The sequence below is a fragment of the Leuresthes tenuis genome, unplaced genomic scaffold (assembly GCF_036924035.1).
Source record: "Leuresthes tenuis unplaced genomic scaffold, fLeuTen1.0.hap1 SCAF_24, whole genome shotgun sequence".
NCBI lineage: Eukaryota > Metazoa > Chordata > Actinopteri > Atheriniformes > Atherinopsidae > Leuresthes > Leuresthes tenuis.
This window is the reverse complement of record NW_027325378.1, coordinates 22598363-22718607: the sequence shown is the minus strand read 5'-3', so window position 1 is coordinate 22718607 and position 120245 is coordinate 22598363. Positions and strand designations below refer to the sequence as shown.

Genomic DNA, 120245 nt, shown 5'->3' with positions numbered 1-120245 from the left:
GCAAATCTTCTCTTATCGATCTTTTAATAACTAACATGCCACATAAATATTCTGCCACAGCAGTTTTTGCTAATGATCTGAGTGATCCTTGTGTGATCGGTGCAGTTAGAGACATTAAAATCCCTCGCACTAAGCCTCATATTGTTCATAAAAGAAGTCTTAAGCACTTTGTTGAACAAGCTTTCCTTCATGATCTTTCCCATTTTAACTGGGACAGTATTTTATTAGTTGATGATTTAAATCTTGCTTGGGAATATTTTCATGACAGTTTTAGCTATTTTATGGACAAACATGCTCCTCTTCGTCGGTTTAGGGTGAAGGGACGAGAGAGCCCCTGGTTCACTGCCGAACTGACTAATCTCCTACATAAGAGAAATCAGTTCTGGGCCAATGCAAGGAAGTCGGGCCTTACGGCTGATTGGCTACTTTTTCGCCAAGCTCGGAATCGCTGCACTACCGCTATTAGGGAAGCTAAACGGGAGTATTACTTATCGCAGACCACCGACAACTTAAACGATCCTAGGAAATTCTGGTATTCCATAAAATCCCTCTCAGCCAATACTTGCTCTTCAGAGCTGCCGCCTAACATTGTTGTCGATTCCACCCCTATATCAGATAAATCTGATATGCTAAACTGTTTTAACAAACATTTTACAGCCTCCAGCTCCTTGTTTGACTCTTCATGTGATGGTAACTCACCCACTCTCCCCCTTGTCAGCCCAGCCACAGGTAACCAAAATTTCTCTTTCACCCCCTTCTCTGTTAAAGAGGTTCTTAAAACCTTAAAAGACCTAGACCCTCGAAAATCAGCATTCCCTGATAATCTCTCCCCCTTTACTTTTTACGTTTGGCTGCACGTATTATAGCTCAGCCTGTATCTCACATTTTTAATCTTTCTGTCCAGAGCAACATCATTCCAGATGTGTGGAAAACTGCTTATGTCCTCCCTCTCCTGAAAGGGGGTGACCCCACTTTATTGAATAATTATAGACCCATCTCCAAGCTCTCGATTTTAGCAAAAGTTCTTGAAAGGGTGGTGAATGACCAGGTGAAGTACTACCTGAGCCTGAACAATATTTTATCTCCCTTTCACTCAGGTTTTAGGAAGCGGCATAGTACAGCAACTGTTGCCATTAAGGGGATAAATGATATTATGGAAGCCATGGATGCCAAGAAATACTGCACTGCCCTTTTTATTGATCTTTCAAAGGCATTTGATACAGTCGATCAGAGTATTTTATGTCAGCGACTGTCTACCATTGGAATGTCAGACCATGCTGTTGGCTGGTTCTCCAACTACCTTTCCGGCCGCAAGCAGTGTGTGCAGTCCAATGGTCTTAGCTCCGGGTTCCTAAACACTTTAAATGGTGTGCCGCAAGGTTCCGTCTTAGGACCCACCCTTTTTATTATTTATGTGAATGGGGTAGGCCAAAACATAAATGCATCTGTACATCTTTATGCTGATGATACCGTCGTCTATTGTTGCGCATCTTCTGTCGCCCAAGAACTGCAGTCTGCTTTTGACACCATTCAGGCACAATTGTCTCATCTCAGGCTAGTTCTAAATGCAGGTAAAACATTTAGGTAAAGTCTATGTTCTTTTCAAATAAAAAGAAGGTGTCTGCTGTTTTACCCTGTATTATGTCTGCTCAGGGTACCCATATTGAGTCTGTGGCCACTTATAAATACCTTGGCATAACATTAGACGATAGCCTTTCTTTTAAATGCCATATTGACCAATTACTGAAGAAACTTAAATTAAAACTTTTTCTTTAGAAATAGAGCCTGTTTTTCTTTTAATGCAAGAAAACGTATTGTTGCAGCCACTTTCTTGCCGCTCCTGGATTATGGTGATATTGTTTATATGAATGCCTCTGCTCACTCCCTACATCTACTGGATGCTGCATATCACAGATCTTTGAGATTCATAACTGGTTGTAAACCCCTTACACATCACTGCACTTTGTACTCTCTCACTGACTGGTCTTCACTTTCCATGCGCAGAACCACCCACTGGTATCTATTTATCTACAAATCCATCATTGGACTACTCCCCTCCTATTTGTCCACATACTTGACACGGAAACAGTCTGATCATAGTCCCTGGATTACATCGCATTTGCCATCACCTCAGTCCGTACTGAACTTGGCAAAAAGGCGTTCTCCTATGCTGCGCCTGTAACATGGAACAGGCTCCAACAGAAGCTGAAGCTGTCCAATTTTATTTCATTAGAGGACTTCAAATTACTTGCAGGAAGGCTGGTGAGACAATCAGTGGGGGTCTGCACATGTACTGTACTTAACTAGTTCCTTTTTTCTTTAATTTTATTATTATTAATTATCATATGTTCCTGTTTTGTTTTTGTCTCTTGTACGTTCAATTAATCTGTAACTTTGTGTTTTGCTGCTGCTTACCTAAAACAGGTCTCTCTTGCAAATGAGACCCTGGGTCTCAATGAGATTTTACCTGTATAAATAAAGGTTAATAAAAAAAATAAATTTCTTCTTTCCATGGATGATGCAAATTTAGAAACTAAAATGGCTACCTCTAAGTAGGTTATTGTATACTCTTAATCACATGAAATATTAAAAAAGGGTCTTTAAATAAAGCAGTCCCTTGACACTTAGGACATTCGCAAGCTTTTGTTTTCAGAGAGCATCCGAGGAAGAAGAAGGAAATGCAAAAAGCAGAACTGTACATGTATCCAGCAGGTCTCCATATTAATGCTAAGTTTTCTCTTCTGTTTATTGTACCTGTCAAATGTCAGTGTTTTGGGATCAAATATTTATGGGGGGTTTCCTGCCACTGCAGCATCTTTAGCTTTCTTTGTTTTTTTTTTATCTGCCTACCTCCTACCTACATTAGGTTCCTTTTCATCCACACAACACTGCATGAATCAGTCTGACTGATTGAAATGGAGTCTCACAAATCCAAACTGTGATAACCAAAACCAAACATTAAATCACTCCTGCATCATGCAACCATATGGTTTCAAACCTGAGAGTGGATGGAGAGCATGGAGATCATTAGACAGGTACACCAATATGTTGATAGTAAGATAATGTCTATAATGTCATTATGGCCATGCTAGTAGAGCAACATGAGCAGAAAAACATGCTGTGGATCATGATATAAAGGGACTGTATGGAATTTATGTAGAATTACACTAAAATATCTGGTGTTCATAGCAAGAATCATTAAGATACAGTGAAATGGTGTGATGACTGTACTGTTACACTCTTATAATCAAATTGATGGTTAATTGGCAGTGTTGAATTCAAGAGCCGAAATCCAATTGCAGCATACACATTTTACAAGAAACTATTGAACAATAACATCTATCTTGTACAGTTTGTTTTTATTAATTATCCTTTTAACATGTAATCATAGAATTAATTTGTGGTTAAGTTAAATATGCCAAAACTCCATATTTTTGTAAAATATAGTAAAGTGTATTTGTATTTTGATACTGCTGAATTCTCCATAAAGCTGCTTTCATTCACAGATTTTTAGCCTCATAAAGTCTCAGAAATGTGCAGAAAGTTGTTTTGAATGTTTTTTTATTGGAGGCACATCCAGCAGTGAGAGTTTGATCTGGCTGGCTGGCTGACTTGCTTAAACCAGTATGTTTGCATATTATTTCCGTGAATGCATTGGGTCTCTCTGGTATTTGTCCTGACTGGAAAATTGTGAACAGAGATGGATGCACACAACCACAACCTGATAATGAATCAGAGCAGTAAGATGATAATAAGAATAAAGAAATGAATGACAAATAAGTAGTCACAAAAAGTTTTAAATGGAAGTTGCTATTCATTCTAAACAGATATATGATCCAATCTAATATCCTAACAACATTTTTATACATACAGTATGGTGGAGCAGACTGCTGCCTTCAGTCAGTCCCCCTCTCTTGTTCTCTATCACACATAAAATCTGCCCCTCCTTTTTGTGCAAGCACTTTGAACACCACTGAACCATGATCATATGCATGAGGAAGGTTTTCTGAGCTGCAATATGTTTTAATGTCACGTTTTTTTCTGCTACATTCGGTGACATTTCATACTCTTCAAACAAGTTGTTTTCAAAACCAAGCAAAAACTCTTCCGACCTCTTGAACAACTCTTTACAACTTTCTTTTTTTTTTCTAATCTCTTGTGCTGCCCCTGCCTTCTCCAGGTACAGAGACGGAAGACCTTGAATCAAGGCATCGTGATTCTATCATGATTCAAATACAGGCATGCTCAAAGTTTAGGGGCAGCTCATTAGAGCCAGCAGATGTTGCAGCTGACTTGACTGCGAGTAGTGGAGGAAAAGGAGCAACATGGCAACTGGATATGTGAGTGAGAGAGGGAATAAAATGAAAGTCCATTGCTTTTAGATGAAATTAAAAGTAGCATTATCAGAGGGGAAACAAACAGCCCAATACAAACAGGTAAAGTGTGTAGAGTATCTACACATCTATTGTGAAAAGTCCTTGCAGCACTTTGTCACTGAACAATGTATTTTTTCCTACTAAAATGCCAATTGTCCAACAGCACAGCTGGGCTTCTCTGCTCTCTCTCTTTCTCTCTCTCTCTCTCCTTTTTTTTTACTGTCTTTTGAAAGCACATATGGACTAACAAGCATCCCTCAAGTAGAGGGATGATTCATAATTTACCAAGTGAGACCAATTATGACTAGTGCCACTGTTGGCTAGCAGACAATGAATGTTCTATTAGGACTATTGGAGCAGCTGTAACTCAGGAGGAAGAGCAGCAATCTGCCAGGTGGAAGATCAGTAGTTTGATCCCTGGCTTCCCCGGACCACCTGTCAAAGTGTCTTTGGACAAGACACTGCCTGTAACTTTGTATAGACTATGAAGTGCTGTATAAGTGTATATGTGATTGGGTGAAGATGATCTGTGGCATAAAAGCACTTTAAGTGGTCAACCAGACTTGAAAAATGCTAAATGCATTGCAGTTATTAGTACACATGAACAAATGCTGTTTTGCTGACATGTTCAGTGTGATGGAGTCAGTCCAAGAAGGGCAGCAGTCTTCTGGGGCCCCTGCAGGCACTTTTTTCTGTGTTTATATGTGCTAGAAGACATGCTTCTATGTGTCAATGATATTCCCATTCCCATTAATAATTTGACTTACCATGCATGCTCTTTTTCTGCTTTCAATATATTTTGAAGCAGATCTCTTAGAATTGCAATGTATACTCTCTATCTTCCAGGTTGAAATATGATGAATTATCATGCAGTTGTAGCAGTATAGAGGTGCTATGCTACAGGGTGACTCTGTGTGAATTTAGCGCCAGATGACTGTCATGAGGTGAGCCAGTATAAAAGGGGCGCTCCTCCACTGGCTCTTCCTCTTGCTCCTCTATCTGCATTGGTGCGTCATTTCCGGGCCAAAGGGTGCTTGTTCCGACAGGTATGGCTGCCTGTCTCCCTCTGAAACCTCCTCTGGTGTGATTAGTATTGATTGCCACGGTGTATTGCCTGGTGTCCCCCGTTTACACCGTGTAATAGATCAGCTCTATCCAACTTTTCTCCAGGGCTTTAACCAAGGTGTGTGTGTCGCGCATGTCGGGTGGTTTAAGTTTGTTTCTTAATTTGGTGGGTCCCCCCCTTGTACCTAGCCTTGTCCATTCATCAGCTCCAGTCCCCTTATTTGATTACCCTTTTGTGTGAATGAGGTTAAAACTTTTTTAAAGAAAACAACTATTTAAAATAAAATTGGATATTTTTCTTAATCTTGTGATCACGTCTCCTGCCTTCTTAAAGAGTAGACTTACCTGTGTGCCTTGTTTCTCCAAATTATATCCTGGGGAAAAATTCCCCAGGTGGCGTTGTCAGTTTCTTTCTTAATTTTGGTGTTGGTTAAATTATTTTGGATAAATTCCCCGCCATGCCAGTATATCTCTTAAGCATTCTGTAGTTTTTAAAAAATGATAATTCATCTTTTTAATTTTCTATCATCCCTGCTGAGTCAATATAGGATTTATTCATTTTTCTTTTTTGTCATTTGTTTGGGAAAGTAACCTCTGTCCTACATGTATAATTATGTCACATTAACTGCCATGTTTCCATGAAGCAGCTTGCGTGCCAAAAGAAATGACAAATGCTGGCACAGGATTGGAAATCGGTAAAAACTCAAACTATCTGTGCTTCTTGCAACTGTCCTTGCAAAAACAAAATTTAGAACAATTTAATTTCACTTTTACAACCTAATTGTTGAAAATAGAACCTTGTGAAATGACACATCAAACTGTATATTAAAAACAAATTATTATATATATATTTTTTAAACCCTCATTTCCCAGGGAAATGGTTTGTCTTTCATTTCGACCACGATTCTATGGATAAGAACTCTGCATTGTACATATTTTGATCTAATAGAAATTAAGCACACAGATGTGAGATATATTTGAACTGCTAGATAGCTAAGCAACATTCTCAACCAATGTGCTATGCCTGGCAACCCACACTATATGATGCCAATATTAGTTTAGGCCAGCTAACAGGCCAACAAAGAGGGAAAGGGTAAATAACTGGTATTTCCTCCCATTACTAATCAACATAAGCTATCCAGCAGCCCAGTTATTAGACATCTCTGTTGTCTCATCTGTCTCCTCTGTTCACATAATAGAAGATCTCTGGATCCGCTGTTATTAAACAGCTCCATGGCAGTGGTCAGACTTGCTGCACGTATACTCCCGGTCCTGTCAATACCTGGTTTTAAAAACCATCAGCAGACATACTGTGAATGGATAAGCAGGCACACAGTAATCATTGCCATTTAGATTTTTACCGATATATTTGCAAAACACTTCAGAATAATCAAATATTTGCAGCTTTACTGGGTTCAAAAGACATTGTGTTTTAAAGATTTTAGCCATCAGCTCGAGATAACTATAATGCAAGGATGAATCGATTTGTTAAGACTTCTCAGGCTTAACCAACTCCTCCTCAGGAAGTTTGTGAATACCGAGAGCTATCCTAATTAAAAATTAATCAAATCTACAGAGAGCAGCAGGCCTAAAGCCTTTGATAGAATGTACTTGGGGTGCATAGTTTATCTAAAAAAAATAATACAGTGGAACAGGGACCGGCTCATCTGGAGAAAGGTTTTCTTCTTCCTAGAAAAAAAGAATTATCCATGTCAACATGTAAGTTCATATCATAACAATCATCAAGATGCAAAACAAATGGCTTTAAAGTAAAAATAAATTAATATGAATCCCCCCTCCTATGCCTTACAATGGTTTGTGATCTTAAGTCAGAATGTGTAATTCTAACTAGTAATAACTGAACAGTGACTGTTTTCACACATACATTTCCCTGCACGAACACAACTTATATCTCACCAGATGAGGATTTGGACTTACATCCAAATTTATTTTATTATTTATTTAGTTTATTAATGTTGTGTGAATGGAAATTAATTGAAGGACTCTATTAAACTCTGAAGAAACTGACAGAATTCTATTCTATTTTGCATTCAAATGGAACACTTACATGGATGAAAGAGTTACGTGTGAAGCCGGTGTGCCATCAACTTCCATGCTAAAGTTCCCAGTTTGAGACCTATCCCTCACGGAAACAACGGAAGTTACGCTACAAAGGAAGTGAGCAGCGGATTAGAGGTAAACCAGTTATGGTCTTCTGGGAGCCCAAATATGGCCACATGGGGGGAGACTTTTATGAACCCTGAAAGTATTTCTGACATGGCATCAAATATATAAAGGAGATGTATCCATGAAATTAATACATTTCTCAGCCAAAATTTCCTTAGTACAGTAGTTTTCTAGCTTTCTCAGTATCGACCGAGGATTAGAATGAGTGAAAAACAGAATTAATGGTGGTGGGACCCCTATACAGTGTACCCACTGAATCCACTTGAGACTTAGAATGAACAATCGTATTGCATTTTTTCACTTCATCGCCTCGTTCTTGATACAGAGCAGCAGCATTCCTATATATGCATGTCACCAGAGTAAGGAAGTATCTTAAGTTTACTATGCCATGAACAAATGATATGCATTACTGACAGCTCATACTCATTTGTGCTCTCATCCGAGCTTCAAGTTCACCCATTTGATCTGCCTGTATCCTGACATTTTTCATGACATGAAATGGTTTTAATTGGTTACTAAGAATCCCGACCAGAAAAAAAAGATAGAGATGATGTTATAAATGATGACTCACAAACACCTGCGGCCTACTTGTGATCCTCCAGGGGGTCCCAGCTCTCAGAGGTTTGCTGTGGATCCTCTCACAGTAGTAGATAATTTAGTTTTACATTCAAAGGTCACCAGAGATCACTTACATAACTAAGGCTTCGACTATGCCATGTCTTACAGGTGCTGATCTGAATTTGCAATGTTTCACCTGCGGCTTAAGTTACCTTGTCCTATGTTAGTATTATGTTGTGTGCGACTGAAGCATTTTTCTTTGTTGAATTTGCTGCTGATGACAAAATAAATGCTGTTTTAATAGTTAAGATTCATAAATTTATACCATATCAGATCATTTAGAACTGTTCCAAAGCAGCAGGGAATTTGTAAGTCTTTCAGTGTGTGCCACAATACTTTCATCATACTCATTTGCATTTGACAGTGAAATGTCCCACAATAACGTACCAGCTGTAATCATATTTACATTCCTTGGATTGGAATCTTTTTACACCCTCCTTCCATCCAGCATACATCAGAAGCCTTGTGCTCTTATCCCTCAGCAGCTTTTTCACATTCCTTCCACAGCTTGCATGAATGAGAGGCTGCCAGGCTGAATGGGAGGTTGATTACCTACTGCATGTTGGTAATCTACCTCCTGAGACTGTCAGGCTCCCGCCAGGTTTGCTGCTTTCATCATTTTTTCTTGCAAGCGAATAACAAGGAGAAAATATACGCAGTGATGTGGTGCGTGGGCTGGCTTGTGGGTAAGGGAATAGGGAATTAGGGTTTAGAAATATCAATTCCCATTGCAGGACGCTATTTCCCTTCCACTGTCAATAACACTGAAAGCAACATCTGCAGGGAGGTTGAATGCAACAGGTGGTGATGGCTGACAATCAGCCCTAAGGGAACTCCTTTAATGAGGCAAATTTTATGTTCTTGTTAGATAAAGATGGCAAGAATCATGGAGCAATACATAGAGGATCAAGCATTTTCATTAAAAGTGACCTCTTCTTAGAGGGTGCAAATATATTGACAATAGAGTGTGGCATTTAATGACACTTGAAATGGTTGATAAAATACTTTGAATCTTTCATTTTTAACTTCTATTGGTGCCTTGATTGAATGCTAGTTTAGTAGACATGAATAGTTAGCTTTTATCCCACTTAATAAGAAAGTAAGTAATTATATTCAGTAAAACCAGTTAACAGAGTGATTAGAGTGTGGCTGGAGAGAGGATCCGAACCGCTGCAGGACTGTTTCGAGCCAACTGATGGAATATATTTAAGAACAATGATATTAATACATACACCTCCTCTGTGCTTTTGTACATTAAAAGCTGCATGCACACTGTCACCACCTCCAAACCAATAAAGATTTTTTGAACAACAAGCAGTGGATGTCTAAACATGCCAAACTCTTGCTAAAGGCATTCAATGCAGCCTACAGATCTGCACAACAGTACAGCTTGCCATATCATAGCTGAAGAGGGACATCAAAAAGTTCAAGGCAGCCTCCAGGAGGAGGATAGAATGTAATTTCAACAACTCAGACCCTTGACAGGCTTGGCAAGGGATATGACACATCACAAACCAAGACAAAAACTTCGACCCATCCACCAATAACTGATGCTCTGGTTGAGGAGCTCAACCAGTTCTTTGGATGCTTCGAAGAGATCACCACATCAGCAACCACAACAGCAGCAGCACTGGCCACAACCAAACAGGCACTCACTCTACAGACTGCTGAGGTATGACGCACATTCAGGCCAGTAAAGGAAAGACAAGGAAAGCTGCAGGCCCAGATGGTGTCCCGGGACACGTGTGCAGGGACTTCTGCAAACAAACTGGCAGATCTCTTCACCAACATTTTAATACATCTCTGTGCCTGTGCTGTCTCCACCTGTCTAAAAACATCTGAAATAGTGCAACTATAAAAACAGACCACAATTACGACTACAGACCCGTGGCCCTAACACAGTATTTCTCAATTCCGGTCCTCATGACCCACTGCCCTGCACGTTTTCGATGTTTCCCTTCCTCCACCACACCTGATTCAAATGAATGGCTCCTTATCAGGCCACTGCAGAGCTTGATGATGAGCTGATCATGCCTGTAGAGACACACTGGATACCCATCAATTTGCATACAGACCAAATAGATCAAAAGATGATGCCATCACCACCAAACTACACTACATAGTAAAACAGCTTTTACACAACAGTCATAAGAGTACTGCACTCTAAATCAAAATACATACAGTGAGACTGCCATTGTCACTCAGTATAACTGTTATACATCTATGTGCCTCAGACACATATCACAGTTCATGAGCAATATTTGTAATTTGCATGTGCAATACGGTCAGTGCAATTCATTCATTTTATGTTGACATTTTTCATGTGCAATGTTAGCCTCATGTCATCATTTACCAATCATAACTAAGTTTATTTTAACTTTTATGTTTACATATTTTGTGTATAAGTGTTTGCGCATGCGTGTGAGTGTATGGAACATTTATTATAGTAGCCTTGTTTATTCTTTTTCAGACTCATTATTCCTTCCTTTTTTTATATTTTGCATTTTTAAATTCTATTTAATATTTACTGACAATGACAAATAAAGAAATCTGAATCTGATATTAGCTCTTAATGTTGGACTACTTCTTTAGATAAACATTTTTCTAAAATTCAAACGTGATTTCCTCTTGTGGATTTTCTTGTTTAAATATACCATTAACATTTCTGAGATTTCAGTATAAATATTTAGATAGCATGCAATAATCATGTGTCCTTTTTTAACTTTTTCCTTTGTTCTTTATATTATTATGTTCTTATATGAGTACATTTATTTATGGTTTAATTAACAAGGCCTGACAGGACCACAAGTCATCCACTTCTATTCATAGGAAAACTTACAAAGTCACCTTTTTTCTGTGTACTTATCACTGATAAGTTGCTGCCTGTTTGTTAGACTTAATGTGCCACATTTCTTGTCATCCACAATCAATCTACACTTCATTCATTAACATCTTTGCAGAGCAGAGCGATACGAACATAGTTGAACATTTGCAGCCAGTAACTAAGGGTGTATTTCAGCTAGATGGACAGACTCCACATAAATAACACTGCCATATGAACAGTAGTCATGATAAACAGGGCCAGAGAAGGCAGATTAAATGAAAACAAGAGGCTAACATGGTGAAGAGGTACTGCATGTGTAGCATCAGAGTGGGCTGCAGTCATTAAGTCCTATTATGTCACACTTGATTTTAGTCTAGCTCTCTGCTGGCCTGGGGGCTCACCGTGTGAGATGAAGTCCTCACATGATGTCAGAAATAGAAAGAGTAGACCAGGTCATCTGTATTTGCAGGATGAGTTATTACAGAAAATTGGGATCCATTTTCTAAATCATGTTTACTGATTTGGGAACAGATAATATGGTATAACTGTAGTAAATGACTGGTGTAAAGGATATTCCTTCCATTTCTTTCAGAAGGCTAGATGGCAGCTGTATCAGTTTTAAGTTTTACTGCTGATACATAGCAATATTGTTAGTATGCTCATTAATTTTTATTAATCACGGGAGGTTCCACTGGCAAAGAGTTAAAAGAAAACAAAGCATGACATTTCAAAGGTATTTACTCTCTATTACATCTTGTGCTTGAACTCCATAATGATGTGTCTCAGGTTCCTGATTTATTTTATCCCAGCTGAACATTTACAGCTTTTCATTCACATGCATTTGAAAAAACACATTCAAGAGATTATTCAATAATTGTGGTTCACAGGCCTTGAAAGGGGGCAAGTGTATTCTAGACAATCACAAGCAGAGACTTTACTGTAACTGAGGAGAAGTGCTTTTCTATGGTAATGAGCGCCATAATGTGGTCCCTGAATCATTAACCTCATACTGGCAGCAATTTCAGCGGGAAAATGATCCACTGTACCTTGTTCAGTGCTTGATAAGCTATAAAACAATTTAATCTGTAGCAAGCCTACTATCACAGTCTGGTAAGTCACAACACCAAGTAACCAAGGCAACCAGCAAAATGTCATCCTTGTAGGTGATGGTTGTATTATAAAATCAGTCACAGTCGTGGTTGTTTTGGGACGCTACCCATGTAATCTTACTAAACTGTAGCGATCATGAAAAATTAATGAATGAATTCATATCAATCAGTTATTTAGGGGGAATTTTTTAAGCATGTATTTTGATTGATCAAGTCTCAGAGAATTGCTGATACTCTCTTAATTATTGCAATGTGACAGCATGAAACCTAAATCAATAGCATGTTGTTACTTTGTGAGTTAAGATCAATTATTTCTAAAGTGTGGTATACGATAACCGTGAAAATATTGCCATGCATGGATGAATTAATTCATATGAGGAAGGATGGATAGTAAGCGGTTACTGGAGGATATTACCTTTAATGTAATTTATTGTTAAGAATGTTTCCATTAACAAATTGTTGGGTATGCTCTATTTGCATCGGGATTGTATTCGAGTACACACTGCCTGTGTCACTACAGTGGTTCGTAACTGTTATGCTGCGCCGCACTAGTTTGCCATGACACAAGTACACAGGACAGACGCATAATTGATGTGTACACACAAAAACCATGTGTACATCTTCTCCACCACACAAACTGGGATTTACAAAGGAAAAAATATGTTTCATGCATATTTGAGACCAAGCATACACATGCTCTTATAGCAATGTAACCGTGATACGAAAGAGTCCACATATACCACTGAATAAAGTAAATTTCACAGAGCTTGGTCAGTATGATAGTAGAGTTACAGCTTAACTTGGTGTTCTAAGTGGACCAGAGTCCATATCCTAGTATAAATGCACTGACTAAAGTATGGTGACTTTACAAAGCAGTGGACTGTATGAGAAGTAAAGCAGTCTGCAGTTATATTTGTGGGAGATCATCTCACATTTCAGATAATATGTCAACTCACAACTATCTCGAAATGCCACTTAAAACATTTACAGACTGCCGCTGTGCTTTAATAAAATCCTGATGTTATAACTGCGGTGTCATGTGACAAACACCACCATTCAAGTCTGTGGGGTGAATTTGGCTGTACTTAAAAGGCTGCTTTTCAGTAACAGTTTCTGAACAAACAGAAAAATATATGAATGACAGCAGCTTATTGAGGATTCAGTTATATCAATACACAACTGAAATTTACTGTTTTTACAAAAAGTTTCCAAAAGTTGGAAGTTCAGAGGTTATACAGAGTGCCTAGGCTCATTTTAGTTTTGTTGATCTTATATATGAAGTGACTTAATCTTCAACAGTTTTATATGTGTGTGTTAGCTCTGTTTTAAGAAGCTTGATTTTGTATGATTACAGTCGGCGGTGGTGAAGGTAGGACCCAGATGCAGTTCTTAGAATTAAAAAAAAAAGGTTTATTAAAAAAAACAGGGAGCAAGAACAAAAAGCGCGGCTGAACCGGATAATCAGAAATACTTAAACATGAAAAAACAAAACTGTCAAGACAAAACAAGATGTGGAATGAGTGGGTAGTGAATGACGTGCAGCTGTGAACAGAAACAGGTGACATGAGTGGACCTAACGTGACAGAGGAGAAACATGACAAGAACCTGAAAACATGAGAAAGAAAACATAAGAAAACTGAAAACAAGACTATGAAAACATAAACATGTTTACAGGCGTGTTTACAGGCGTGTTTACAGGCGTGTTTACAGGCGTGTTTATAGGCGTGTTTACAGGCGTTAGCCTTGGCCAGACTAATTTTGTTTTTTTCTGAGCCATGTCAACATGTTTACTGATCAGTATCTCAGTTTTATATTTTGCCTCTTTTTTCACTGTTGATTTACTTGAGTGTAAATCAAGTTCATGCATGTGCATGAATTTTAACAATGACTGATATATAAAAAAAAAGATAAGACCAAATATACACGCAGGTTTCACCTTTGTGTGTACACAACATTTTAGTAGTTAATATACAGAAAGAAAAGCAAAAGAAAATAAAAACTTTAGCAGAGACACCCATCCTAGTAAGAGTGGAGTGCTCAGAGGTCATTGGTGAGGAAAAAAAAAGCTAATAGTGAGTGCCCACTGGAACAGTTTTGTTTAACTTCTGTAACCATCTCATACCAGGCTGTTGGGGACCTCCTTTTTGTACTTTTTTCCCTTTTATCTTCTTGTTTAAGTTAGTATTCATTTATGTAACATTAAAAGCATGAGGAGATGAATCCACTTTGTTGAATAGGACTTGCTTGTGACCATCATTTAGTAACATCCAGAACTTATGAGTTAAGTCAAACCTGACTGGTTAGAATAGACTTTTGCTGATTTGATATAATTAAATGTTTCAAATTAATTACTAAAATTAGGTATATATCTTTAGCAGTTTATCAGTATAGTTGTAAAATGCTATTTGACATAGAAAAATTAAATATAACAAATGTTATTATTATAAACCCATATTACACATTATAAGCCTATATTACACTTGAATATGGGTTTGCTTTAGACATGAAGAGTTTAAAAATGGCAGTCTTTTTTTTTCCTTTCCTTTTGTTCCAGAGTGGTTAGGTGAAATATAAGCTTCCATACTTGTTCCTACATATCTGTTTTTGCTGGATCAGAGTTCAGAGTTTCTCTTTTGAAGTCAACCTTGCTTGTAATCTGGTGTTGTGGTTCTCAGCTCTGATCTCAAAGATTTTAAAGTTGGTAATTTAGCGAAGCCTTATGAATTAAAACAGAAGTATGGTGATACATATCAAATTTATCTTCCAACCAAAAACCAATAAAATTCAATCTAACTACTTAGAATACATAAAAATAAACCTCAGATTTTTGGATTAACCCCCCATCGTGAATAAGCAAATAACAGGCTAATGGTAAGTACCTCATTCCAGTGACTCATGTTGAGCAGAGTTAGCCAAGCTTGAATATATTAGCCCAAAGTATCAGTTTCCAACATGTGGAGTGATCTTAGTACAAAATTACGTTTTCTTGTCGCTAATTACCGTTTCTGCCTCAGGTTCATTCTTTGTCACTGCATAATGAAAAATGGCAATATGCAGCTGTTCAACAGTTTATGATTAAGGTGTACATGAAAACTGGCATGACGGGTTCTTGATCAAGTGTGTGTAATGAGCTGGGAATGAGGATATGTTGAATAGCCTAGTCTGGTGGAAAGATATAGAAAGAGCACAAATACTTTAGATGTTACAATCAGTGGAGGATAATCTTGTCAACTTTTCTATTCCCGGTGACTAGTTTTAACACTACAAATTGCAGTTTTAGAAAGCCAAGCTCATTTCACATTTCTTTGGCATCACATATTTGCATTTTGTGTTGTTCTCTAAAGAGAAAAGAGTGATCTTTTTATTACTATTTCTATGGACCAGAATAGTAGGATGTGATACATTTGTCTTTGAGGCTCTAGAAGGGACTTGACAATGTCATTGCTCTGACGTTGCACTGTTTGCCATCTCTGATCAAAAAAAAAATCACAAGCGATGTGTTGAGGCAATTTTGTATTAGCTTTATAAGCAGCACAAAATAGGGATTTCAAGGCATTTCTCCTAACAACATATTTGAGATTGCTTTCACACTCAGAGCTTGCTTTATGCCTTTCATGTATCTTTGACATCAAAGAGTATTGAAGCCTTTTTAGTCACTGAACTTGTTTTTTCCCATTCTGTATTTGACTGTCTCCAAGGGGCAGGACACAGTCTGACTTCAGTATTCTTTTCAAAATGTCAAAGGAAACAGAGCCACCATCATTAAAAATAGAACATAAAACGTATGGGAATAGAAATGTAAGCAGTCTATGTGAACACACTGGGTGCCTTTCCACACATCCAGATCAACACTGACATGGTCACAAACATCGGAGCTTAAACAAGTGTCGAAAAAGTCAATCAAAGCTTCTGCTGAAATGGGGCAAACGTACAACTAAGCAGGGGTTAGGATACATACCACCTGGGTGTCAATTAGAATGTTTCTGGTTAATTTCCCAGCCCTTCATATGCATGACTAAAACCCCAATTCCAATTTGTCAAAATCTGTTGGGTCACTGAACATTTTGCAGTCATTTGCAAATCTCATAACCATTATTTTCATTGCAATAGAAAAAGAAAAAAATATATATTGACAAAATATTGACAGTAGGATATTTTTCTATTTTATCAAAAAAATAGCTCATCTTGCATTTGATGGGACAACATGTATTATGCACTATATTACAAAAAGTATTCACTCACCCATCCAACTAATTAAATTCAGGTGTTTCAGTCACTTCCATGGCCACAGGTCTATACATTCACAAACCTGGGCATGCAGACTGCTTCTACAAACATTTGTGAAAGAATGGGTCCGTGATATCAACCGTGGTACTGTGATAGGATGCCACCTGTGCAACAAGTCCTGTCGTGAAATTTCCTCACTACTAAGTATTCCACAGTCAGTGGCGGTTCTATATTGAATTACTCCCCGGGCCAAAAAATAATCCAATCTGTACATATCTTTTTTACAAACGAGCCCGCATTAGCTCCAGCTGTTACATCACTCCCAGCCATCTATCGTCCTCCTCTCAAAGGGCTATAGATCGCTATAGACCTCCAAACTTCATGTGGCCTTCAGATTAGCTCAAGAACAGTGCATAGAGAGCTTCATGGAATTGGTTGGCAGCTGCATCCAGGCCAACCAAGTGCAATGCAAAGCGTTGTATGCAGTGGTGTAAAGCACACCACCACTGGACTCTAGAGCAGTTGAGACGCCTTATCTGGAGTGACGAATCACGCTTCTCCATTTGGTAATCTAATGGACGTGTCTGGGTTTGGCGGTTACCAGGAGAGCGGTACTTGTCTGACTGCATTGTGCCAAGTGTAAAGTTTGGTGGAATGGATTATTTTGTGGGGTTGTTTTTCAGGAGCTGGGTTCGGCCCCTTAGTTCCAGTGAAAATAACTGAATGCTTCAACATACCAAGAGATTTTGGACAATTTCATGCTCCCAATTTTGTGGAAACACTTTGGGGATTGTTCCTTCCTGTACCAACATGACTGTGTACTAGTGCACAAAGCAAGGTCCATAAAGACATGGATGAGCAAGTTTGGTGTGGAAAAACTTGACTGGCCTGCACAGAGTCCTGACCTCAGCCCCATAAACACACTCCTAAACCTTGTGGAAAGCTTACCCAGAAGAGTTGAAGCTGTTATACCTGCAAAGGGTGGGTGGACATCATATTAAACCCTGTGGATTAAGAATGGGATGTCACTTAAATTCATATGCATGTAAAGGCAGATGAGGAAATATTTTTGGAAATATAGTGTATATAGAAGGACATTATTTGAACACAAAATACATTGTTTGCTCGACAGTCAGCAGTTTAAAACTATCTGCCAGACCTCTCCTACCCCTAATATTGCCCTTTTTGCCCAGGGTCATTTATCAATAGGTTGCAGCTGGACTGGAAATGCCATCACCAGCGCAGAATAAGCTCCTTTTAGTAGAGAACAAAGAAAGGGAAATGTAACAATTGTAAAAAATTTTAAGCATTATTGAGCTTGCTTTGTATTGTGCCGTGGCCAATGTAGGTATTACACAGCATGTCACAAGATCTTCTAAAGTTCTTCTACAATAAATGAATTACCACATTTGAACAGCATATTGACTGAAAACAACACAAAGGTGGCGGAAATAAAAACTAAAACTTTAAAACTACAGACTAGCAGCAAACACTATTCATAAATGTTATCACATACATACCCATCCAACTGACGTGTCCATGTCGTTACTGTGGTTACTGCTCATCAACGATCTCCTTTTTTCGTCGTTCTTAAGCCGAGCCATAGAAACATCAGTGAACAACAGTGCCATATACTGGATGGGGCTTTGTGAATCACGAGCTATTTGTTTGTGGATCTGTGCGAATTTGCGGAATTTTTTTTTTTTTCACAAACAGAATTTTCAGTTTTACAAATGGCTTTTTGTTTTACAAATAGAAAATGATATATTTACAAATACACATATATTTGTTAAAAACAACACACAAGTTACAAATAGGAAATTTGTATTTGTGGATAGCAAAACACGTGTGAAACTCAAGGCATATTTGTAGATCACCCTTTTTGCATTTGCAGTTATTTTTTAAACAAATTTAAGCCCATAGCATCGGAACTTCTGTTTGATTTAGTTCCTCGTTCTGAGCATTTGTGAGGTGAAAAAAAAGCCTCCCTTTTAACAGGAAGAAACTTCCAGCAGACCAAGGCAGTTCTAGAAACCCGTTTTGTAAATTAATCAAAGGATGTATACTGGTTAAAAATAACTCCAAGGTTCCTCACTGTTGTATTGGTAACCAAGGTAATACCTGAAGCGCTTTGCTTATGTCCAAAGTCAACAACTTGAGATTTGTCCAAATTTAGAAGCAGAAAATTCACCGTCATCCAGGTCTTTATGTGTTTCAGACAGGCTTGTAGTCTGACCAACTGATTTGTTTAATTTGGTTTCATGAATAAGTATAGCTAAAAATAATCTGCATAAAAATAGAATTTAAGCCATGCTTTCTAATAATATTACCTGATGGCAGCATGTATGAAGTGAGTAAGGAAGATCTCTTTACATCAACAAACTGGAATTTATGAGAGAATTATGACTTAAACCAGCCTAGTACAGTTCCATAACACACCAACACTCACTCACCTATGGTCAATTTAGAATCACCAATCAACTTAACATGCATGTTTGACAGTGGGAGGAAGCCATAGTACCCAATGACACAGAACCCACACAAGCATGGAGGGAACATGCAAACTCCACACAGTCAGGATTCCAACAAGGAACTTTCTTCCTGTGAGGCGTTAGTGCTAACCACCGTGCAGCCCCATATTCCACACAGATTACTGGTAATTCAATTAGTGCTTACTCAGAAGATAGTCTTAGTTGCTTTACAAGACAGTATTTTTTCCAGAGTACATTGTCTTCAGGACAGCCACTCTCCCTACCCCCTCCCCTCTACAAAGTTACTGTATTGTGTATATATTTTAAACCACCTTGCCAATTGGTAAAAAAAAATAATTTACACATTTCATTAAACAGGTTACTTGGAATTTATTTTACTGACTCACTTTGAAAAATCTTTTTTGTCAGTTTTTCATTAATTTTGTGACTTATTTTAAAGGACTGAAGCCATGAAACAATTTAAAATAAAATTTTAAATGTCTTGAAACTTTACAACAGAAACCTCAACTGCTTTTTCAGTTCTGTTCTCAAAAGTACAATTTGCATGTCAGAACTGCTTATTTTCCTTTGTGAGAAATGAATGATGTGAAGTGTTTGAGTACTTTAAAAAGTTAGGTTTTTTTATCAAAAGCTTTATTTTTTTTCAACAGTGTAAAAGGTCACGTTTTGAACTCAAATAGAAATGAGGAGAGTTAAAAAGAATATGAACATTATAAAATAAAAATAGAACTGGGTTTGGAGAGGTGCACCCCAAAATAAATATATATAGGCAGTATGGAAAATGGCAAAAACCACAAGTGAAGGAAAGTTTTAACTTCAATTTCAGATCAGGCTCAACTTAGTAAAATATTATGGAATACAAAGTAGAGGAAAGTACATAACAAACATGAATGATACTATTCACAAAACAAACTATAAAATGTACTTCTATATCTGAACTATAACATGAAACATACCTAATTTTACCTAGAGGACATAATGAAGCGATACCAGTTATCACAGGAATAAAAGATCAATTATGAACACTCACACAGTGCACAGTCATAAGAAAATAGACAGCAGTAATGTATATATATTTTAACATATACATTTTTACAGTTCTTTTCTTCTAATTATACAAGGATAATAACTCTTAGGATACACATTTGAGCAGGTTTAATTATTTAGTGTCAAGCTACTCTGGACTTTTTTGTCTTTTTTATGCAGCTATGAGATGACTTATCATTTCATTAGCAATGAAGCAATGAATGAACGCTGCCATTAACATGTTGCTGCCTGGAGTCTGTCAATAAGTGCTTCTGTCATTGTTATAAAAATAGAAATTTGAAAGGGCAAATGTTTATACCTTCATTGTTTTCTTATCATCTCCTCTCATATGAAACATGTTTAACATTTTATTGCTACAGAATGGAAAAAAAGGGGATGATTCTCGATTCCCTTACAAAATGTATCTACAATACAGCAGACACAGAGCAGCATTATCTTTGTTTTTGTGTGTGTGTGTGTGTGTGGTCATAGTCTAAAATTCATTCCCTTTTGACCTCTTGTATTGTCGACACCAACTCCTGAGAAAATAATTTCCTTTTTTTGTTTCAGGATAAAATAGATAAATAAATGCTTTGACATGTTCTCCAGCCATTCCATTCCAAGAGCTAAACATCTGTTTATGACTAATAAGCACCAAGTTTTATTACATATAAAGAAGGTGATTCAATGTGTCTTTTTTTTTTTAGGCTGGATTTTCTTTATTGATTATTTTATAGGTATAAGATAATTTGTTAAAATCCCCATCAGTGCCCATGTCCTGGCTGACAAGCAACTAATCCAGTTAGCTTTGCTAAGCTAGTAGACAAAGTTGTACAAAACAGAAGATGATGTAGTGGATTGTTCACACTGGCATAATGGTTGCCAGTCTGGAAATGAGAATGACCAGCCAATGGAGTATCACATCCATGGGGTCACTAGCATAGAGATGCTAATCATTAGCTTCTACACACTACAGCCCAGCCAAGACAATGATGTTCTAATGAGCAGCATCTGAGTAGTCCATTTCTCATTTGCCACCACTGGCTTCAAAGTAACCAGCGCTAAGTTATCATTGACCAGATTAGTAGTTGGCTTCAGTAGGGATAAAGCCTTTTGCTAAAAGTATATAGCTTCTGCTGAGTGCTCAGTTGTCTTATATTTGACAAGGTTACTGTGCAATAGGATTCCTTCCTGATAACACATTCATCTGTAATAAAACATTTTATGAGTTGGCATTTTATAAATACTACTATACTAAACTGGATTGTCTTAATTAAATTGAAATGAACAGAAATGGATGGAACTTGAGTGCTTTTATTTAGCCTATTTTAGTTTATTTCTCTATAAAGTATCCTGAGATGACTTTTATTGTGAAGTGGCATTAAATCTAAAAAGCTGAACTGAATTAGGAGGCAGGAGGGGATAGTGGTGAAGAGGCATAATTGCAGTACTCAGCCAGAATTTACTTGTTTGTGGACCATTCTGCTGTTGCTTTCACTGTTTCTATAGCCATTGTTTCTTTTTATTTCAGTTCCAGTTCTCTTCAGGTTTATAATGATTATATAATGTGGATGTATAATCCTTTCAACAGAATCTGTGGTGTTGTAACCACTATTTGGGGCTGAAGTAGTTTCCTTGGTAACCATGACCATGGAGGAGAAGCTCCACGTTGTCTGACATGTAATTTTAATATGACTCTCCATCGTAATGCAGTATTAGAGGTCATGGTTATTACGCATTTATGTTGGACCAAGCAAAGGGAAATCCAGCAATTCCCCACCAAAGAAAGTATTTTTCATGCTTGTGCACATAACTTCAAACTGGGTGATAGATCACCTTTAAGCTCTGTATACCAAAGAACCCAAACAGTGCCGGATGAGCTTTATGACTTAAGCTTAAGTTGATGCCCTTGATGCGACAAGTCAAAGTACAGAAATAATAAATCTGTGAATAGAAAATCTGGAGAAACTTGAGGATTGGAGATCAGAGACACTTTCTTTCAAAGAATATGCTTAAGTGTGTGAAGACATACTCTAAAGACTCTAAGCAGTAACTGATACCAAAGAGACTTTTAAAATGTATTGAATTTAGCATCAGAATATTTACAATGAAATATCCAAAACAGTACAATGGTGAGATTGGGTTTGAATCCACTGTGTGTGTGTGTGTGTGTGTGTGTGTGTGTGTGTGTGTGTGTGTGTGTGTGTGTGTGTGTGTGTGTGTGTGTGTGTGTGTGTGTGTGTGTGTGTGTATGTGTGTGAACAAAACAGATATTTAGCTGTCCAACTGAAATGTACTGGTTGTAGTCACATAGTGCTCTCCAACTTGAACCTCTCAAACTGTGAATTCACACAGTGCTGTAGTTATGGATAAAAACTGTGTGACAAATGTTATTCTCCTCTCATTTCACACAGAGCAGCTTGTTCAGTGATGATGTTAAAAATGTTAAAAGTGTATTATTATTATGTATTTCTGACCTTTGGGAAGCAAGGCAGTTTGTTGTAACTACATTGAAAGAGAAAAACTGTAAAACTTCCAACATGTTCAAAGAACTCGCTTTGTAGAGAACTAAAATAATGGAATGTCCCACTAAAGTAGTTTGAAACAACCTGTTTTATAAGAGGTTGACATTGACTTTCTAAATTGTAATCATCGCTCAGGTGTTCGAACAGATAACCAGGATAATAGGAAAATAACTGACTTCAAACAATAAATTTCTACATTTAAATAAACTGAGCAATGGTACCCGATAATGCTCTGAGTTGTTTGAGAAAAATTCTAGAGGACAAAAATGGTGCAATAAGAGTTTTTGTTGTTTTGGAAATGATCAAAGCCATTCGTTTTGTGACATGGAACTACAGGGCATATCTCCTTGTCTCTTTGATGCTGCGGACAGAGGCCATGAGTACTTTTACTGAAAAAATAGGAGGGGAAATCTTTTAACTGCAGGTTTTCATACACCACTCTAACCTGATTTGACATAACATAAAGCATCTCATACTAGAACTGTAAGATTAACCATCTAATAATACATGCATACAATATAGAATCAGTTTTGGTCTGTGAGCAAGAAGTACTTTATCTGACCTTAAGAAGATATATATATAGAGAAAAAAGAATAAGGGATGGAGGTTGTGATTGTCTGGTGCGGATATATAAACCCTTGACTGTTTTGTTGCAATACAGTAAGAATGTATAGTATTTTCATTGGTTAAAGTTAACTCTGTATACTGCACACACACACACACACACCAAAATTGTGGTCCACCACAGACTATAACCGTCCCTTCATGTTTTAGTCACTCACAGAATTCCCCCCTGAGAGGAAGCTGTTTCTGGATGTAACTCAGATTCTATGAGCACCCTCAGGTTATCAAAGGTAAAATGATCCAACTGGCACTAGGAAACGATTCAAATGCTTTGTATTGACTTTAAAAAAGCCACAATGAGAATTTATGACTGTATGAACACCTAAACATATCTAATGAGACAAAAATATTAAAAAGTCTTAACCCAGCATTAGGAGACCTGTGGAACTCTTTTAAATGTTGAGCATTTATAGCCAAAAGTTTGGGATTTGTACATTTAATCTTTTATTCAAATCCAAAGTTATACCTTAATTAGTTTTGTAAGTATGGTTCTAGCAGCCAGTGTAACTTTGTAATATTCACTTCTGAAAAAGGTTATGTATAAACACAAATAATAAATAAAGTATGAAAAGTTTAAATAACTTAAAATTGACACTGACTGGATAGTTTTTTGTTGCTATCATATTATTCCAACATTGCTGTTTCACTCACAAACAAACATAATATATGACCAAGACAGGGATGAAAAAATGCATTTAGTTTTTCATTTGTTCTTCTATATTCCCAGTAGTCCACACTGGGATTTGCCTCTCAGAAAAGCCACAATTGGGAAGCAAGAGTCTGACAAGGATTTAGAATAAGTGCATAGATGAAGAAAGCAGAGAGGCCTTTCTTTTTTTCCCTTCCTTTTCCTTGAGTACAATACACTGCAAATGACAGTAGTGGCCTGATTAAGACAACATAGAACAACATACAGCACACCAGACACACACACACACATAGAATGTATTTAGTGCTGCAGTCCTGTCAATAAGATTGGACGGTAAAGAGCGTAGACGTCCAATGGGTCTGCCACACGGCTGACTCCACGTCATGTGACCTCAGCGAAGGCGATGTGATTCTAGAGGGAACAAGACAGCACAAACCAACATCTTAGTATTTGAAAAAAATAATTTTACTTTGAATCTGAAGAGGTTTAAAGGAAAATTCTGACATTTTTCAGCCTTACATGTTCCTCAAAAATCTGGCCATTGTTGCTTGTTAGATCAAATTCTCTTTTTGTTTGATACCATAAAGGTACTCGCAAGGCTGAATAGGAAAAGAAGATATCAAGAACGGTATGGAGGAAAGATGGAGGATCTGAGAGTGAGATTATCAGATTCTTCTGAGACTGCTAAACAGAGAAAATGCACAATTCAAGTGGTCTCTGTCATCAAAAATACCAGTACCTGTTGTGCATTCAGATCCTGAAACACCCTGCTCATATTTCAATAACAACAGTAACTCTGTGTCTATAAAATGTCATTAATTGTCATCCAAATTTTAGGCTCATATACTGTGTTGAATTTTAGATGTGAAATATGAGAGAGGGGATTCTGTAGTAATGTGCTAAAACTGTGTGTAATCCAGAGCTACAATCCACTAAAAAGAAAAGAAAATTGAGACAGAAGATATGAAAAGGAGGCTCTATGATGTTAAAAAGCTGAAATCCAAATCATGCACAAAAGTGAAAATATTTTACCTTAAAAAAAATTTATATTTAGTTTTCTCAATTCCCAAACTTTTACAATGTTATGTAACATGGTGATAAATATCCTTGTCCAACTATTTATAAATGTATTGCTGAAATTCAAACTGAGCCAAGAGACTGAAAGAATAGTAATTCTGATGTCAACATTTGATATACTGATTTTGTATTTTTATTTTAAAATAGATGGACTAAATGATTTGAAAATCAAAGCATCCTAACTTTTTAACTTTTTAAAATATGGTTGTACACATTGCTTCCTGCCTTGGCATTTTGTTCACTGATTAAATTCCAGGCTTCTTTGGGGAGTACTTTTTTTAAGGGCAGGTATTTTTCCTCTGAGCATGTCATAGCCTTGGTTAAAGTGTGAGATTTTCAACAGGTGACTTCATCAAATATAAGCTGGAAATGTAATACATGTTGCAGTTAAATGGGATTGCTTTTAGTAAAAAAGGCAAAAAAAAGTCATCAGCCAATACAGCAACCACTGCATCTGGTATTTTAAAGATCAGAGAAGATTTCACTCAGATAAAAAGAGAAAAAGAGAAAAAGCAGAAAAAGCACTTCAAAGCGTGTACCAAATTCTCTGGACATTATGTTTGGTTGAATAACCTTCATTTTAATACACAAACTGTTGTGGGATTGTAATGTTGCTTTTTGTCATTTTAACTGATTGGTTGATTTTCTGAATGTGAACATTTAGTAGCCAGTATGTATGCATGCCTTTCCACCAATGACCACAGTCATTTTTTTTTCTTTTCAACAGAAAAATGTTGAGATGATTGGGGTTTGGCCAGGGTAGAAAGATTTGTTCTAGTGGTACACCTGGGTTCTACCAGTCATAACCTAACTAATCACTATCTAATGAATGACATGAAATAACACACCAGATCACAGGGGGTCAAGTGCTGCTCTGTCCATTTATGCGCTGCCGGTAAATCTAACAAAACTAGATTATGAATAAACATATGGCTAATCTCAGTACTGGTTTTGGGGAGCCACATTTCTGATTGGTCACTAAAACTAGTTTTGAATTTCCATCAGTTTCCGTAGGATGGTGATCTGTATTTTAGTAAGTTTTGGGAGAATTTGACAACTTGTGTGGGCGACACAAGATTTTGGGGAAAATCAGCAATGCCATTAATTCATCTTCAAAAACACTTTTTAGCATGTGTCTCAGAAAAAGGCACTCTTTAAGAACAAAGGACAAATACAGCACACCTCTCATTTTGCCTGTTATTGTTTCGTATGCGAGTCGCCCAAACAAAAATACTAAAAACCCTCCTCATTAACAGTTCGAAAAGGTTTTGAGAACTTCAGATATTTAGATTCTTAGGAGAATTAACTTCTCCACAATGCTTACGACAGCTCATTGTTAGGTTCCCACGTGCAAGTGAACCAAAGACAGTTGTGACTGTTTAATGTTGTTGCTTTCGTTGGGGATTAAAGCTAATTCATGGTTTCACACAGGCTTTGTGTATGTGGTGAGTCTGATTTCATTTTCATCATGTGATCCAGTCCACAAGGTTCAACTGGGTTCCTCCGCAGTTACTGCATATAGCTACAAAATTTAACAGCTTCAAGGACTAAATGCACCTAGATCAACAGAGGATAATGAGCAGAAGAACAAAATGGAACCTTGTTTTATGGAGACTTAATCTGCACATCTACAGTGTACTGTCGACTGATTATATGTTGGGAAGCTTCAGTTCAGATAACCCAAAGATAATATGTAGCAAATCAAATTCATGGTTTCCATGTCCACATGTATGAATCATGTATGAGACTTTACAAATGTGACCACTGAAACTGTGAATTTGTCCTGACAGTAGTATGATCATACCATGATTGGACGACATCTATCACACAATACCAGCCAGATAAATCCTACACTAGTTTATTGTAAATGCAAAACAGAAAGAAGTTTGACTTTAAGTCCAGAGATTTGGTAGTAAGTGTTCCAAACCACTCTGTAGCATGGTTGCCTTTTATTTCTGAAATGCTGGAACCAGCTGAGACCCTGCACCCAGTGCAGGCATGCTTGGAGGCACTCCCTAATGTAGTTAGACTCCTCATCTTCATCATCTGTCTCCTGCAGCAGAGTGTATGATATTACATAAATATTCTTTCTGTAAAAGTGGGTGTATCCAAACTTCTTACTATACAAATAAGCACTTTGGCTATGTGTTCCATGTCCATGTGTAATTTATTTTCTTTTTCAATCAAACACAAGCATGTGTTGTATCCATGGTACAACTACTGTACAGGTGCTGTGCTATCCCAACCTGTGAGGCAATGTATTTCTCCAGAGGACTTTCCACCCGTCCGATATTCAGCATAGTTGTGTTGGGCTGCTGCTCTGCTGATGACTCGTCACCCAGCAGCAACTTGCCTTTAAAGTTGTGGACCACACAGACCACCTACAACAACAAATATGACATAGTCATAAATCAAATCCAGCTTTCAGCCAAGAACACACACACACGCATACACACACACACACACACACACACACAAACACACACACACACACACACACACACACACACACACACAAATAAACAAGTCAAAGAAAAGACATGTGTAACTCAATTTAAAGGACTGACTGAGATTACTGAGTGGTTTTCTGGGTTAACTGCGCAACCCAAGTATATAGGTCACTCATAGTGTGTGTTTACTGACTGTTTCATAGGGTGCTGTAATTATAAAGGATGAAGCCATTGTATGAGTTCAAAAGGCTCAAAACATGGCTTTGAGGTTCCAAAATTAAATGACCTATTTTAAGGCGGCTGAGGAGATATACAGAAACTCAAAGAGATGGATCAGTGTCCACTCTCCATGTTATTTCCTCTGGAGCAGGGCAACCATGAATCTTAAACCTCATCATCAAACTTCAGGAAATACACAATGTGTCATATTTCTGTAATTGTGTTTTTACCATGACCTCATGAACAAGGACTCACTCTGAACTGGAATGTATTCTCTATGGTATTCCTCTCAATATGAGCAACAGACATACATACAAACATATTGACTGTTCTTCCTACCTTTGAATATTTCTTGAGATGGCTTCTTTATAATTACATTGATTAGCAAAAACCAATAGCCTCCTCTGTCTAATATGCTGTTGGATACTTATATGCTGCTACAACAACTCCTGAATGACAGCAACATAAATGAAAATCCATCGAGTAGGCATTAGAAAATTTTCATTGATGGTTTTAAGTTTTGTTGTTTTAATACCTTTTTAAATCATGAACTCCAGTTATCTCCCAATGCCCCCTGCATTGCCATCTGTGTTTTTTGGGTTTAATTTTGTATTCTTTCTTGGTTGTTACTTTGGACATAGTTTTTTTTGGAGTTCATATTAGCTAATCTCTTCTCTTCAGTTGCTTTTTGCTGAAAAGGTGGTCAAAAAGACTCAGAGAGAGAAGCAAAGGCCATTCTACCAATGATAATGCAGAACCTCAGCCAGAATACACTGCCCAAAGGTCTGCATCACCAAACACAGATGTTGGTAGATTTCCCAACATGACTTCTGTATAGCCAGGAATAGATGCTGATTGGCTAGATGATTGGAAGATGGCAATAGTTTGAGGAGATGGAGGCTGAAGATAAAAACTTTTTTCTTTTAAGAAACACGACCCCATATTAATTTTGACATTCATTTGCATATGGAGGTGACTCTGCTCTGCTTGAGTGACGGTATTAAACAGTATTATAAATGTATGTACTGATATTGTGATGAGATGTGCTGATATTTTGTTGAGTTTTGTTGAGTTTGTTGAGTATTAGGAGGAGTGCAACAATTGTTTCTTTGGAACCTAATATTTCCTCCATGCGGCCAGTCATCACGCTAGTCCCTGAGTTTAAATCAGAAAAAAAGTATGTTTTAGAGAAATATTATTAATTTTCTAACACAATGAGACTACTGCATCATTTTGAATATTTAAAACAATGTTTTGACTGAATGATATTGACTGCTGACTGACAGAAATGATAACCTTTAAAACAAAGTAGACTTATCGAAGACTGTTGTTAGCTGTGTTAAAGTCACTGTTTTGCATTTAAAGCAAGCTTTCTAGTTTTATTTCGTATGACCCATAGAACTCAACTCAACTCAAAAAACAGCCGTGGCTGAAAACAAAGTGCTGCACATGAATAACAACACAAAGTATAAGACATAAAACATAAGAACAATATAAAAAACAATAACAATATTAAAACAATAAAAAACAATAAAGCAAAAACAGAAACAGAGACAGAACAGAGACTCATGCTGGGTTAAAACCCAATAAAAATGGGTTTTAAGGCGAGGTTTTAAAAATGGACAGTGAAGGGGCTTGTCAAATGTGCAATGGGAGGTCGTTCCATAGTTTAGGACTGGCAAAGTAAAATAAAAATAAGGCTCTATCTCCTCTGAGCTTCTGTTTAGCCCTTGGTATCTCCAGGAGAAGCTGATCAGCTGACCTGAGGCACCGGGCAGGAGTATAAGGATGGAGCAGCTCAGAGAGGTACCATTTAAAGATTTAAAAACAAAAAAAATAACCTTAAAATGGACTCTAAAATGCACATGTAGCCAGTGGAGGGAGGCTAAAATGGGAGTAATGTGCTCCCTCTTACATGTTCCAGTTAGGAGGCATAGAAATTCCAGAATCTATGGGACTAAACACCAGATTATGTCTCACTCAGCCCATAATCCATAAAAAAGCACAGAGATCCACTACCAAATGCAGGTGGATCATATCAATAATGATCCCCTCAACTAGGACCATTTCAAATTAACAGAAGGTGGCAAACAGCACCCCTTTTGATAATTAGGTACATGTGATTTACCAATTGCACAGGCACAAATTATTTATTGTGCAAAAATAATTATATAAGACATTAGGGTCACCTTATTTACAACATGTTGTCAACAGGTTGGTACCCAATCTCCACGCAGCACTGAAAAGGCAACCCAGACTGTCAACAATGTAAAGGGTTGAAAACGTCATTTCATTTGCACTCAGCACCTTACAGCTTTTATATGTTGCAACAGAACTAAGCAAGACTGCTCTTGAGATCATGACCAGACAAATGGAATCTTTTATTCTATGTAATCATCTTGTGAATTTCAAACTGTCCAAAAAGGTTTTAGAATTACTCCACAGACACTTTATTTGTCCCCAAACATACACGCTGAGAGTCTTACCAGGAAAGTGGCGATGGCTGTGCCGATGGTAAAGCCAGCGATGACATCTGACCAGTGGTTTCGGTATTCAGCCACTCGGTTCAGACCAGTGAGGAAGGCGAGACACATGAGTCCAAGAGACAGCACTGGCTTGGCCAGACGAGTCCCCTTCGCCTGCACAGTGCACGTCACATACATCTGCCGGAACAGACATGCAAGGATTATAGTTATTACATTTGTCGTGGAAACATTCTGGTGCCATTGCATTACACTTACAGCATTTATTATGCCTTGTGAAAGTATGTGGTGCCTTTGAGTTTGCTCCTGTTTTGTTGCTTCACAACCTGGAATTAAAACATATATTTGATGGTTTTAATAATTTGATAAATGAAACATGCCTTCCACTTTGAAGGAGCAAAAAATAATTTGAGCTAAATGAGAAATAGGACAACAGAAACCACAATTCTTATGGTGTATGTCTCTGTGAGCTTAGCATATTTTTGTCAAATCCTCAAGACAAAACAGTCTCTTTGAGATCTGGACTTCAACTATACCATTTAATGACATTTAAATATTTCTCTTTGATGTCATTTGATAGTTGCTTTAGCAGCTTGCTAAGGGTCATCGTCATGTTAAATGTGAACCTCCTTCAGTCTTAATACTCAAAAAGATAAAATTCCATCAAGTAATTTGCTTGTATTTAACACCGTTCCCTCAGTTCTGACTGTGGTCATGATTAGGGTGAAGAGAAGTGCTAAGTTTGCACTACATGGGGCATTATCCTTGATTACCAAAAAGTTCCATTTCAGTCTCATCTGACCATGATTTGTTCATGATCTTTTTGGATAGATAATTTACCTTCAGTGCACTGCTTACTCAGCAGTCTTTGCTTAGTGGTGTTACAAATAAATTGTTGTGATGACATGATACCAGACAGCGATGACTACATATAAAGAACCTAAATATCCTCTAAGGATATCATACTATTTTCTTCTTTGTATTTGTAGAAAAATTTGAATATTGACAATATGAAGGTTTGAATATCAAAAAGAAAAGGAGGGAAGCAGATATGGAGTGACAGACAGATACCAGATGAATAATGACAGAAAATAAGGAAAGACTGTGGAGGCATACAATGATGCCCAGAGGAAGAAGTGGATAAAGAGAAGAACTAGTGAGAAAAGAAGAAGAAAAGTAAACAGAGAACAGAAAAGGCCATAGAAGGACAAAAATAACACTATCAAAACTAGTAAATTTTGAGAATATTCACATAGGAGGAAGGTGTTTGTGAACCTGGTGGTATGCGCTCAGTGACATGTGAATTATATTCCCAGAAAGAAAAGTGTCTGGCTAAAAAGACTTGGTACTAGTAGGAATACGAAAGAAAACAAAACAAATCTCAGAAATTATGGTGACATATTAAAAAAAAACATCAATTGACATTTCTTTAGTCATCAGGGGAGTGACAAATCCTCCACTCTTTTTTTCTTTGTTTTCTATACAGCAACTGCCAGCACTTTAAAGCCAGCACGTTTAAATTCTCTGAACTGTTGACAGGTTCTAGTGTCATTACTGTTGCTACTTTTGAGACAACCAACCATATGGCAGACAGGTGGTTCTAGCTGTCTATCCTGAGTTGAGCTTGTTGATCTGTCAGACAGATATTATCACAAAATCCTGTTTAGTAGCAGCAGATGGCTCAGACACTGGTGTTGCTGGTGAATGTTCTCCTTTTATCACTGTACAAGTTACAAGTTGCTGACCTTACTACTGTCACAGTTTATGTTTTCATAGTCTTGTTTTCAATTTCTTATGTTTTCTTTCTCATGTTTTCAGGTTCTTGTCATGTTTCTCCCCTGTCACGTTAGTCTCACCCATGTCACCTGTTTCATTGTCATCAGCTGCACGTCATCACTAATCACTCCCTCCACAGCATTTAGTCTCCTGGTTTCCTTTTGTTCGTGGCAGAATCCTCACAAACCCTTCATGTTTTGTTCACAGAAGCTAAGTCTGGTTTCAAAGTTATTTATTCATAGTCTGGTCTTGTTTTCATAGTCTTGTTTATCGTTAATTCACAGTTTAAGTATTTTTTAATCCGACTGTAGGCTTTAGGTTTTTGACTTGCTCCCTGTTTTGTGTTTGTTTTTATTAAATAAACCTTTTGACTCTTGGAAGAACTGCATCTGGTTCCTACCTCTTCCAGCAATCCTGACAACTACAGATGCAAGTAAAATAAATTATGTGGACACATTACTTTGACAAAGTGATACTTACTCTATTGCTCTCTTACTTGTTTCCCTTTTCATGCTAGTGACTGGAATCTACTAACCAGATGAAGCAGTCACCCTAACAAACTGTCAAAGGTAGTAGAGGCCATATCGTTTGACTCCAGCTTCACAATTAGTTTTATTGAATCCTTTAATATGCAGCTATAAAGCATTTTGAAAAGTGAAAAATAGATGGCATAGAAATGCAAGAATGATATAAAAGCTCAGGTCTAAAAACTAAAGCTGTTCAAGGAAGATGCAGCTAAAAGTGTGATTTTTATTTTTTAGTAATAAACAATCACTGAATGACAGGAGGTTGGATGCACAGATCCAGAGGAAAACTATAAGCAACTGACAATGCATATAAATACTATACAGTGTTGTTAGAATACTACAAAAAAAGAAAGTTTAGATGTGGTATGTCCTTTTAAGCTATTATTTCAATGAACAATATATGGCACCAAATATGTCTTTCTTCCTCTTATGCCTCTATGCCTTTTTATAGTATTGATCATTTTTGCATTGTGACTCCAGCACAGAACTTGTTGTGTTTTGCTCTAAGGTGGCAGCATTAACTGCCACAATGACTCCACCACTTTATCACATAATTGTTTTATACTTGTGGATATTTCTTGGAGTAAATGGTAAGATTTTGTGACAAAGCCCTCTTTCAGTATGAATGCTGTACAGAATCTTATTCATTAGGTCCCAGGACATTTGGAATGGATGAATGAGTATGTGGATGCGAGACAAAGTTGTCTGGCCAAAGTAAGGGTGGACAGCTAATGAGAGGGGGTTCTTTGCCTCAGCAGCTTGCAGTTATGAATTCATTTAAAATTCTGTACCATCTGAGTGTACTGTAAAATAATGTGAGGCCATCTGTTTGAAAGCTGACGTTGAACAGTTAGTGAACCTTTCAACAGGACAATGATTCTCAGTTTCAGATTTCAAAGTATAGTTTTCTGGTTCAGTCATAAAAAAATTTGAATAGCTTGTTCTTATTTTTTTAATTGATTGTCAAGGCCTTTTCACACATTGGTTGAGCCTTATCAGCAAAGAAAGACATCCTCACTAACAACCTGTTTTTGCCAATTCGCAAAAGCCAAACATAGTTGGCATAGTACTCGGTTGTTGTGTCCTTACGTATAACAAGCAAGTGTCGCAGAGTCAGCTGACAACATTGTTTGGCCTTTTATGTGATCCCAGATCCTCAAGTCTTTAGACTTGAGAGGGAAATCCACATTTGGCTTTATGGGAACCTCTGAAGTGAAAGAGACAGGTTCAAGCTAAGATCATCAGGCACCATCATCCTTCTCTCCTCGTGTGCCCTCCCCTTTTATAGCTCTGCCTCAGATAAGCTGCTGTAAATAATACTTGATTATCATAAATCTGGCCGAGTGAATTACTAAGAAACAAAATGGCACACTGTAAAACAACATGATTATCATTCAACATATTATATCAGTCAGTCATAATTAAATAATCATTGATGAATCCATTTTCTATACCTGCTAGTCCATCACAGGGCCACACAGAGACAAATGAGATGAACAACCACACACATGCTCACACTCACTCCTAAGGACAATTTAGTAGAGAAACCAATTAACCTAATGTGCATGTTTTTGGACGGTGGGAGGAAGCCGAGGTACCTGGAGAGAACCCACGCATACATGGGGAGAACATGCAAACTCCACACAGAGAGGCCCCAGCTGGGAGTTGAACCTGGAAGCCTCTTGCTGTGAGGTGACGGTGCTAACCACCTCACCACCGTACAGCCCCATTGATGAATCCATTCCAAGAATACATTTCTGCTGATAATTACAATTAACTTTGGATGAGTAAGCAATATGCATAATTTGCACATTTCTGCATTTGTTAAGTCTGATTTATGTGATCATTAGTAGCTGCCCTGTTCTTTATTACTTTTTAATGCTACTAATACTTTGTAACAAGTAATTTTTCATTTAGATCATGTCCTCCTCTATGCACTGTCTCTTAAGCATACTCTCTAATGTATATGACTGCTGTCAGTGATAAAGTGGTAAAGCTCTGATCAAAAACATATATCAGCAAGCTACCCTGTCTCACATAGTCGCCATGAGGTGTAATTATTTTTATGTTGTTCCAAATACTGACAAGAGCCCTCAATCTACACTGTCATGCTCTGTATGTATAACTGTTAGATGTATGATTTACATGAATAGCAATTAATTTGAGCTACAATTAATTAATTTGATGACAAAAAAAGATTAATTCTTTAAAATTATTTAACTTATTTTATATTCTGATTAAGCAAGTCAGGGATTCCAAAATACACTTGTTATACCTGCAAACAGCACAAACCTTACTTCCACTAACTTCCCATATAGTTGCTTTATATCTTTAGATTTATCCCTCCAAAAAAGAGTTTGGTACCCAACATGGCAGCATCCCAGTGGTGCCAGATTGATTCAGTAACATGGCAGCAACCCCAAAAATCAAATTAGTCAAACAACTATTCTTAGTAGCAAGAAGGACAAGGAGTTCAGCAACAGATGGTCATGCCCCCTAAGAGCCCTGATCTCAATATTCTGAAGTCAGCTGGGGATTGAGTATAAAGTTTTCTCAAACCCTTTACTGCAATTTGTATGATGCAAGAATGTCTTTTTCAGTGTGCAACATTTGGTGAGGAAGGCATTAAAATGTATCACAATTTACCATGATATGCAGTAGCAAATTTACTTTATAAATAAATATTTTTTTATTATAATTGCGTGGTTTTAAATTTTATTAAAACCACGCATTCCATTTTATACTTGATGAGACCCATCGGGGAGACAGTTATATGATGCTGAAGGCTGCCATTATAGCATCCTGAAGTACTTGCAGGGAAGGGAATATAAGATGAGATGGGCTGCAGCAATCTGCTTAGCAGGAACAACGTTTTCAAATTATAATTCTTTCAAAGAAATTTAAAGCAGACAGATACCTTCCGACACTTTTATGTGATTGTAATTTAAATTCATATTAACAGCCTTTTCTTGACTTAAACTCTAACATTTTCAGCAACTTAACAAGAGGTAATCAGTTAGCTTTATGCTTAAAGTCAATTGTGTCAAGTAAAGTCAATCATGTGCACACTATCTGAGTAAAAAAAAACTGTATTACTGTGGTTTCTCACACAGCTTTACATATTTGTTTTTTTTAACAATACATTTCTTCTGTTTTAGATCCCGAAACATTAAATTGGTGTATTTCAACATCCATAGTCTGAAATCAGGGTCCTTAACTAGTTTTACTTTAAGAATCACTTATAACTAAAAGTTAGCATTCAATTGTCCCATCGATTTTTTTTATTTTTTTTTAATTAATTAATTTATTTTTCATTTTGCAGTGCTCAAAATCAGCATTTTAATGAGAACCCAGAATTAAACAGGAAACTCGCTGATACTATGATTTTTAAAGACTTTTTCCCATTCATGGTACATTTGAGAAGGATGTAGAAGAGGCACTGTTAGCACAACTGGTATTGTTACAACTTTGACTCCGCCTGACTGCTGAAATGCCACAATCTGCATGTAGCCCTGTAAATGAAACAGATGCACCACAGAACACACCTAATTATTTACAATGTGTATTTTGCCAGACAGTTGTTGATCTTGAAAGTCAGTGTGAATGATTTGATAGACCAGACATACACTGCTCAAAAAATAAAGGGGACACCTAAACAACACAATCACTCCAAATCAATCACACATTTCTGTGAAATCAACCTGTCCAGTTAGGAAGCAACACTGATTGTGAATCAATTCAGCCTGCTGCTGTGCAAAATGCAACAGACAAAACCCAGCAGCAGGACCGCTACCTCCTCCTTTGTGCAAGGAGGAACAGGAGGAGCACTGCCAGAGCCCTGAAAAATGTCCTCCAGCAAGCCACTAATATGCATGTTTCTGCTCAAACTATCAGCAACGGACTCAATGAGGGTGGTATGAGGGCCCGACATCCACAAGTGAGGCTTGTGCTTACAGCCCAACACCATGGAGGGCGATTGGCATTTACCAGAGAACACCAAGGCTGGCAGATTTGCCATGGCTTCACACACATGTGCACATGTGATAATCGTGACAGTGTCTGAAGACACAGTGGAGAAGATTCTGCTGCCTGCAACATTCTCCAGCATGACCGGTTTGGCGGTGGGTCAGTAATGGTGTGGGGAGGCATTTTTTTGGAACTTCGAGCACATTGGGACATCATGTCCCTTTCCATCCACCAACACCACGTTGCACCACAGACTGTCCAGGAGTTGACTGATACTTTAATCCAGGTCTGGGAGGAGATCCCTCAGGAGAACATCCGCCGCCTCATCAGGAGCATACCCAGGCACTGTAGGGAGGTCATACACACTACTGAGCCTCATTTTGACTTGTCTTGAGGAATTTCCACTGAAGTTGGATCAGCCTGTATGTTTTTTCACTTTTATTTTGAGTATGATTCCAAATCCAGACCTCCATGGGGTAATAATTATGATTTATATTGATCATTTTTGTTATTTTATTCGCAATGCATTCCAGTATGTAATGAATAACGATTTTCAGCTGGAAATATTTAATTCATAGAGATCTGCTATTTTAGTGTTCTCTTTATGTTTTTGAGCAGTGTAGTTGGGTCATATACTTTCTAGTCAAATGTAATATGGTCTCGAAAAACAGGAGTCTCAGCTTTATTTTTTGAAAAATTTAGATATTACAGTTCTTTAACATGAAGGATCCTTTTTCAGGGCCTCAGATGTAGTCTGTTTGCGTTTCATCAAAATGTTTGGGGTAATACTTATTATATTTCTTCATTACTTATGCACATTTGGAAGATGTTAGTGTGAAGCCACATTTGTCATGCTTGGCTTGTGGCGTTTGTTTGGTTTCCAGGTCTTTGTCGGCGTTGAGCAGGTTGCCCAGGAACCCTGGGGGCGTAGGTTGGTTCAGCTCCTGCACTCTCACCTGTTTCTCATCTGTGCTCAAAACACCTTAAGGATCTGTAGGAGCAACCAGTTTTCACCAGATTGTTTCACTACTTCAGTGGTAATTCGGCTGACTTCTGTGCTTCATGCTTAGAATCTTCCTTTGTGCATTTACCTTGTTCTCAGAGCCGATTCTTTCATTGCTCACCTCACTTTGGATTTCCAAGCCAAGGATCTTGCATTCTCCTGTGGATTACCCACATCTACCTGCTAACGAACCAAACCTGCTCGCCCCACCGCTGCACCACAGCCAGCATCCCCCTCTCCACTCTCGAACCCAACCTTGACTCAATAAAGATAAACCTCACACCATTACCTGGATAAATGTCTCTCTCAAACCATCTCTAACTATTTTCTTCCTCCTTCGGAGTTTTGCGTTCCCCTGGATCCACTCTCTGATTCACCACATTTTCTGCCTTTTTTTTTTTTTAAATCCAAAACTTCCAGTGTCAGAGTCTGCTCTAGGGTCTTTTTGTGAGTCAGCTAGGCATTAGCAGTGACAGCACAATCTGGCCAAGAGATGAACTCAGCAGACACTTTCCATTCAGCTCTAACAAAACAGGGCATCAAGAGAAAGAAATCAGCAAGTGTGGAGATTTATTTATTTTTTTTTTTACTTCAGTGCTCATTAACCTTTTCTCGTTCCCCACTCTCCTTTTCCACTGATTTCCTACATCATTGGATTGCTTAAGGACAAAGGGCTGGACTGGGCACTATTTTTTTTTCCAATTTCACTCAACTGACTGTTTTCCTTAAGAAGAACGTTTGACTACCCTCTTTGTGTGGTTAATGCAGCCAAGAGACTATTGAATTTAAAACAAGGAAATCAGTCTACAGTAACAGAGTTCATTATTGATTTTCCACATCTTTGCTGTAGAAACGGGGTGGCTGCCCATCGCCCCCAGGGAGTCCTATTAAATGTACTAAACGACCAAATGAAGGACCAATGGAGGAGCTTCCAGGGAAGAACCATCCAACCTGCTAGCTGATCGGCAGTCTTCCCACAACATGCTCTCTTCCCTACCTTCCACTGGATCTGCCCTGCTAGTGTCATCCCTCTCTGAGGAAATTCCCACACTCATGCAGGAGGATCAAGCGAGACATACACCTGAGGAGACGGTTCGTCATGTGAAGCCTAACGAGTGCACCTATTGTAGCTCCAAGGGTCATTACATTTCTGCTTGTCCAGTGTGGCCAAAAGACAGAGCCTGCCAGTAGAGGCAGGATTACTGGTGGGTGGAACACAGAACAAAACACCTCCTCGCTTTATTCTAAAAGTGACTATCCAATTTGATAACACCACCCAAGAATTTCTGGCTCGAGTGTATTCCGGAGGAAAACAAAACCTGCTAGACCCTGGTGTGACCTCTCAGCTTCGAATGCCCCTGGAGCCCCTGCCTTCGCCCATTTTTGTCTCAGTATTGGATGGAGGTACACTGACCACGATAACCCATAAAACCATACCCATCACGTTAATCATTTCTGGAAACCACTGGCAACTAATTAAATTCCTCCTGTTCTGTCTCTAGCATCAACTTAATACTTGGTTAGCCCAACATAACCCACACATTCTTTAGTCGAACTGAAAGCTGGAGTCTTTTCTGTCTTTCCAACTGCCTCAGACATTGGCACAGCTTTCAGCAAAGACAGGGCCTTGTCATTACCTACTCACCGCCCCTACGACTGCGCTATAGACGTCCTGCCTGGAGCACCCCTGCCATCCAGTCAACTATATGATCTTTCTCGCCCCAAGCGTGAGGCAATGGAACGCTACATTTAGTCTGTAGCAGCAGAGATCAGTTGAATAAATTCAACTCAAGTAGAATCAACATTTCACGCAGTAGTAGCCTCCACACTGGAGCTGTTTCCTGAACAACAACCATGTGACACATGCATGTTAATATCAAATCTGACCTTGTTTTATTGTCAAAACATTACACTTGTAAGAGATGCAGGAATTAGGGTAAGAGATAGAAAATAGACATATATATAACTGTATATACCAGAGGAAGCGTGTCTATATTTGGCTTTAATCACTCATCTTGAGTGAGGCAGCACATAACCTCCAACTCATCGCCCCTACGACTGCGCTATAGACTTCCTGCCTAGAGCACCCCTGCCATCCAGTCGACTATATGATCTTTCTTGCCCCAAGCGTGAGGCAATGGAACGCTATATTTGCGAGTCTGTAACAGCAGGGATCAGTTGAATGAATTCAACTCAAGTAGAATCAACATTTCACACAGTAGTAGCCTCCACACTGGAGCTGTGTCCTGAACAACAACCATGTGACACATGCATGTTAATATCAAATCTGACCTTGTTTTATTGTCAAAACATTACACTTGTAAGAGATGCAGTAATTAGGGTAATGGATAGAAAATAGACATATATAACTGTATATATCAGAGGAAGCTTGTCTATATTTGGCTCTAATCACTCATCTTGAGTGAGGCAGCACATAGCCTCCAAGGACTAAATTGTAGTTTTTATTTAGTGCACAATTTCTTCCAAGGTCTGCTCAAATGTATTTTTTCCCCTTTCTCCAATTTATCCATTCCTCATCTAATTATAATTCATACATATGTTTTCCCACTTTCAGTGTAAAATGGCTGAACAGCACAATATGTTTTAAATTCATGGCTATATATAGTTCTTATCTATAAACAGATGAATGGAGGTGATCTATTTGCATTTTCATAGCTCTCTGGCACCCACAGTGTGTCCAAGAATACAGCTGTTGTAGTAATGTTTTCTTGTGCCATTCCTTGACACATGGCATTAATATGATTTACATAAACTGCTGTTGACAATTATGCTAATACACATTATCAGGAGTGACTACAATAGCCCTAATGTTCATGATGCTATGAAGCATATCCTGTTCAAGTGCCATAATTAAAAATGCAGTTTAGATTTTGAATATTTCACTTGAGTTTTATTCAACTATTTAATTTTTAGACCTATCTATTGACATTTTTACACTGCACTAAACAGCATAATCTGGATCTGAATAAGATCTGTTCTTGTATAATTCGTGTATAATTTCCCCCATCACGACACACATCTCTCTGTAATATAACTGAAAATGCAAAACCCCAGACAATATTGTTGCTAGGCTGTTGTTGTCCTGGTTACCAAGTGGTTTTGATAAAATCAGGGGGAAGGATTGATATAGTGCACTAGATACTAGTCTGTGGTGGAAGTTATTAGAAAGATCTCTATCTTTTCACTGAAATGTTTTTTCCTGTTAGTCTTAAACGCGTGTATCCACAGCACAGAGGCTATAAACGGGTCTGAATTGGATTAATTTGAAGGTCTTTTTACAGATAATAAGATTTATTTATTTTTTACTTTACTCCATATGGTGGTCATTAATCAAAGCCAATGAAACTTTTATTTGTTCGAGCTCATATTCATGTTCTTACAATGACTGTTCTTAGCATTTATACCTGGGTCAAATGATTGTATCAAAGGTTACCTATAGGCTTCAGTTGTGATGAATAATTACAAAAGTTGACATGCAGATTTTTGCTCCCTATTCCATCTCTACAATAAAATGCTACCATAAAACAATATATATTATAGGATATACTTTTGCACAGGTCTACGTGGTGTGCATTAACTGGCAACTGGACATGTTTTTTGTTGCATGTGGGATTGCAATTCCTTTGCCCAGACACTGGTAACATGAGGAGACCCAGCAGGAGCAATGAAAGCTTGTATTTCAGAAAATTTTGGGATTTTTTATTATCAAATTCTGCTGATCTACTCTTTGACAAGGCTCAAACATCTGGATTTTAAAAAGTTGAGTCAAAGAGCTAAATATGTCCCTTTTTTCAGGCCTGTGACGTGACAGAGAAAAAGCTAAATATGTACACAATACAAACCATCAAAATATTCACCATTGCATTTTTTAGAGAAGACTTGACTTTATATTACTATATATATATATATACTATATATTTTTTTTTGTAGTTTTTTTTTGTAACCTGCTTGGGGTCGGTAATGACCATGGCAATTTATCTGCTACAATATGGGTGGTAGTTTGGTTGTTTAACTGGTCTTTCTTTCTTTAAGTAATTTTGTGTTGTCCAAATGGAATCAGGTCAGTAGTGTTTACACTGGACTACCATCCCTCTCCAGAATAAATGCACAGGATCAAAATTGAGTTGTTGATTGTAGTACGTCCAACACCATCATGCTGTGGACATTCATGACAATCTACCACTTCGTACGTGGGAGATTATCATACATATAAGTATAGTTGAATTCACTGCAAGACAGTGTGCTTAAGTTAGGTGCATGATGATTGTCAGATAATACTGTGGTAATAAAATCAGGATTTTATTAGAGCAAAGTCAAAGTCTGAAAATGCATTGAGCCCAGGGAAGGTTGACATGTAAATTTAAATGCCTGATTTTCCAGGCAATGACGTCTTTAGCTATCAAACAAAAGTCATAGAAAAACATGTGAATGAGAGCAACTTTATTGAGAATTCGGATTAACTAATATGCACTTACTCTACATGCTAGTGTGTACTTATGTTTTCACATTATGTAGACTGCCATTTTCTCTTTCATCAACAAGCCTTTGATGTAATTTTGAATATGGTGATTTTCTTTTCATAAATCCGATAATTAGTCAGATGATCTTAATGAAGTTATATTTGTTTTGTGCTATGTAATGTTCTATGCCTTTGGAACTAGTTTTGAGCAGAACAGCTCCACTGCTCCTTATGATATGTGTGCATGGCCACGTTCATGATTTAGTATGTCACTCTTAGCATGACAGTCTACCTGCTCCACCAGAGTGAACTCATTCTACAGTGATATGTGCGAGTATGTATAAGTGCTCATTCTTTACCGGCTCAAGATGATTTACCTCTTGTAGTCATTATGGCTTCACAGAGCTGTCACATATGATTAGTTTTATACATAGATCCACAACAAACCTGCTTGCTGACTTCTTTAAAAAGCATAACCATATATTTGGACACACCATGGTCATCTATTATCTATCTAACCACCTATTTATTTCCATTGCAAGTTTTTCATAGCTGACACATGCTCAAACTTAAATTTTCTATTCAAAGTCCGATATGAGTAGCTGTTGGTATATGAAGTAATGTGGAAACTTCAATGTGGAGTGATGAGGCTGATATCAGGGAGAGCTGCTGATCTTGTCCCCAGACATTGATCTCTCCTTCTAGCTGAGGGGGACCTACTCAGCCAGAGGCAGACTAAGTTGTAGAGCTAGCACTGACTTCTGTGTTAATATATCAAGTTGAAATAGAGGATATCTACAAGAAATATTTGATTCTAAGCTCCCATAAGTGAGATGCATGACACAGGTCAGTTAGATAGAGTGTTCACTTAATTTGGCAGAAGTTTTAATGTTTTAACTGATAAATGAAAATTAATATAACTAAAGAATAGGTTAAAATGACTGTTGGTATAAAAGTCTCTTTTTTTCTTTAAATACATTTGTCTATTTTGAGGTTTAGAAAAAGCAAAAATGTAATGTGGTCACTTTTATTTTAATGATTTTTGTCTGAATTTTTCTAATTGATTTAGAAAATAAACAAGATGAAATAATCACAAAATGCAGCCTGATTTGATTGAGTTTTTTTTCTTTCTGTTTATGTTTATTGTGATTATCTTGTCATAAAGTTGAACAGGTAGTACATTTTGTAAGGCTTATGGCAACTCCTTTATCATTAAATACTTTTTTTTTTTTTTCTACCACCAGCAGGTTGGCAGTGGGGTTTCTTAAGCATTCCAATCTGCAGTACAGTGTTGGACCAGTTCAACAGATGACAGGATAGTACCCAAAAGAGGGATCAGTACAAACTGTTTGTGACTGAACTGCAGACAAGAGAAGTGTAAGCATAAAGAGATTTAGATTGTCAGTCAGGTATTATTCTATCTTAAAGCTTGCCACACTCTGTTGGAGAATGGCAAGCTATAAAGCTTGGTAATGTAACCTCTCTTATACTGTAAAAACATGCTTCGACATACATGACTGTTTGTACATACAGTTAGATCCTTTCAATCATTAGATAATTTCTAGATTTCCTATGAAAGTACAATAAAGTACTTTTACCAATTATACATGCAAAGAAAAGTACTTTAAAGTTTTGAAAAACTAGAGCATTCCTTTCAAAGCCTAACAATTATCTTGTCTACCAGCACTTAAACACACGCACACACACACACACACACACACACCGTATTTTGCTCACTCCCACTCCATCTAGCTGATAAACAGGTGCTCCATCTCTCACTCATAAATGTGAAATGTGAAAGTAGGAGGTCGATCCACTTCGTCATAACTTCAAGTGGTGTGATTCGTTACAGTACGAGATGTTACATAAGTTAAATTAAGAAGTCCAAATTTCATGAAAGAAATTGTAAATATCTGAACCCAAACCTTTACACCTCTATCTGTTTATGACAGATGTTTCTGTATAGGATTGTAATAGCCCAGCACTCCACTGCAACAGTGTGTATGCAAAACAAAAAATAGCAGAGTAGATTAAATTAATCCGAATGTATTTCTCTAATATTTACAGTCGACTGAGTGACTGATAATGTAGCTCTACTTCCAAATTACTGGTTTAGATAACCAAGTTAAAACAGACCTTTTTGGTAACATGATGTTACCAATGATGTGATCTAAAAAAACTGTTGTGTATTCCAGTTTTGTAAACCAATATGTATGAGCCATGATAATAAAATGCATAAAAACTATTGTTTGGATCAAGTGATTGCATAGAAATGGCATAGCCCTACAGTGGAAATCTGTGCCAAGACATTAAATTATGATTCACAACATTACTGTGACATCACCATTTGAATAGGGTAATCACAGCCTTGTTTCAATAAAACCACAGGTTCAGCGGTTGCAGGTTAGCAATGTTTGGTCCTGGCATTGCTAAAATGACAAAGATAATGAGAATTTGAAGAGGAGTAATCATCATCTCCTCAGAGCTGTAGGCTTGTGTGTGTGTGCGTGTGTGTGTGTGTATGCGTGTGCTGCTGAATTGTACATACACAATGGCCTTTGCTAAATGACCTATATAACAGAAGCAATCTGCTCCCCCTATCATGCAGGGAGTCACTGATGGTCCAAAGCCAGGCATTCGTCGCTCACAGGCAGTCAAGCAGACGCCAGCAATCTGACACAGAAAATTTAAGGAATTAGACCATCGGCAAGAATCTGAGCCTTTCTGGAAATGTTTGATTTGTGCTTTATCCTTAAGTAATCCAGTGAGTCACACAGTGTAGGAATTTTAACAAAAGAGGTTAAGACAATAATCAAGACTAAGCTCTCCTTTTAGAGTTGGACATGATAATATTAATTTTACACAGCTACCTTTACTGAAAAACTGAATTTCTGTACAGCTAAATATTGGTTGAATGGCTGAATGGCTTTAAAACAAACCCTGACTAATATGAATTGCATTGCTTATTAGATTAAAATCTGATATGGCTATTTGAGTTTGACATTTAAAAGACTTAAGATGTCATATTATAAAACAGTCTTCCTCACCCACAGTCTGCCACTGTTGCTTACATCACGTTACAGTATGGTTAGTAGCAATGTCTTCTGGTTTGAACTAACCAGTCTCATTGGTGAAGACAACACTGATGACATTACTTCAAATGTACAAACGATGAAGAAGATTAAAGAGAAGAATGAGGAGAGTAGAACAAAGTTTATGGTATCCGCGCAACAGACAATACTACTGTAGGTGAAGCGCATTCTATCATTTGTAATTTAAGGCAAACATATTGGAACATATTCTAACAAATAATGAACACCCATGACAGAGTATTTTAACTGAATCACTGTTTATGGGCAGGGGCATGTCAGACAGGGGTTAAAGCACTTGGCTTGCTCCATGTGTATTACAAAAGAATCAACTAAATCACACTGTAGATAGTTGTATTTTGCTTATGTGAAAATAGAGTTGGCTCATAAACTGGCAGTATGTTGAAACAGATTAGGAATTTTATACAGATCTTATTAAAAAGCTCTTTTGCATTAGCTCTAGTTGACAACAATATTAAATGGATCCAGGAAGACCTGGAAAAAACACAGCTGCAGGTCTATTGGAAACTGTTGTTGCTGCTTCTCCTGGTAGGAAAACTGTGAGGACACACTTTACTTCCTTTGTTGTCTTTCGACAATAAAACAACAACAGAAAGCAGAGCAGTGTGACATATCAATTTCTTTACTGCTAGTCAATGAAAGTTAATGTAATAATTTAACATTTAATGTGTTTTAACAACTTAGACGATGTCACCCACGGAAACCTTTCCTTTAATAAACCATTGAATCGTTAAAGGAACTTTAGTTTTGTTTCTTGAAATTCAGTCATGCAATGGATTTGAGTGTGGAGTTCAATTTCACATGAATAACAGTAACTACAACTAAAGAACGTCTAACAAAATCAATTTAACAAAAGAGATGATGCTCCACATATCTAGTTGATATTGATGGGGGAAAAAAGACAATTTTATGGACAGTTAATTGTTTCAGCAGACTTGAAATAGTCTTTAGATTTAACATAGATAGTGTTAAACATTACACTAAATGTCACCTGTTTTCTGGGCAACAATGCCTCAAATCAAAATCACCATATAGGTTGTTGGTTGAAACCCTTAAACACAACCCATAAAGATATCCTGTAAGTTGCCATCCCTGTAGGCAGCAGAGGTAAAATATGACTCATCGAAGCAGATGAAACGCAGATGAAAAGACACAAATTCATAACAAGGCATCAGTTGTGGCAATTTGTTATCATTGGGATGTTATAAATAGCACGTCACTGAAAGTAATTTCTCTTGTCATTTCAAGCTTTACACATGTCATGCTGCTCGGTCCTGATGATGTGTTCAAGACCAACATATGCCAACAATTTTTTCACTTCGAAGTTACTTTTGGATAATAACATGACAACATTTAACTAATAACAACACAAATCACTGCCCATCTTCAAACAGTGTGCAACTGGATCAGGTTCTTCTCAGCTAAGGACAATCAACTGACAATGAAACATTCGAGTTACTATTGTAATTTGCTAGTGCAAACAGATGAAAGTTTCAACACTACTGTGTCTTCATCAGAGTCAAAGTGGATACAGAATGAAGGCAGGCAATCATAGTCAATCTCACGTCGTTGTGCATAAGTCACTGGAAGAGCAATTAAACTTTATTGTAAGCCTATTGGATAGCCAAAATATGAATGGGGTTTTAGACAGTAAGTATCCACATAACACACTGCTGCCATCAGAGATTAAAAAATAAATAAATTACACAAATATCACAAAAGACTCAAAGATAAAATACAAACATCTAAAATTGGTTACTACATGAGGACATGGAAAACTGCACTATACATTAACAGTGGAAGATCAACATAACAAAAAACCCAGGCTCTCTCAAACTAGCATAGTTGTGAACATTGGCTATGTATAATATCAAAGAAAACATGATAAATTCAATTCCTCAATGATTACGTTAATGAACGACTTTGTAGCACAGGTGAATTTGTTGAAATGTGCAACTTGTGGTCTGGTTTTTGACCCAGAGTTTATAGAACAAGGGCTCTTAAACACTAAGCTGATGTCAAGAACTAGCTATGACGAAAGGGTGACCTGCTGGGTCTCCCCATGTGGCCAGTGTCTGGGCAAAGAAATTGCAATTCCACACGCAGCATTATGTGGTATCTACCAAAGGAAAGCGTAAAACTGCATATGTAAAGTGAAAACATAACTGGCATTTGCTTATCACGTCATTGTTTTTGATTGTATAAAAGTTTGTGTGAGATACAGTGATATGGCTATTGAGAAAACTGTTGTGGGAGTGGTGTTGACAATGTTTGCCCTGTTGGTTGAGAAAGATAAGAAGAGGCAGCAACAAATAAATGAGGAACACGTTAATTAGCAAGTTGCTAATTAAACATGCTAATTGTCAGATAAAGAAAAGTGACAATTTAACAGAAAAATAAGTAATTTCATACATCAGACATTTTAGGAGAATAAGGACCTTAAGATAAGCCATTAACTCACAGCCAGATAGAGTGCAGCATAGACACTAAGTGCAGCTTCCTTAGAAGGGAAGGTCTTGCGAGCCCGCAGGATTTCATCTTGATTTCCTGTGCAGGCCTCCTGGTGGCTAATATAACGAAGGGCCTGTTGGCAGCCCAGTGCCGTGTAGTTTGGCTTACAGACTGTCAGGAAGTAGGGTGCCAAGTTTCCTGTCACCACCTGCCCTGCATTGACGAAGATGTCAACAGTGAAGAGACCAAAGGTGTAGACTCCTGGGAAGGAAGAAGAACATGTTAAAAAGGGAGACACAGGAGAGACAAAGAGTCATAGATCCACTAATTGATACAAAGGTCGTGGTATTGCATGTCATGTTATTCATGGTATGTTATGATCTTGTTCCCCAGACTCCACTGCTGGTGATGAGTTGACCCACAAAAAAAAGTTTTTTTTTGCAGTGGTGATAGAGATTGATAAACACTGACTCCCATTTACTTCATGCCTTTGTTGTAATTTTTATGCTATTGCTAGGAAAGAGAGTTCTAAATGTTTTTACATTGAAACGAGTCAATGACTCACATCTTAAGTTGTAGAGTCCTGTGCAGTAATGGGATACACTCTCCACATATTCTGCCATCCGGTCGAAAGAGGAACAATGGTTCACATGAATAGATATTTAAATGAGCAAATTTAAATGGCAAATGATATTTTAACACATTTTTAACCTTCAAAAGTACTTTCTATTTGTTTTTCAGTCATCAGTCGATACACATTCACACAGTGATTCTTGCTTGTACACCTTTTCTCTATCATATATATACACTCAGAGTGGGGTTCAGTGTTTTCCCCAAAGACATTGTGATTAAACCGCTGATGTTTTCATTGGGCAACCATCCTAATATCTGAGCCACAGCTGAACAGCTTAACTGCAATGTTCATAGCAGCAATTCAGTTGTCACTCAGTAGCACACTTGCCACTTTGTTTCAAATATCTGTTGAGGAGAAAATTATTATAACAAAAATAACTATTTTGATGATCCTCTGTCAAACTAACCGTAGCTCTTAATTTGTTGTACAATGCAACGTTAAATAAATTAAATGCTGCCAAGTTTATTTTCCAAAAGAAACACAGTCAACAAGAGGAGGCAGTGGAGACAGTAAGCCCAAGTAAAGGGAAAGTTATTGTTTTGATGACAACTATGCTCATTTCTGCAGACTCAATGAAACTTAAACAACCTAAACATTAGGAAACATGATTTTTTTTAACTGTTTCTAATCAACATCTTCATGTTTTACATAACCACACTATGAAGGTAAGACTCACATTAATCATATTAATATGAAATGTGAGAAAGCTCAGACAACAGCATTATATCTCATTTTCTATGCTTGTAATCTTGCAAGGGCAGTAAATATCATGGAGCACAACTCTCTGAATCATTGTTATACTGTAGAATTTTGTGAATGTAGCCATTTGGATCATTAACATAAAAGTGTCCAATTTATGAAAGACATAATGCTATGCTTATTTTTTGTTATGAATCCCACGTCTGAAAAAGATGAAACTTATATTTTCAGCGTGAATGAATCCCTCTAAAACCAGGTGCATCCTATTTTCAAACAATAGAGACCCCTTGTTCTTCACGCTATGATGTTATATAAAACAGGTTCATAAGGACACTTCAATACTAGGAACACAATTCCCTACCATCAACACATGCATACACACTCACACACCTACACACACACACACACACACACACCCCTACTGTGTTATTTAAAAGGTGCAACTGTGTGATCTCATTGCTCTTAACCAAACCAGCCAGGCTTTACGTCTCTGTGACTGAAGGTCTTTAACAGAAACAACTGCATCCCCCCTATTACTGCCCTGTCCTCTGTCACACTAAATTACCTGCAAGGTGCTTAATCAGCCAAGTTTTTGTCCACAGTTTTTCTGCCACAGAGAAATTAGTTAAACGCACCAGAGTCATACACAGAATTCCAGGAGGTGTCATTTGCTGGGACTACAATAGCAGCTATTCCAATCACTGTCAAGTGTTCGTGCTGTTGTGAACTAATTAATCTGAGGATCCAAAGGGCATTTAAGTAAAATATGCAAATAAAAAGAGGCAGCAAAGCATCACAGCCAGACTGGTTCTTCTGTTTTCATAAAGTTGTTTTTGTTTTAATCACTGTTTCACTCATGGACTGCGATGGGGCTCTAGATGCTGACAGGTACATTTCTTAACAAGCATCAAATAGCTTTTGTCATGCATCGTGTGACTCAGTTGCCAACTACTTGCCAAGCAGCTCATCTTTCTGACTGTGTCCCACTTTTAGATGTAAATGTGGAAATGTGTGCACTTTGTGTTTTACGGTTGACTCCCACCTCATACCCCCTCCATCCTGACAATATTTGGATCCAGAGAGAGACAACCATAATTGCTTAGTAGGGCATGAATCAAACTCAGTTTGTCTACTTCAAACAATGAACGGCTGCAGAGCAACTGTGTAGCCATGCATGTCTTTGTTCTAAGAAGTCTATTACAGATGCTCATTGGGTATATGTGATCCTCCTGTCTTAGTGTTTATTTGTGTTGGCAGATTTGTGCAAAATTCTTCTTTGATCCAGTGCCAAAATCTCCACAATGCTGCAGTGTTATGCACAAGCCAGTCTCAAAGTTATCACAGTTCCCCAGACTCCTCTTGTGCTCACATACAACACTTTGGCACATCCAAGGTATGGGTAGAGCTGCTGAACACAGAATCACACAGTGTGAAAGTGTAAATTAATATTCTATGACATATATTCATCTGACAAAGATTGATTTGTAGATTTTCTTTCTGTCCTTTGAGCACTCAAGAGGAATTTGTTCTGTATTGAAAATGCCCATTTTGTTGAACCTGCATTCATATGTTTGATACCTTATCATTTATGTAGAACAGGTAAATTGCTCAGACATGAGCAAATCACTCATTGTTGGGAGAAGAGCAAAACAATGGTGCGAGAACATTTAAGAGGAGGTAGTCTTATCTTAAAGCTACAGTAGGTGCTTCTGCGGTGAAAATCTGATCACTCTAAGTTTTTTCATTTGTGAACTCATTAGATAAATTGGACCAGAGAAAAGCAACAGATGGTTTTTAAAAAACATCTGGAGTTTTGTTCTTATTATTAAAAGCGATGACTGCTTTGGTTCAGATTGCTTGAGCTGCTTCTAATATGCTAATCAATACATGATAAAAAGTGGAGAGTCAGTCTTCTGCTTCTTTGACATTAAATCAATCTATCAGTGATAGGGTGTATCGATTAAAAATATATATTTCTAAGGCTAGCTTCATACCAGCTGAATGGTATGTGCATTGTGTGTGCGAAACATGATTCTAATTTCAGTTCCTGTGTTAACAAACCAGAACTACGTGAGATGTGTGTCTCAACCATGCCAAGCGTTGCTCGGCAGCAAGATTCCATTTTTACTTTCAACATGTTCCCTTTTTTTCCCCACTCATGAAGGAAATGTCAGAGAAGCTGTTTTCAAAAAAGTTCTCAGCTAAAAGATTTGTTGGTCATCATATTGGCCTCCAACTGGCAGCAGTACACCTTTCACCTTAGTTTCAGCATGTAATCTATTATGATAGGTTTTGAAAATTATTTTCTTTTCATTTCAGGAACAGCATTTTATTGAATTGGCTATTAGACTAAGCCTTCTATAGTTACAGCAGAACCCAATGTTGATAATACATATTTTGGAATGTTAGCAGAAACAAATTTTCAGTTTTTCTGTGCTTTTCTTTCCCTCATTGAATGAGAATTGAAAGGTCACAAATGATAAACTCACTGGTCTTCACTTTCCAATACATACCAACCGTGAATTTCAAAAAGCTCTGTGTATTAATGGCCATTACCAAAGGCAGAATATTTTGCTGGCAGGAGCATTACAGCAACATCACAGCAACACAAAGGTCAATGCTTTGAAAACACATATGCAGCTGTGACTATACAGCTGCAGTGTGAAACCAGCATAGGGGCTCAATGAGGAGCATGCTGATAAATGAAACTACAAATAAAATATATAAATTGATAGGTTTTTGCTTGACTTGGACCATCTAAAGTAATGTGCACTACCAATGACAACAAAATTAGACTTGAATTGCAGTGTGTCATTTTTGATGTTTTTTGTTGAAAAAAAATAAAAACAATATTTCCTCATCCTCTTTTAACATCTCAGGATGTAAGCTCTTTCGCTGTGAGAACAGCAATTTATCTCTTTATAGTTCAGACTGCTTTTGCAGAGGGGCATTATTAAGGCTATTAGCCTGCTAGAATTGATGAATTGGTGTACTATTCTTTCAGTCTGACAGAGATAATGAAAGCGCAGAAGAATGCCACCTGTTTAACATCTGCAGGTGAAACAGGGAAAAAAATGCACAAGACGCCAGCTAAACCTAAAAAATTAGTTCTATTTTATTGTTTTTTTTTAAAAACAAAACAAAACTAACACTTATTTTTGTAAAAAAAAACAATAAAAGTCAAAGTCACTTTTACAACCCTAACCCTAACCCTGCTTTACCACATCAAGTAAAAAGTTGTACATGTTGTAGCCATAGGCGCTGATTTCGTGGGTGCTTCTGGGCCAGAGCACCTCCGCTACCTTGTGTTGTGATATCAGATAAACCGCTAAAAAGGCTGGATGGCAACTTTCTGTTAAACTAGCATATTAGTTGATTTAGCCAACAAAATTGACAAATTTGTCACAAAAATACCAAAAATATCCACCGACCCAACACCATGAGAACTCTACCGTGTCAATGACTGTGGACAGTGGCAGTGCAGATGTTAGGCAGAAAAAAGGTTGGGCTTCCATGCTAGCTGGAAAGGTAAATACCCATGGATAGACTACGATGTATTTTGTGAGGTTTGCACTGTTGGATTGTGGATTTTGTTTTTCCTTTATCTTTATTGGAACCTTTTGCGTTAGGTTACATTGACATTAACTACTCAAATGCATCACCAGTGTGTAGACTGTGTGTGTTTGTGAAAGAGAGCATGTGCGTGTGTGCGTGTCAAAATAGCAACAAGTCATGCAAGCATGGTAAGCACCCACCAGCAGACACATAAATCGGCGCCCCTGGTTGTAGCATAATCTAACTGAAGGGTTAAGAAAGGTGGTAGGTAGGTACAGTCTTATTCTGTACTGTAACCAGAAAGGACAACTTACACAGTAACCTTAACTCAAACTAATCATCAACCCTTTTAAACTAACGCACTGACTTGCATACAAACCAAACGCTTGGAAAAAGAAAAACAGTTGTGGCACATAACTTCAAAACAATTCAGAGACTCAAAACAAAATTACTACAGCAAATAAAAATCCTCCACTTCCTTTTTCCCAGTGATGCACTCTATGACCTCACTAATACCTCAAATCAGGAAGTGCTGGGCTGGCCCCAAACACCAAACCTGCATGGTGGGTCTGATGAAAGGAACAAATGAAAAAATAAACTAAATTATTATAATTTAAACTTGCAACTCAGTCAAGGTATCTGAATAATTGCATGACTGTGTGTTTGCTTTAATCCCACTTAAACACAATGATAAAAATGGTACCATAAGCCAGCACTAAGACAGAATAGTAATGACAAATCAATGGTAGATTATAGCAAAATGATCAAATCTAAAAATAAGGGTTAAGAGAAAGTATAAATCTGTAAGGGACAAGTGGTGAGTAGAGGAGATCCAATCCACTTTGTCACATTATGTATGTCAAGTATATCTAGATACTAACCTACACTTAAAAGTGAGGATATTTCAGTAAGATATACATTTATGTGAAATCAAAGGTGGCCTGTTATTTGTACACAGCCTCTCAGCTGTCAGTCATAAAAAACAGTTGTGTGAGATTTGTTCAAAAGTCTTATGGAGTCTTGTCTTTTTGTTCTGTCTTGCAACATTGCGCCCCAATGTCCAGACCTGTGCACTTTTTCGAGGCTGGACTGACACCTGGACCACTCTGTAAGCAAAGCAACAAAATATGCTGCCACAGTTTTGAAGACGACACACAAATTTACAACACTATATCAACAGGGGATTAAAATTCCTTACTAACACTTATTAAGTGCTTTGAACAAATAAGCAAAAACTGGATGATCCAGAATTTCCACCAGTTAGATAAAGAGAAAATATAGGTCACTGTCTTTGGAGCAAAGCACAAACGGTTGAAAATCTGTCCTTGGCTTAAAAATGCCAAACCAAGCCAGAAACCCAGTTATTATTATGGACTATTAACCATAACTTCAACAATCCTATCAAGTCACTTATGAAGTCAGTCTACTATCATCTGAAGATTATTTCAAGGACGAAAGGAGCAATGTGTCAAAGTTATTTAGAAAATCTGATCCATGCATTTAACTTCAGCATACTTGACTGCTGCAACAGTCTATTCAATGGTCTGTCTAAAACATTGATCAGACAGCTACAGCTGATTCAGAATGCTGCTGCTTGAGTTGTTTCTAACATAATAAAGGTTTATCATATCACTCCAGTCCTGAGGACTTTACACTGGCTTCTTGTCCATCAGAGAGTTGATTTTAAGATAATGCTCTTTGTGTATAAAGCATTTGGAGTTTGGGTTTGGAGACAAAGTGCGTGAGATTTTCTGGCAGTCCACCTCCTTGCCACGGCCTAGGTGTCCTTGAGGAAGGCCCCAACATCTGCTCTCCGGGCGCTGTGAATTGCTGCCCACCGCTCCAATGAATATGGCATCTGTTTCTATGAGTGTGTGGCAACCTGGATGGGTCAAATGCAGAGGAGTAATTTCATGTATTTCAACATGATTAATAAAGTATCAACTTAATTTAACTTAAACTGTCATTACCAAATCTCTTCATCTGTCGCTATGTCACCTAGAGAATGATGGGAATTACAGAAGAATGCTATTCATTGACTCAACTAATATGTAGCTCAACTACTAACACAATAACAAAGGATCGAACCCAAGTGTAGACAATGACTTGAGCGACGCATAGCTGGGAGATGGTCTTCAAGGTTTTAATAACGAAACATAGAGAGGAGGAACAAACGAATGGGGGGGGGGACACAGGTAATATAAAAAGCAGCAATATAAAAATTATTTTACAAAGGAACAACTGAAAACCAGGAGTATATATGCAGAGGGAGTAATGATGGGATTGGAAATAGGTGGGAGCTAATCAGCAACAAAAAACAGGTGTAACACAGAAAAGGAAGCAATACTCAACAGAATAAACAGGGGGGGAAGCTCTACAAAATAAACAGGAAGTAACCAGGTTGCAATAATCCAAGAACACATATCTATTACCATACTGTCTGACCTTTCCACTCTCAGCAACACCTGGACAAAGGAATTTCTTCCAAACTGACTCTGCTTATAGAGGTTCAGAAACTGTATAAATTCAGCAAATTACCAAAACTAAACAGTAACAACAAAAAATAATTAATTCAAAGAATGTAGGAAATGTAGCACAGAACACCTGTATTTTGGAAACAGTATGGAAAGAGTTGTAATCCCAGGGAACCAACATCTACAGCTGCCTCTCCTGGTCTAATAACAGCTCCAATGCTGTGAAAACAAACATACTGAAAAAATAAACGAGGGATGTACAGATGTGTTGATGAGAGATTTGGAGTTTGATTGCCTAATTTGTAGCTAAATTGCAGGAACTATATAAAATCGACCATAAAATATTTCAGTCTACATACAAAACATCTGTATTTCCAGAGAACATCAAGAAAAACAAAGTGACAAAAAAGCTGCTGGTGGCCTTCTGTTGATCCACAGTTGAAAATATGCTGACATACTGCTTTACAGTGGGGTGGGCTGACTGCGTAGCTAAAGACAAAAAGGCCCTCCAGAGAGTGGAGAAAAAAAAATCAACTATTGTGCTCTTCCACTTTTGGAAAGATTTTAAGAGACTATTCACACTTTGGACATAACCTTTTAGAACTAATTCAAGCAGATGTTACAGATTTCTCAAAACATGTACCACCACTCTTTGACAGTCACACTTACAATCAACTAAAATAATGTGTGGGTGCAAAATTATCATGTGATTCCATGATTGAAACTGTACCTTTAAATTCGATCAATTGTATTGGTTAATTGAGGTTGGTTTTTATTAACTTACGCTCAGATTTATAAATGCTTTCCACCTGTAGGAATGCTTTCTTTTGCTTGTTTGTTCTTTGTTCTTTTGTTTTTTTTTTTGCATTAATTTGTTACTGTCAGTTTGAACTATCCAGATGCAGTGGTAAGTTAATGTTTGAGAGGCTTTGACACTCAGTCAGTGGGGTTACATGGCACTGTAAAAATCGGATTAATGGCTAAATTACAATAAGACTGAGTTATTAAGTTCATGTATACACCTAAGTCTGACAAAAAAATTACTTACTCGCAGTCAGACTCAGTGGGTCTACATGATGAGATTAACTCGATTATAGCTATAGTTGGGTTATGGTCCTTATCTGAGCAAGGGTAATTATCCTTGGATATATGGCGGTGAATGAATCGAATCACTGGCACAAAGCATGCAATACCTCAGTACGATAGGTAGTGCTGTACCCATTTCAACTATCGCTAATAGAGCCACTTCCGGTTGACGTCTTCACCACCTATAACAACAAAACTCAGGCATTCGAGAAAGATGGCGAACGAAGAGCAAGATGAAGCTATGTCCCTCTACATTTATGATGAACGTGGTTATGGCACAAATGCGATGCACAACGGTGCATTCTCCATCGCGTCGTTCGTTTCTTTCTGACGGCGGCGACAGCAACAGTGATATCGTCTACTTCGACTTCTGGGTGACGATCGCGGGAAAAAAATCTCAAGCATGTGCAGAATGCTCGATCCGATCCACTGTCATCTACATGCACGTTCAGTGGGCATTTGGTTTGAGTTATCCCGGGGTCTTAATTCGATCGCAAGTAACCCGATTCGATTTCTTGTCAGATTAAAGTGTCTACATGAACTGGATAACTCAATCTTATTGTAATTTAGCCATTAATCCGATCCAATGGCAATAGTTGAAATGGGTACAGTACCACCTATAGTACTGGGGTATGATATGCATTGTGTCATTGATTCCATTCATTCATCGCCATGTATACTTGGATAATTGCCCTTGCTCAAATAAGGAGCCTAATCCAACTATAGCTATAACCGAATTAATTTCATCATGTTGACCCACTGACTGATCTTTACATCTAGCCCTGTTGCATACCTAATTGCATGGGAGTGAGTTTCCATTTCAGTATGCAAAGTTCAGGGGGGACAATAATTACATGGATCTTGTAAGGCAATCTAAATTCACTGTCAAATGCAACATTGTTTAAGACTGAAAAAAGAGTGCATTTAATTATGCACTTGACATGGCTGTGATTGTTAATGTACTGAGGAGATAGGTAGTGTGTGTGTGAAGGAAGATATAGTCCATACATGTAAGGTCATTTGTAATGCCACAAAAAGATCTGGAGCTGCAGGTTGCGGAATTAGCTGGCTATTAAGCAAAGTGCAAAAGGTTTTCCGTATTATTGTTATTGATTACATTTGAGGGCCATTTTATATCTTTGCAAAGGATTCAGTCTGTGTCCCTCTCAGCCAAAGTATTTTTCAATGTAGATGGACAGAAATGTAGAAAACCAAACATTGCGTAGCCTTTGAAGATAAGGCTAGATGTCGAATGCTGGTTGTCTGAAAGGCTAAAGCACCAACGCAACAAAGAGCAGACCACACTTTAAATTGTTCCACCTGAAAATACCCCCAAAGTGGCAGCAATATTTTAGATGTGCTTGTGTGTGACATCTTGAGTATGTTCAAAACTTGAGGATTTAATTACTCTTTCTGACTTATGTGTGCTTTCTGATCTTGAACCATAAAAGAACAAACAAAAATAGAAAAATAAAATGTAATGTAGTTAAACTGAGGAGGGGCTTCTTTGTCAAGAAGAGCTTGACAAAGGGAAACTGGACTTCTTGGTTCTTGGCGATGTTTCACCTCTCATCCAAAAGGCTCATTCACTTCAAAACTAGCTTTTAAAATGAACATTTTATGAACACATTATGTCACTTACAGACTTGACTATGCATCAACCTGAGAAAATGCAACAAGCAAAGTCTTAAAATGCATGACGGTAAAAACACAGCTTCAGTTGACTATTTGTGAGCACCACAACCTTCAGCTGTGTTCTAAATTTAATCTTCCCGAAACAGCACAGCCCTGCGAGTCATTATGTAAAGCTACACCAGGCATGAATGAGAGGGGAAGGCTGCAGAGCTCACATGTTGTATTTCTAAAGTAGATGTTAATGCTGGCAACAGGCATGCTGATTCACATGAATAGACACTCTCGGGTACACGTGCAGAAATACAAACGCATAACACAAGCATGCACATGGAATGAGTCACGTTTGAATACTGGCACACTAGTAGTAGCAAAGGGAGAACAGAACATAACAAAAGAAACAACACATGAGAAATTATGCTGAAAGAATTCATACCAAGCGATCATGTTGAAAATTTTACTTAAAAAGAATATATGTTGTAGCCTACAGTCCACCTCTGCTTAAGAGAAGGATGACTGACCGTATGTTATGTCTACATATAAGGTATAGCAATGTGAGCAGCACATGGGCACAATGTTTTCTCTGTGCAATAAGGGTTCCACCATGTTGGTCATATTGAAAAATAAACAAAGGATGTACAGTTGTGTTGGGAGATGAGATATTAGAATTTTGATTGCATAATTTGTAGCTATGATGCAGGATAAACTATATAAAATCATCCATAAAATATTTCAGTCTACAGTCTACATACAAAACATCCACAGATTATGGACAGTAGTAGGTCTTGAGGATTAAATTAATGGATGTCACAGGAGGGCAAACATAGAAGCACCATGACAGTTTAAGTTAAACAGATATGTCATGTTCAACACCCAGCTCTTTGTTTTTCCATTCATCGCCCTATCTGTTAAAAAGTGACTTCTCATCATCATCACATCTTTAGGACTGCAATAGTGCACGTAAACCTTTAACTATCTATGAAGTGCTTGTTTGCAGCACTTCTTTTTAAGGTGGAGATGCTGGTTGTTGGATATTTGCATACAATGTTGTGGCACTACTGAGGCTGTTAGAAATGCCATTAGTTTTGCTGGTAATTATTGAACAAATCAGAAATTTTAATTGATAATGGTGCTACAAGGTAAATTAAAGGGTAAGAATTTGTTGAGAAAATCTACTCTAAAACACCATATATCTTTACAGACCCACTGAAGCAACATTATTAATTCCTTAAACCTTCCTTAATTCCTTTAAGTATAGAGTGCCACAGTAGAGAATTAGTGTGCAGTGTCAACTCACAGCATTCCTGTTTCCAACCCCTGTTGGAGCTTTCTTTGCATGTTAAGCATGCTTTGCCTGTGCCTATATGACCACAGAACAAAGACATGCATGTTAGGCTGATGATTCTAAATTGGCTGTTGGTATAAGTGAGAATGTGCATAGTTGTCTCCCTTATGTTAGCCCTGTGATTGACTATCAAGCTGTCTAGGGTATAATCAGCCTGTCGCCTGGTGGCAGTTGGGATAAAGACAAGCTAGTACCTATACTACCTTTTAGGTCTTTGGTTACCTTTTGATTTGCATGGTCCCAAATAGTTTGGACACATGAACATGAAACAATGTACCTGCAATCCCAATGAGAATAAGTGTCACAAATGGATGGATTTGTATAGGACAAGCAACGTTGCACATGATACTTGTTTTTGTTCCTGAAACTAAATTTTTATGACAAACCTAAAACAATTTGGACCCAATTGTTTGTTTGATTGTAGCATGAGATCACAATTTTAAAAAAGTACTGCTTAAAGTACCAATACCTGTCCAGCTAGTTAAACAATGCCCAACAGCAACAATGGCAAAAATTATGGAATTATTTCAATAATCACCATAACAACCTATAAAGTGTGTTGCCCACCTGTAACTATGCACCCCTAGAACCCCATGTCATGTTCCAGCCTCTACACTGGGAGGCTCATATCCCAGCCCAAAGCATAAATTGACACTTTCAGGCCCTATTTTGTGCACAGGCAGTACTTTTAAGTTGATGATGACGTACAGGCACAGCTTTTTTCTTGAAATATGACAAACATAACAGGTTTACAACTGGTTTCTAATTAAATCAAAAAGTTTGTTATTTGAAAGCAGGTAACTCACTTTATTGAATCAATGGATAAAAGATGAAGGAGTCCCATTTTTGGTGCAGCAGTAATTGCATAAGTCCTCCTCTCTTTGGCCTTATTCAAACTCCTTCAAATAAAGTATATCATGACATTGTTAAGGTTAAATAGGTAGTCTCAGATTTCCTCTTACAAATTAAGAATAGCATGCCTTGACAATTGATTTTACGAAAAGTGTCTTCTTTTGGCACTCAAATTTATCTCTCATAGCATGCAACAATTACTGTAGCCACCTCAAGCGCTAAATTACTTAGAAAATGTGTTTTTTGGAAGTAAATAATGAAAAAATAGTGTGTAGAGTTATTCAATATTTTGGCACCAAGGCAGTGCTTGTGTTAGCTTTTTTCATCCCTGTGAGCCCTTAAGAGAAAAGAGATTCCAAATAACATCCTTCGCTGTAGTAGGAAAGCTGCAGCTCCAATGTTCCTTTGCTTTGCTTGGTAACTTGTGCCCTTTGACTCCTCACATACCATCTCCCCCATATAAAAGTCAAGTCAGCAAAGGAGGTGTTTGGATCAAAAGCTTATCCAGAATCACACAAGTGGCCATCAGACCCCCAGGGAAGCTATGCACTGAAGTGAGAATGGACTATTCTATGCAGTAAAGCAGTGTAAGCTAGATTCACTTTTCTGTAGTTACTCGCTTTGCCAACAATTCAGTTAAAAGTAGTGACCAATGGCTGTGGATTAAATGTAAAGTAAATCATACAGACACATGCACTAATGAGTTTCCAGGTTGTGTTTGTTGGATGGTACTTTTGAACATCAACTGTTGCTAATGCTGCCAGTAAGAAACACAGACAGTCCCAACAGATGATGTTGATAAAGAGAAGCAAACGCTGAACAGTGACATTGAAATAAAAATTTTGATTAGACATTTTTTTATAATTTGTTTTGGGTTTCACAATTCAGACACTTTTGTTTTCTTCTTGAATTAGGACCAAAAAATAAATAAATCCCCAAAGAAAAAAAAAAAAAAAGCCTCAAAAGACCAAGGAAGACAGGAGTTAGACAAAACAAATATGTATCACCAACGAAGTAAGTGCATGTGCGCAAGCATGTATTTATCCTTTGGAATAAGTGAAGTTTCAGCTTTTTCTCTTCTGAATATCACTTCATCATGCTTTTAAAAGACACCCGCAAAGAGAGAAATATGATCTCAGTCCAAGGTAAGGTGACCAGACGTCCCCGATTTCCGGGTCAAAAAAGCTGGTTAAAATACATGAAAAAGTACTTGTCCCTGTTTTTTATTTCATAATGATAATATTTAACGGTGCGCATTGAAAATGTCCCCGATTTTCATTTCAGAATTCTGGTCACCTTAGTCCAAGGGCCAGATGCTTAAAACTGAATGTAGATTATATGACCAAAGCAATATGCATACACACTATTTTTGCGCGGACTGGTGTGCATACGTGTGGGTCTGTCGACAAGGTGAGATGTGGTGGTGATGAAGAGAGGACTCATATGCAGATATTTAAAATGAAAACTTGATTTATTCCACAGAGTTGTAACAAACAAAAGCGTGACAAAGCCAGAATTCCCCAAAAATCTAAACTAACAAAACAAAACTTGAAACAACCAAAAAACCTGACTATGACAAAACTGCTTGACTTAAACATGAACAAAACCTGACAAGGACAAACCTGATACAAATGAGTGACGGTGAGGATCTGACAATGAACCCGAACAAACCTGAAGACTAAACGCATTCTAATTTTATAAACAAAATCCATTTTCCAGTTTTCTAGTAGAGGCTTTTAACAGGACGTCTTTGTGTTCAGCCAAACCATCTGACCAAGAATGTATTGTGGGCTGGTGATCTATCATGGTCCGCCTGGTGGCGATTTTGGTCTAAAGTGCGTTGTAAGGCCTCATGTCTCAGTGACCCATGTCCGCTGTGCCCGTTGTTGTGCCAGATGGTACTTCTAAATCCTCTTCCAGCTCTGGGAAAAAAGGAGGTTGAGACCTTTCAAACAGGGAAAGACCAGGAGCTGCAGAAGTTAGCGAATTATGGGCATACTCTATTCATGGTAATTGTTGACTCCAGGTTGAAGGGTCCTGGGTGGTAACGCATCTGATGGCTTACTCTAGCTCTTGATTTAGGTGTTTGTTCGTCCATTAGTCTGCGAGTGATAACCAGAACTTAGTGAGACCTTGGTTCCAAGGTTGGATCAAAAAGCTTTCCAGACACAGGAAACAAATTGAGGGCCGTGATCAGAAAACAACCTCTATGGGTATTCCGTGGAGTCTGAAAACGTGTTTAACCAGATCAGCAGTTTCTAACACAGAGGGAAGTTTCTTAAGCGTAATGAAATGGGCTGACTTACAGAAACGATCTACATGAGATCAAGGTCTCTCAGGAATGGACAAAACAAAAAATGCTAAACTTTACTCTGTGGAAGATCAAAGGAATTAAACATCTGGAACATATTATCCAAAATAGAAATTTTATTTCATTTGATGAGCTCATATCACAACATGGGATAGGCAGCAATAAATTCCTAAAATATCAACAATTTAAGTCTATCATAACCAAGAAATATATCCTCCACCAACCAGACTTACAACTCCCGATTAGGGGAGCAGAATTTCTAAGCATCTGTACCCCAAAACTACTATCAAAAATATATAAATTATTGTCTAAGATAGATGACACAATGTCTCCACCATCCTCAAAATAGGCGGCAGATTTATCCATCAATTCTAATCATAGCTTCTGGCCACAAATATGTTTGAACACCTTCAGAATGACTCGAAATCCTAATGTGCAGCTCATACAGTACAAAATTCTTCATAGAACACATTATACAGGACAAAGGATGTTCAGGATGGGTCTGACACACTCAAACATCTGCTCACATTGCACAGACAACACACCTGATGATTATACACTTGCTTTGTGGTTTTGTGCGCCTGTCCAGAAGTTCTGGCTTGAAGTCTGTGAAGACCTATCAACATGGCTAAAGTGTAGCATCCCTGCATGCCCCACACTGTGCATACTGGGGGACTTAGACAACATCAACGTGAAAATGAACTCAGCACACATGGTCCTCACAGTTTTATGTATCGCAAAGAAAACTATTCTCATGAACTGTAAAGCGAAGAACAATCTATGTATTAACCAGTTTAGAAATTTTCTTTTAGATTATATTAGCATGGAAACAATGTCTGCCACCTCAAAACATCAACTGGCTGAATTTCATTCTCTCTGGTCCACGCTGATTAGCTTTATCACATAGTGGTGGTGGTGGGTTGCTGTCCTGTTGCTCTGGGCGGTTGGGTGTCTGCTGGGGGGGTCTGTGTGGCTTCGGGCATCTGGTGCTTTCTCGGGTCGTGGGGTCATGTTGATCATTGCTGGAGGGGACTGTGTGTCAGGCTTGGAGGGCAGTTTTGGGGGCTTGCGGGTGGGGCTATCTTGCGGCATGGGGTGGTGGCTGCTGGCTCTGTACCGGGTGGCCAGACCGCTCTGGGCCTGGGTCCTGGTGTCTGGGCGCTGCCTTGTGCCCCTGTGGGGGGCCCTGCCTGCCATCTCTAATATCTAAATCCATGGATGGCCACCACAAATACGTGATGGTGCATTGGCTGCCAGGATGACAGGTAAACTTGGCCGTGTGTGCCCAGTGGATGACCGCAGATCTTCTTCTGCGAGATGAAGGTAGATAGCGTGGGGCCGGTACCAGGATTAGGTTCAGCATTCAGTCCTTTTTGGATCTGGACTTCCACAGCCCATGTCACACCTACAACACAGGAGCGAGGCAGGATACTATCAGGGGTATCCGGAGAACTTGGAGAGAACTGCAGAGACAGGGCATCTGGTTTCACATTACGGGTGCCGAGACGGTAGGTGATGGAAAAATTTAAACGTCCGAAAAACAGCGCCCAGGGTGCTTGCCTTGAATTCAGCCTCTTAGCATCCCTGAGGTATATTAAGTTTTTGTGGTCAGTCCAAACCAAGAAAGGCTGTTTAGCACCCTTTAGGCAATGTCTCCACTCTTATAAAGCAAGTTTTACTGCCAACATCCATGTTCCCTGTTGCCAACATCATAGTTCTTTTCTGCAGAAGACAGTTTGTGTGAAAAATAAGCACACGGATGCATCTTCCCTTTCGATTCAGATCTCTGGGATAAAACTGCCCCCACCCCTGAATCAGATGCATCCACCTCCACCACAAACTGTCGCTCGTGATCCTTTTGAACCAGGATGGGAGATGAAATGAAACGGCTCTTAAGGGTCGCAAATGCCGCTTCAGCCTCAGAAGACTATTGGAAAGGCAGTCTAGTGGAAGTGAGGCTTTTAATGCTACAATAAATTAATTTTCTTTATTGCGCATACACCTCAATCTCTTCTTAGGGGACAACCGTTTATGTCCTAACTGCATGGGTTCTGCAATTTCTGTGTCATTTGCAGGAGGACTGTCTTTAACCGGTTGTGTGTACTGAAGTGAACGGGAAAGTGATTCTCGCAAGAACTGCATCCGAGCAATAGCTTATGGGAATTGGAGTCCCTTTCCTTCTTACACGCTCTGACATGGTTGTCAATATGCATGGCTACTGATGCTAATTCTTCAAATGAAGAAGGTTAATCACAGAAGGCTAGTTTAACCTTAATTTAAAAACTTAAACAGCAGCGAAGATCCGAAACTGGATTAAGAAGTCTGCCACCGACTGAGTTCCCTGACATAAATTTAACAGCCATTTGGTCCCAATTCATGCCAATTTTCCTGCTTTGCAGGGAAAAGATGTAATCATTCAGCACTCTTTAAAACTGACATCAATTAACACTTAAGACATAACCCTAATAGGGATACTGATATATTACTGTAACAGTGTATAATACATGATAAGCAATTTCACGAGGCTCATAGTGATAAAGGCAGCATTGTACTGAAATGAGAGGCCTGTTAGCATTAATGTGGAAAGTTAATGGCATGCTGTGCTGGCTGTATAAGAGCCGAGGTAAACCAGGCTACCAAGTGGATTCCCTCTCAGAAATCTAGGTAATAATCCTCTTCTGCAGCCTTATCTCAAGTTCTCACTTAAGTATGAGAGAGGAGGACAAGGAGAGGCTAACACTATGCTATAATGTGTTTGCCTGACAGACTGAGACTTTACATTTGTGTCCTAGTGTGTGCCCCACAAGGGATTTTATTAGGTCTTTCACCAGAATGTGCTGTACTTATTTTTGTATCCATGTGGTGCATAATGAATATACTTGTTGGAAAACATGTGTTTGAGCAATGTGCTGTGACTGGTAAAGGTCACTTTACATGGTTGGGCCAAGTCAGAGGTGATGATGAGATAGTCAGACATAAAACTAAAAGTCACAAACTTCTTGTTAAAACAAAATGGTTAAATATTAAAATGCATGACAGTCACCTAGTTTGAGTTTCTAGAAGAAAATACATGAAAATCACTTCAATTCACTGTAGGTGCTACTTGAGCGAAAAATGTCTTCATTATCCTGAATTATTATTCTGGTGGAGATTACTTAATTACCCACTACACCACATAATCTAGGTTTTTCTTGTAATGAATATCTACAGTTGAAGTAATTTGAAACAGGATTAGAAATCTCAGAAATAACTATAAGGATACAAAAATAGGACTGGATAGCGTAGTGGTATGATGGCCGCCTTTCCTGTGGGAGATCTGGGTTCAAGTCCCCTGGATGGAAGTTACTGTTTCCCGTAGGGGTCCTTAGACAAGACCCCCTTACCCTATCTGTAAATCACTTTGGATAAAAACGTCTGCTAAATGCATAAACATAACAAAACGGGTTTGTTGTCTGTTGAAATTTAGTTTGTTTCTACTCTTTGCAAGACCATGAATAAACTTCTACACATTACACTGTTGCCATTACAAATTAAATTGGAGGGAACAAAATTACACTTCTGTCATTACAAATAAAGTGTAAAATTAGAAAGCGCCTCATATAAGTGCATTATGTTGCACATGCATTTCACTCATGCACCTCATTCGAATCCTCCAAAATGTACATTAGAAAAAGCAAACTGAAATATAGCTGCAAGCAGCGATACGGGGTCTAGCAGAATAGCAGGTAAGCCTGCGGCTGCTCAGGAAGGCATCATGAGTCCATAGACCAAGTTTGGTGTTTGAAATGAACTCGTCTTCATCCAGGGATTCCAACGGTACCTCATTTGTCCAATTTGAACCAACGGCTCCAAAGCTATGAGCAAAATGCAGTTTTTCTACTTATAGCGCCCCCTCTGGGTGGAAGTGCACCAGACATCTTGGGCTTCTTACAGACTTGATCATGAGTCTGTGTTAGAAGTTTGATGTCAAAAGAGCAAATGGTTGCTGAGATATGGCATCACGTCCTGTTTGGCGCGTCATTGCTGAGTTTGATTGGCTGCTACGGGCAAAGGGAAACGAAATAAAAAAATCCACATGATAGCTCTTGTGAGGCTTGGTCTGAACATTCTATATGTCAAGTCCCGTGGAAATCAGACAATCTGGGTGACCTGTAATGCGTTTTGAAGGTTTTTGATAGAATTCCAAATGGCGGACAATCCAAGATGGCGCGAATGACGTCATAGGGTTGGTTGACCTTGGCTATATCCAGGGATTACAACAATACCTCATTTGTGAAATTTGGACCAAGGGGCATTTTTGCTAAATATAGCGCCACCTATAGGTCAAAGGTTTCCAAAATTCTTGGGCCTTTTCAAGATCGAGTTATAAATATGTGTTATGAGTTTGATGTCAAAAGAATAAACTGTTGCTGAGATATGTTCTCACGTTCTTTTTGGCGTAGTCGCCGCCAACTTTGATTGGTTGTAGTTAGTGAACGTTGGACTCGTCATGATCCAAGGATTCCAACGATACCTTGTTTTTGAAATTTGGACCAACGAGTCAAAAGTTATTTAGCTAAATGGGCTTCAAACTTTGACATGTTGGTGGCGCTAGAGAGTTTAGAATTTGGGCACGAAATTTGTTGAATTTGCTAATGGGATGGTCCTAATAATATGGGCCAAATTTCACAACTTTTTACCATTGCGTTAATGGGGCTGCCATAGACTTCAATTGCAGCGGAAAGTAGAAGAATAATAAGAAAAGCTACAAAAACGATAGGGTTCTGCAGCTTCGCTGCTAGACCCCTAATTACGAATAAGTGAAAACATTTCATATATTTTTAATAGGATTTTAGTATACCATTGAATAATGACTGAATACATAAGCTTAAGCAACAACAAGTGGTACTTAACCAACCGTGCTCTTATCGACGCTTCCATCCATCCGTCTGTTTTAAAAAAAAAAAAAAAAATATATATATATATATATATATGCCTGGACAGGACAGATAAAAAAGAGACAGAAAGCAGAGAGAGGGGGAATGACATGCTGTAAAAGGCCATTTGATGCGGGATTCGAACCAGGGCCGACTGCAGCGAGGACTGTAGCCTCTATACAAGGGGCGCCTGCACAACCCACTACTACTACCAACCACCCCGTCTGTTTTTTAAAACAAAATTTCCCATCCACAGGGCCAACCAAAGCGGTCTCATCAGCTTCTTCGTTCATGTTTGACTATTGTTCACTGTGGTTTGTTGTTGTCTAAAGTCAGTGGCGACGCCAGAGTATTTTTTTCTGGTTCAACTATGGAGGGGCTCAAATCAATGCCATAATTTCAATGTGAATATATATTCAATAAAACAACAGCTCCCACAGCTAGAAACACACACACACACACAAACAGAGAAACAGACAGAGAGGGAGAGAGACGGTATAGTTAATAGTTAAGTTGTCCTAAAGCCATATGTAGTCTACCACACAACAGCCAAGAGTCAAAACACAGCCCAATTAAGTATGCTAATTAGACAACAAGATCGCAGCAAGAAAGAGCATGAAACAGGCAACACGCAATAACAAAGTCAGCAAAGTTTCCAAAAACAAAATTAAAACTCACCAGGTTGAGATTTTCAAATTAGTACAATCCGCCGGGTTTTGTGACGAGAATGCACTCAAAGCGCTCACATGAGTGACGTCCGTCTCCTGAGTGAATGTTGTCATTGCAGCGGTTTGACTGGAGGCACTGCTGGACTCTGCACTTCTCTTGATTTTATAGTAGGGCTAACGGTAGGGCTAACACAATTCTTGGTGGGGCTATAACCCACCAAGCCCCACCCTGGCGCGGCCAAATGTCTGAATTCATGAACGTTAGTTGGTGCTCCAATATAATCGGTATACCTGAAACTCATCCAGTGAGTTAATTTTTTTAACGCATTATTTTTTGTGTAATTAGTTAATCTTAATTTAACACGTTAAAGTCCCAGCCCTAATTTTTAGTTTGGTCTTTTTGTGAGCATGTTTCTTCATCGCATATATCATAGGTCCTGCAACATTACCCCACCTTGTCTCTTCATATATATTTTTTTATGGTTTCTGGAGGTGCATTTTGTCAGCCTCTAAATCATGACAACAAATTACCATGTATAGCTGTGCATGTACAGGGCTCAGGCAGAGATTTATTTTTCCAACAGTCGTGTTCCATCCCACAACTATAGGTAGAGCCAAAAAGCAAAGAATTCTCTGGTAACGCTTTGAAATGATCAATTTTCTCTCACATTAAAGAAAGAAGTGCTCCACATGAACTTTCACATAAATTTTTTTTAATTCAATCCAGAACAACTGATTTAATTCATCAAATCTGAATAACAAAATAGGTTTGCAGAGAGTAATAGGTAGATTTAAGTTCAGAACTTACCGAGGAAGCGGAAGGTCCTGCGCACCAGTGGGTTGAGGTAGCAGCAGTCGCCTGTGGCCACTGTCTTCTCTGAACGGTCAAACTCTTTGGACGTGTACTGGACCAGGAACAGAACCGTCTCTGTAATTGTGATCTAGTGGAAATTAGAAAAAAAATATTTAAATGAGTTTATTTTAAAATCTGAGTTGTTGGCAGCACTATTCTCTCACACAGTCACACTGCAAGGTCATGTGACTCAATGGACTCCATCTGTGCCAATGCAGCTGTGGAATACACAGAAACATATGGGTGAGAGGAAGTCATCTAACAGAACTGAGACAGAAGAGGCTGTCTGCAGGTGCATATGCTGGGCTATTTCATATGAAAAATTAAATCTGGCCAACTGTTCCATCCATCCTTGAATTACAGTTAGACTAGATATATAACACATGGACTTCTCTACAAATGTCTGCATTTATCTCAGTATTAATGGCCATGTGTAATGTTTGCACTGTGGGAACACTGACTATATAAGCCAGGAAAACAAAAATAGTACTGCCTACAAAAACAATGATTTTATTTTTTCAGTGATGTTCTCTGTTTGAACATGAACAAGCACAGTAGCCCAAAGGAACCTATAACTTTAAGGATAGCACAAAGCTACAAAGAGAAGTTTTGCATAATAACAAAGGCTACAGATGACCAAAACCAGGGTGTGCAGCTGGCCATCAGATTAGGGCCTCTTTCCTAAATTGATTATCAATAAATAATAAATATAACGTTATCATTTCAAACAGACATTTCTGTCTTTGCACACAACCGCTGACTTGAACTGAACTCGAACGCCTTCTACGTAAAGTGCCCTGAGTTGATGGGGGTTGTGAATTAGCAAAATATCTATGTAACTGAATTAAATGGATGAATACAACCAAATGACCTGTTCTGTTTTACAAGTCTGATCGCTGGAATATTTATTTTTAGGAGATAGAAAACTGCATTTCAAACTGTAAAGCTGTTTTTCGTATGTTTACATTCACTAAAAGGAATTCACATTCATTCATAGTTCATGTGAACAAGCAGCTTAAAACATAAAGGTGTGTTGCCTCGATAGACAGCAATACACTTGCAAAATACATAAGAAAAACAGTGGAAATGTGAGGAACAACCAAGGAAATCCTGTACTTTTAGTCAGATATGACTGTAAATGCACTTTGCTCCCAACAGCTCCACTACTTACCAGTCACATGAGAACATCTACTGGTGTTCATAAAAAAGCAGGCAGAAGCAACCTCAGGTATAATTTAAGAGTTGAAGAGAATAATTCATGACAAGAGTTCTGATGCAGTTCACCACCTTGCTGGGCCTCACACATCTCCATGAAGCCAGTGAGTATACTCTGTTAACATGGGAGCACTGTTTCCTTGATGAATGAAAATCATAAATGTTGCAGATTGCTAGCGTTTTTGTTGTGTGTGATGTAATTAAGTTCCTTATGTAATATTATGTGCGATTATTTGTGCAATCTAATACATTTAATATATATTCCATAAATAAATAAAAGTATAAAAAGAGGGTGAATAAAAGTCACTCAGTATTTGCAGCCATATGTTGCATATCTCCTATGAGTTTGTGGTGGAGAACACAATCTGCTTGTGGTTGGGGTTGTAGCCTTCCAGCTACTGACTCAAATAAACTGAACAAACTGATCAAGAAGGCTGGTTTTGTGCTGGGGACTGCTGTTGATCCCCTTCAGCTCATTTTACAAATATTAATGCACAATTTGTTCAACAAAACAGCCAACACTACACATCCTGTAATCAACAAAGTGATTTAAAATGGGGTGTGTTCAATTTGAGGCTTCTTCAGCTATATCTTAATGTTTATTGTTAAGTGTTTATTTCATTCAACTGAAATTATATAATTTCCCTTTAGGGATTATTAACATATCAAATTCAATGTAAGTTTATCTTGCATATGTACTAGGGCTAGGACTCGATTAAAAAAGATAATCTAATTAATTAGAGGCTTTGTAATAGAGGCATATAAATATTTGACCTGAAAACAGTGAGAAGCATTTTTTTTATCACATGGACATTAGTATACCATTGAACCAACCGTGCTCTTATCGATGCTTCCATCCATCTGTCCGTTTTTTTTGTTTTTTTTTTAAATGTATGCCTTTTAATGGACAGGACAGATAAAAAGAGATAGAAAGCAGAGAGAGGGGGAATGACACGCAGTAAAAGGCTGTCCGATGCGGGATTTGAACCGGGGCTGACTGCAGCGAGGACTGTAGCCTCTTTACACGGGGCGTTCACTGTGGTTTGTTGTTGTCTGAAGTCAGTGGCGGCACCAGAGTTCTCTCCCTACCTCCACATCGGCCATACGACTGTGCAATTGATCTTCTCCCTGGTGCTCCAGGGAAAAACATGCAGTGGAGCAGGTTAACGGTTTTAAGGAATCAACCAACTGTTTTGTTGCAATGCACTTCCCATGAGATATCTCAAAACTGAACACAACTTAGTAGATATAAGTATATTAGTACTGCCAGCATGAAAATTCTGTCCTCTATAATGTTATTACTTGACGAAAACTTTTAATTATAACAAACTGTATGCATACATGATTCTAAAGCTCAGCCCAGCTACCATTGGTCCCTACAATGTTGCCTCAGATAAAATCTCCAATTAGGTTGGTTATTTAGAAGAGATGGAACCGAATGTCTATGTAACGGCCGGTGTTGTTACGCAAAAGCACCAGTTCCTCTTTACCGCTAATACTTACTCTGTTATTATAACATTATTCCTAATTTCCTTATTCTTATGACCTGTATATTACAACTGTTGACCATACACTTTAGAAACCAAAGTCCCACTTATATTATTGAGCATACTTATATTATGGAGCATAGCAACAAATGCATGTTTCAAAAAAGCTTTAGCAGCACTGTGACAGCCACAGGCTATTTCTCATCAGCTATAACACAAACTGACAGTGCCACAGTGACAATGTGCCACTTATTTAGTCCCTTAAGTTCCTCCCTGCCCTCTCTCTGTCTCTCTGTTCATATCTTTCTCACTGTAGAGCTATTTCTCTGCTGGGTAAGTCAGGATGACGTAGCCAGGGTGACCTGTGCTGCTTATTCGTTCAACTGCTCCTCCAGTCAGACTGCACTTGTTCCCTCCTCTCATACTCTGCTTCCATCCCTTTCTGTTATATTATCCTCTCATACACTATCACTTATATTGTTTCAGATCAGTCTCTGGCAGAAAACTCATCGTTCTTTATCAGTAATCCAAGACAAGGCGTATCCAACAAAAAAGGCACTGACATTGAAGCAGAGTTTTTTTAAATCATATTTAATATTTCAAGATTAAAAATTTTAGTAATCAATATCTACATACATATGTGTATATATATATTTATATCTATATTACTTACAAGATTAGGCATGAACCAAACTGTCTTTTTAGAAGTACAGCAGAGAGTGTACAGCTTCTGGCTGAGAGTTATTCAAAGAGAGACGACACAGAGTTAGCATCTGATCTAACTCCACAAGAGCAACAAAGAAGTGACCGACACCCTTCTTCCAAATAGCACACAAGGATTGAACAGCAAATTTTAAGAGACTTAGGACCACGTCCAACTCTTTCCTCTAGGTGTGACAACAAAATTGGAACTGAAAGAGTGACATGACAGTGGTCATTAGCGTTAGCATTAAATCCACTCAACTGAGCTAAACCATTCCATGGGTGCACTGCATTGGTTTGTTTCCTTTAACTTTGATGTTGTGATCACATCTATTCTGAGGTGATTTGCTGAATCAGTATTAGTAATATTTAGAGACTGCATGCAAACTAACATTTGTTTTGACTTGGTACCTTAAAACAAATTCCACACAGTTGAATTGATAAGTTTAACCAGAGCTTAAAGATCCCTGTCTTTATATGGTTTGTTTATCCTATTGTACCATATGTGCTGATACTTGTACATGTCTACACACTGATACACAAAGTTCACAAATTTCTAGTTAACACACGGTTAAGGCTGCGATCATGTGACCTCACCTCTCCATGGCAACAAAACTACATTTTTTTATGGCTTTTCTTCCTCCTTACCCTGTTCTCACAGACACACAAACACACACACTAACATGCTCACACACTGACAGTTGATTTTGATTGTTTAGTTGCTTGTATGTATGTTGTACATATATGGTAGCCTAGTAGACAATAGTGTTTATTGATTCAAGTATTATTGATTAAGAATCATTGTACTAACTTCTAGAAATGGCATTGTTGTATTTAAATGGAGAAGCTGTTTGTAATCATTGTGAAGGTCATTGCTTAGATTCATACCCTTCACTGTCTGCTCTGTACATATCATAACTGGTTCAGATTAACACGTACAGATCAACTGACATTCGAGACTGATATTGTTTAGTTATTAGTTACTAATTACAGGTGGTGTCTTAATTTTATTGAATATTAAAAACTGTCCATAGGCACAATACTTGCTGATAACTAAACTGATTCCTACAATATCCCCAACACTGTTGACTGATTAACATTTTTGTATTGTCAAATGACCCGTGACACTATCTTACGACCATGTTACCCAGAATGCAATCTTCTTAAAGGTGAGGGTTTAGCCAGTAGTAGTATGTTTGTATGAAGTATATTTGCATTAAAAAAATCTACTTCGGGAAAAATTCAAATTTGCAAATAAGCATGATTAAATTGCATGAAAAAATTAATCACCTGGTAGCCATCATTATTTTAGATAGAATATCTAATTTAATAGTTATGAAATACCAGTGGGGAACACGTAGAATTACCAAGGAAAATGCCATTAGTCAGAAAGTTGGGCTCTTAAACACTTTTCCTTAACCTTAATAGAAAAAATGATCACGTCCAGGACAGATGGTGGGGTGGCTGTAGCTCAGGAGGAAGAGAATCGGAAGGTACAGTCCATTTAGCATTTAGAGAATCCAACATCCTCTAATTTTAACTGCAGCATGGATACTTCTGGTTCATTTAAGTTATTAAAATTTTTATTTTCATTATTTATTTGTTTTCTTGTCTTTTGGCATAATGTGCATGTGATGGTCAGCCACATAACATCCACATCTCACCACCAGTGTGTCCACTTTTATTTCCTTTAGTGTAGTAAACATTTAGACACACTTCTCAACACATTATTTCTTTACCAATATCGTTTATTTTCCTCAGCTTGTAATGTTGATATGGAGTGCACATATACCAACTCTATCTCTATTATCTTTATTAATACTGTTTTCTTCCTTTTTGAGTTACCTGGGGTTTGGCTTCTCCTTCGTGGTGTCTGGGTTTATTTTAGAATGTAGCAACCATATTGTGTTCCCCCTTGTGTTATACATGGTTTAGCTAAACCAGTATTTAAGTTCCCCTTATATGTCTGTGCAGGAAAGTCACTTTGAATTTCCTTTAGTTCTGAGTCCGTTTGAGTCTATTCTATTAGGTACTTTTGATTTTGATTGACATTTTTATATTTTTTTTAGTAAAAGTTTAAAAAGTCCACCATCTCCATCCTTGCTGCCTTACTGCTTGATCCCTGACAATGTAATAAACATATCTGAATAATAATGAAATATTTAGCCAAATTATAGTATTAAAGACATTTCACATTAAATGATACTAAACAATAAACATGGGAGACCATTTCAAAGAGCCTTTTTTAAATTCACATTTACAGACTGACATGAAGAAAAAGAGGAAGGAGAAAGCAAGCTGTCCAAAGATCATTAATTTTTTACTGTGTCTATTGTCCTCAGAGATGTCTCTCGTTTTTCTCTAGAATTTGTTGATGATTTTATGAACTGTAGATTATGAAATATTCAAGATCTTCACAGTTTTACATCTAAGAATATTGTTCTCAAATTGCTCCACAGTTTGAACATCCTGTTTTCGCAGGCAGCTCTGTCAATCTTTACTGTCATGTTACTGACCTGTTGCTGATTAACCTAATTTGTTGCAATATGTACCAGACTTTTGTTGCCCCTGCCTCAACAACTTCTGCCCAATGCAATTTTTTTGCAAATGCAGAAACCTGTAAAAACAAGATTAACCCCCCACTCCACCAAAAGTCTCTGAAATGTGAATGTAGAAAAACAAGCAGCAGATAAAAATAAAAAATAAAAAAGGCACAAAATGATCAAAATGAAAATAAAAATGAACAAATATCTCAGCTTGTGAAACAATGAAATGAGACTAAACTAGTAAAATTAATTTATAATCTGACTAAAATTACAATAAAATTAATTGCATTTACCAAAAGGTAAAACATAAAAAACATTTGGACTGAAATCAAATTAAATGATAAACATTAAAATAATGACAAATACTGGTCTGATAGTGGTCTGTCTGACCACTAAAAGCACTTGTACACTTCAAACCACTTAATCTATTCACACACTCTCATACAGCATGTCGAAATCACTTTGTTTACTATGTAAGATCAAATACAGCAGCGGAGATTGAAACGTGCAAAGAAAACAAAGAACAGGGAACATGAGTAACAAAAGACAGGTGCCAAAACGAGCAAGATGAAAAACACAAAACATTCTCAAATGTTCTTGTTACAACTTCATTTTCAATGTTTTCCTTCAAAATCTCCTTCCTTTTTTCTAAGCTCCAGGGTTTTGATTTGTGCAGGTGGAGTGTGAAGTGCAACGTGAGAAGGGCTTAGGCTCTGATTTCAGCCAATGAGATATCATTGGAACTGTAATATAACCCTGAAATAATTTGCCATTGTTTGTTTGTTTTTTTGTTTAGTGGTATCTAATGCTTTAGCTAATGAGGATAATATACATCAACTTCTAAGGAGTTATTGCTAGTACCTTTTATTTAATCATTGTTACACCATCCCTTTGTTAAGTGGACGCTTTCTAATCGAAAGGTTCTGCTCAGTAAAATCATGCAGCTCCAAGAATAAGGTGTGTTTTCATCACAACACCAGTCCTCTTCTCAGTCTTGTAGCCATATTGAACGTTGTGTACCGTTCTTGGTGTGTTACCATTACATTATCTTTATATTTCTGAAAAAATTGTACGTCTCCAAGTCCACTTGTTTAATGACGTTAATAAGTCAACACAGTAATTGGTGGTGCACATACATTACTACAAGTTACACTGAGTACATCTCTGGCTTGGTCCACATGGGAAAGCAATGTTTACTAGCATCTGTTGCTGACTTACATCTCACAGCCAAACAGTTTCCCTCTCTGATCAGTAGAGTAACTATCTATATCTATGTAGAAAGCAAGAGTGTTTTTGGTATTGATAGAGTAGCCATTGACCTCATCAGAAGGGCCAGGTTAAGCACTCCAAACAGAGCTGTCAACAGAGCTGTTTCAGCAGGGGTCAGACAAGGGCCACTGTGCAAGTAATTATTAGCCTCTCAATAAGACCTCAGAAAATTGTGTCAAATTGTTAGAAAAAAGGGCCTAATTTGTGTCTTTTAAACCAATTAAAAACAGTACCAGAGATGCCACTCCGTGTAAGTCTATTGAGAACAGAGTCATCAACTGTATCAAAGGCTGAACTTAAGTAATACCATTACAGAAGGTTTATTCATGTCCATATTGGGCCTGAGGTCTTTCACAATCTTGACTAGTGATGTCTCTATAGTGTAATTGGTCAAGAAGCCAGACTGGTGTTTTTCAAAAATGTTATGGGAATGTGGGAAAAAAATTACCTGATCAAGGTTCTCTAAAACTCTACTTAAAAATTATAGATTAGAAACTGGAAATCTGCAGTTTTGCTAGATTGTTTTTCTGTAAGTGGACATTAACTACGTAAATTTTTTTATTTATATCTTATACAGGGTCCTGACATTTTTGGAATCAGGGCTGTAATTTATAACATTAAAATAGAGCTCCACATCCAGATGCTACATGAACAGTGGCTGAAATGAGCTCATTGCGCTGTACATGCATCACTTGCAAGTTGCTTTGGAAAAAGCTAAATTAGTCAAATATAATAACTTCAGTCTGAATCACCTGGAAATTGAGAATGTGATAACTAAGTTAAAAAAGCACTGTCATTTAAATAATCAGCCCAAACAATAAATTAGACATTTTCACCTGATCATTCCACTCAAGTCCACCAGTTTTGTTTTTATTAGTCATTTTCTTGCTTCTTATGACTCATCTTCTTGCTTTTTTCATACTTGCACCTGCCACAAAAACATATCCTGAACAAAAGCAATTTTGAGACAAGCTCACTTAGTATTTCAAACAATTCGCTCTGCCATATATACTCCACGAAATACATTCATATTGATAAATCCTGACTCTGAAATTATGATGTAGAGAATAAGAGTGGCACATGCCTCTCTCAGCTCTAAGCTAAGCTTCTAATTTTCTCACTCAAACAGTCTCTTTTTAAGCATAGTGCTATACAGCAATATTTTAGAAGCTCCTGCAGCCAAAATATGGATGGAATGCTAATTAGAATGGCTCATAGAGACAAGGGTCATTTGCATATATGAGATCAAACATTAATAAGTTTTGCTGAATATAAAGGGCCAAGGACCTTAACCACAAGCTATACCCCTGGGCTGAGGGGAAATTATGAGAATGTCTAATAAAACTGCCAGTGTTATCCTTTTTTTCCCCTATATATTACAAAGTCAGTCAGATCTTATGGTTATAGATCTACTGATCTAAACTATATCAACCATGTGGCTAATTGTTATCAGATGACCGAAATACAAATATCCTCCAGGAATCTGGTATTGCGGGAGAATGTATGTATTTATTTGTGGATACTGAATTCCTTTCGCTTTCATCTTTCACAAAATGAATGGTGTTCCTGAAACCACAAGTAGCAGCAACAAGGTATTCCAGACCACCTTCCATGCAATCATGTGACTGACAATATAGTGGAGAATATAGTTTATATTTAATTAAGTTAATCAAGAGAACTGTAGAGCAACTAACTACTGTATTACTGTAACTCACAGTTATTTGATATAATTAGTTTGAAGCAGATCATCTAAGAGATTTCATTAAACTGACTGCTATACATTAAAATGCAGTGGAAGTCATTTTACTGGCTTAAAGTTTATTACATCCAGACTTACATCCTGTGTTGCTATGTTGGAAAATCCCATGATGCACTCTGAAAGGGAGCTCCCCTCATTTGCATAACAAAGCAAAAATTTGTTTAGAAATGTAAAAAGGAGACGCAGAAAAGTAAAAAGGAAGCATCATAATAAATTCACTTGGGGCTATACATAGGAGAAAAAATGGAGCGAGGAAATAATTGAAAAATGTATATATCGACAGATAGACAAGAAATGTCAAATGATTTCACTCAAACATACATTTTAAAATGAAAACATTAGAGGTAAAAGGATTAATATGTAAAAAGATAAATAAAATAAAATAAAATAATTAAATTACACCACAACCTAACAGTAACATCAATACTGTGACTCTAGCTGGCTGTGTTAGTCCAACTGAAAAATTGAATTCATTATTATTACAGTCTGGCTAATATGTTTTCATGTATCTAAACATTCATGTTATTTGGATATTATCAACCAAGAAAAATCATGTCTGGTCTCTCATATCATCACAGCAAACCCATCTTTTTTATCATGGATTTTTGTATATATATATTTGTATATATCAACTTCTATCCATAAAGACTTTTAGACATGTGCATCTTTTTTTTTAAATGAGCACCCTGGTGCATTACTGTTACATTTTGGAATGGCAGTCTGACTTGGGTGGACCCAGTACACTGTTACTCGGTCCAACACAGGCTGTGTTAGAAGTGGGTGTATTCAAACTACAGTCTGATGCAGTCACATTAACGGATAGACACACAGCAGCTGTTATTTAATTTGGCATATGATCATCTGTTCACTCGAATCAGACAGATTGAATTATTTGATTAATAAAATTACGTAACTGTCCAAACTTCCCTATTCCTACCGTATTGATTTATGTATAATAATTGGCTGCCGCACCATTTTTTTTTCCAGTGACTGAAAAATGACGACGAGAAAACATGCTTTAAGCGTTTTGAGCTGCAGCACAAGCTCCTGCTCTCTGACAAACTAAACATTAACACTTTCAATTGCTTCCATCCATCATTGATTTGTTGAACACAATACAGAGTTTGTTAGGTGGATGTGAAAAGAGATCGTTTTTCTCAAGTTGACGATAGCTACACCATAACTGTAGTGCAATTAAGCCCTGAACACTGCATGAACACTGTTTAAAAAGCCTTAAAAATAAATTAGATATTTTCTAGATATTTTCTTCAGCTGCTTATATCCACCACTCTTGTGTTTTTCAAAATTACAAAGTACTTGCCTTATACCTCGATTGATTAAACATCAAATCTTGCACAAATGGCAAATATAGTGTGTGGGCTTGATTCAATTGCAATTTGTATAGAACATCCAAGAACTCCCAAGAATAATTTGTAAATAAAAAAGTATTGCTGAATGTTCTACAAAACTCCAAATCAATAAAAGAATGGGTGCATTTATTTTCTCTCCTTTGAAAAATAAATATATATGTATATATATATATATATATATAGAGAGAGAGAGAGAGATATTCGCTAGTTTAGCGAATCTTGATTCTCTGGTATTAAACCCACTTTTGAAATATTCTGACTGTATGTTTTCTTGAGAATGATTGTAGATTCCTTAATACTTTGAAACTGTCAAGATTTTCTGTTTTTGTAAAATAAAAAGGAGGTAATTTTCTTTTTAAATAGTTATTTTTGTGTTTTTTACAGACACTACAGTCTTTTGGATAAGTAGTGTTTCTATTGGCTTGATTTGTTGTACGTTAGATGATGAGATCTTTTTTGTGTCAGGACAAAACATTAATCATAGTTCATTGGCTTAATGCTTCACAATTTCAAACCTCTAAAAATCCATTTCTGACTACATCAATAGTGGTATTAGACAATAACAAACAAACAAACAAAAGCTTGTGAGCCACACATGAATTTTCACAAATTTAAAATTGAATAACAACAGATTATTTTTAACATTTTTTTTTCCTTTCCCAAAAGAAAAATGTATGAAACAAAAAAACTAGATTCCTACCAGATTTTGAAATTAGTGTACCACAGAGATGTGATCAGTATGAACTAATTCCTGCCTTGGTGGTACTGAATTAACTGAATTAAAGATACCTTTAACAACATCTTATTCAATAGAAGCTACATATAAGCTGTAATTTATGCGTAACTTGCAAACAATTGCACATATACACTTTCTTGTTAAAAAAAAAGTGCAAAGGAGGACCTTATTCTATTCTTACAAAAGATAGCATGTTGTGAAATAGAGACTACCTCCAGAGGTAGCAGGAAAACAAAGATATATTTTCGCTCAAAAGTAATATTACTGCTGTGAGTGTGTGTGCATGCATGTGTCCACACATGTTGCTGTGGAGACGTAGGCAGGCGAGCAGCTGAAATAGACACAGAGGCGGACAGACACTCCTACGTATAGCCAGGGCAGGGCCACTGTGAGCTTCAGAGCAGCCACTGCAGTAGCAATAATTATTGTACATATTCAAGGTAGACTGCATTTTAGACCAACATTCAAAACCTTGTTCCACAATCATCACCTAAACAGCAAAGCAAACCACAAAACAGAGGAACACAACAACTCAAGTATTCATTCAGGACTGGTCAGCCACACTTTCAGCCTGTGATTATAATGGAAGATCTGGCAGAAGAGCTGCATCTGAAAGCAAACAACCCCATCAGGAAGTGCTATAGTATAAAATCTATCCAAGATGCTCAACAACTAATAACTCATTAAGCTGATCAAGCAAAAAATTATTATATTGTCTGTCCTTTTGAAAGTTCTAGTCAACAAACAGGTAAGTTTCAAACTCAATTCTTTCAAGTTAAGTCATTATTATAAATGCGGTCTTGGTCATTTGCATGACTGTATATCACGGAACGGCACTTAAGCACCATAAACAAAAGGAAGTTGTGTACATCTGCATCAAGTTATTTTCCCATTTGAACAGTAGATTATATATCAGTATGAGGTTTAAAAATGTTGTAGATAGTGATGATATCACTCATAATTTCAGCTTTCAGACACACAAACTCTGATCTAATCATGCAGCAGCAGCAGGTAGTTGTTCCAAATGCAAAGGCTCCGATAAAGCCACTGTACACAACATCAGCTGGCAGAGCATTTAAAGACTATAAAGCTTAAGAGATACATAACAAGCACATGTAACATAACCACACTGTAATGGGATAACAAGGTAATCTGTATCTTAAACTGAACCCAAGGGGCTCAGAAAAATCAATATAGCCAAATGCAATTTGAATTAATAAATTAAATACAGCTAAATGTCTAAAATACTGAGAATCAGTATTTTATCAAAAACAGCAATTAACATCAGACTGACACTCACTAATTTGTCTCAGCTCTTTTCAAGAAAATTATTTTCAAAATGTATCTTACATAGTTAGTAATGCAAACTAAGTCCTGTTTCAATGGAGTTTATTTATTTAGTTTAACATTATAATATCTAGAATATACTACCAGTGTAGCAGACGTCATATGTTAGAACTGTAGATAAGATCTAAAATTGGTAATTGCCCACAACCAACACTCCAGATTTCAATACTTTTCAAATTAAACATGAGAGAGAAAGGCAGGAGCGGTGAAGTCTGGTGAGTTGAGCACTCACCAGCAGCGTGGGCAGCCCGGCCACCACTGCATACAGGAGGATGGGCGGGACGGCGCTGCTGTCCTCCGGTCCAAGGTAAGGTTTGGTGTACGTGGTGTCGTAGCAGAAGAAGCCCTGCACGTGCACCGTGAAGGTGTCGGTGTACTCAAAGTAGTAGGCCAACATGACGGTCCCGGCCATTATCACCAGCTGGAAATACAGCATGATGCAGATGGAAAACGAAAGACATGTAATTAGGAGCCTTCTATGTCTGTATTTCCTCCCTACCCTGCCTCCTCCTGCCTTGCAACGATGCCAATAACCGCTAACCGGCTCATACTGCTCAGCTGCACGCGAGGAGCCGCTCTGAGCGTCAATCCTGGCTCCTTTGCTGCCAGCTACTGCGACTAGAGTCTGCGTGTGTGTGCCTGAGTGTGTGTAAATGTGAATAAGAGAGAGTGGGAGAGAGGAGAGAGAGAAGACGTGGAAGCATTGACAAAAACCGCCAGGATCCACGTCCGCCCGTGAGAGAGGAACAGCAAGCGAATTTACACCTGTTTGTATGTCTGTGTAATCTGGAGATAGAACAGAGGAATATAGAAAGGTAAATATAGAGAATGGAAACAGAATCAAGAGAGACTGAGTTTAACAGAAAATGGGGAGAACTTGGTGGTAGATGCCCTGTGAGCCTGTACTAAGTCTGCCCTAATTGCAGCCCACTGTTGGCTGTCATCAGAGAGCTGATAAAATACAACCTAGTGGGATGAAACTCTTCATGTTACACCTAAAGATTGCAAAGCTTTGTGACTGTTCTCTCTCCAGCATGTCACATGTTTAAAGGAGAACTCCGGTATTTTTAAACCTAGACCTTATTTCTGGCATGAAATACGTTTATCTATTCACCGAGAACAGTTTGGCGAAAGTCGGCGTCCTTCGGAAGATATTTCGATCACTTGCGATTCGTGTATAACCAAGCAGGGCATTAAAATATATCCTCTAAATATCTAAATAAGGCATTATGTGTCTTTATTTCACCAATACTTTAAGCCGAATGAACGAACGTGTACTATAGCTCTGTTAGCTCATAGGTGCTGTTATGTGGCTACTTGCGGCTACAAGAGAGCTAACAGCGGGATTTCTACACAGGCACTCCACTGGGACCACTTCATCCACATGCCCCCCTAGAGCACAGCTTATTTACTCCTTGCTCTGTGACAGTCGGCTAACTTCACACGGAGTTTGCTACTGCTACTTTTGTGCAACATGGCAGGATATTTATCAGATTTTGACATCATGAATGATGACTTTGAGTAAGATGGACGTTCTTACCGGAGTGAATGAGCTGTGCTGCTTTTCTACTTTGATTTACATGATTAAAACATAAATATACATTGTTAGTTTTTTTTATTTCTTTCTTTTTACCATAAATGACTTGCAGTTCATATGACATATTTTGTAGAACACAACCCTACGAAAAACCCACTTAGGACATGTTTCACGCATATATTATATCTTGATTTGTAAGTCGCTTTGGATAAAAGCGTCTGCTAAATACATAAACATAAACATATCCTCTCACATTTTCTAACCATTGTGATACTACTGCGTTTTGGAGGTGTGAACAAAATATACATTTTCTACATCTTCACATAAGGCTTGACTCCTATAGTTGTCAAGTATATAACACTGTACATGAAATGAAAATGCATGCAGGTGTCCAAAGACTGCAAAGCTGCTGCCACGAACTATTAGGCTCTGTAGAAGCAAAGCAAAAGTTGTCAGCATTTACGGAAAGTCGAACTTGTCGACGGTGCACATTTGACTCCGGTGGCCTTTGTCACCAATCCTTTTTGTGGTGTTTATGGACAAGATCTCAAGATGTAGTCTGAGGGAGAAGGATGTCAAGGTTTGGAACCTCAGGATTGCATCTCTGCTCTTTGTGGATGATGTAGTTCTATTGGCTTCTTTAAGCCATGCCCTTAAGTGCAAACTGGAATGGATTGCAGCTGAGTGTGAGGCAGCCAGGATGGAAGACAGCCTTTGCAAGTCAGAGGCCATGATTTCAAGATTCTCAAGATCATCTCAAGTTGAGGAGTCTAAGTATGTCAGGAACTTGATCACGAGTTATAGTAAGTTAAAGCGATATATAGACAAGATAGATGGATTGGGGTTTTGTCAGCAGTGTACTGTACTAGCCTGTTTTGGTAAAGAGGGGGGGCACTGTTTGGGTTTTTCTAGTTCCAACAATATGTAGCTAGCTAAAACCGTACAGCGCATCATGCAGAAGGCAGACTTACGTCAGAGGCTTTTCCTTGAGTTGATTCTCAAGTCAAGTGCGTGCTCAATGAACGATGGTAAATAAAAGGTGAAAAAAGCTGTCAGGTGCCCAGTTCAGGAAAATAAGGAAATAAGAAGGGAAAAGGACAAAAGATAAAGGTTTGCACCATGCTGTCATGTCAGTGTCTCTGAGTATTATGCAGAGGGCTCTCAAGTTTTGAATAAAGGCAAGAGTGAATTAGTGTGTTTATTAGCCTCTTGCTAATAATGGCTAGAAGTAGCAATATAAGCTATGTTATGCTACTACTTATAGACATTAATAGGGCTCTCAAGACACAGATTTCAACAAATTCTCACGCTCAGAAACCACACAGGGTATTTCTCACACTGAAAAAAAAGTACCTCTTCTGCAGATATTGTAATGTCATACAGAAATATTGGCATTTTACATTTTTTAACAAGTCTATATTCTGAACACAGAACTATTAAACAGCATTTTGAGTAAAAAAAATGTACAAACTCTGAAAGTGTACATTAATTAAAGAAGTTAATTACAATCCTATGACTCCCAACTGCTGTTTTGACTCCTGAATGTGCATACATCCATAAATGTTTGTATACAAGAAACTAATCTATAAAGACAGTTATTAAAAAAGTGAGAAATTAATATGATCTCATTAATTTCTTGACTGTGAACCTGATTCAGAATTCCAACCAGTCAGCTCCAAACATGAACTGTTAAGAACAAAGTTGAAACATGACCCTGCAAAAGTTGGGCTACCTACACACCAGCTCAGAAAATCAGATTTATGCTGAGTGGATTAAAGGGCCATGTTAACAATCATATCCCATGGTTGTAGTAGAACCACTTGTGCATGTATTTACTGAACTAACACACACCATGTGTGAGTAACACATGCTGGATTCTTTGTTTTAAAAGCCAATGCAGCACTGTAGAGTTAAGAGGGCTACATGAGAAGCTTACAAGATATTTTTTTGTGCAGAGACACATTGGTATAAAGATGAGGATAATTGCTAACATCTGCCTTATTTGTCACAAGAGACAACTGTGATTACCAATGCACCTCTGCCACAGTTGAGCTGGTGTACAGACAGCTCAGTCATTTGCAGGAGATATCCATACCAGAAAAGAGTAAGTTACCCCTTTTTATATTTATTATATATTATTATATATTTATTAATATTTAATATCCACTGTGTGCATTTGTGATTTCACATTTCACATTAGTTTAATTTTATTAAAATAAGCTAGTCTGAAATCTGTCAATCTGCATCTTCAGCTGACACACCCTAAGGATCTCAGAACAGACTGCTCATTGTTTTTTTATTTTATGCATAAGTTTATATACTTGATAAGTGTTTCAATAATTTTGTAATGATTAAAACAGAGAAAACACCATTTTCAGTGATTTGACAAACTGAAAACACATTTCTGCTTCACTGAATATAATTCCAAGCACTCTACCACCACTCTATCACCTGAGTCACAGCATTGTCTACCAATTGGTGTGTTGATGCCCAGCATGTATCACCTAAGTGTTCTTGGAAATGACACTTCTGATATGTTCAGTGGCTGTGTTTGATTCATAAGCACTACAAGATGAGAAGCAGTTTAATAAGTGTGTGTATGCATAAGAGACATTATAAAGTACTTTATAAAGCCTCGCCCATATAAGTATGGGCCATTTGTCATTTTCTCAGTTCCACAGTTACAAGGGCAATTCTGGAAATTTTTTTTGCCACAAACAGCAACTCTTTACAACCTTCTCAGACAAAAACTCTCAGATCAAACTGATTTGTTTTGCTTAACATTGCACACTATGAAAATTTTGTAAATTTAACTTTTTTTAAACACAATTTTTTTTTCTTTATATGAGTTTTTAATTTGAGCTACTTTTGTTTCTTATTGCTTCATGTTTATGTTATATTTTTCTAGATTTTCTCTTTTTTTCAGCATTTTTCTTCAGTTGCTGCACTGACCCCTTTTCTGCAAATGGATGACTAAAGACTCATCTTTTTTCATGCACCATACTCTCTCAGTCTCCAACAGTGGAAATCCCGACTGGCCTCAGTGACAAGCTGAAAATCCGTAAGTGAAGGCTGTCAGAGGGGACAGTAAGACAGATGGAGATGGAAAGACAGACGAAGATGAAGATGCAGGGTGTCTGAGTCAGGTGGGAACATGCTGACAACTCTGAGTAATGGCTGCCATTACTATCGTCCTTTGTCATGCTTCCCCATTTTATCACCAACTAGGTCGAATCTATATGCTGCTGGCATCATGCTCCATTAGAGCGACATCTATAGACGTTTTTTCCTACATAATATCATCAAGAAATTATTAAATGCTGTATATACTGTTTTGGCCCCTAATATAATCATAGGTTCAAAGGACCCATGACAAATAGAACCATTACAAAATGGCAACAATTCAAAAGAAGCGCCAAAAACCATAATGGAAAGTCAAATCTTCAATACCCTGAAAAAGAGGCATGTATAACAGTATATATTATAAATCCAGTGTTACTAGCCAGACAGGTGTGTAATTTACTTTAAAACTTGATGTTTTTAAAATTACTATGATTATGACTGTCGTCCAAGAAAATATTTCCAAAATATTTTAACGATTTAGGACTCCTGATTTTCGGAACATTTACATTAAGAAGGCTGATGTTTGCAAACTACAAAGAAAAAGTACATTAAAGTTATTGAAATATTTGTAACGAAAATAACCATCTAAAAAAAATTAACATTTGTTTACAGAAAGCTTCTAACATTTCTACAAAGTGTAGCATGATTTTTTTTTTAAAAAAGGAAACTGCCAGTTTAATAATGCAGAAGTAAAACTAAAACATCCAGAATGGAGCAATCTTTAATAATACATTAAAATAAGCACATAATACCAAACAGCAATTGCTCTATATTGACAGCTGTTTGTACCATGGTGACACTGAACACCGAATGTATGCGGCTCCTTGTTTTACTGGAACATCTGTGTTGGGAAGCATATTCTATACTTTAGATTGGAGGAATATCTCTGGTAATAATTATATTTAGCAATGATTAAGTTCTCATTTCTTTATTTAATTGAAAGAAATAATCATAAATAAGCTATCTCACGCACATATAAGCGTTTCTACACATATGAACTGCATGCATATTCGCATACACAGACAAATTCACAGGCACGTGAATCATCATGAAGGAGTCTCCACCTTCAGCCCATCATAGATCAGCTCATGTGAGCATTAGTGACTCTTCGTAAAACCCAAAGGTCCATCTGTCACTGTCCTGCTCAGCCAATGAAAAGAGTAAGTCACTGCGATCCTGCTGTGGCACCAGTTACGTTACCACACCAGCATTTATTACAAGGTGTACACAGTCAAGTTGGCTTTAGATTTTATAAAAGTGCAAATTTACCTTGCATATGGGGATGCAAAAGCATGCATTAGAAAAGGTGTAAATGCAAAGAACCATGGATGTTTTGACTTTGTCAAACAAAAAGAGAAAAAAAAAACAGATCCAGATATAGAATACATATCAATATTCAGTGTGAACTCTGTCCAGTAGCTTCTACCGTGATTTTTTTCCTTAATTGCTGCATGCTTTTGATAAAACTGAACACACCTTTCATGTTTATCTACTGACCTGACAATTTCAGGGTTCAAAAGAAAAAGTCATGGAATATTCTGTCAATAATAGAAATATTGCTCTCACTCAGTAATAAGCGTTTTGTTTGTCACATTAGGAAAACAGTCATAAAGCTTCTGCACAGATTCTTCTTCATACAGTGTATTGAGTAAGTGATTGCACTGCTGTGACTCAGGAGGTAGAGAGACCCAATCCACCAATTGAAAGGAGGTGGCTTTACAATTCAGCATTGTTTAAGTGTTTTTGGATACTACTAAATGATAAATGGGCTGTATTTATATGGTGCTCTAGTCTTGTTTCCCAGTCTTTTACAAAACAATCCACATTCACACAATCATGCATACATTCATATGTCAGTGATGCCATTACGACTACCTGCCTATCACAACCCTTGGCAAGGGATCACCGCACTTGGAGATGTTTGTTTTGCTTTTTTATTTTGTATAAATAAATAAACAGATATGACACCAAAACTTTGTATAACAACAATAATATTATCATGATCTGCGGTTTGCATAATTTATTTTTCTGCAATTTGAGTTTTTCTTGTAGTTTTGTATTTTTACGATCAGTGGTTTGGTTTGTGTCTCCATTGTTTTTGTCTTTTGAGTTTAAGTGTTTATTCATTGTTGATTATTTATTCTTCTGGTTCTGTGGTTCTTAGTTAATTTACCTTTTCTTTTCTTTTCTTGCTTTCTGTTCTGTAACTGACCTTGAATTGATCTTGAATATATTGAACTTAAATTGTATCAATTGGTAAAAAGTGACAGAATTAAGTTTATCCAAGTTAATTTATTAAGTTTGTTTACTGCAACAATTTTAAGTCAGACTTACTCAAATCATTTAGTTTCTTTCAAAACAAGAATTTCAATTACTGTAACTCAGTGTTATTGAAACTCAATGTAAAACTTTAAAGTTGTTCCAAATTAAATATTTGATGTATCCAAAAGTAAGTTAATACTCACATCATACTTAATAAAATAGCTTCTGGAGTAGCATTCCATGTGAACATTTAGTGTTACTTTAGTTCTTTAAATAATAGTAAAATGCTATGACAAACACCAGGTTAATTGAGCAAGACTCCTATTAGTATTAGCAAAAAGATCAATTTCAATAATGAATGATCATGCAGAGTTTGTCACTCTCACACATAAACTTAACTAAGGGTGTCACAAACCAAAGTGCATAAATAAGTAACAACAAAAGATCAGACCAAACAGAAAATCACACTATTTTTAACATTTTTAACTCAAATTCAAAAGCAGCAGCACAATTTAAACTGGAATTAGCAGAGCATGCTGGGAAACAAGATCTGGCAGAACCCTCTGAGGTGCTTCAATACTTTCATGATTATTAGAAATTCAACGTAGCTAAAAGGAAATTTCCATTGCACAAATTAAATTCACATTTTATTGTGAAAACATTACAATTCCTTAAACAGTTTTGCACAAAAGAGTTTGCATTAACAGAAAGAAGCTGGGCCGTTTCTTTTTAAACTTACTGATATTCCTTTTCTCTTTAAGTGGGGTTGTGAGTATTTATGAGTACTTCTTGTTTTTAGTCAGAAACCTACTAGACTGGAGAATCAGGGAATATTACTGATAAGAAAAGCCATGAGTTTTTCATGCTTAAGGGATGAAACAATTAAAACCTCATAATTAAGTGTAACATGGATGTTTACATTAATTTTTCTGTTTTCTTAACCACAAAGCATCTGTGCTGCAAAACTGTGTTGCTGCCCAGATTATGCTATACAAACAGTTTGTTGCCAAAATGATGCCGTGTAACTGTACAGAATATAGAGTTCAAACTGCTATGACATTTGAGATCTCAATTGTTTTAGATTGGGAAAATTTTGCTTTTGCCATGACTGCCTTCTAAGTAGCCATTAGGTTTAGCTTGGCTCCCTGTCAGAAATCCTTCCTGACTCTCCAACCTGAGATAACTCTAAATTATGTCTAATGAAAGTGAGATACTGACTACTCATAAGTATTTTGCACAACTACCAGTACTCTTCAAAAAAGAATATCTTGTCTGCAGCTGATGCTCATAGAAAATGGCAGTTGAACTGCAATCGTACAGTGTATCTGTGAATCTGGAGAAAAGTTAATGTCATTACGTCATGACGTCAGACGTAGGATACTAAGGAAATGTTCAACTTTGACTGAGAGTAGAAGATTAATTTAAGATGACAAACTGTGATTTTCAAGCTAATTGAATCCACAAAAGTAAGTTGTTTTCCCTATATAAAAAAACTAAGTAAGTATTCATGTGCTTTACATCAACTAGAGCCCAAATACTCTTTTTAGAGTGTAACTTTTGTTTTGCACCGTTTAGTTTTTCATAAATCAGTCTAAGTTTTTTCTACCTCCAGTTTCATCTGTGTCTGCATCTGCATCCTCCACATCATTATCAACCACACATTTGTTGATATATATTTTGATTAAGTAGAGGAAAAGAATGAAATCAGTCAGTTGCGAGCAAAAGAAAATTCACCATGTAATTTCCACTTGCTTGTCCCTTAATGCCAACTGTACATCAGAGTAAATCTTTGTCACTTGTTTGAATTATCTTAATTATATGTAACACAACCAAAACCATAGGCAAAATGGAATTAAAATTCATACTATTTCATTAGATGGTAGGGCTCTCCATCTTGGAACTTTTTGGCTAAAAAAAATGTTGTTTCTTTGGTAGAATAAAATAAGAAAGTTCACCTCAGCAAAACTCTCTGGGCAGCACAGGAGGGATTTGCAAATATTACTTCCAGCAATACAGTAAAGCTGAAAATAATTTATGTTGTACTTTTTCTGTCTTTACACAGTCAATCTAGCTCACATTATTGAAATTATTAAAACTCATCAGTAAATATGACAAAGCTAAGTATGACAGGCAGGTTTTCTCTTTGTACTTTCTGTTATTGAAAAGGGACTTTTTCTATCCATTCCCTGTGGAGTGACTGATTAGCTTTGTTGTCTGGTGATAGCGGGTTCCTCACTGCACAGCAGCAACATTAAAGAAGGAAAAGACTTAGAACAAGACACAATCAGAAATAAACATCTGTTGAGAAAACGAAAGCACAATTAATCGCCTTTTAAACTTGGCTAATAACTAGTTAAAGCAAGACCAAAGTGAATGTTTGATCACAGATCACAGAACAATATGAAACCTGGAGAATTTCATGCTGTAAATCATTCAAAAGGTAGATCTATAAAAGTAATAAAAACATAACAAAAAATAATAATAATCTAATAATTTTCTGTAATGATAGTAGCTAATGATTATCTTCACAGTATGTCTCTGTTGGACCCAATTAAACATGTAAACCTGAAACTAACTGATAATTGATTAAATGCTTTTTATAAAATTTTCTTCTGTCATAAATTCCATTTTTGTTTGTCTTAATCTGCTTTTTTGATGCTCAGACTATGGCTTAATGCTATTTCTTAAGCTATTTTCCCACAATTCAAGAATAGAATTGTGCATAACAAGAAAGCCTACATCTCAATGCTGCAGACAGCCATACTAGAACTCCACAACATCAGCTAGACACTAAGAGCCTTCATTAAGAAGTCAGTGGGACTGTGGAAGAAAACCCTTGAAGCCAATTTAATGGCAATTGCACAAGTAACCATCAAGTGTTGTATCTACCAAAGACATGCTCTGTCCCTGCTGCTGTTCCGAGCTCCTTATCCGATCTTTAAGGCTGAGCCAAGCCACTTTCCGGAGGACACTTATTTCAGCCGCTTTTATCTGCAACTTATTTTAAGGTTATGATGGTTGGAAACAAAAATGGACCAGTAAATCAATAAGCTTTGCCTGTTGTCTCAGCTCCATTTTCATCCCAACAGATCAGAGCAGTGCTGTCATAACTGCTAACAAAGCTCCAATGCGTCTGTTCATCTCTCACTCCAACTTGCCATCGTTTGTGAACCGTATCCTGAGTTACTTACCTCCACCGCTTGAGGCAGACTCATCCCTGACCCTGAATATGTTTATATATGAAAATATACTGTACAGTGGAGAAATTAAATTGTTTACTTTTTTAATTTGCATACAAAAAAACTGTTTTTTCACTAACCCATTTGTCCACTGTGATATGAAACCTATAAAGATAAACCACTATGCGAGTCAACATTCCTCTGCCTCACTGAGAACCTATAGGTATGTAGTAGTTGAGATATGAGAAATGCTCACATGGTATTTTGTTATGCCATTATGCCAAAGGCAGCAGAGTGACCCAGATATCATCAATATTTCACAAAGAAGGCATGCAAAAATGCCTTGGCGAGCAGGCACACATCACTCTATAATGCATATCAGTCTTTCTCTCAGTCTACATAAATGAAGAAATTTCTTTCTTTGTAATTTATTTATCTATTTATTTATCTATTTTTAACAGGATCAAGCAACAGCTTGGAGTTACGTATTACCACCAATTATAAAATAAGTATTAATCATTAAATATGGACAAAAATAGAGGGCTTTTTTATTTCTGGGTGTGAGTTGAGTTTAGCACACAAGTTTAGATTTCTCTATTGCTTGTATATAAACAGCATTTATTAAAAGGCAGAGCAGCACAGGAGAAAACTTCAAAGTAGTGTGCTTCAAGCAGCCAAAGCTTATCTGGCATGTCATACTTCATAAGAAATTCATGCAGTGTCTTTCTCGCAACCCGCTGATGTGAAGGCTGTTCCTGCAGGCTAATGTTCTTGAATGAAAATAATAGTGGCAAGCATGAGAAGCAGTAAGATTGAGGGCTTGGGGAGTTCTTCTTGGGGAAGAACCAAGTGCTGCACTTTGTCCTGACTCCAGTATGTGGAGATCAATGGGAAATCAAAGGGAAAATAGAATATATCATACTTAGTCAGGATAATAACTGAATACAAGGTTTTTTGCATTTTTAAAGAAATTTAAACCCTTACACTAACAATCTTAGTGCGACGTGCATAGGTTGGTCGGCATTTGAGCAGAGAGCAAAACATAAAGCAAACTAAACCAGTTGGTTTCATAAATCTACCTAGAAATTAACATAAATCACGAGAATATGGTTAAGAACTTCACAGACTGCATGTTTTATAGTTTTATTCAGAGTCAAAGTAACCCACTGTCTGCACATCTATTTGTGAACAAATATAGTTTAAAACAGGGTTCAAAGAGTAAGGTGGTACTTTTAAGTAACTTAGTAACTTAATAAGTTTATGGGCTGAAGCTATTAGAGAGGTTCTATTCTGGAAATAAGTCACCGAATTGGTATTGGCATTTTTATGGAATTCGCTGGACTTCTGACTAAAACAAGAAAAGGGAATTATCATGGTTCTCAGCATTTAAAATATGACAGGACCAGTTTTGTTGAAAAGAGGTTGAAAAGTATTTGCTTTAATCTGGACTAAATTTCAGTGGCCCCTGCTTGTGGGAAAGAGATGAACATTGCTAGGCAATAGTCTTAAGCCTCATCTCATTGTATTCTAACTGGAGGAAACAAAAGGAAATACAGTGAATAAGGTGAAAACAGCATTTTTCCATTTCTAACAAGCTTGAAAATGTCAATAGTTTATATGAACATTCTTCCATACAGTCTGAACTCTTTTTGGCAAGCCTGATTGGGTCTACAGGAATAGTTCTCTGGGCTTTGTTACGTTCTCTATCAAAATGGTCCCAAACTGTTTCAATAATGCTGAAGTCCATGCTCTCTGGAACATTTTTCTTTTCTTTTTCTATTTTCTATGAATTTTTATAGACACCGACTGCACACATGCTATTATTTACCTTTCAAATTGTGTTCTCTTTTATTCTTAGATATACAAAAGACCAAAGAATGTGGAACAAATGTGTATTTGCAACAGGCTGACATTTTTTTTTGATTGGCTCTTTGTTAAGTTATCTGTTAGGTGTTGACAGAATTTGCATAGTTGGCATTGTTTAAGATGTTTAATCTTTACAAAGAAATCCAACTTGAGAACTTGACATGAACCAAAGGAATTTAATTGTCATTGTTGTGTGACGATGGATTTCCCTGAGACACAGATGGAAGCCTGTCATATTACCCAGAATTAATATTCTGTTGGTAGTAAGATCTTACTGATGAATTTCACTTAAAGGTTAGATTAGTATGATCTATCTGAGCATATATTACATCATAATATTTATAGTCTGTAAGCATCTGTAGATTTAAGGTAACTAATTGCAGGCTATAGGCTACACCTAACCCTGGAGTTACTTTTTATATCAGTGTTTTCAGTCAACTGTCCTCTGGACTACTGAGGACACTTGATTTTTTAAAAAATCCCTGAATTTTAAGATTGCAACTTTTGGCGCTGGGTATTCCAACAGGAATGGAAAATGGTTTGCAAATTTAAACTGATCTATTTTTTACAAAGCACTTTACATCCACTCACAAAGTCACATATTTTTAAGTGTATCAATGGTGGGTATGTGCGTATCTGAGTGTGTCACATAGATAAACTACAGGTGGTGTGCTGGCAAGCTTCTTGCCCACAAGCGTACACAGCTCACAGGACACAGCAAATTACAACATAAATGACTGTGACTAAGCAAGATGCTGTAGTTGTGGTAGAACTCCCTGGTAACTTCTCTTTTGTGCCTGGTGAAAATTCACCCACAGTCAATATGAATGAAGTGTTAGACTAAGATAAATTCTCAGAAGAGAGATACTATTACCATTCTACAGGGGGTGTGTTGGGATATCAGTGGCACAGTATGGGATTAGTTTTAATTTTGTGACTTGCTGTAGATCAGAAATACAGAGAAATTATAGTGGTAATGAAATGTATCATTAAAATATGATTTAATATAATATTGAAGTTAATATAACATTATACAGTAACACTCAGTTATCCCCTTCCGGATACTTGTTTGTTTTGCTCACTTTCTTCCCTCATTGTATTTCAGGGACAGGGCAGACAGAGCTTTCAGCTGCATCTATCCACAGAGCTGTGAGAATACTGAGTGGTGGGAACAGCCACAACCCAAACATTGGGATGTAACTTGTCGCTACTGGGTATGATGTAATCTAGTACTGAGCCTGTGATTATGCACATGCAACAATTTCTGATATGTGTGCATGTCACTACCTGTACCTACTTTGCAACAAGCTCCGTCCATGTACTTGTCCAGGTTAAGTGAGTTGCAGTCATCTTGGAACTTGTTCAGCTTCATGTAGGTGTGAGTGTAAGATGTATTTGGGGTCATGGAGGCAATGCTTTAGGATAGGCAAATCATGGTAGACGGCATCTGTGGTCAGACAGGACCTACTTCATTAACCTGTTGGAAGTGACAGCAGTTCAGAAAGTCTATGCTTGTTAGCATTAGGTTAGTGGCAGTGTAAACTCTGGACATGTCACCAGGCCCATGTCACCAACTAACTAAGATAAGACACACTGTTCAGAATGCCCTCACTTTCTTCAAAAAGTCCTAAACTTGATGACTGGTACTTTAGAAGACTGGACATAGTTAGGTGTTCTAAAATGAATGCTTTTTTTACTCCACCTACATAGCACAAATAAGTTTACAATTTGTTTCTCATCCCCCCCTTTAACACAGGCTCACACAAACTCTATTTCAACTTTTTCAAAGCTGCCAACACAAAGACATTATGTCAGGATCAGATCACTAGAGATTGGATCGAAGAGAAGTTTCGGTGCATTCTGTTGGTTTCCTTAACTAGGAAATAGTTTTTGAATTGGCTCTGTATGTCTGAATTGGACAAATTTTGAATTTAATTAATTGGATTTGATTGGATTATGATTACAATGAATTGAACTCCAATTGGCTTGAATTGGGCTGTATTATTGAAGTGCCTTTGTTGTACAACATTTACAACATTTGTTGTAATTTGGCGCTATATAAAAAAATTCAGTTCAATTCAATTCAGAATTTAACTGAATTTTTTAACTGAATTTTTAATTTGTTCTGTATGTAGGTGACTAAAGTAGAATCACCACGGGAACAGGACTACTTTTCACTGGCTCCTTTATTAACCAAACTCATGTACACTCAAACACCTTCCATGTCGCGTTTTTTCTCTTCTTCCCCTACCTCTTCTAAACATGCACACCCAGCAACACCATGCCACCTAGTGGTGTACCCAACGTTCCCCCCTTACTTAAAAGATTATGCCTGATACCTTCAAAAGAAAACAAATCATATAAAAGGCCTTTGTGAGAACTTAGATTAGTGAACAACATTCAGAGCATAACCATAGCCTCTATACTATTTCTGTTAAGCCAATAATCAAATATTTCTAACATGTCAGAAACAGAAAATACCAAGTATCAATTTTCTTAAGTACATATTTTGACTGGTATTGTACAGCAGAATAATGAAACACAACACAATCTTTCTAGTCATGTCATAAATGAACTTGATTAGACAGTGTCTTAAAGGGGAACTCAGGTATTTTTAAACCTAGACCTTATTTCTGGCAAGAAATCTATTTATCTACTCACTGAGAACAGTTTGGCAAAAGTCGGTGTCCTTCGGAAGCTATTTCGATAACTCGTGATTCATATAATGGAGTGAACGGGGCAAAGACAATGCAAGTCAATACATACCAGCTCCAGTGGCCTGGTTGATGTTATGGTCTCCAAGGGAGCCCTACTCTCAGGCTCAACAGTCTTACTAACAATGCATTGCTGACAATGGCGAACATAGTCTCTAACATCTCTGTCGAGGTTCAGCCAGAAAAACCTCTGTCTCGTCAAACTGAGACTCCTGAACTGAGCTTGATGTCCTCCAACTGCTTCTCACGGAGGTCCTTTTCGGTGTAGGCAGGTAAAGTGTCCTGTCCAGGTGGAAACAACTGAGGTAGATACTGCAACACTTCAACGGCACGGGCCAGCATCCCACTCAATGTCTGATTGCAGCACAGCAGACACATCCTCCATTGCAACAGATTGAGTGTGTATTTGTAGTGGACTGCATGTGGACTGGGCATTGACGCTCACTGGAAAGGCTGTCTTGTGACCAGTGGATGAGGAATTTGACACATCCTTGACCTCGTTGAGAAGACCTACATATGGTTCAGCAAGCAGCCTGTGACCAACGCCCTCTTTGACAAATGGCACACGGCTCAGGGCATCAGCTGCAATGTTCTGCCGACCTGGGATATACTTGATATGGAAGTCGTAGCTCGCCAACTTGGCCACCCAGCATTGCTCACAGCAGTCCAGCTTTGGCTTTGTCAGGATGTGAGTCAACGGGTTGTTATCAGTCCAGACTGTGAATTTGTGGCCTTTCAGCCAGTGGCTGAACTTGTCGCAAACTGCCCATTTCAAGGCCAGAAACTCCAACCTGTGAACAGGGTAATTCTTTTGGGACTGAGACAATGGCTTGCTGGCAAAAGCAATGGGCCTGGCTCGAGTTTCATCCTCCTGAACCTGAGACAGAACAGCACCTAAGCCAGTGTTTCTCAATTCCGGTCCTCATGACCCACTGCCCTGCACGTTTTCGATGTTTCCCTCCTTCACCTCCTTCAAATGATCAGCTGATCATCAAGCTCTGCAGTGGCCTGATAATGAGCCATTCATTTGAATCAGGTGTGGTGGAGGAGGGAAACATCGAAAACGTGCAGGGCAGTGGGTCATGAGGACCGGAATTGAGAAACACTGACCTAAGCCATCCAGGGATGCATCAGTTGACAGCATGAAGGGACGAGTGAAATTTGGATGAGCCAGAACAGCACTGTGAATCAGTGAGGATTTCAGGTGTTCAAAAGACTGTTCCTGCTCTGCTGTCCAGTCAGAAGCACACAACTTCCTGCCTGACAGTTTGGTCTTGTGATGTTTACCTTTGCTTTTCCCACCCTTCAGCAGATCAAAGAGCGGTTTGGCAATGGCGGAGTACCTGGGCACGAAGTGCTGATAGTAATTTACCATCCCCAAAAAGGACCTTATCCTCTTCTGAGATGGGGTCACGCCATCGGGCTCCATGAGGTCAGTGGTTGCCATGTTTGCGATGTTCTCAACTTTACTGGAGTCTGTTGAAATACAATTCTCATCTATTATGTGACCGAGAAACTTGACAGACCTCCTGAGAAAGAAACACTTTTTGGGGGCCAGCTTCAAGTTATGAACACGCAGCATCTTGAACACCATCTCCAGCAGTCTCCTCGTCAGGTGCAAACACCAACAGATCATCCAAATAACACAGTAGACTCAGATAGTTTTGGTCTCCAAAAATGCTGGTCATCATACGCATAAAGCTCCCGGGGCTGTTGCAGAGGCCCTGCGGCAGACAGTTGTACTCATACAAGCCCATGGGAGTGGTGAATGCTGAGTATTTCCTGTCGTCCTCATGGAGTGGCATATTGTAGAACCCGGAGGTCAAAGCCATCGTGCTGAACAGACAGTTACCTCCCAGCGCTGCCAAACAATCTGCCTGGTGAAGAAGGGGATGGGCATCCTTCAGGGTTCTCCTGTTCAACCAGCGAAAGTCTGTACAGATGCAGAGATTTCCTCCATCTCACTCAGCACTTGGCGCAACTTCTGGTACTGGCCAGGAGTCACTCTCCTGTATGGGAGCCTGAATGGTCTGTTGTCTGACAAGTGTATGCGGTGTTCAAAGCCCTTTGCCTCCCCACAGTCAAGATGGTGGCGTGAAAAGACATCCTCATACTGCAAAACAAGGTCAGCCATTCTCCTCTTGCAGTCCTCCGAAATTTCACATGACTCCATATCAACATCACTGAGCCCAACTGACCTGAGCTGTCTTTACATCTTCACCTTTCCAGGGATTCAGACCAGATTGCATGGACAGGAAACGTTCAGTTTCTGGGTCTCCAGTAGGGCAAGGGCTGGACACTGTTTTCCAGTAGGACTCACATAGCTTGGACTGATGTAGGATGTGTTTTATGACATTGGTCCCTAGTATCAACTCGTCATGCTGTCCTGGAACAACAAGTGTGGGGACCAACATTTTACAGCCATACACTTCCATCTCTACATCAAACGCACACTTTGGCTTAACACGAAGTCCGCCACATCCAACAAGGACCACATTCACATCAGTCAGTTTCTGGTCCGTTATCACTCCAGCCACTCTCAGCTTCACTTCTGCTGTCTCACTGATGCTGCAGGCCATTGAACCGCTGTCCAACATTCCGCCAATTTTCACTGTCCCACCCATGTCCACAGTTGTGTAGAAGAGACTGTCACTGCTACCAATCCTGTGTACATTCTGATAAATAACGACGTCAGAGTCACTACATGAGTCTCTCACAGATGTGTAAACATGTTTATGTTTATGTATTTAGCAGACGCTTTTATCCAAAACAGTCTCAGCATCAGACATATCATCGGTTTGGGAGTTTGTGGTGTGACCTGTACTGCCTCCCTCCAAATACAGGTCGGCTAGTTTCCCTCAGACTGATTGAGAGGAGTTATTAGCAGAGCAGTTCAGTCTGGTGTGGCCAGGGGTGAAGCAGCCAAAACACAATCTCTCAGACATGCAGAGTGAAATGGTCGTGTGACTTGAGTCATCACAGACTTTACAACCCGTTTCTCTGGTACGTCGCTCACGCTGGAGCCTCCCACCTCAGATAGGATGAGAAGTGTTGTGCTGCTGCATTTTCCCCATCATCTCCTGAAACATGTTTTGTGCCAACTTACAAATACAAATTGGAAATAATAATTAATAAAGTGCATTTCTGACTCTGTTACACAAGCACCCGGAGGCGTTTTATGTGGTCGCGGGGGATTTCAACCACGTAAACCTGACAGACACTCTGCCTAAGTTCCACCAGCATGTCACCATACCGACACAGGGAAATAACACGCTGGACCGTGTTTATACCAACAAAAGAGAGGCTAGGGGTGGGCGATATGACGATATTAAATCGTGAAGAATTGCAACGTGACGACGATCTGTAACGATCTGTCAAATTGCAGATATCGTGGGATCATCTAGGGCACATTCTATAAATTGCAGTTCTATGCTGATGCACCGACGCACCAGACGTATTACGTCGTCAACCTGACTGACCAATCGCAGTGAATTACAGGCAGTGACACGCTTTCTTACCTGCCTCCTTGTTTGTGTGTGTAGCAGTAGCCGCATGGGGAGCCATTGTTGAAAGCCAAACAGAGGAGTTGGTTGCAAAAAAAATTTCACCTCCATTATATGGAATTGGTTTGGATTTTCCACAACTGCAAGCAAATGTTTTTTGCAAATTTTGCACAGAAATTATTTGCACGTCAGGTGGCAACACGACGAACCTGTTCAATCACTTGAAGAGGAAGCATCCCAAACAGTATGCTGAGAGCCAAACAGCAAGGGTCCCGGCACCGGCACTGAAGGTAGAGGCAGCAGCTAGCGTAAGACCCAAACAGACAACATTAACACAGGCATTTGACAAAGTCACTCCATATGACAAGTCAAGCCAAACGATAGAAAGAGGTAACAGAAGCAGTTACCTTTTATCTTGCAAAAGATATGGTACTGTTCAAGACGGTAGAAAAGGAGGGGTTCGAACGCCTGCTTCAAGTAGTTGACCCGCGGTACGAGCTGCCCAGCCGAAAATACTTCTGCAACACTGTCTGTTTTTCATTTTTCAATTTAAGATTGTCATAAAATCAAAATCGTGATTTTATTTTAAAAAAATATTTTAAAAATATTTTTGCCATATCGCCCACCCCTAAGAGATGCATACAAAGCCTTCCCCCACCCCCACCTGGGCTTCTCTGACCACATCTCCATCATGTTGGTCCCGGCCTACCGTCCTCTGCTCAGATGCCACACGGCAGCACAGAGGACCATCACCGTGTGGCCCAGCGATGTGGTCCCCGCACTACAGGACTGTTTTCAGCGCACAGACTTGCAGAAGTCCGGTCTCTGCTGAAAGCCAGGGATGCTGCGTTCAGGTCAGGTGACAGACTGGCACTCAGATCGGCTAGGAGACAGCTGACTGCAGGAGTTAAAAGGGCCAAGGCTGCATATGCCCAGAAGATCCAGGGACACTTCATGATCTACGATCCACGGAGTATGTGGAGGGGCTTAAAGTGCATCACAAACTACAACACCCGAGATGTACAATGCCCCAGGGACCTCTCTCTGCCCTCAACCGGTTCTACGCCCGCTTCGACGACCCGAACACCTCCCCCAGCACCAGACTCACCCCTCCACCAGGAGAAGAGCCCCTCAGCGAGACCCCAGCAGAAGTGAGGAGGACCCACCAGAGGATTAATCCACGCCGCAAAGCTGCAGGGCCCGATAACATCTTTGGGCGGCTGCTGAGGAGCTGCGCACACCAGCTGACGGAGGTGCTGACAAACATTTTCAACACCTCCCTCCAACAGGCAGCGGTCCCTACCTGCCTGAAGACCGCCACAATCATCCCCATTCCCAAAACCTCCAGTGACAGGCCTGAATGACTATCGACCGGTAGCCCTCACCCCGATAGTCATTAAGTGCTTCGAGAGGCTGGTTATAGACCATATCAAAGACTGCACTGACGTCACTGTGGACCCTCACCAGTATGCTTATAGGAAGAACCGATCCACAGAGGATGCCATCTCTTATGTTCACCTGCTCTTTGTGGACTTCAAATCAGCATTCAACACCATCAGGCAGGAGGTTGAACACCTGGAGGGTTGGTGCAGAGCAAATAACCTCTGCATCAACGCGAAGAAGACCAAGGAGATGATCTACTACTCTAGATCCTCCAGAGGCTGAGGCGTGTTGGAGTGGGGAGCTTAGTCCTGACCTCCTTCTACAGATGTGTGGTGGAAAGCATCATGTGCTCCTGCATCACCGTGTGGCCCGGTAACTGCTCTGGGGGAGAGAAGAAGGCTCTGCAGAGGGTGGTTAAAGCAGCACAGAGGACTGTGGGACGCAGCCTACCCACCACCACGGACATTTACACCTCCAGATCCAGGAAAAGGGCCTCCTGCATCATGAAGGACTCCACTCACCCCTCACACGCTCTGTTTACCCCTCTCCCCTCAGAACAGCTTCATCCTAGAAGCTGTGAGTCTGTTGAACTCTGGAGGTCCATTTTTATTTTTTATAGTCATCTTTGTTAATATACTTGTTAAATTTGCATTCTTTATCTTGTGTAATTTTCTTTTATTTGTATTTATATTTAGTTTATTAGTTCTATTTTATTCTATACTTTTGTACATTTGAGCTGCTCCGGGACCAGGGAAACAAATTTCGTTCCATCTCATGTTAACATGTGCTGAAATGACAAATAAAACTCCTCGAATCCTTGAATTAAAAACCCCAGAAATGGCAACAAAGCGTCTGCATGTTACATTTTCAGCCTCACGGTCTGTGGAGTGGATGATGTCACGCAATGTCTGCAAGCACCAATGGAGGAAAGTAAACGCACAAAGACAATGGTGTGCGAAAACTCCCTGAGGAGTTAATATGCATGGAGACTCACTGCTAGTAACTCTGTGTCTCTGCAGCATAAAATCTCTTTGACTTTCACATGCCCTGGGTTGCACCACCTGTTGATGAAAAGTGTGAGGCCCCCACGCTTGCACTTGTCATAAAATTTGTCGTCTCTTTCTGCTTTCTCCTTTATGGTGGTACAGTATATCCTTGTGATCCACACTGGGATCCGAGTGATCCAAGTATGCTGAAAGTTTAACGTGGCAAACTCAAGCCCAACAAGCAACAACAGAAGGAATAATGACCTGAATGTAACATTTCACGTGTAACATTCACATTTTAAGAAAATAATCTTCCACATTGTAACTGTATCTAACCTAGAGGTGTCCGGGCATCCCTGTTTTAAACTACTCAGTGATGTTTGCCTTTGGCGACATGGAGTGGCGATCTGTGCATTAGCTGTGTATCTTGCTAGCAAGGGATATTTAAGACTCAACATACTCCGGTGGTAGCGCAAATCACATAGACAGTAATGCCAGATAACTGGTCTTGTTGAGAGAACCCTCTGGCAGGGTTTTAAAGATGAACTTGCCATTCAAGACCCTTTTATTGACCAATTTAGCTTTAATCCACGAGATTAGGCTACATCCCTTCTTGTTTTTGCACACTACAGGATGGACCAATGGTCATATTCACAGAACATGCCTATGTTAATTATGAGTAAAAAAAAACGAGTGGTACTAAGAGAAATCTTTGTTAACTCGTTAATTAACATGACAATAGTGAAATTAATTATTTTACAATTACTATTAACTTGTTAATTAACGAGTAAACATTGATGTTTTTTGTAAAGAAAGTGAGAAAAGTGTGCCACTGATGAAATGTATCTTGGTCTTGATTTCACACCTCTAAGAGGTTGAAAGTGCAACATTTAGCTGCTCTATCCAACCACTCCTCTATCCACGTTTGCAAACCTTTTGGCTTGTTGCACCATAGACTTGAGAAATATATCAATTCTGATGTGGAAATGCTTATATGAGGAGTATTTCCCTTACGGCGCTTGTAAGGTGGTATTATGCCGGACAGAATTATGAGTTGTATGTAAAAGTATGAACAAACAACAGATATGGCCATTTCAGTTGGAAGACTTGTTGAAATAATTAATGCCATGTGTCAGAGTGACAGACTGGGGGACGTTATGTGGAGGGATTAAACTAAATTTGTTCAGCACTGAAAATGCCCAAAAGTGCATTAGCTTCCATAATTTTGGAAAGAAAAACTTTGGAAATGCCAAGCTAAGCAATTCAGGAATGGGATCCAGAATTCCTTCATGAAGATTATTGGTGCAGCACTCCACCACAATTCGCCACAATTCCAGACAGTATGTGTGATGTTTCTTTCTGTGACACAAGCCCTTTCTGTTTTGCCCTCTGAGGAGAGAGGCAAAGATGAATGTAGAAAATATTTAGCAAGCCTAAGTTGAAACTTTCCAGAATGCTCAGGACTTCAAGCTGGAGCAAATGTTTAACTTTTAACAAAACAGCAACATATAAATACCAGAAAGACACAAGGTACAGTCTTTAAGATAGCTTAGTGGAGGGCCTGGGTTGGCCTAGCTAAAGTTTGAACCTGAATCTAATATAAGACTATGATATGGTACAAATGAGGAGAACTGATCTCGAAAGAGGTCAGTGACAAGATTAGGTATAAAAACAACATCCCAGAGGGGCTTGGTCTTTTAGAAATAAAGATGGAGCAGGTTTTCATTGCTCAGTAAAGACTGCATGGCCAAGTAGTTCAACACTTTACTCTCATCATAAGACAAGCAGATGGTCTGAGTCATACTGCAGGACCTTAAGGGATCTGCGGAATACTGCAGACCAGCAGGAGTGAATATCAACTGACAGTGTCTGAGAGAAGACACTGGCGACTGGTGTGCTGGTGTCATGGTGATGTGATGAATTATATTATTAATAATTATTGAATTAATTTAAGTCTTTATCATTTAGAATCTGACACAATATTTTCTAAACTTCTCAGCTCTACTTTCCTGTCAGTTGTGACTGTTCATAGTAGACATGAAAACTTTATGGTTAGGGCTACATATTCACAAATATTGTTAGTTAGGTATTCAAATGGTTATAGGTTTTCAATTTGCCATGTTATGTTAATGCTGATCCATACACAACGATCTCCAACACATAACTTGCCATCTCAAATGTTTAAGCCTTCATGGTGACACTACTACATTGTTGCACAATGGGAAAACATAGCTATTGAATATTTTGAAAATATGCACTCATATTTCAAATAAAGAAAAACAAAAAATTGACTTTGACACTGGGATGAACCTATTCAAGCCTGATGCAGCATGTTTTAAACTTATTTTTTTTGTGATTCACATTTCATATTTGTCATCTCCTCGGAGACTGACACATAAAAGGACTTTTTGGTACTTCTTGTGGGTGTTGAAATTTTTCATAAAATCCTAGTTTTAGAAAGCATTTTCATTGTTTCTTTTTTCTTTTTAAAATTTTTTTCATTAAACATTAGATCAGACTGTATTATATGCATGTCAGTAGTACCTGACATTATAAAGCATTATCTTAGATTAAACCAAAAGTCTCAGTCTTGGGTCACTGCTACACTTGGCAATAACATCTAAATGAACAGAACAGACTACAAACTCTGCTTCCATCCCTGTCTAAATGAGCCCTCCAGTGGTAAAGCCCAGAACAACAACTCAGTACTGTTGTAAACATTTTATTCGCTTTACACACTAAACAATACAACACACAAACTGTTTATGGAGGTTTCTGTAAAATATGGAGCAATATTTTATAAAACAAATCTGTTTGCTTGGTTTGACTTTTGCTGACAAAAGATGACTATCAAAGCTCCTTATCACAAATATTTCCACTGATGCTAGAAATATTTGAAGATTCCATTTATTCCAGATAAAATATACTGCATGTCTGTCTGTCCATAGACAAAAGAGGGAAGGCAACTAAGAGAGGTGCAGGTCTTTAACCCACAAATGCTCTGTGGCAACATATTGCTATGTTTATGTTTCTTATTACATTCCTCTTCTTTTTGAGACACAAAGATCAAAGAATGACACGCATAGGTCAGTTACTGTAAAATGGCATAATAGCAACACATATTTAACACAATTCTTTAACTTCTTTTTTGGTAAATAGTATTACATGAAAAGGATTGATTTGGAAATTATTCGTTATCATATTGATTATTATTATTTGTTGTGATGTGGCGCTATATAAATAACACTTCACAGAAACTGAATTATACTCTGTAATCACAGTGTCAATCATGCCTTCTCTGTATAGAAATGAGTCAATCTAGTATTATTTTTGTACTCTGAGTCAACACATATTTTCCAAGTAACAATAAGCCTAAGAAGGACATAAAGTTCATTCTCAGTTTTCAGACCCTTTTCCGTTTTTCCACATTTTCTTATTCTCGGATCTCATCTTAAAAAGGGTATTTTGTATTAGCGTATTTAAACATTACCAATCTACTTACAGAGCTCTACACCAGAAAAGTAAAAACCAGAGTTTGGCGTGTAAGTGTATCAAAATCAGGAAATATATCCTATAAACCTAACTTCTCAGTCCTGTCATTGAGTACTTTGTTGAAACATCTTTGGCAGCAAGAGCAGTCTCAGGTCTTGGGAAGGAAACTACACGCTAGTCACTTTTTTACTTTGGAAGTTCCTGTTTTTCTTTTGACAAAGCCCATGCTGGGTGGCATTTTCAGGGATGCTGACCCCAACAGAGCACCCTGAACAGACCTCAGATGGCACTGTGCTTTGCGGTACTGCATCACTTCCTGTTACCTTTTTGTGTACTGTGGAATTCCTACTAATAATCAATTTATTTCTCTCTATAATTTACAATTTGCATAGTTAACTCCATAGCATACTTGTTCTATTCTAACACTCACTCCTACAGATCTTTAGTCTTTATTTCCATTTTTTTGCGGTGTGTCTGGCTCTCTCACTTAGCATGGCTACCAGTTCTCTTCCTCCATCTCCTGCTTTCACCTGCTCCGTGTGTCAGATGTTTAGTTACTCCTCTGCCTCCTTCAGCGATAATGGTACATGTAACAAATGTAGTTTTTGTAGATTTGGAGGCGAGGTTATCAGAATTGGAAGCTCAGCTCTGCACTGTTGAAAATCGAGCCACCTAGCATAGCTAGCTCTATTAGTTGCCCCCTAGCAGAACCCAAGCAGCCGGGACCTCAGGGTGGCTGGATGACTGTCAGGAAGAGGAGTCATAGCCCTAAAGTCAAGTCTGTTGTTAAACAACAACCTGTCCACGTTTACACAGTGTTACGATGGTTGTGACAACATTAAAGTCTAATGAGGGCTATATTGCATCTGCAAATAGTGGTTATCATGAATAGCTGAATTACAATAATGTAATGGTATAGAATAATTAAACAACCAAAACTTTTACATGACATGTCACAAACTCTTTTTTTATGCCTCATTTATTAGCTCCTGAGTTACAAAGTGCGGCCACAGAAATATTTAACAAAAAAGTTACATTTCCATGAAATTAATGAATTCAAGAAGTTAATAGTTTATACTATTTCAATAATAAAATAAAAGTGCAACGGTGAGACAGCAGCCAGCAATACATCCTTGGAATCAAGATTTACTGCAAAACAGCTTTTGATTGCTTTCACAATGATGTCAGGCAGTTCACCAGTCGTCTTTGATAGGCCATTTTTAACTGCGTGGGTTTTGGCCATCAGAATTTCCAAAGTTGGCAGAAGTGTACTGTAAAAAAGGGTGTCCTCACCCTGCAAAATGTCAAGTGCTACGGTGTAAGGTTTGATGATCAAACAGTATTCTTTGAGAAACTGGTATTCCTTGTCATTCATGCATTTAATGTTAAGCTGTGTGCAAAGTTTATTGATGTTGGCAAGGGGCATTTCAATGATATGTGCGTAGGCATCGTAGAATGAGTTCCAACGAGTTACTGTGGGAACAATTAGCTTTTTTTCAGTGGAGCGGTTGGCCTTTGTCCACAGTGCTGCACATTTTCCTGTAGCACTACGATACACAGCCCTTGAGTCTGGATTAGATGCCAGCCATTTGTCAACTTCATTGATTGCAATTAGATTTAGTGTATGGGCTGCACATCTATGGTGGTGAGGCAGTTCACAAATGCTATGACCATCATTGTCAGTGGCGATGGTGAGCACGTTGTGCAGAGCTGTAAAGGTTACCTTACTAGCATATTGCTCCCGCTCCTCATAAGACTCAGGTTGTGCTTGTTGAAACTCCTTGAACCCCTTCACAAAGTTACTCTGTCACACATGCAGTCACTATATTGTTCAGTCCATATCTGGAAAAGATGTCCTCCAGCTCTGTTGCAACTGCATTGTATGTGTGTCTGCCCCTGAATCTTTTACAAGCTATTGCTTCTTTCTCTGTTATTAAGGTACCTGCATCGATCCAGTAAATAGTCACTCCCGTGAAACTTTTGTTATTAACACTCCATATATCAGTTGTTGCAGACACATAGTCTTGGGCGTCAATCTTTTTCTTGAGCTTCTTTTCCATCGCTTCATAGGCTTTGTCCACATCTTTGGCAAATGTTTTTCTGTCTGGTAGTACACGCTGAAAAAAAGAGTACAACTAGGTATTAATCACCCACATGGTATGCAGTGCATAAGGGGTTAAAAGACTACAAACATTGTCTACTCGTGCACTAATCAATTTTGAATTGTGAGCAATTTTTGCTGTCAATATAAATCTTTCAGACTAATGAAAAGAAAATATCCAAAATAATGTTCTGACCATGAATGCAAATTTGTGCATGTTTAATAAGACAGAGCATTTGTGTGTTTAATCATAAAAATCACACTCAACTCATAGTAGAGAATGTCTCACTGTGATTGGTAATTTATGGTTGTATTTCTTTTAAATTAAGATTTTTAATATTTTCACATGTATTCTTTTAATCTACTTCAAGTAAATGAATTGCAATTTACATTGCATAGTTTTAAAGGTTGTCTTCCGTGAATGATTTTTCCTCAGACACTGAGACACAAATCTCTGGTGACTCATAACTTTATATGTTTCTATACATATTTTTTCTTAGTTAGGGCTTTGTTCATTACCAACCAGTCTCATTTATGAGCACTGTAAAACATGGAGATATATTATTGTTTTACTTAACCGTTAAAGTATTCTAAAATGATGTGACAATAACAACCATAAAAATCTCTCTGTAAACACAAATGACTTAACAAATTAAAACATTTTTAATCATTGAATCACCACCCGCTGTAGTGTCTCATCTTAAATGAACTATCTGTGTAAATGTGTTTATACCTTAACAATAGGACTATATCATTAGAGATTTGTTTTTACCTTGTCACTTGATCGAACAGGGATTTTGCTGACAAGCTTGGGTCAAACATCTTCACCTCTGGTCTGGAGAAATCCAACTTTCGTTGTTTAGATTTGCTTGTGCATCTTCCGTTTGTTTGCAAGCAAGATCGTTTAGCCTCTAGCTTAAGGTTGCTGTGCTCTCTCTCCAGGGGCCTCATGTACTAAAGGTTGCTAAATATTAACTTTAATTCTATATTAGACTCTATTGGATTTTCTCAAAGTGTTCACAGACCTACTCAGTGCCTTAATCATACCCTTGATCTTGTGCTGACTTATGACATTGAGAGTGAACAGTAAAATGTGTTCCCTCAAAAATGGTCTTATCTTTTGACTATACAGCTTCTGAGAAGAATTTTACAGTTGTCTATCAAAGAATGCTGTAACTTTCTTCACTGCCATGTGCAAATATGACTGAGGACAGCTATCTAAATTTTTACTCTAGTAATACTTGACTCTCTTGTTGACAGCACTATAGTTTCAATACGTACAACGCTGGACAATGTTGCTCCTCTGAAAAGGAAGGTAATCGGTCAGAAGAGGTTGGCTCCTTGGTATAATTCAGAGCTGCGTGCTTTAAAGCAGACGACAAGAAAGCTAGAGAGACAATGGCGTTCCTCTAATTTAGAAGAGTCTCAATTAGTCTGGAAATATAGTTTAATAACATATAAGAAAGCCCTTCGTAAAACTAGAACTGTTTATTATTCATCATTGATAGAAGAGAATAAGAATAATCCCAGGTTTCTTTTCAGTACTGTAGCCAGGGTGACAAAGAGTCCAAGCTCTGTTGAGCCAGGTATTCCTTTAACTCATCATTGACAGAAGAGAATAAGAATAATCCCATGTTTCTTTTCAGCACTGTAGCCAGGGTGACAAAGAGTCCAAGCTCTGTTGAGCCATGTATTCCTTTAACTCTCAGTAGTGATGATTTCATGAGATTCTTTAATAATAAAATTGTTTCTATCAGAGAGAAGATTGATGGAATCCTTCCCACTATTATCACTGATGTATCATCAAGTACTGCAGCTTTAAAAGTTTCTTTAGAACCTGATTTGGATTTAGACGGTTTCTGTCCAGTTGATCTCTCTGAGCTTACAACAGCAATAGACTTCAAAACCATCAACTTGTATTTTAGACCCAATCCCAACCTGTTCAAGGAGGTTTTCCTCTTAATTGACATTTCCATATTGGATTCGATCAATCTGTATTTGTTGACAGGATATGTACCTCAGACTTTTAAGGTTGCTGTAGTAAAACCTTTACTTAAAAAACCTACTCTTGATTCAGAAGTGTTTGTTCATTATTGACCTATATCCAATCTCCCTTTTTTGTCTAAAGTTCTTGATAAAATAGTTGCAGCTCAACTTTGATAATTTACATAGAAATAATCTGTTTGAAGAGTTTCAGTCAGGATTCAGAGTGCATAATAGCACAGAAACAGCACTGGTGAAAGCCAATGATCTCCTCTTAGTCTCTGATAGCTGACTTGTGTCTGTACTTGTCCTGTTTGAGATCATATTTCTCCAGCTTTAGCTTCTCTTCATGGGCTCCCTGTTAAATTCAGAATGGAATATAAGATTCTTCTCCTCACATATAAAGCTCTTAATGACAGAACTCCATCATATCTTAAATATCTCATTGTAAGATATTTTCCTAACAGAGAACTTCGCTCCCAAACTGCAGGTTTACTTGTGGTTCCCAGAGTTTCTGAAAGTATAATGGGAGGCAGAGCCTTCAGTTATTAGGCCCCTCTCTTGTGGAACAACAAGCTGCCAGTAAATGTCCGGGAAGCAGACACCCTTTTCATTTTTATGACTAGGTTTAAAACTTTCCTTTTAGATAAAGCTTATAGTTTGGGATGGCTCAGGTGATCCTGAAACATCCCATAGTTAAGCTGCTATAGGCCTTGACTGCTGGGAGGCTTCATCTGTAACACCTTTCCTCACTTTGCTCTCTTTTTCCTCCTGTTTAATTTCTCAATTGATTTTATGTACATGTGACATTATTGTGGTTATTAACTTGTGTTTCCCTGTTCCAACAGATATCCTTTGAATGGTGTTATGGTGTTTTTTCCCCCTCTTTTCTATCTTCTCAAACCCCCGCTGGTCGAGGTGGATGGCCACTCTTCCTTAATCTGGTTCTGCCAGAGGTTTCTTCCTGTTCAAAGGGAGTCGTTTCTCTCCACAGTCGCCTCATGCATGCTCAGAACAGGAGATTGAACTGAAGAGAAGTTCCAGTGCAATCTGTTGGTTTCCTTAGCTAGGAAATTGTTTTTGAATTGGCTCTATAGGAATGAATTGGATTATTTTGAAACCAATTACTTAAATTTCATTGGATTATGATTACAATTAAATGAACTCCAATTGGCTTGAATTGGACTATATTATTTAAGTGCCTTGAGATGACATATGTTGTAATTTGGCGCTATATAAAGAAACTGAATTGAATTTAATTGACTGTTTGTTTGACTCTCAAAGAGTTTTACCTTGGTCACTTGTCTGATTGAAAAGTAACTTTTTCTTAAAAATCTTTAGTTGGCAGAGAAATAAATAGCCCCATGGGACCAAGCTGCCATAACTGCCATGCACTGTGAATGTATGAATTGTATTAATGTTGTGCTTAGTGTTTGGTTTCATCCTCATCTTACAGAAAATCATCTTTTCCATATCTGATTGTATATGCCTGTGTCTTCCGTTATATGAGAGATGCCCCTTCTCAAAACCTGAGATGGGTTTTATTTGACACTTGCTCACATAAGTGTCATGAGGCCTCAGTCTTCAATATCATAAATATTAAATCCACAAAGCCCCATACAGTCCCAAACCCTATCATATTTTAAGGAAAATATTTGGAACTTCGCTAAAAGCCAGCACTTTTCACAGTCGGCTTTCCACATCTCAATTTTTGTAAAATGTTATTACTTCAGAAAATGAATGCATGTGAACGTAAACTCTTGATAACCTAGTCTTTGCTTGATTTTGTGGACAGCCTACCGGCCATTTGAGAATTATGAAAAACAGTATGAATAAAACGTTCTGGGGCTGTTTAAGATTAAGACTTATTGATTGGGACATGTGGATGAGTGGACCCAATAAACTTTTATTTCAGCCTAGTACATATAATACTCACAAAAATAAATACAAATACTGAGGGGGAAATACCACATGGAACTAGAAATGAACATGACAATGGTCCGACAATGACCAACTTAAAACCAGGGTTATGTTTACACAGAGGAAGTATTGAAGGGATGGAAAACAGGTGAGGAAATCTGCAACGAGGACCTGGTGTGAACAAGAGGTGACATGAATTATGACACTTATGCCTGTCTCGTTTGGTTTTGTTATTGTAAAGTACTTAGTGTATAAAATTTTGCTATATAAAGTGTATCATTGTTGTCATTATTATTTTTATGATATTTGAAGGTCACAAGTTCTCTTTAATGTCCTCCCTTCCTAATTAAGATTAGGAATAAGATGTTTTGACAACCAAGAGACTGATCTGATGATATTTTCTAAACGAGTTACCTCAAGTTGATTAGATCTGTTTTCTGGTCAGTAGTTTTATTGTTTAAACCAAACCAGAAACACGTTGTCGTGTGTTGTCACCAACAAACAAAATTGCATCCATTAACATGAGTGTTAAACTTGAAACACCTTTAATAATGTACTCATGTATCAAACATGACATCTCCTGGAGTGAAAAGGTGATGTCTACTTTAACATTCTCATGATTTTGATTTGTTCAGGTATATAATAGTGTAATAATAGGGGACTGGGTAGTGTAGTGGTATGATTTCCACATAAACATAATTATAGTGAATTGGTTCAGTGAAAAATCCCAACTCTACAACAATAAGTACTCTCTTGAACAATAAGTACATCGCCAGTGGAACACTAGACAAATTTTTGTTTGAACAGAGGCAATTGGCTATTTCATGGGCACATATGTAAAATAAGTTATTTTATTTTATTGCATCATCTGCTGTCTGGAGTGACATTGTTCACTAAATACATGGCAGAGGCAGACAAAAAGTGCCTACAGCTACAGTCTATTCAAGGCCATGATTTTCATCTAGTGTTACTTGCACTTTGAGTGCTTAAGCATATTTTTGAAGGTTTGATTATTGCACAGAAAGGGGGTTTATATAGAGATTTATTTTACTATACGTTCCAATAACCTAGTCACTAAAAGCACTACATTTTGATGTGTGACTTAATTTTCCTACCACTAGATGGTGACAGAATGCTATTATTACTGTAATCACAATTCAGTACTGCAAGAATGGTATAAACAAATCATTCTTAACTTAAAAGTAGTGAAAAGATCCACTTATCTGGACATGACTGTTTAGATGATTCCTCACAACTGTGACTTTAGAAAAATAGTTGCAAATAGAATGCACTAATGAACTTCATGTCTTTCTACATTATTTCCTGGTTTTTGAACAGCTGTGTACAGACCCGAAAAGCCCTATAGAGGGTGATCTGTGCAGCTGAATACTGTGACAGGGTAGTTATCCCATCATTCCAAGACATTCACTTCATAAGATGCTGGACCAGGGCCAACAGAATGATGAAGGACTTGACCGACCCCAGTGATAGCCTGTTGCTATTGTTGAAATCAGGCAAATGGCTCAGAAGTATCATAGACTGAGAGACTCAGGAGAAGTTTTTATCCTGAGGCCATTAAACTTCTAAATCAGGATATGCCACCAAACCCATAAAAATCTGAACATCTGAATGTACAATGCTGTTTGATACACACTAATGGTAAATGGTAACTGTGACTATACTTATATAACATTTTTCTAGTCTAGCTGACCACTCTAAATGCTTTTCCACTACACGCTAAGGTGACCAGATTCCAATTCACCAGATGTGGGACAAAAACTTCTTTTGTGCGGGACAATGTGGGACAGTGTGGGATACCAATTTATCGAGGTAGTCTAAAATAACTTGAATAGTTGATTCAGTAGCACACAACAGACTGCAAATAAAAACTTAATAAATATATCTTATTCAAATGCCACCTCCCCAAGTTCTCTCACATAAGAAAACATAGAAAGCATGGAGCTTTCATACTATTTCACAGTGCCTCTCAAGTTAACACACCTGACTGTGTACAATTGAACAGAAAAGACAGTCAGGACTACATTGTTCTTTCAATTATAGTGCTTTTTGTGATTATAGTGCTCGCATTGTCTGTGTTGTTTCATGTCGTATTCACCTCCATGTGAAACGGAAAAATTACTCAAGCAAACTTCACGGAAAACTTTACCAGACTCGCCTTGCACTGGTTTCCCCCAGGGGTAAATAGTTTCCAAGTCTTTGTTCTAGCTGCATTTTCTTTCCAAGTCGTGTTTTTCTCCCTTTCCGACCATGTCTCGTCCTGCATGCTGGTGCTGTTCTGACCTGATTTGCATTGTTTTTTGTTGGTGGGTGCGCCCTTAACCTGCATTGTTCCCATTTGATTGACATGATCAAACAGCCCACCCCTCCTCCTGATGACAGCCTCACTGCTTTCTCCACACAGGCATTTGATAAATGCCAGATTATAAAACACATATTTCAAAACTGAAGTCTGACTGTCAACAACAATATGGGACAACTTCTCAATTTGCGGGACGTGTGAAAAGTAATGAAAATGTGTGACTGTCCCACACAAAGCGGAACATCTGGTCACCCTACTACACGCCACCATTACCCATTCACACACACAGCACGTCTTAGTCTATACAGTTTTTACAGGCTAAAAGTAGTGAAAGGAAAACATTACACATTGGTTTGTTCTACACAGTCACACAGCAGTGGACACATCGGTAGGCAACGTGGGGTTCAGTGTCTTGCCCAAGGACGCTTCCACATTAGGGCCAGGAAAAACCGGAGTTGAACCACTGAACCACCAAATGCTCTTCCTACTGAGCTACCGCCACCCCTAGTAACCATCACCTTGCATCTGTCATCACTGATTATTGCACAATGATTGGACAATGCACTTTGTAAATATGTATATACATATAGCTACATTTTAAATTTTACAGTTGTATTTAATATTATACAATGTTTCCATACTGGAATCATCTGATGTCTGTTTATATATAGTTAATTTTAAACTTTACATTCTCCTTATTAGCTTCTTACGTTGTTTGTTTTTAGCTTGTCTTACACTTTTAACTTTACATTTTCACCTTGCTAGTCTGAAGTACGAATCAGAGTACATTTCACTCCGTGTTGCATTTGTATAACTCTGCAGGTGACAAATAGAAAATCTGAATCTGAACCTAATTCTGTCTTTGTGAAACAAGTCTTACCTCCCCTACCAAAGAGATGTACAGTCTCCTTTGCTCTTTTCTACTGAGTCGTTTTGGGGGCATCTTGACTTGACTTGTCCTTCTTTTTAGCACAAACTGCAAAAAAAGAAAAAAAAAGAAAGAAAGAAAACAAACAATTATATTAGGGAGAATGGTCCATTAGACATTATAAAGGGACATCTTTACAGGAAAGAATGCTCATGTCAGCTTTATTCTATAGATAATAGATAGATGATGACATTTTTTTTCTTTGAAAAGGATTTACAATGTTCATTTTTGTTCAAACACACACATAAGTCAAATTTCATTCTAGTCAGAGGATTGTTGTCTTTTCTTTGACTTTTCATGGCAGCAGCATATCTCTAATAATGTTAAATCCCAGAGGTAGATTAACCCTGTAACTGCCGGCGACTAGTACAGAGATAGGAAGAACATTAATGCAGCAGTGGGGTGGGGTCAGAGAATTGGATCGACACTGGAACTGATTACAAGTGTTGCCTTTATACAGAGCCTCTGCATAAGAATTTAGTAGCTGGCAAATGTCTGAATGCACTTAAACAGTATATCTAATGTAAATTAGATAATATCTAAGCCAGACGTTTAAGTGTGTTATACTTTAACACCTCTGCACAGAAGAATAAAGGCTAGAAGCTCCATGTATAAACCGTTTGCTAAAAAACCAAAAAACGATTACCTAGGCCACATCAGTTTCCACGCAAAGTCTGGCATTTATAAAAGTTAATGTTGTGTGAGAATGTGCAGGAAGAACCTCAAACTCCCACAAACTTGTCTGGTTCCTGTCATCTCATAGCGGCAAATTACAAAGCACTCTCGTCACAGTCATAAGAATATTGTTTTCACTCCAGATTCTGTGCTACGTCTATGAAATGTCATACTTATGTAAGCAGATACTCTGTTGGTCCCAAATTCTTTAGTTTAATACCAGAGAGCCAAAAAGGGACACGGCACATTTATTTCCAAATTACTCCTACCATGGTATTGGAGGCAAATATTTGTCCATATAAACCATAATATGTCTTACTGAGCGCATTGAAAATGTGCTAATATAATTTCCCACAGCTGACACAGTCTTCTTCTTTTGCCACAACCACGAATGCCAGTAAACTGGACTTTACTGGTGTTAGGGAGTGCACAGCTGTGAAGATGCTGAGGTGCTTACAGCAGTGTCGTCAAGTTAGACTTGGTAGAACTTGGAATTTATTTTTAACTATTTACTTTAATGAACAACTTATGTTTCCATCAAATCTTTAAATCACCATTATTCAGTGATCTGGTTCAAGTGTACAAAAGGTAATAGAAAACAGATCCAATTATTTTGCCTCTTTTTTTGGTATCTTGGATGTGATGTCAGCACCACATTTTAAAAAAAGGGCGGCTGGGGCAGATTTGCCACTTCGGTGCAACTTTTTATTTTTTAAACAACCTCTATAAATTGAGGAATAAATTGTGATTGAGAGACCTTCCCAGAGGGTGAAAAATGTAGGCAAATGCAGGCAGGTGTATTTAGCACTCAGATTATCTTGCGATGAAAACCGCAATTTTGTAATGTGTGGAGAATGCATCTTGACACTAACTTCCTGAAACAAACCAGGCAATGCCAGCAAGGAATGTTGTCTCGATTGGCAGCGTATTGTTGTCTAAAACCTGTGTATATCAGTCATCATTATTGGCACCTTTGCAACATCATATCAGAGAACTACCTGGGTGTAGCTCAGGATCACTTTTCCTGCTATCCACCTTCAGTATTACTTACAGTATATTTACAGAGCAAAACAGCATGCACAGTCAGGTTGAGCTTGACTGACCTTTATCAAGCTGAGCAACAGACTGCCAGCCCTCATTATACAGGACCATGGCAAATCACTGATAGCCTGCTTTTCCAGGTGAACAGCATGAATATTATTAACACTGTCACATGTTTTTAACGTCTGTCACTCCCCATGAGTGCCTTTGCTGTGGTAAGCCAATCGATCCAAGCCTTTCTACATAAACACAACTGTGTGGTATTGCTACAGCACTTCTGGGGTGCAATCTGTAAACCTGCATAGTCATTTGACATCAACTTCAGATCAATACCAGTTTTATATACACTAGCTGCTGTACTCATGTCAAGAATAGACATGACACCCTACCTGACCTCCCTGTGCATGTAAGTACACAGTTGCAATACTGCAAGAAGAGTGTTTTAGTACTTCCTGTCACGATTTACATTTTGATTCATGTCTTGTCTCGTCATTTTCTGTTTTATTTTGAAATCACTAACTTCCCTCTAAAACCCTGTGTCAAGTGTCTGAGTGTCGGTTCCCCTTGATTCCTCATGCGGTCAAATAGTCTGAGTTTCCTTCTGCCTCAGGCTAGTGTGTTGTGTTTTTTCCATGAGCCTCATATTAGCGTTTTGTCCCACAGTATCCACAGCCACAGATCCTCGAGCCTGCATTGAGCGATCCTCCAACTGAGCAGTATTCTTTGTTTTTGTAATTTATTCCATAGCCATAGTTTATTTCTCACGATAAGTTTTCATAGCCTATTCTGTTCCTCCATTTTTGGAGCAATTCTGATTTGTTAACTTTTCATAGAAACCTCCATTAGAGGAGTGTTGTGTTTTTTTTAATTATCCTTAATGTTAATGTTTCTTATAGCCTCCATTAGAAGGAGAGAGTTTTGTTTCATAGAACCTCTGTTTTTAAAAGAGTGAGAGAGTTTATTTTGTTATATTTAATTGTTCACAGCCCTTTTTGTTTTCCTCCTAGAGTGGAGAGGTTTTTTTATTATTTGGATAACTTTCATAGCTGCACTCGTCTTCAGACATATTTACTGAGGATGTGCTCAGGTGTTTCACAGCCTCTTCTTTTGCTCTGTGTGGAGATTCTCAACCTGCCTTGTTGTTAATAAACACTCTTGATCTGACCCTGCATCTGTGTTCTGTGTCCTGAGGCTGTGTCACTTCCAGTAGAATGAGTGAGTTAACTGCGTTAACAGGATTTCAAGAACAAATACTGACTAGCAAAAAATTCCAAATGTCAAAACCACCCACAGATCACACAAGATGAATTTTCAAGTTTGAAGTATTATCCAAGATAACACCTGTGTTGCTCTCTTGTTAGTGGCACAAGATTGTGCCCATTGTAATGGGTAGGTAATATGGGTGTTTTGCATACTTGGGTGTACTTGTGAAAAATTGGAACATGCCTAGATCTTGACCATGTTCTAATCATCATTTCTTGACTTTATGACTTAATTAAATTTGCTATGAACTAGAACTACGTATAAACACAAAACTCATTGCATAAAAATGTAGAATATAGTTCTGCTCCATATGCTTCTTAATTTTCATTTGTGTAAACAGCAAATACAGTATATACAAATGCAAGACTGAGTGACACCATTTTTCTATAACGGGAGGATTTATAGCCACCATCAATTAAAAATGTTTCCAGGACTTCACAGGGAAGTGCCTGTAACTCAAAATGTCTTAGAGTAATCCTGATTAATCATATTTATTTGCAAAATGAAATTTTGGATAATTTAGCTATTTCTTTCTATTGTAAGTAAACTGTATTTATATAGCACCTTTCACAGATAGAAGAGAGATGTCCTAACAGTTATAAGTGTGTAAGCAGCTGCAGCTTAACGAGCTCACTCCCAGCAGAAGGAACAGAAAATGTCTGAAGAGATAGTATGATCTCCTGTGAGAAAACTATATGAGCAAGGAAAATAATTTGAAGACCGTCAGCACTAGAACGGTTAGAGAAACGCAGTGATGTAGTTTTTATTTCAATGGAGTGAAAGATTTTTTAACTCATATGAAGCTGTCTGCTGTGTCAGACCAAACTTTCCATTGGAGTTAGTGAGAGAATTTGAAACGTTTCTCTTGCTTCAAGGCTCATAGCTGAAATCCTGTAAATGTGAGCTCTTTGGTAGTTACATTGGCTGAAAGAGGATACATTTTCCTACATTTTAAGGTATAATTTGTTTCTGTAAAAAGATATTGCACAAATCTCCTGAACTAGTTGAACGTTTTGAGACCAAAATTATTGAAATCGGTGAAACTATACAGGAGCAGTTAAAGTCCCAAAAACGTACGGAAGAACGAAGATGATGCTTAACAACATTCTCACAATAAGGATGTAATTCAAATTTCAACTTAAGTAAAAGCCATTTATTACCATGGCCTACTCTCCATTCCCACGTTTATATAAAAGGCTGTAAGTAAATCTAAACTCACTGATGATCTGAGGCTCAGCATGCCTCACTAACCCATTAATCTCATGTTCCAGTATGCCCCTCAGGAGAAGTCGGCCTTTGATATGTTGAATTTGCCGCTTCATTAGAAACTTAATTTGTTTGTAGGACATGGACATGGCTCCATCTTGCTTGTTGTCTTCTAAAGAATGGATTTGAAAAAAAATTTCTTCTATTTCTAACATCCATATCAAGTCATTTATAAAGTCAGCCTACTATCACCTGAAGAATGTTTCAAGGATTAAAGGACTAATGTGTCTGACTGATTTAGAAAATCTGCTCCTTGTGTTTATCTTCAGTAGACTTGATTACTGTAACAGTGTATTTACTGATCTACCCACAAGATCAATCAAGTACCAGATTCAGAATGCGGCTGCTCCAGTCCACACGGTGACTAGAAAAGTAGACCATATCACTCCAGTCCTGAGGTCTCCACATTGGCTTCCTTTTCCGTTAAAAAGTTGATTTTAAAAAAGCTTTAAAGGGTTTGAAGCCAAAGTACATCTCAGATCATCTGGTACATGGTATGAACCTACAAGACATCTCAGGTCATCAGGAACAGGTCCGCTTTGTGTTCCCAGAGATAGAACTAATCATGTAGAAGCAGTTTCTATGCACCATACATGTGGAACAAAATCCCAGATTCTCCTTTTAAATCGCAACTTTCCTACTTACCACTAGATTTCATTAATTTATTTAATTATAGGACTTTGATTGATAACTTTCACTGTGCTGTATGCCTCTGTCTCTCTTAGTTCTACTTTTGATCATTTTGAATACTTTTATGTTCCATGTAAAACACTTTGAATAACCTTGTTGTTGAACTATGCTATATAAATAAATCTACCTTGCCTTGTATTAATTTACAGAAGGTTCTATACAAACATACATGTTTAGTAGCAGTTCAAATTGTGGTTGTCCTAATATTTCCCCTTTCCATGTTTTTCTTGCTATCTTTTTTAGGTGAAGTATGAATATACAGTGCATACAGTTTTGCTTCAGTGGACTATAGGGTTAGGGCTAAGTCACAGATCAGAGCCAGAAACTATCAGACACCTTTCCCAGGAAGGCTGCAAAAACTCTAGCTCACTCACCAATTGTTCTTATGAAGAAATTAATTCTCACAGCTTGTTCTGTTTTTACTGATGGTCAGATTTCTTTTGTTTTTATTTTACTTGATTGAGAAAATAATCTACACAAGTGTATGTCCTGGCAAAAACATTAGAAAACCAGTTTCTAACATGACTGTTTTCATTTCATCATCTTTAAGAAATCTTTCATAATTTTATTTTAGCACATTGATAGTACAACTAAAAATAGAAAATAGTTAAGAATCAGCTCAATCCCATGACAATCAGGTAGAAATAATGAATGTGCTCCACCTGTATTCACAAGTACAGTGAGGATTTAAGGACTGGTGGTATATGGAACTGTGTGTGTGATTGTGCCTACAGTTGAAATGAGTTGAGTTTTTATTTCTGGCATTTTGGTCAGGCTTAATCAGAAAACATTATTATAATTATTACTATTATTATCATTATTATTATCTATGACAGATCTAATTTAGAAGTTGTGAAATAATCCCATATGGACTGTAATAATACAAAAAGAACTGAAATTAGAATTTGCCATTAAATAGTTTGTTTAGCATATGAATTAAAAGACTATTTCTCTGTTGACAATCCATATAAAATACAGAACAAACTGGTGAGTAGTTGAATCATTAATCATTCATGTCAAACTGCTGTTATGACAGTAACATTTCTGGGTTGTTCCAAATTCATTCTCATATTCCTGTTTACTGGCTAACCTTTTGACAAAATAGGCTTCAAGATGATACACTTTAAAAGGGGCTAGCATGGTTCCAGAAGGTGCTGCTTTTATTGAGGCCAGCATAAGTGTGTGAACATCACAGCTTATCTTAACTAGAAGTTAATCGCCGTCTGAGAACCAACTATTGTTTCTAAGATGAACGGTGGGGCTTTAGTTAATAAATCTCCCCGACAGTGACTT

General features: G+C 37.9%; 1 protein-coding gene across 1 annotated transcript; it reads right to left on the bottom strand.

Moving 5' to 3' along the window:
* Positions 1-23671: 23671 nt before the first annotated feature.
* Positions 23672-81321, bottom strand: plppr5b (phospholipid phosphatase related 5b). Its single transcript, XM_072378130.1, has 6 exons — positions 80953-81321; positions 68245-68377; positions 47275-47525; positions 29955-30131; positions 27046-27180; positions 23672-24133 (listed from the first exon to the last, which is right to left on the bottom strand). The coding sequence occupies exons 1-6, from the start codon at positions 81154-81156 to the stop codon at positions 24104-24106; spliced, it is 930 nt and encodes a 309-aa protein (XP_072234231.1). The 5' UTR covers positions 81157-81321; the 3' UTR covers positions 23672-24103.
* Positions 81322-120245: the final 38924 nt, after the last annotated feature.

What these genes read in the sequence shown, in the direction of transcription:
- plppr5b (XM_072378130.1), bottom strand. Translation starts at nt 81,156, where the DNA reads ATGCTGTATTTCCAGCTGGTGATAATGGCCGGGACCGTCATGTTGGCC. An exon ending in CAGGACCTTCCGCTTCCTCG is followed by an intron (nt 47,526 to 68,244) that starts GTAAGTTCTGAA and finishes CTTCCTTCCCAG; the next exon opens with GAGTCTACACCTTTGGTCTC. An exon ending in CAGCCATCGCCACTTTCCTG is followed by an intron (nt 27,181 to 29,954) that starts GTAAGACTCTCA and finishes TTGTTGTTGTAG; the next exon opens with GTGGTCTGTGTGGTCCACAA.